This window comes from Sebastes fasciatus, chromosome 19 (assembly GCF_043250625.1).
Source record: "Sebastes fasciatus isolate fSebFas1 chromosome 19, fSebFas1.pri, whole genome shotgun sequence".
NCBI classification, from domain to species: Eukaryota; Metazoa; Chordata; class Actinopteri; order Perciformes; family Sebastidae; genus Sebastes; species Sebastes fasciatus.
In genome coordinates, this window is record NC_133813.1 from 13,258,016 (window position 1) to 13,402,194 (window position 144,179).

The window sequence follows — 144,179 nt, forward strand, 5'->3', positions numbered from 1 at the left end:
CCACCGCTGCTTTAAGCAAAAGATAGGAGTACTTCTTCCACCACTGGATGGATTTATAATCATCCAAACTGTATCACATTCCCCTTGGTCACAGGTATGATGTTTGTACTGTATATCATCCATCATAATACAGTCAGTCATTACTGCATACAATATGCTACTGCAATACACTTTTTGACTACGAGCACTACCTGCCATTTGATCCACAATAAAATGTATTCCTTCTTTACATCATTTCTCGTTGTTCTACATTCATAAACTATTCCCTCCCAAGCCTCAGTTCTTGACACCATTCAGGCTCAGAGGGGATGAGCCCTACACACAGAATAGCTAATACAGGAACCACCAGCTCAGAAAACAGAGAAGTAATACAAGAATCCCTGTCTTGTCATTTCTCACAGGCTTAGTCTCTTTTCTTTTATCTTTGATGTACACTGTATCCTGGTGTAACGCTGCATTCACATCTCTTTATCCACTGTGTACCTGGGCTGACTCAGCAATTGAACATTTCTCAGCGAAATTATGTTATAGTTTTGCTAAGGGAAAAACAAACAAACGTGAAGGACATTTTTGCTAAACACAACCTGTACTGACGATTAGACTGTTGTCAGGCTATTACATAGGTGTTATCAGTTACCCCATACATGTGGGTCATTAGGGGCCTACTACACCCACTTGTAGGTTTTATCATCTCTTCACTTGGTCGATCACCAAAAGAAGGTCTAAAAGAACACGCCAGCGACCTCTAGCGACCTTAGTAATTAAAACACAGGGTTGAAACCAAAAACCTAAACCTAAAGAAGTTGTAGTTTTGTTGCCTAAACGTAAAGAATATGTAGTTTTATTGCCTAAACCTGTTTTTGTTGCCTAAACCTAAAGAAGTTGTAGTTTTATTGCCTAAACCTAAAGAAGTTGTAGTTTTGTTGTTTAAATCTAAAGAAGTTATAGTTTTATTGCCTAAACCTAAAGAAGCCTTTTTGTGTTCGAAATGTGACGTTTTATTCAGCTTTACAACGTGTAAAAACGTGTAAAAACGTGTTGCATTTAAGTTTCACTTTCACTTTTACAACGTGGTAGGCATAGTAGGCCCCTAATGACCCACATCTATGGTGCTTACAGCAACTGATAACGCCTATTTAATGGCCTGATAACTGACGAATCGGGTGCACCTGTAACTGGAACAACTTTGCAAAGGAGAGTTAGAGATGTGGCCTCAAGGTCAGCCGCTCTGTGTCTCACGACTGTCGTGAATCATTAAATCTCCCCCATTTGTACAATGGAGAATATTTCTAATTAGCCCATCACTTGTTCTGTATCTGCAAGTGACATTTTCAGATATAAAAAGCTCTTTGCAACTTTTATCAGAATAAAATAATTTATATTCTCTTGACAGAAAAAGCAGTTCTTTGTGATTGTCAGACAGACTGCTGGAATAGTCTGTTTGTAATTATGAGCATTCAATACCATGTCCAAAGTGAATGAAATAGATCAAATAGATTACTTTTTTTTTCATCCCACTGGAAAAAAAGAAGATGTTAACAGCATATAATCACGGACATTTGATTGAATGAAAAAAAGTACAAGCAAGAAGGCAAATAACAGTCATATTTACTGCAAGGTTTACACTCAGTGTAATAAAATGCTCATTTGGAATACTTGTAAATGTAATTTTTTATAATTTATTGTAACTCCAAACAAAAATAATTTCTACAAAAAATATTCAAATAATGTCATATAATATTGATACGTGGTCGATATCTTTTCTCTCTCTTTTTAGACTTCTGATAAGTTCAATTCTGTTAAATTCTGCTTCCTGAATACTGTGTGAAGATTAAATCTCGCTAAGTGTGGCAACAATCACTCATTCCTATAACAACCATAATAGTGACTAAATTTTTTAATAATTCGTAACCCCCTGGATATTATATGATCTGTATAATCTCAGCGACTGTTAGTGGGCACATTAGATACAATGACTGAAGATATAATTTTTAAAAAAAGAATGCAGCAGAAATAGAATAAATGTAAAATCAAGTATCATCTTTTGAAATGAAACCTGGTTAATATACTATGTAGGCCTCAGCAGCAGGATCAAATGGGCACCTCGCCTCCCGACTCGTCCGTCGTGTCGAGTCTGACCAGAAGCACGTTGGCCGTCAGTCAAACGGAGGTGAGATCCTCAACTCAACCAAGAAAAAAGAAAAAAAGAAAAAGGTCCTTGTGGGTACAACAGCCATTCCCTTTGAAGTGAAACAGTGGTGATTTAAGTGTTTAGTTTATGCTTTTTGGTTTGATGCACATTGCTCCAGCTCAGGAATAAAGGGAACAGTGGTTGGTATGATTATTTCCCCCCTTCGTCTGCATCTTTTTTCTCTGAGGTCGCTCCCCTTTTTTCCTCTGTTTGTCCTTCTCACACCTGAGCACACACTCAGTATCATAACAGTCCTGTGAGGTGTGTGTGTGTGTGTGTATATGTGTGTTTGAAAGGGGCTAGTCAGTGTTGTGTGAGTGTGTGCGCTTTCGCAAGTGCTGCAGTGTGTGTGTTCATCGGGTCCACGACTGAGGCGGCCCTAACCCACTGTGGGTCACGCCTCGCCTCGCGTACACACACATATACACACACTCTCCTCAGTCTGAGGTTTTTTTTATCGTGGCTCAGTGGGGAGTTAACGTGGCCAGCAGGTGGGCTAGCAGAGTGCAGAGCAGCAGGGTGGCCGTGGTAAGGTGCAGGGAAGAGGCGGCGTTGCAGTCCTTGCCCGCCTCGCAGCGGGAGTGTTGGCACAGCACCCCTTTAAACTCTGGAGGGCAGATGCACTTCTGGCTCTGGTAGCACGTTCCTCCGTTCTGACACAGGAGCATCTCCTCGTCGCAGACGTTAACTGTGAGCGGAGACGAAGGCAGACAGACAGAGAAGCAGAGGAAATGCAGAGGTAAGGAGAATGAGAGTTGGGGAATAAAGAGGGCACGGCAAAGTGACGGAGTGACAGGCAGTAAAAGGATAGTGGGGGAGTAAAAGAGCACAAAGACGAAAGAAAGATGTACGGCGAGGAGAAAGACAGGTGAGGGAAAATAAGGAGGGGCAATGTTAGGAAAAGCATGATGGGAAATAGAGATGCAGGGGGAGGTGAAGAATTCAGGGCAGAAAGAACAAAGTAGAAAGAAAGCAGGAGGAAGGAAAGAGGCAAGATAAATTCTCCAGTCTTTGCCTCAGGGACAACAACAGGTAACACCTGCCTTTTTCTGTTTTTGCAGTTCTTTTCTCTGTTTTTCTTGAGCCTGCATTTTCTCAGGGTCAAGTTAAAATCATTGTCTCAAACCCAGCAGAAATACACTGCATGGGTGATATTTATTAAGTAATGATCGGAGGAGCAAATAACATTGTTAAAATGCTATAAAATTAGGGCTGTCAATCGATTCAAATATTTAATCACTATTAATCGCATGATTGTCCATAGTTAATTGTGATTAATCGCACATTTTTTTATCTGTTTAAAATGTACCTTAAAGGGAGATTTGTCAAGTATTTAACACTCTTATCAACATAGGAGTGGACAAATATGCTCGCTTTATGCAAATGTATGTATATATTTATTATTGGAAATTAATTAACAACACAAAACAATGACAAATATTGTCCAGAAACCCTCACAGGTACTGCAGTTAGCATAAAAAATATGCTCAAATCATAACATGGCAAACTGCAGCCCAACAGCTGTCAACAGCTGTTAGTGTGTCAGTGTGCTGACTTGACTATGACTTTCCCATAGAACCCATTTTCATTCACATATCTGGAGGTCAGAGGTCAAGGGACCCCTTTCAAAAATGGCCATGCCAGTGTTTCCTCAACAAAATTTAATTTATTGGTTGGTACCAATGGATTCCTTAGGTTTTCTAGTTTCATATGATACTGTATCAGAATCTTCACTCTAGCTTTAAAACTGAGCCCGCTACAACCTAAAAATCACAAGTTGCGTTAATGTGTTAAAGAAATTAGTGCCATTTAAAACAAATTTGTTAACACGTTATTATCGCGTTAGCTTTGACAGCCCTATATAAAATGCATTAGGAAAAGCCCAGAAGTAGTTGTACTGCTCAAGATACTTGACCTAAAAATGTACTGAGAGAAAATAGAGAGGATCAGGCTTCCATGACAGAAAGTAATTACATGAGCTAACATGTTTTATTACACCAAAGATAATTGGCTCTGTTGCATAGGAGTATTTGGAGTAAGATGTCAAATGTAAAACATACTATTTACGACAATATGCCCCATATTGTAAGAAATAAACCCACAGGCTGTGCAGGTTTAATATGTATGTGTGTGTGTGTATGTGTGTGTGTGGAGGGTCTATGTGAGACTGAGGCCTCACTAGATGGTAGATGGTAGAGGAAGGCCATTCCCTGTAATGGGGTTAAAGAGTGACAGGGTCATCAATTAGAGGAGCAGCTGATGCTGCTAATGAGCTACATGATCTATTCCCCCGGGAGTAAAGAAAACATCGGGAGATGCACACGCTAGCTACAGTAAGTGGCACACTCGCAAAGGTCCTGGAAGGCTACAACATGTGTTCATCACTGGATTTTTCAGAAATCAAAAATCGTCCTCCTTATACTCACGGTAACAGCCTTGTTTCCAGTAGTATCCAAACAGACAGTCGTCACACTTGGCCCCCGTGGCTCCATCTTTACACTGGCAGAAGCCTGTGCCGTTACACCGGTCATGAACAGAACCCATCTGGTTGCAGTTGCACTCTGAAAAGAAGAGAGGAAAAAGAGAGACAGAGAGAGAGGCATTTAGAATAGGGATTTGACCTAGAGTTGAATTAAGTTCAGCCCAAAATTTGCGCATTTGTATGCAGACCACAGATTTGTCTTTTGGTATTGATGCCTTTTCAGAGCTGCAGTGCTGTGTAAGGTGGGGTTTCTTCAAAGACGTCCCAATATGCTGCAGAGATTCAGACCTGAAATTACAGCCCTTTTCAGCCAGAATTATTTTGTGTTTTGCCAACCATGCACCAGAAAATTCAGATGCAATGTGTGTTTATTTTTATATATAGAACTCACACAGATAATGTGATACATATCTGGAATGAAAAGTAGTGCGGTTTAATAAATCACATTGCATTTTGCATGTGGCCGACTGTTGCGTCACCTCACATCGCCTTTGTCGTGGCCGACAAGTTGCACTCGAACACACCGCAAAGACTACAGCCGACGGCCAGTTAGCACGTACGTCCTGCGTTCATCATTCAAAAAGGGAAACCGGCCACTATCGGAGCCCAGTTCTGCCGATAACGATAGTTTGTAGAACGTCCTGTTGGTGCCGATTAATCCAAACCAATTAATCTATCTACCTCTAATATTTATTATCAGAAACACCCTGAACTCTCCCTCCCTACCAATCACAACAACTTGTATATTTTTGTCGTATTGAAAGTGCGAACTACTTACTAAGATTAATGTCAGACAGATTTCCCTCTTTCTTTCAAATAATAAATTACCCATATTTCTGCAAGTAATTATCATTACAAAAACATGTTATTTATAGAAGCTGACAGATATCCAGATCAGTGGAAGCAGATCAGAGACGGTAAAAAACTGCAGAGCTGCATATCTGCACTGCATCTGTCAGTCGACTGAACCAGAGTCAGTTCACTTCAACCCACGATCAAATTAACTCATTTATAATAAAATTATAAAATATTCATACAAGCTAATTACACAACCACAGCAATGCGGTTGGTATCCGTGTGTTTGCGGGTCATGTGCATTAATATTAGGATTGTATATGAGCCACTGAGAGCGAATAAGTAGCTGTGTGCAAAATGCATTAGTGTTTGGGATGGCAAGATGTCTTGCTCTGGAGACGCGTGGTGTGAACTGGTTTCTGTTGCCAGTGTGCTGGCAGATGAGCTAATGGGGCCTTATTTGTGCTGACTCCAAAGTCTGTGTGCGCCCCAACCGTCACGAGTTTACCCTCCAACCCCCTGTAGTCCACCTACAGATGCATCCAAAATCAACACCAGATTTTAGCTCCACAGCTATGCAAACTGTGTGGCTTCTTATGAGGACATGGCCTTAATAAGACTGACTCAAATATTATAACAGTTGTATGTTTTTTTAAAAATCATTTTTGCTCGTTATTTTTCTAGATTTGAAATGAAGTGTTGCCTTTCAGCTTAAAGGGTGCTTGAGGGTGTTTGCATGAGTATTAGTCGAACAATGTTGGACTTCTAAACCTTTTTATACATACAGTAGCTCCCTTAGATTAAGGATAATACTGCAGAGCAGTGGAGCCTAAACACGTAAATGTTTTTATGTACAAACAATGGAAAGTTATTGACAGACAGGTGAATACCCTCATCCACCTCCACTGGCTCCCGGTCAAGTCCCGCATCACCTACAAAATCCTCCTCCTCACCTACAAATCCCTCAACGCCCTGGCTCCTCAGTATTTATCTGACCTCCTCCACCCTTACACACAGCCCCGGAACCTTAGATCCTCAGGCACGGGTCAGCTCTCCGTCCCTCACACAAGAATGAGAACTTTTGGGGACAGAGCCTTCAGTGTGACAGCCCCCACACTTTGGAACTCTCTCCCCATAGAGCTCCGCAACGCACCATCTCTGGACACCTTCAAAAGACTCCTCAAAACCCACCTCTTCACCAAGGCCTATGGCCTCTAGCTTCTGTTACATTTGTTGTGTTTATTTATGTCTTTGTTAAGCGTCCTTGGGTTTCATGAAAGGCGCTATATAAATCCAAGCTATTATTATTATTATTATTATTGAAGATCTGGAAGAAGTGGTGATCTTCACTTTAAAAAAAACATCCGAGTAGACACAAACCGTCCCCCTCCACACACTCCACTACCACACTGACACACACGCACACACACAACCCGTCCCTTTCCACACACTCCACTACCACGCTGACAAACACACACACACACACACACACACACACACACACAAACCGTCCCCCTCCACACACTCCCCTTTTTCCCCCTGCAGACTGACCGATGCAGACGCTCTCATCATCCAGTTCGGCAGAGGCGTTGCGGAAGTATCCCAGTCTGCAGTGTTGGCAGTTCTGGCCCCTGGTGTTGTGCTTGCAGCTGACGCATGTGATGATGTTCAGGTAGTCGATGTAGCTGCAGCGGTTGGAGTGGCCGTAGCACTCACAGTCTGAAAGAACAGAGACATGTTTCTTTTACTAGAGGAACGATAGGCAGTCAATACTTTGGATAGGGTAGTATCTTTTTTAAGCATTCTCGTGGGATTCTTCAGGGACAGTGGGAAATGATAAACGACTTGCACTAACAGATATGTCTGATGGTTTTAGTTTGAGACGTCAGCGAACAAATGAATGACTCTGAGTGTGTTTTATGACTTGCCTTTCTGACTCTATATTGGTTCAATAAAGACAGACCACTCCCTCTCCATTACTACACTCACAGGTTTGCTGAGTCTGCTTCACTGGGCTACACTGATTACTGATGGGAATTCCACTATCTTGTGAGTGTTTGTGTGTGTGTGTGTGTGTGTGTGTGTGTGTGTGTGTGTGTGTGTGTGTGTGTGTGTGTGTGTGTGTGTGCATGCTTGTTTGTGTATACTGTGTGAGTACAGGCATGTTAATTGTGTCTGGGAATTTAATTGCATTACCAGTTGAGTAGATTATAAGCTACAGAATCATAACCAAGGGAGTTTGAGGTGAGTGATACTGTACAGTAGGTGTTTTCCGGCTGCACCTGACACCACGAAATCGGTCCGACACCACTTAACCTCATAGAAAACCTCCACCGCCTTTCCTCTCTTTTTCACTGTTTGTTCGTCATTTCCACAGTCTTAAATTCTCTTTCATAAAGCGCCGCACAATCAGAGCTCTTAATTAAATTTTCCCTTTGTAATTCATGAATTATCCGAGAGGATTTGATTGCAGGTTTTTACTCCACATGCTCGTACGCTTGATAAATTAAGACTTCTTCCATATTTCACACCCTCAAACCAAAGCTAAAAAAAAAAAAAGACGCTGTGGAGAATGGTGTAAGACCTTTTTGTATAATTTTTCCTAAGAGGGAGAAATGAAAGCCTGATATCATTTACCGTAGGATCTGCATTGTGCAGAGGGTTGCAGCATGTGTTGCTCTACATTTTCTCTACGATTATCTTGGCTGAGGACGGTACCTAATTAAGGTTTTATTAAGCTTTAGAAGTTGCCTGCAATAGTGTGCTGCAAGGCATCACTGTCCTCTAAAGAGGCGTTTACCAGGCATGTTTATGCAAATACACATTTAAATGCACATTAAAAAGTCGGAGTTTAGCTGTTTAATCAGCCGTCACATTATTATTTTATTATTGTTTGGTTGATGATACCAGCTGAAATATTAATGAGCTGGTTTAAAAGGAAGCCAGCGAGAGCAGCGCCATAAAGTGCCTCTCTCAGCACTGAGGAAACCATGCTAGCAGTGGGGGAAGAACTGCCTAATTAAATATAAATGGCCAATTACTCCACAGACTAGAGAGGCGATGGGACATTGTTCCACAAATTAACGTTACGAGTCAAGATGGTGCTTTATTGGTGTTTATCAATTGTGAATTGTTAACTGTGAAAGACGGTTCAAATTGAGCGAAAGTAAGAGAGGTGCCTGCATCAAAGAGTCTCTGAGGTTGAAGGAATAATGGTACATTTTGCTAACAAGCATCCTTTCAAAAAAATCAATAAACAGGAATGTCAATGTCTGCAATTGTCTGATGGTTTAATATGAATTTAAATTCTCAAGACTTACCTTGATCATGCACATAAAGCAACCAAGAGGGAGTTGCATGGGGAAAGAATGAGCAAAATGAAACACATAAAACATGCAATGAAAGGAATTTTTCCACAGGTTTTCTGCTTGAAAGACAGCATCCACACTTAAGTCAAAAGACAGGAAGAGTTAACAATCCACTGATCAGAACCAAAGAATCCAGAGGACTTAACCAAGCTCGAGTCTCCAGTCTGTATCTTCAGACCAGGTGCTGCTCTTACCTCTGAAATCATCGTGTATGATCCCAAACAACTGTCTGGCCTGGGGCTCTCCTGAGATCAAGAGTTTCAGAAGCCCTTGAGGGATGAAGGAATCTTTGTTTAAGATTGATCTCAGCATCATTCACTCTGCTACAGTCATCTACGGCACTAACTATACCTTCACACAGCTGGGGCAGGTATAGGTGAGCATCAGTACTACAGAGAGGTTTTATGGATTAGGCGGCTGGGATTCCCACTAGAGTCTACCTTAAGGAAGGGGATTGCTTTGTTCTATAAAGCTGAAATAATCTTCACCTAGTGCAGTGTTTCTTAACTGGTTGGATGGAACCCAAAAGTCTTCCTCAAGATTTTTTGCAAGAGTCTGTGTGCAAGGAAGGAACTACTGTAGTGCTGCACATGACTCAAATATGGTTTGACAGGTTAATATTTGACTTTTTTTAATATCTGGGGTGTACTACTGGAAACTGACGTGGCTTGTTTTTAAAGCAAATCATTTTCAAAACAGTCCAAAAAGATTAACTTGAAAGTTCATTCTTGACCTTGGAAACTCACCACAGTGGATCTTGTGGTGAGATAGCTGTTCTGGAGCTTTTGATCATACATGGTGTGATATGATCGTTTGTGTCCAGATTGTTTTGCCATCTGCTGTTTCCAAAGCCAAAAATGACCTCCCAATCTGGAAATGGAAATTGCCACATCTACACTTCCATGACAACTGGGCAAACTTCATCTGTTGAAGAAAAACTGTTGTGGGAAACGTTCGGGATGGTTTTGTCTTGAAGATACTCCAAGTGGGTAATTCTTATTATTTTCCCTGAAAAATCATACAGACCTATTAAACTTTGCAGCCTCAGGTGAAGAAGATGAATAAAAAATGTCATTTTGAACATTAAACCAAGAAAATGATGATCAACCGTGGGCTCAAATGATTCAAATCACCACATTTAATGGAGCTATAAATGCAATACTGTGTCACCTATTAACCTCATCATGATAGACTTTGGGTCCCAATGAGCAACCAGTTATGAATCACTGTGCTACTACAACTCATCTTCAAATTCTACCTTTCCGTTTCTCTCTTGCTCTCTCGTCTCTGTCTTCATCCTCTTTCCCAAAGGTGTATTTCGGGGAGTCTCTCTCATGTGCGTGTCCATGAGTTTCTTGTACGTGGCCATGAGTCTGATGTCCCTGGCCGTGAGTCTCTTTTGTGTGGCCATGAGTATCTTGTACATGGCCATGAGTCTGATGTCCCTGGCCGTGAGTCTCTTTTGTGTGGCCATGAGTATCTTGTACATGGCCATGAGTCTGATGTCCCTGGCCATGAGTCTCTTGTACATGGCCATGAGTCTGATGTCCCTGGCCATGAGTCTCTTTTGTGTGGCCATGAGTATCTTGTACGTGGCCATGAGTCTGATGTCCCAGGCCATGAGTATCTTGTACGTGGCCATGAGTCTCTTGTACGTGGCCATGAGTCTCTTGTGCGTGGCCATGAGTCTCTTGTACGTGGCCATGAGTCTCTTGTGCGTGGCCATGAGTCTCTTGTACGTGGCCATGAGTCTTTTGTACATGGCCATGTCTTTCTTGTGCATGGCCATGAGTCTCTTGTATTTGGCCATGAATCTTTTGTACGTGGCCATGAGTCTCTTGTGCGTGGCCATGAGTCTTTTGTACGTGGCCATGAGTCTCTTGTGCATGGCCATGAGTCTCATCAACGTGGCCATGAGTCTTTTGTGTGTGGCCATGAGTCTCTTGTGCTTGGCCATGAGTCTTTTGTACGTGGCCATGAGTCTCATCTATGTGGCCATGAGTCTTTTGTGTGTGGCCATGAGTTTCTTTTATGTGGCCATGAGTCCCTTGTGCATGGCCATGAACCTCATCAACGTGGCCATGAGTCTTTTGTACGTGGCCAAGAGTCTCTTGCACGTGGCCATGAGTCTCTTGTGCATGGCCATGAGCTTCCCGTATCAGGCCATGAGTCTTTTGTGCATGGCCATGAGTCTCTTGTACGTGGCCATGAGTCTCTTGTACGTGGCCATGAGTCTCTTGTGCATGGCCATGAGTCTCTTGTGCGTGGCCATGAGTCTCTTGTACGTGGCCATGAGTCTCTTGTGCATGGCCATGAGTCTCTTGTGCGTGGCCATGAGTCTCTTGTGCGTGGCCATGAGTCTCTTGTGTGTGGCCATGAGTCTCTTGTGCGTGGCCATGAGTCTCTTGTGCGTGGCCATGAGTCTCTTGTACGTGGCCATGAGTCTCATCAATGTATCCATGAGTCTCTTTTATGTGGCCATGAGTCTCTTGTACGTGTCCATGAGTCTTTTGTCCTTGGCCATGAGTCTCTTGTGCGTGGCCATGAGTCTCTTGTGCGTGGCCATGAGTCTCATCAACGTGTCCATGAGTCTCTTTTATGTGGCCATGAGTCTCTTGTACATGGCCATGAGTCTTTTGTACGTGGCCATGAGTCTCATGTGCGTGTCCATGAGTCTCTTGTACGTGGCCATGAGTCTCTTGTACGTGGCCATGAGTCTCTTGTACGTGGCCATGAGTCTGATGTCCCTGGCTATGAGTTTCTTGTACCTGGCCATGAGTCTCTTGTACGTGGCCATGAGTCTGATGTCCCTGGCCATGAATCTGATGTCCGTGTCCCTCAGATGTGTGGGAAACTGAAACACCACAATTGTAATTGAAATAACAAGCAAAAACATCCTATGAGGTAAAATGTTATTTGCTGTCTTTTTGCAACCTAAACAACCAATAAAGCATATCAATCTTTTAAACATATTACTCTTGTCTTTCTCTTTTCTTTCAATCACTCAATACCAAATTTAGATTTAGCAGTATAACTTGAGATCACTGTTATCATGTCACTGAAGAGACATACGAAAGTAATACCTTCCCCGTGTCCAGATGAGGTTGTTTTGTGGCCATGAGTCTCTTGTGCGTGGCCATGAGTCTCTTGTACGTGGTCATGAGTTTCTTGTACGTGGCCATGAGTCTCTTGTGCGTGGCCATGAGTCTCTAGTGTGTGGCCATGAGTCTCTTGTGTGTGGCCATGAGTCTCTGGTGCATGGCCATGAGTTTGATGTCCCTGACCATGAGTCTCTTGTGCGTGGCCATGAGTTTGATGTCCCTGGCCATGAGTCTCTTGTACATGGCCATGAGTCTCTTGTACGTGGCCATGAGTCTCTTGTACGTGGCCATGAGTCTCTGGTGCATGGTCATGAGTTTGATGTCCCTGACCATGAGTCTCTTGTACATGGCCATGAGTCTCTTGTACGTGGCCATGAGTCTCTTGTACGTGGCCATGAGTCTCTGGTGCATGGTCATGAGTTTGATGTCCCTGACCATGAGTCTCTTGTGCGTGGCCATGAGTTTGATGTCCCTGGCCATGAGTCTCTTGTACGTGGCCATGAGTCTCTTGTACGTGGCCATGAGTCTCTTGTATGTTGCCATGAGTCTTTTGTACGTGGCCATGAGTCTCTTGTACGTGGCCATGAGTCTCTTGTACATGGCCATGAGTCTGATGCCCCTGGCTATGAGTCTCTGGTACATGGCCATGATTCTCTTGTGTTTGGCTATGAGTCTCTTGTACATGGCCATGATTCTCTTGTGTTTGGCTATGAGTCTCTGGTACATGGCCATGATTCTCTTGTGTTTGGCTATGAGTCTCTGGTACATGGCCATGAGTCTCTTGTACGTGGCCATGAGTCTCATGTACGTGCTCCTCGGACTTGTGGGGGACTGAAACACCACAATATTCATTAACATAACAACAAGAAAACATGTTGATACATTTCTGCTGTTTCCCTGTTTCCAGGGCTAGGTTTAGCTTGTGAGGAAAGTTTATCTACTGCATATTTGCTGCACCACAAGTAAACTACAGTATGTAAATCTTGGAGAACTTTGCCTCCACTTCATATAAAAGAAATACCTTTCCTTTCAGCATTTATTTTGTTATGCTCCTCATGCTTCTTTTCCTCCCCGTGCCCAGATGAAGTTGTTGTTTTGTGGCCATGAGTCTCGTGAACGTTTCCCTCAGACTTGTGGGAGACTGAAACACCGCAATTGTCATTGAAATAACAAACAGAAATTTACATATATATCTGCTGCCTCCAATTTTTTTAGGGGACCATGTTTTGCTGTGAGTTGCCAAGTTACATTTTTCTACGGTACATCTGCGCAAAAGGTAAACCACAGTAAATAAATCTACATATGCTGTAGTAGATTTATACTTTTTGCCTTTACATATAGAAGATATACCTGTCTCCTCAGTTTTTCTTTCTTTCTCCTCCTCTCTTTTCTCCCCGTGTCCAGATGAGGTTGTGGTTGTTTTGTGGCCATGACTCTCATGAACGTGTTCCTCAGACTTGTGCGGGACTGACACACCACAATCATAATTAACACAGTTTCACAGATATGAGACAGTTTTGCATATTTCTACCACTACAGTTAGCTACAACCACTACAGTACATACAAAAGAGATACCTTCCCCGTGTCCAGATGAGGTTGTTTTGTGGCCATGAGTCTCATGTACATGTCCTTCAGACTTGTGGGAGACTGAAACAAAAAATATACATATATTTCTACTGTTTCTATTTTCTTTAGGGGACCATGTTTTGTAGGGCTGGCATGATTCACCTATCTTGCGATTCGATACTACCACGATACTGATTCGATAATTGCGATTTTTAAGTATTGTGATCCAATATTACGATTTATTGCAACTTTGGATTTAAAATGTGAGGGTGCAGGTTCTATCCATGCCGACCCTCCGCCCTTTTGTACTTTCTCGTTGCTTCCGGCTGCGGTTTGTTTTGGTTGATGGATACGGAACGGATATGACGTCACGTTACTCAGACTACAACAATAAAAGCAGTAACTTCCTTCTACCTCCACATAGACTCAAATGAAGCAAATATATCAATTCTGAAATTAAAAAATCAATTCCAAAATCGCAAAGAAAATTGCGATACATTGGTTTTGTTGTAAGTTTAACTCGTGGTGGAAGTTTATCTACCATTGCTACCACTACATACATAAGATATACCTTTCCTTTCAGCATTACTTTCCTCCCCGTGTTCAGATGAGGTTGCTGTTTTGTGGCCATGAGTCTCAAGTACGTGCTCCTCAGACTTGTGGGGGTCTGAAACACCACAATCATCATTGAGATAACAAGCAAAAACATCCAGTGGTATACATTTTATATGCTCTTTTCTCAGCAACTCGCCCTGAACAATAAATCAATTCTGTATCCATTTCTACTTCATCCTGCTGTCAGGCAGATAAAAATATGACACCACTATTGGTGCCAAAATTATGATTTAGCTCTTTTGCTTATGTTGAGTGACAGACTATCATGTCAGTGACTTTTCCATTTTTAGGGTCCCAGTATTCACTGAGCTGTCAAGCTTAACTCACAATAAAAGTATATCTACTGCATATTTACTGCGCCAGACTACAGTATATAAATCTACAAGAACATCGCCACTACTACATATAAAATAATAATACCTGTCTTTTCAGTTATTCTTTCTTTCTCTTCCCCGTGCTCAGATGAGGTTTTGTGGCCATGACTCTCATGTACGTGTCCGTCAGAATTGTGGGAGACTGACAAACCACAATCGTTATTAACACAACAAGAACAGACATCATTTACATGCTCTTTCCTAAGCAACCCCGAACAATGAGAACTGTATAATTAGGCTGATACTGCAGTGGGTAAAGATTTCTGATATCGTCTGCCTCTCTCTCTCTCCCTTCCCGTCTTCCTCCGAGACCTTGTTTTCCTTTTCTCTTCCTTTCTCTCTCTGTCAGATAGTGGATTGCCCCATCAGGGGCCTCAGCCCTGGGCTTGGGGGAAAAAGCTGTGAGAGTCAGGGAGGCTTGAGAAACTCCTTCATCACTACACTTTCACTCTGGGTGTGAAAGAAATGACATGCACTTCCTTTTATCTGAATGTCATGAAATTTTCTGACAAGTACTTGTTCTCTTGTTCTAACTCTCCACATGTGCTCGTTTCTTTGTTCCCTTCCATAATAAAAAAAGATCTGTTCTGCTGTTATTTCTGCTCCCGTATATTTAATATGAATATTCATAGGATGCTATATACTGTACTGTCTTCTTATGGGTGGACCTCCTTATGTTGAGATTTAATCTGTGGTGCACTCACACGAAAAATCTCAAATCAAGACCAGAGACAACCTAGCACACGCATCCCGGTTTTACTGCATTTTTAATCATCGCTTGCTCAAATTTTTCCTTTCCTTCCCTTTTTCTCTGCATGTTCCACTTTCCCAGAGGGCTTTATGCCATTCCCAGGATCCTTTGCTTCAAGTTTTCAGGGCTACAAATGAAAGAAGAGAGATGTGAAACTAGTTCAGTTTATGGATCAAGCCTCTTCTTCCTTTTACCTTTTTTTATTCACTGCAACACGGGCACAATTCAATAAATCAAAACACCACAGTCCTCCTCACAGAGGTGATTAAAACTAAAAATATAAATAACCAATCACATGAAGCGACCACACTGTGCACGTCATTTAGGGACTAATGATCACCAGACCACAAGAGAATACAATGCTTCATGCATCCATCTGTGTTTCCCCTTGAGGTGTTTTTGAACAGGCGATGTACGTCTTCTTCAGAGGGGGGCATCCTGCAAGCATCCTGCTCCCCTGCAGAGCGTCCCCCTCCAGGCTATCTCCCGCCCACTCGCTCCCTCGTCATCCCTCCCCATCCCTGGGGCTCCAGCGAGACAGGACGCCAGCAGCTGTTCTCACAGCACCCTGGACCATTTCACACAACTGGCATCATGCCATCATTACATCTCATCAAAGTAACCCCGGCCTTCCTCTACTCATGTCCGACTCTGGCCCCACTGGACCTACTCTCTCACACATCTGTCACAGCTGCACACACGTGCATACACACTGGAAAAAATACTCTCTAGTGGGAGCGCAGATCTCTGAATCACAGTTGTTTCAAAAGGCTGATGTAGCACAGCAGTGAGCATAAATGCATTTAATCTCAGTAACCCGTGCCGCCTTGGGGGTAGGAGTGATTCGAAATGTTCTTGGCATTAATCTCAATCAGCGCAGCCCGAACCACCTGACATCAGACACTGGCAGACGGAGCTTTCGGGGTTCCCGTTGCTCTACGTTGACTGACAGAAGGGACCTCGAAGATCACGTGATTGTTTTATTTATATCTTGACACTTGACACTTTTGCTATGTATCTATACCGTAGTAAGTTGAGGTTCATGTCAAGGGGGATGTTTTGGGCTTAGTCCTGATTCTGTCTCTCCTGTTACCTCTTCATGTCTCTCCGTCACTCTGATCCTGTGGCTGATGCTCCACAATCCTCTCAATGTCTCTGGATGATGCAAAGACAATGTTCGCAAACCTTCCACTGCCAGCGCTCACACTGCCTCTCACTCACTCATCCACATGAACTAGATTTCACTGCCACTTAGAGCTGGGCAATATATCTATATAATATCCATATCTTGGTTTGAGACTATTGTCCTAGATTTTGAATATCGAAAATACTGTGATATGGCATAAATGTTCTTTTCCTTGTTTTAAAGGCTGCAAGTGATGTAATTTTCTGAACTTATCAAACTGTTCTAGCTGTTCTATTATTCGCATTTACCCCTTTAGTCATCATATCCACATTACTGATGATTATTCATCAAAAATGTCATTGTTTAAATATTTTGTAAAAGCACTGGTTGTAAAAACCCTACAACATTTTAGCCAAAGACAAAGGCGACGTGAGGCGATGCAACTGGTGGCCTTCGTCGCCGCTAGTTCTTTGATGTCGACTTGGTGTGTCCCCACCTTTAACGTTATGGCTCCCTTATAACATTGTGTTTAAATCCCAAATATTACCAAATGGGTGCTTTTGCTTGACACCAAATCCTCCACCATCGTCTTGTCTGTCAACTCTCTCTCGTCCCGTGTATGTGAAATCTGACTCCTGCTACTCTGTACAGGGCAGACACATTCGCTTTCAGTTTTTAGCATCCGTCGTCCGACTATGTATTGATAACACATCGCTGATATGCAAAAAATAACTAAATTAGTTCTATTTCTTTAAGAAAAGCAAAACGATGGTGGGGGTGGTGGGCAAGTAATGTAATTTGTGTATGCCCGAACACCGTGTAACACCGACTACTGCGACAAACCTATCGTAAACCTTCCACTGCCAGTGCTCGTACTGCCTCTCACTCACCCACATTAACTCGATTTAACTGCCACTCGTAAATTGAATAAGCGTCTCTGACATGCGATATGATGCCGAACAACGAGATCATGAAAGCTTCTGTATGCCAGTCACTTTCACCTCTGGAAAATTGTCCACTTCCGAAAGGTTCCACACCATAAAAACCATCCCGCTGGCTGGAAATGAGATTATTCTATTTTCTGGCAGCCTCTACTCTACTCTATATCTACTGTCATCTAGAGCTACGGGTGTGTGCCTTACCTCCTCTCTCACTATGCCTCGGCTCCGAGTGTTTTTCAGTTTCGTGCAGGCTCGTGTGATGGTGAAGATGAGTCAAGACGGAATCTATTGTGATTGGATTGTGTTGATGATGAGGATGATCAACGGCCGAATGATGTGTGGACTCCTTTGGGACCGTGTGAGACAGATGTGAATGTTCGGGGATCGTCTCTGAAGGTGTGAACTGCTCCGGTGTCAGGGAAACTCGGTGTTCCTCTGACGGAGAGGATGCTGAAGGAGGGTGAACCTCTGCTGTAACGGGAAGTGTGTCAGATTCTCCCATGGGTACCAGTGGAAGCTCAGACAAAGGCCTGGTGTGTAACACGTTGTCTGTTAGAGGGGTTGAGCTGTCTGTAACTCTGGCTTGTGCTGGTGGAGCTCTCGTGTCTGTGGCATCAGTTGCATGAGGACAGAGAATGTAAATGCAATGAGGAATGAGCAGGCTAAGACATTAGCATAAGAGATGCAGCCTCAGATTGTTTATCCAACGAAAGCCTAGCTTTCCTTTTTTTCCCTCTTCAAATGTGCACATACACACACACACACACAAGAGCATGCACGTTCACACACACAGAAGTGATAACACACAATGATAAGTGTGATTTCACACTGCTGAGATAGGCTAAACTCAAAAAGCTGTTCCACAACCCTTTCAGTGCTGGAGAATTGTGTTTTTTTTCCCTGCAAAACACAGTGACTGTTAAAGGTGTGACTATTGTTAATATGGTTGTAAAATGAAATCACACAGTGTTTGTCAAAGTGTATTACTCTGTTTTACACTTACAATGTTGTGTATGGGTGTGTGCATATGTGTTTGCACACACTCAGTTTTGTCATCTCTAAATCTGAGAGATGAAAAATAATGGACATGTTCATCTCTCACCTTCACAACGGCAATGAATTAATTACTGAGTGCTGTACAGTGGTGTATATTAACAACGGCATAATTTGAATATATAAAACTACTGGTATACGTTTCCCAATTTAATCCTATTTAAACTGTTCTGATGTCCTGGCTGATTATCACGCTATTTCAGCTTGGTCGCACAAAAAGGTGTGTGAATTAGGGCTGGAATTGCGGTGAAGGAATCGCCCCTGCGGTGATAATGATTGGCTCAACAGCGCAATATGCGGTATTATTGTCATTTTTTACAAATGACTTAATTTATCCTGATTTTAGTTCTGTATAAATAAGCTTTATTTTAGGCTATTATTAGGTATATTGTTGTTCTTTAAATGACAAAGATGATCATTTTAAAACAAATTAAATACTTGTTTATTGTTAAATGCAGAACACAGAGGGCCAGCGTTTTTTTTTCAGCTGAGGCGCTTTGGTTGTGTCTGGTTGATATAATACAGAATATTCGCCAAAGTAAAAATAATGTCTGCACACGGTAGAGTACTTGCTCTGGATACATGCGAAATATGCGGCGCGCCCATTGCAAAGAATCTGAGAAGAAAAAATGTGAACATAGCGGTTGTGGCGGCTGCTTGCCATCCCATGCATTTGGCTTGTCAACAGCGCGGTATTGCAATATTGCGGTTATTGCGACAGCCCTAGTGTGAATGACACGATAATGCGCAAGGCAAAAGTGTGCAATAAGAACACTCTTCCTCAGAGCTAGTGACATAAAATAAAAAGGGAGAAAGACCGCTTATGATGGGTAAGAGGGGAGGTGGATGGGTCCAACAAACCCAGGGGAGACCGCTATTTTGTTTTCTAAGTTACGTTAGTGACGCTTGTCATGTGTTCTCAGTACTGATCTTATGTTGTTTCCATACGTATTTTACTTAGTTTACGTACTTATTTTAAGCCCAACCATGACGTTTTTCCTAAACCTAAGTGAGTGGATTTGTTGCCCCCTGCTGGTGAGATGCTGCACCTTCATACACGCATTAATACATGTATGTTGTACAGAAAATGTTGACATTTTAATTCCATTTACTGGTAGTACAAGTATATATATATATTTTTTTTAGACAGTGGGAAAGCAGCGATGGAGAAAGTGTAAACCAGGCACAGGAAAGAGGGATCTGGCAGGCTTTAATCTCGGGCTATCGGGGGATTTGTAAGCTCTACATCATCATTGAAAGCAGGAGTTTACATAACTTTTAACCATCATACTCATATAGCTCTCTATTCTACTATAATCACACTACAATCATAACTAAATTACAAACAAGCCTAACTATTTTGCAAGAGCCTACCTTCACTTAGATCTGAATGATGAGGCTTTAGAGAGCTGAAATGTGAGTCTCCAGCTACAGAAACAGAACCGCTGGAGGCAATGGACTCTGCATGTAAAAGGTAAAAAAAAAGGCAGGGGCCAAGGTCTTAGTGTCATTTTCAGGCATGCAACAGCGCCATCACTCTCTCACGCAATGCATAAACAATCTAATCTGATCCATTACATCATCCCTGGACATGTGCCTGTCTGTCTGTACAGATGGACTCACTAACTGTCCCACGACACACTCTGACACACACACACACACGCAGCGAGCATACAGCGTGCAGTCCGTGCTCGGACACGCTTTTAGGTGTCTACCACACAAATGCATTTGCATATAATGAGATCATTTGTCACTTGTATTAATGTAGCAGGAGAAATGATAACAATAATGTTTAATGCCACCTGTCAGTCTCAGCATTCTCATCATTTATTACCGGAGTGCTGGACGTTGATTTAGCTCCACACTAATAAAGCCATTGTGATTCAGGACCAGTTAACGTTTTTGCCGGAACACCTAATGGTGGCGGACGGAGTGACAGCATGCATCTTATTAATATGTCACATGATTTTCCAGACATGATCCAATCTCTCTCAGTCTGAGGGCAAGTTCAATCTTTATAAAAAATGCGAGGACGGGAGTGAGATGAGGATGGTGGATTGCGGTTGCATGTTATTCTACAGCTCTGAGCAGATGAAGTCATGTGGGGTCATGGCGGCTGGATAGGTGTATGACGGGGTTTTAGGATTTGGTTCGTCTGACCTCCCCTCCCCCTTTGCCAAACGCCCATCTGTCCAGCTGACCAATGGGCTGCGGGCTCCGTGGATCAGACTCTCTTGCCAATAGATTGCTAATCCTCATCTGAGCATGCTCGGTGACTTAACTGGGACAGGGACATGATGACAAAGGGTGCAACTACTATGACATGCTGTCCAACCCATAAGTCCTGCTGTAATGTGCATAAGGATGCCATTAAAATCTTATCATTGATTTTACTGTAAAATCCCACAATACATACCTAAACTGGGATTTGCATTTTTTAATTCCTGGGAAAAGTAATAATATGATTTATATAACCATCTTTTATGGGGATGTAAATTTGAAAAATAAACTCCCAGGCTGCTTGAACACTTTTCTACATAGTTCACAAATAAAGTTTCTGTACGCGTATTGCTGTAATTCATATTTTTTAAATAACATAACAGCTTTGAATGCATATTCAAATGCAGTTGAGAGCCAGAGACGATTACTGAGATTACATATGATATTATTCAAGATAACTAATGTTACGTGATCTAGTTATTAATGTCACAGGACCTTCAGCCACACGATACGATAAAACCTGCTGTGTGTGTGTGTTTGTGTGTGTATATGTGTGTGTTTGTGTGTGTGTGTATGTATCAGCAGTGCATGTACAAACAGTAGTGGCGGCCGCTCTGTGAGAATGGAACCTAAGACCTCAGATCCCCGGGAGGAAAAGGAGGGGATGAAGATGATTTATGGGTTTCACTGAACTGCACCATATGCCCGCCATAAGTCCACACACACACGCGCACACACACACACACACACACACACACACACACACACACACACACACACACACACACACACACACACACACACACACACACACACACACACACACACACACACACACACACACAGATAACAAGGGTTTGCTCACATCAGGGTCAGGTTCAAGCCAAATACACTTCTCTAAACCTGGGATAAAAAAAGGCAGGAATACTCTACGATGGTATGATCTTCCTTTCTGGTGTCCCTGAAGTGCAGCTGAGTAGTGGTTATGTCTACGTTTAATATTAATATATTGAAAATTGAATTACGTTAATTAAATGTATATATTTTGTGCATTCATAATTTAGAAGTGATTTATGAATTTAATATAGGAAAAAAGATAATAACAATTTATGTTAGACTGATTAAAGCTGCAATGATTATTCGATTAATCCATTAGTTAATTGACAGGAAATAAATCATACAATTGAAAATCAATACAATGCAAAAATTAAGTGTATATATATAATTAGTGTTTTAAAATAATGAAGTATCGATATATATCGATACTGAATATTTAAATGGTTTCAATACTCATTCTCTGCAGTATTGATAAACGGGTACCAGCGGCACTTTCTGCTCTCTCTCCTCTCCGACAGCGAGTTGACACACACACACACACACACACACACACACACACACACACACACACACACACACACACACACACACACACACAACTATTTATCTTTTAATAAAAATCTACAATTTTTAAAATATCTATATTTTTCAAGGTATTTTATCGACTTTAGAAATTCCCGTATCGTGACAACACTATGACCAATAGTAGCCCTCGTTTTCCGTGATAGTTAATTGAATATCTTTGGGTTTTGGACTGTTGGTCAGACAACACAAAAAAATTGTGACGTGCATTTTTCACCATTTTCACAAAATAATCCTGTAGATTAATTGACAATGAAAATAATCGTTAGTTGCAGCCCTGTTATGGAGGTAAAATATAGTTCAAATGATCACATCATGACCGTTAACGTCTACATGTGATGTTCCGTGTCCTTCACAGCGAGCTCTAAAAAAGCTTACAAAGGAACTCTGTTTGTACGACGTTAAAGCTTCTGTCAGCCTCTTCTAAATCACAGCTAATCAGTGAATTCTTTGACTTCCCTTACCGATGTCAGCCAAACAACAAAAGTGCTGCGCTGTTCAACAAACGCTCCTAATGGATTTCCTTCAGAAAAAAAAAAGAAAGAAGAAAGTTTGACGACATCACAGCGGTGCCGAAATCCCGGCTCCTCCCACGTCCTAAGTGCTTTTCTGGAGGAACATGAGAGGTCCGCCGCTGACCAAGATGGCAGGTTTAAATTTAGCATGAGGGCGAGCCGGGCTTTGAGGTCCACTTTACTGTACATTCAAGCGGCTGACAGAATCTGTTCACATCCATCCTGGGTTGCTTAAAATCAGTCAGTCAGAACAAATAACGTCTAAATGTCCGTACAGTTTGACGGCCTCGCTCTCAAGACGGGACAACCCGCGTCTGGCATTAACTTCAGAGTTCTAGACGACCAGGGAAATGTACAGCTTAAGACCTCCAGCAAGTTGCAAGGATGAATTATGTATGACACAAACACAAACACACAGCGTCTATAAACACAACCACAGGCACACACACATTTGCTTACAAGTGTACAGTAAAGGCCTTTTGCACACCAAATTGTCGCACATTTATAAATAAACATGACCTCACGTTGTTTTAATCACGCTTACATGCCGAATCAGAAACTTTCATCCGTCATTAAAGCTTTCCTAACAGGTTAGATTTTCTTTCTTTTTTTTGCATCCGTCAAAAGGCAAAAGAGGGTTGATTGACCACTCAGAGCCACCGTTCGTCCAAACTGGCATCTGATAAACGTATTCACTTCTCCCGGCATAAAGCACTTTACGATGAAGAAATACAAGAATACAGAGATGCAGATTTAAAGATAGGTTGTGTCCGGTGATTGCAGAACAGTTTGGAATCAGGTATGGTCACAAAACAACGGATGTAGGAAAGATTAGACCGTAGTGAATTGTGCTGTAGGCAGTTAAATTATAGCTTCTTGCTGATGTCAGTTGTATTGCAAATTTTCGCAACAAAGAGAATAATAAAATGCATCAGACTCAGTGTACAAGGTTTCTGGGTGTAAAGATTTTTATCCTATCAATGATGGATAAAAAAAAACGCATATGAAAAATACGGACTTGGTGTGCAAAGTCCTTTAGTCTCCAATACACTGCTTCTGCATCATTTGACCAGCTGTGGCCAGTAGTGGAAGAAGTATTAAGATCCGCAATACTGCACTGTACAAATACACCAGTACAAGTAGAACTTATGTAAGCCAGTTTTGTCACCATAATGTCCCCTTTCATAGTGTTTTAATATTAAATATAATTGTATTATTATTACGTATGCTTTCACCTATAAGCAGCATTTTAATGTTAGGTAGTCAACGTGGAGCTAATTCACCACTTTATGATCATATTATCTTTCGCTCTGCAAAAATAAATCATCCTCAGAAATTAATATAGTTATTGAGTCCTATTTTTTCCTCAAGATAATAAAGAGGGGTGAATCAGAGGGGCGTAAGTGACATTTTAGGGGGAAATTAGTTATATATATATATATATAAATATATATCAAATGTGCACTCTCTGCCAAAAGGGCACACGTGAAGTCTAGACCAATCCAGGATTATTAATCAAAAATCAAAAGACCTGAAACACTGATTATGCAGAACTATTCAAGGTCAAAATATATATTTTTTTGATAAATGTCAAAATATTTAAGTATATTGTCACCAACGTGTTTATGAAGTTTTAATATTAAAGATTGAAGTCAGGACAAAGTATGGTTTCTTCTGGCTCGCCTGTAAAGTTAGTCAAATGTCACCTACGCCCCTCTGATTCTAAGTGAAAATATCTGCCAATGTAGTTAGACTATTTCAACCTGTTTATTATAGAAATCAGCTTGTTTAAATGAATATGCTTATTCGCTTTCTGGTGGAGAGGTAGATACAGTACACTTTCATATCTGTCCGTCAAACAGGAAGTTCCCAGTTTTTGTGCTAAGCTAAACTAAACAGCTGCTGGCTGCAGCTTCATATCTGACGGACAGACAGGAGAGTGGTATCGATTTTCTCATCTAACTCTCAGCAGGAAAGTGAACCAGTGCATTTCCCACGATGTCAAACTATTTGTAGAAGAAGTGTGAGAATCTTGAAAGGAAGACAGAATAAGGGGGAAAACGACACCTTATTTTAGAAATTTCATGAAACCAATTGACTTCTATTGAAATAATGTCTCTGAAACGGCAGATGTCTTCACTTGTTTTAAGAAAATAAGACTTTCAGGACTCCGTTACAGACAGATTTCTGCAGTGTGTGCAGTATAGAATATGTTTATCACAGGGCTGTCAAAGTTAACGCAAATTTGTTATAACGCCACTAATTTCTTTAGCGCAACTTGTGAATTTGAGATTATAGCAGGCTGAGTTTTAAAGGTAGAGTGAAGATCCTATGAAACTAGAAAACATAAGGAATCAGTAATAAGTACCAACCATGTCAGACTTACATGTCGAGAAGGCTAAATAACGCCCCAAACGTATGCTCAATTTTGTCGAGGAGAAACTGGCATGGCCATTTTCAAAGGGGTCCCTTGACCTCTGACCTCCAGATATGTGAATTTGTTATGCTAAATGCAGTACCTGTGAGGATTTTAGGACAATATTTGTCATTGTTTTGAGTTTTTAATTGATTTCCTATAATTAATATATACATACATTTGCATAAAGCAGCATATTTGTCCACTCCCATGTTGATAAGAGTATTAAATACTCTCCCTTTAAGGTACATTTGAACAGATAAATCGCAATTAACTTTGGAAAATCATGTGGTTAACTATTTTAATCTATTGACTGCCCTAGTTTATCTACAAAGTAACTAGTAACTACTGTACTAGCTGTCAAATACCTTCCCGAGGGGCTGGGGGCCGTCCAGCTTCTGAGATGGTTGTGGCGCTCTCTGCTTCGCCCTTGGGTCCACCTTCACCTTGAGTTTTACCCCCAGCTTTAGCTCCACCCTCTGTCTCATCTCCACCTTGAGGGGCAGTAAATGTCGTGGCTATTCATCAACACAGGTAAAGATGTGGATTAACAAACAGAAACTGAATCTGTGGGAACCTGAAACCGAACCGCTAACCTCATTATCAGCCCATTAGCAGGTATCATTCTTCTCTTTTGATAAATCATACCCATTATTTAGTATCTAATTGTGAGAGGAGACCTTTTAAGAGCAGACTTCTGCAGTGCAGTCCAATTGCTCAGTCTATCCATGCATCAGCCTTTTACTGTCCGGCCATGTGGAGAACAGCCCAGTGCTGTCAGGGTTGATGTTGCCACTTTGCCGATCGTTTCTGTCTAACAGCTCGGAGGCTGAGAGCCTCTCCAAAGAGAGAATCCCTAATCAAATTCCCTTTTATTCCTGCCTCCCGGAGCTCCTCACCCGGAATCACACTGCATTACAACACACTAACATATGCCCACATCCTTCTCTACCATTTCTCTCTCTGTCTGTCTCCTTTCTCTCTCGGCTCCCATCGCTGCTCCATCCATCCATCCACAGCCCATTCTCACCCAACCCTCTCTCTCTCTCTCTCTCTCTCTCTCATCCTCTGTTTTCTTCAATCCATCCGCCGCAGCGTCTTTAGTCTAAATAAGAAAAAGCAGAACTGTGGAAGAATTCCTCCTGTGCAGGTTAGTGTGATGTGCTGTGATGAAAGGACATGGCGACAGAGAGGCCTATTAATAATGAAGCACACCGGGCCCAAGCTGCAGCACTGAGAGAGGAGACGCAGGAGAAATGACTGACTAGAGAGCCAGCTGAACATCACAGCAGAGAGGGAGAGTTTAGGAGACGTGCAGAAAGCGACGTATGGGGTTACATTTCAGAAACAATGCAACAAAAAAAAATGGTGAGAGACGATACAGGAAGAGAGTGAGAGAGAGAGAGAGTGGGATACCACCTCCTCTGCTTTGCATTATTACTTACTAGAACCGGAGTGGGGACCAGCAATTGTACCTGAAAGAGAATAAGAAAAGGGAGAGGAGATGAGAACTTGTTTATTTATGCATTCAATTTGCCTAAAGACTTGACTCTGCCTCATTCATCAGACTCAGGTGGCAGAGCGAGCTTAAGAGCTGTTGTGCAAAATAAGGGTTTGTCGTAGACCACCTCTCAGAGTGTAATTACTGGGTCCACACCGCCTCCTCCCATCCTCCCTAATTCACCCCGTCACTCTTTCCCCTCCGAAATCCCCACATCCAGAGATCCCTCATCATATATGTATGTTTTAAGAGAGCGCTACCGCTTCACAACGCTTGACTCGAAACCCTTTTTTCTTGCATGTTTTCCCAGATTGTATTTATAGTTAGCTTAGCTTGGCATGCATAATGCACTCTGCGGAGACCGAAACGGTTTCGTGTGAGCCGTGGTCATTTTGCGTAGCATTTAAAACCGAGCGTGTTTTAATTTTTAAATTCCGCTAATGGGATTCAGGAGTTTAAAAGGGAAGTGACGGGCTCTGAAGCTGTGTGTCTGCATTAGAACTGAAGCAACAGCATGATTTATAAAAAAAAAAAAAAAAAAGGGTTGACAATAGAGCCATTCTTTGCAGCGTGTGTGCAGGTACAGGTGTATGTGAGTGTGTTTCTCTCTCTCCGTGAGTGTGTCTGTTTGTTTGAAAGGAGAAAAACTAGGGAGGGGCTGCCCTAGATTATTATTTTCTCATAGCTAGCTACTGTAGCTGGCTACACTCTCCAAGAGGATTCCCCCCCCACACACTCCCACGTTGTTCCACTGCTCTGATCTGCTCTCTGCACCGAGGTGACGACAACTCAGAGAGCTCTGTCTCTCCCAGCGTCTTCTCTCAACCTCTCTTGATCCTGTGTTTCAATCAGGACTTCAGAGTGATGACAAAACCTATACATCCATCAGTCAAGGATAGGCCTACTGGAGAATTTGAAATAACTGCATGTATATTCGTTTTGAGAGAGACTAAAGTAGGATTTATTCCCATTCTTAGTGGACATCAGCTAACAGGCACTGAACACTACGGTTGCGTCCGAAATTTCATACTAACATTTATTAGGCTAAAACAGTTTGTGAGATATTTTAGTATGTAAGAAACCTTAGTATGAATCCAATAGTGCGCAAATTGCATACTATTTCCGGTGAAATATTACGGTATGCAAACACTGGACACATCAGCGGCATAAATATCCCACAGTGCAATGCGGTAGTGACGACGATGTTCATAACAGACGTTGGCGGACAGCATCAACGCTTCAATTTAACTCTAAGTATGAGATTTCACTTTGCTAGGCGTAATATATATTTTAAATTAATTCAGTCTTTGATTCTCACAAACTGTCGTCTTGGTCACATGAGGTTGGCACTGGTTACCATGGTTACACGTCTCCACACAGCAAGGAGGCTCTCAGGAAGAGTGACGACGTAAATTACAGCTCAGTGCGTCCGACACATACTACTGTTTATTCGCACAAAAGTATGTTGAACGATAGTACACATATTGGGTATGTATAGTGCCTAGTATGCGATTTTTTTTAGCGTTTTAGCATCTTTCAGCTCATTGTTTTGGTTTTACAGCCTGCAGCTTTACTGTTTTGGTTCACTCACACCGCTCTCATCGGCATCGTTTCGTCTCACTTCAGTGAAAAGGCTTTTTCGCTTTCTTACCGAGAGTTAGACGAGAAGATTGATGTCACACTCATGTTTGCACGGTAAATATGAAGCTTTGTGAAGTTTTATCTCATCTGTACAAAAATCAAAGTGTAAATTGTAAAGTGTAAACCTCAATTCAGCGTTTTATGCAGGGTTATCTGCTGGACTTTTTCCAGCTGACGCTTCAGGGAGAAATTACATACGATATGTTAATTAGTGAGCTTCAGAGGTGCCGGTGAGAGAATTGTCACCTTTTGACAGATGTTTAAGTTGTTAAACTAAGCTAATCGGCTACTCGCTTCTATTCGCTTCTTATTTACCGTACAAACCTGAGAGTGAAAAGAACTTTTCTTTTAAATGCAGAATAAATCATCCTAAATCTGCAGCAGTGTCTCTAGACACATCCCGTCTGCAGTATTGCATTGCAATTATTTTAGTGTGGCAATTTAGATCAATTAATAGCCGTGCATAATACAGTAAAGCAAGCTGACAGACATCCATAGCTAAGGCGTATGTAAAGAGTCAGCAGTATTGTATCTAACTGTGTGTCAGATTGATGAGTTGGATCAACACAACAGGAACGGATGAACATGTTTTAGGTACGTACAGGTGTTGGGGGTTCCATTGGGTGTTGGTAGGTAGGAACCAGCCTTCCAGGACTTGGCTTTGAAGCCCTTCTTGCAGCGCTGGCAGTCCTGGCCGGTGGTGTTGTGTTCACACTGGCACTGGAGGTTCCCTTCCTGCAGCAGGCACTGGGAGGCATGGAGGTTACACTTACACCTTTTGAAAGAAAGGAGAACACACACATGACATATAGGTGAGATGAGATGACATAAAGCAGAAAGTGAAAGTTGTAATCACACGCTGTAAGTGTTAATGATGTTGGATACTATAGGGTTTTTACACCAGGAGAAAAAAAAGAGACAAAAGGAAGTGGTGAGTGTTGAAGGTCTTGTAGTCTCTTTCCTGCGACAGTGCTGTTGAAGTGATGATGAAGGATGCTTCGCGGACACTGTTCTTTTTGGTATAATAGAGTTTATTACAAACAAGCAACAAATGTCATAACGAACGTCTAGAACGTCCGGAGGTCTCAAGTCAAATCTGAGAGTCCTGAACTTCGGAGCTCTTGCGCCTCCTTATATCGGGTTCATGTCATGTAACATCTGAGCTGAGCGTATAACCATGCATGGCTCCTTTGTCCTACATATTTATCTTTCAGCCCCATGTCATATCTTGTGACCATATTCTCCACTTATGATTCTTACCCATGTGTTTACCCTTAGGGCCTCTCGGTCATGTGCAAGACTTGAAAATATACCACAGTCTGATGCAGAGACGGAGCACAAATCTATTGTGGGTGTAATGCATTATAGTAATTAATGTAAAACAAGATTAAACTAGATTAAGATCATAGGATTAAGGTACGTACGGTTCTACATAATTTGTTGTTTACTGGGCAGATGGTGTGAATTACACTGCACACCTGACAAAGAGAGTAAAAAGTAAGAAACACTTATGTGTGTGTGCGTTTAGACTGTACGTATGCTGTTATGGTGTATATTATAGTATCACAAATGAGAGTTGGAAACACTTAGAAATATATGAATATGCAATGGCATCAAGATTAATTCGCTAAAATGCATTTACATAAAGAAAACTATCACAGCTACTATTTTAATTGTTATTTTTTTTGGTCTCAAATTCAGTTTCTGTCTCAGAAGTCTCTGGCAAAGCTACAGCACCCATTTCTATTTTGATGTTTGCTAGTGCAGTTTGTACAGTTGCCAGTCGATCTGATTCTGTATCATTTGATTTCACCAGCAGCTTTACTACTGTATCTACACCCTAATATATATACAGTATACAGTATGTATATATTATAATCTAATAATATTTCTAATATCCAGCAGGGGGCGACTCCTCTGGTTGCAAAAAGAAGTCTGATTGTATAGAAGTCTATGAGAAAATGAGCCTACTTCTCACTTTATCACCTCAGTAAACATTGTAAACATGAGTTTATGGTCTCAATCGCTAGTTTCAAGTCTTCTTCAATACAGCATGATGTTCATTTAGTAAATAACCGTGCCATTTAGAGTCAAATAGACCATAAAGCAGGGGATGCTTTAGGGCATGGCTACCTTGCGTGGGAGTTGTCTTCCAACTTTAATCCTTTCACAGTGTGTTTTCAGTTCATGAAAGTTAATTATACCATTCTGGTCGCCTAAAAATGTCTTATTCAGCGTTTGGTTGTACTTAGCTCCACCCTCTCGTGTCACTTCTGGTTGCAAAAAACCAAGATGGTGACGGCAAAAATGCTAAACACGAGGCTTCAAAACCGTAGTCCACAAACCAATGGTTGACGTCACGGTGACTACGTCCACTTCTTATATACAGTCTATATATTAAAGCATCAAAAAGGAATCAAACTGTTTTTTCCAAAATGTTGAAAGTCCTTCCGAAAATCAAAGGTCCTGACTGACTGAACGCAGAGCTGAGTCTATTAATTGATTCATCAAGTTGTCGATTAACAGGGACCAGCTTCTCAAATGTGAGGATTCGCTGCTTTTCTTCATCGGATATGATAGTAAGCCGGATATCTTTGAGTTTTGCTGATCACATAAAACAAGAAATCTGTAGATAGATGTCACCTTGACTTCTTGGAAATGATATTCGGCACTTTTTATTCATATAAGAAACAATTTATGTACTAATTAAAAGAATAATCAGTCTAATAATTGATAATGCAAATAATAATTACAGCCCTAACTGAATGTTATTACATACTATTTTCAAGAATTTTCGGTTTAAAATTTCATTTTCATACAGAAAGAAGTCATAAATATTGCTCTCCTCTTTCTAAATAATTCTGTAGCAGAGGAAAACATACAGCAGGATGTAAAGCGAAAAAAAGAGAGTACACTTTCCAAAAGTTGAATGCAAAATATTGCAGGTACAAGATTGTTGGTAATCTATTTACCCACTCTCTATCCAACACCGCCATTTGGGAGCAAATTGTGTTTACAATTACCGCCTGCTAAATTCAAATGTCTGAGTGTGTGAGTGTGTGTGCGTGCTTAAACATGATGTATGCATACGCGTGTGCACGGTGCGACCTCCGCAGAGGGCAGGGCCCAGGTGGGCTGATCCAGAGGTTGAAGTTCTGCTGGGAAGGAAATGAGGATCTTAAGGACATTCGGCAGCTACGACTTTAAATTACAGCCTTTTCCAGATGAGCGACTGGACTCCAATCCAGTTTGTTCCACTGGAGTGAACAGCTATCCGTCTGCATCAAATATTCAAAGAATGGCCCCTGTATTCTGGCGAGATGACGACTTCAATCTTCCTTCCTCACACTAATCTGCGCCTTCTCATTATTTTTTTCCTTTTTTGTGGTTTATGCTGTCGTCCTACCAAACCTCAATCCTAGTTTCACGACGTTACTGTACACACAGAATCACGATGACCGAAACTTAAAAACACCGTAAACTTCACAGGGAAAGAAATGGCGACAGTCGATCATGGCGAGTTGTCCCACATTGTTGCTTGCTGTCCTATAAATTACCCATGGTTCTCTCTGATCACCTGGACGAGCTGACAGGACGCGCCAAGGAGAATCCATCCTTCGACAAGGCCTTGTTTCCTGCATGCTTTTCTGAAGGACACGAGCTGTCCACTTAGCGGAGAGGGAAATTGAACATCTCTTTTTCATGGAGGAAAATGGAGAGGGAGCGAGTGTGTGTGAAATGAGACAGGTGTGTTTCTGCTTGCGTGTGATTGTGATGCATTTGTCCGAGAGCGGCGATGACAGACAACGGATCAGAGAAGCAGAGGCACGGTGACTAATGCCTGGCTTGAGTGACTGACAGCGCCGAACATATCACCGCTTCTCATCTCCCGCGTCTTCGGTGATAAATCTCATTCTGTCCCGTCTTAAAAGTGGAAGCGCCACTGAGTGCAGTGTCTAGAAGTTGTAGTTTAAAATCAATACTGAAGAACAGAGTGATTTTCTAGGTATGCTGCGGTGCAGTTTGTGTCTTGCAGGCCTAATGGCTGCAGCCTACTATAGAGGAAATGGCCTCCTCCTTGTCAATTATCTGGACAGTTGACATATAGTTGAGGTTAACGCCTGCATGAGTAGATGAGTCTGGATCCAGGAAATGTCACTAAGGGTTCTAATATTAACGAAATCATCTCCTAATCTAATCATTAAAGCGACATTTTGAGTCGCTTAGTCTTGCAGGTTGAAACTTTGCGGACACTCCGTCCCCTTGACCCGCTTTTCTGACTCCTGTGGCAGGAAAAAACAGGAGTACTCCTAGCCTTGCACTACTTCCGCATGAATGATGTGACACTCCGACTTTTTCAAGTGCCGTTTCTCTTTACCTCTCTCTCTTTCGGATGACAGCTTGCACTGGGATTTCTCCCGATCCCCCTCTTCGGTCCCTCCACACACAAATAATACATGGGGCACAATCATATGTTAATGTGCAAGATGTCTGCCTTCACTGCAAAGTCATCAAAGTGGGAGTAGCAGCTCTGAGCTGAAGGAAGTTAAGACGGGACAGCTGGATCCATCACAACCCTGTCTATTTACTTAGAGAGAGAGAGAGGAGACGTGAAATTAGAGAAGGTGAGTGGAGGAAAAGACAAAGAAGGGCAAGAGAGAAAGCTGGGTGTGAAAGGGGAGTGTAGGAGCAGAAAGAAGTAAGTGATTCAAATGTATTCCAGTCTGCATTAGAAACCACACACACAAGGTGGTGGTTTAATTAGCTGGCGTAATTATGGGTCAATACTTCTGTTTATCAGTCTGTTGGAGACTGTTCTCCCAAGAAAAATGAGAGTATCATTCGTTTCAGCAAATGGGCAAAAACAGCTTATATTTACGTTTTAAGCGACAAAGCCCTAGAGCAGCCATATACAGGAGGAATTATGACTCCTGTCCGTTGGGAGCAAGAGAGGATGTCGGGTGACGTTATTAGAGAGCCACAAAGTCTGCAGAGGAAGGAGGTCGGGGTGGATGGATGGGTTGACAAAACATCCGACTTTAAAGGGATAGTTTGGGTGTTTCGAAGTGGGGTTGTATGAGATCCAAAGTCAGTGTATTACCAACAGTTTATATTGTTTTTTATCTGTCTATGTTTTAACAGATTTTTGTAAGGTGTCCTTGGGTGTCCAGAAAGGCGCCACTAAATAAAATGTATTATTATTATTATTAGTAGATGACGGTCGGCACGCCCCCGGTTTGGAGAAACAGACGGGTGGAAAAGACTATTGTCTGACAGAACTGAGAGTGAAACGTTACTGTTTTTGTCTACTGAGTCTGGCTGGCTTTGAAGAGGGCATAGTTCTGTTCATCGTCGGCAAGAGCCGTCTGACGGCAAGATAAAGTGGTGAAAATATTCTAAATATAGCTTACACTTAAACGCGTATTGATTTTTTTAGGATAGCCTTACCTTTAGGTGGCTAAAATAAAAAAATTTGCCGGCACCGTCCACAGCACTGTATTGCTTTGCTCGCATGTCGGTAACGCAAAAAATGCAAAAATGCCCGCCAGAAACGAACGTCACAAAATGTTATTACTGAAAAAAATCAAAGACTAGACAAGTAACGTTCTGCTTACTGACCTACATTTCTTAATGAATAATTCCTGACTAACTCTGAATCAGCTGCTAAATGGCATAACAGTTAGGAGGAAATGGAGACGTGTTGTCCATCTTTATATACAGTCTATGAACTGAACGTCACTGCAGAACGTTCACTTACATCGTCATCGACAATATCTGCTCTTGCAATACAATGTTCACTTGTGGCATCTACTGCATGATTAGCATTGTTAATGGTTGTGTTTAGGCAACTCAAAGCACTTTAAGGTGAAGGTAAGAGAAAGAGTGTGGTCTCGGTTAACTTTAAAAAAAAAAATCCTCAAGACGGGAGATTTGTACTTTTTCCATATTTAACCAAAGTCATGATCAAAGTGTTTTTGAAACCCACACCTAACCATGTGCAGGATGCTGGTGTCAAAGTACTGGACTACGCACCCTGACCACCTCCCTGTGATGTCTGTGTGGTACAAAAGAATAAAAATGTTGCCAGCAGCGAGCATAATCCAGCCAGCAATTATGTGTCCTCCAAAAACATATAAGATATTTAGTGGGATATAAACGTGATTCTTCAGAGACAGGATTGCTACATTTGTAATGTATTATCTTCATATCTGCATGCTCGCACGCTATCGTATGCCTCTAATCAATGATCTGTAGTAATGATCTAATAGTCACGTACAGTAGTTGTCAGCCTAACTGTGTCTGTGTGTTTCTCCGTCCATTCTCCTCTCAGTCTGTCTCTGTGAAGTCATGTCGGCCCTGTGTATTTAATGATGCGAGGGCTGCCTGTTTTAGACAGCAGAGACGCAGCAATTAGGGGAATAAATAATAAGAAAGATAAACAAACATCAAGGGGGAGTCATGTGGTGGCAGAGCCTGAGAAAGCAGCTGGAAGCAGCAGTTAATGGGGCTTTATCTGTCTCTTTACTGTAGTCGACGCCTATTCCTCTATTTCTCTCCGGGGACACAGCTATCACTCCCGCTCTCTTTATTTTCCGTTCTCCTCCCTCTGTATTTCTTTTTTTTATGCGTTTACTCCCAAATTCCATCCACTGTGACCGTTCCAGTCCTCCAGTCTTTCCTCTTTGATCTCCCATTTTATCCTCCATCTCTTTCTTTCTTTCTTTCTCTCCCCCGTCTGTCTGTCTATGCAGCCTTTACTGCTTTTAGCTGTTTTGCAACTGCCCGTTGCACCAGTGCTCACTTAGGAGAGGGTAAATTGGGTTGTGGACATGTGTTTGAGAGGAGTAGAGAATAGGGGAGGGTGTGTAGATGATGCAGGGGGCTGAGCAGTCAGTACAGCACGGAGTAGGGCAGTTGTGTCAAAGCCCTGACAGGGCGGTGAGACTCGGAGGAGGAGCAGGAGGAGGGTCCGCATTGACGTGCTCTAACCTGTGATGACAGACCGCATCGATGCGGCTCTGACCCAGCAGGAGATCTCCCTCCTCTTCTACTCTGTGTTCGATCAGCCGTCACTGAGAAGGCCCACTCGCTATTCACAGCAACTCCCTCCCCTGACACCACAAAATACACAACCGCCGGCTACACAACCTGCTGGAGTAATAGTAGAGTGAGAGCCTAATGGGCAATGAGTGTCGGTGCTTTTGTCTGAGAGACTTAACATCCAAACCAGGGCTGATTGGTGACATGGAGGTTTCATGTGCAAATGCAGGGGGACGAATAAAATAGTAGAAATGACATTACAATAGCCTTACAGTTAGCCCCACATTTGTGAAGTGTATAAGACACAGAGGACTTGATTCGACTCTTGTTGTAAGTTTTGAGGTTGTACTTTGTGGTGGACACATCTTCTTTCAATTTCAATCTTTTTGTATTATTGTTACTTCACTCGGATGTTTGACCTTTTACTGTGCAGAATGATGTATGTGCAAAGTTTGACACCAGAAGGCTGTTTTCACATTCATCTGCTGAAGTGAGAAAGTTTCTCTGTAGCTCTGAGTTTAAAGGGATAGGTCGGGTGTTTTGAAGTGGGGTTGTACGAGGTACTTATCCATAGTCAGTGTATCGCCTGCAGTAGATGACGGTCGGCGCCGGCCTCCAGTTTGGAGAAGCAGATGGGAGTTACCGCACGGGAGCAAAGCAGTGTACTGCCGTGGACGGGGCCAGCAGCAAAACATGTTTTAGACACCTAAAAGAAAGGCTCTTCAAAAAAATCAATATCAGTTCAAGTGTACGCTATATTTAGATTATTTTCACCACTTTATCTTGCTGTCAGACAGCCCTTTTCCGACGGGGAACTGAAAACAGTGTATCATCTATGATCTCGCCAAAGCCACCAGACTCCACTGAAAAAAACTTTAATTTTGTGGTTGCTGGTCTGGCTTCAGTTCCCTGTCGGAAACATAGACGGTATACTGTAGCTGTCTCATGGCGAGGTAAACTGGCAAAAATATTTTAAATATAGCGTACTTCAACTTTCATTTAGGTGTCTAAAATCCATTTTGCTGCTGTTCCCGTCCACAGCATTATGCTGCTTTGCTTCTTTGTCGGTAACTCCTGTCTGATTCTCCAAACTGGAGGCGTGCCGACCGCCATCTACTGTCGGTAATACACTGACTATGGATAAGTGGCTTATACAACCCCACTTCCAAGCACCCAAACTATCCCTTTAAGACATGTATGTACAAGCAGGATTTTGTGATATCGCGACTAGTTTGAAAGCCAATCATTGTCCAGTATGCAACTTACACAAGTGTGAAACATTACAGTGAAGGACACATCTTGTTTCCAGTATTTAAACAGAAAGGAACATTATTTGCATATTCATAGATTGTGGATTCTTCAGTGAGGGAGAAGGAGTAGATAGAGGTGTGCAAAACACATCTTATTTATTGATAGATCATGAACTTTTTGTTGTTGCTCTGTGTTTTAATTGTGTCTATATTATGTTTATTGTTTGCTGTGCTGTACCACAAGTTGCCCCTTTGGGGATATTAAAGTTTTCTAAGTCAAAGATCTTATTATAACTAGGCAATTGAACTTTTTTGTGGAAGAGCCATATCAGACATAAAACATATCTGGAGGTGATGTATGGGAGTGTGTCCATAAATCCAGATCTGATCGGTAGAAGAGCCGAGCCCTCTGACACGGTGTATCCCGAGCGCAGCGGCGAGCGACCGAGCGAAGAGTGGGTGTTGCGTGAAGCTGGGATCATTGATCAGCAGCACGCCTTATTGGCTTCTGCTGAAGTCTTTATCACCGCGTCCCCTCCCACTTCCTCCCTCGCCTTGCCTCGTAAATTCAGAGCAGCTAATTGGACATGACTGCGTTTATGTTCCAGCTTCATAAATTTCTTTCTCTGAAGGGAGAGGATCGATTTTCCTCGAGTGCAGCCTCCCGCAGCAGGGGAGCAGCATGAGTCTCTTCAAACCTTCCCTCTCACCTTTCCCCCCCCCCCGCCCCTCTCTCCACCAACCATCCTTCTTCTCACATGTTCACTCCTTCTCTCTCTCTCTTGACTAAACAGGTAATCTATAACTGACCTCCCCTGCAATCATGTGGTGAGCAGGGATTACACCACGCCTCTGTTCATAACCATAATAGTTCTTTCACACGTTTCTATCAACCCCTCTCACTCTCATTCATTAATAACCGAACTGATGGATAGGGCTGTGTATCGGCAAGAATCTGGACAACCCCACATTCACCGCCGCCACACACACACGGTCTGTCGGAAACTCACTGAAGTTACGCCGCGCTGACAGAGTGCATGTGTGTGGCTACGGGGAGAACGAAGCCACTAGCAGAGCTACAGCTGCTAATGTAGCACAAACACAAACACTGTTTGTCGGACGATCGCTATTGTTAATCCGGGCAGACAGAGTACCGTTACATTGGGCAGACACACAGCGGACAACCTGCTAAACTAAACTAGATGTGTGGTGGAGGGAGACTGGGAAAGTGGCTGCATGTCCGTGACACTACATGCAGCACCGTGGCTGCTAAGTTAACGCTCCTGACGGTGAACTGGGGACTCAGTTGTCTGTTGTGCTCATACACTGCAGCTGGCGCAATGCTGCATGCGACGCACTAATCTTGTCGGTTAACGGTTAATAATCGGTTAACGAGGGTCGGTTAAGACATTTTTTCAAAATTAGCATTACTATACTGCATGCATAAACTGCATGGTTTTTGCCCCAAACTGCATGTGATTATCATAAAGTGGGCATGTCTGTAAAGGGGAGACTCGTGGTTACCCAGAGAACCCATTTTCATTCACATATCTTGAGGTCAGAGGTCAAGAGACCCCTTTGAAAATGGCCATGCCAGTTTTCTCCTCATCTAAATTTAGTGTAACTTTGGAGCGTTATTTAACCTCCACGACATGTATGACATGGTACCAATGCATTCCTTAGGTTTTCGAGTTTCATATGAGCCTGCTACAACCTCGGATGGGAGAATTGATACAGTATCACTCAACATAATATTGTGAATATTCAAGTGTATTAATACTTTCTTACAACCCTACTGATGGCATTTCTTTTAAACAAATCATTCCACCCGAGCTCATTATCTGTCATTATTTAATGAAAGTTGTTGACTGCAAAAGACCACAAATATTTGAGATAAATTTCCTTTCATGTCGTTCTCCCTCCATCTCAGTTTTATATCTTTTTCGAGGGCATATCCTAAAAGCCATCCATCCTAGGGAGAAAACACTTTCCACTGGAGCATTAAAGCCACTGTGCGTTACATACATGCACTTACTATATACAGTACAGTACGCTCAATGATGAGAGGTCACTGCATGTTTTTGGCCTTTGAAAAAAAAACAGGGAGTGAAATTGTCCAGCAAAAAGACATCTTAAATTATTCAAAGCGCAGGAATGACCTTGATTGTCTTTGCAATCCACACCCTGTGTGTGTTTCGTAGTGAGTGAGTGTGTGTGTTTCTCTACTATGCAGTGTACGGGGATGTGTGACCTCCCCGGTGTGTACGTGGGATGATTCATTATATTAGCACAGTTTGCTCCCAGTTAAAAAAAGTGTGTCTTTTAGTTTGTGTTGCACTAGATAGAGGGATGGATGGAGACAGAGAGAGAGAGAGATATTGTGTGTGTGACTAAGCGTACTTGTAAATTATTTACACAGGATACAGTAAATGACTATTGCGTGCGTGCCCAGTGCTGAGAGCATCGCTCTGATTGGTTGGTTTTGGTCGTGTAAAGAGCAGCAGGCAGAGTTAGCCCCACTTTGAGCTATACCTGCTCTCTGAAGTATGTACTGTATGCACAGGACCAAATAACTAAATAATGGAGCCTGGGCACATCCTGTTCTCCAGCCCAGACCTCAGAGGACCGCTCTCATGAGCACAGCACAGACTCTCTCTGCGTGTGTGTGTGTGTGTGTGAGGGAGATACAGGAACAGTCCAGGTGTGGGTTACATGCCAGCTGTTTAAAATGTACTGTTTCTGCTGGCCTTTCAAACTGCAGGGGTAATTAATACGTAGCTTTCAAAGGATTTTGTCACCCTGGCTGTTTCCAGTAATACTTTGTGTATGAGGACGAAACACAATTTGTAAATAACTTTCTCGCTCACTTAAACAGTGGGCGTAATCCTTGTTTTAAAAAATCTCAGTGAAACAGAAGTCTTCATCTTCTGTACTGTGATGTATTCCCCAGTGAAACAGAATATTTGAGCGGTGTACAGTTACGAGAGGGATTTAAATCAAATCCAGTAGGATGTAGCGCGATACATCAGACCGGCACTAACTGGTACGTCACAAAAGTCAAGGCCCCCTTTTGGGGGATAGATAACCGAAGATCCCATAGACTTCAATGCAATTTTGCGTATCTTTGGATTGTAATTTTGACAAATTCATATGCATTCATCTCTTGTCATACAAATAATAAAAATATATATAAAAAAAATTATATTGCAACCTTGCCTGAACCTGAGCGTTGGCGATACCTTAATAAATGAAAGTTGATCGCCGCCATGTCCCTTCAGTCTTCCCCCGTCCAACACAGTGGCCGGATATCGCTTATCCAGACATCTCTACATATCTGATTGAATCCCGTTAGGCTAAGTGTTGTCTGTAAATAACCAACGTATTAATAACCAGCTGTTTGATCTATAGGCTGAGATTTAGTTGGAGATGACAGTCGGATGCTGCTATAACGTTAATGTATGACTGTATTACGTGCAATCTCATATTCCACGTAGATATTTCTACTGTTTACATCGTGACTGTCACAACAAAAGTTAAAATGATTGCAGTAATGACTTCTTTCTAGAGTTGTAGAATTCTTCTCCCACAGAGTATTATAAGTGTGCAATGTTTTGGTGTCTGATAAGCCTTCAATTTCATGGATCTGTTACTCAAACTGGACTTCCTTGATCATATTTTAGCTTGTTTTTTAACTTGCATGTTTTTAAAACAGGTCTATTTTTGATCTGAACACTCACTAAGTCATTCAAATGTTATCATCATAAGAGTTCAGGTCAGAACAAACTCCGGAAACTAAAACATAAGGGAAAACATGACACAAGTGCCCGTACAAATGTATAAATATCTACTGATCATCACTCAAAATATTAATATCAAAAAAGTTCAAGTCAAAATGTTTTCCAGGTTAAACACAAACAAACAAAGCAAACAAATGCACAATTTAAAAAGAAACGTAATGCATTGTATTTGCATGTGAAGTGTTTTTGTTTTTTTAATTCTCTTTTTTTTTGTGACTTTCTCACTTTTATTGCCTAGCAACTGCTTCTTATTGGTCCAAAAATCTTTTCTACAGAATCTGCAATTTAAATTGATTTTTTAATCAAAAATTTAAAAAAATAAAATTCTTTCTCGCGCAAAATAAAAAATTCCAGTAATCAATTTGTGTGCTTGGACGTAAATGAAATACTATTATAGTATGAAAGCCCAACATCAGCAACTTCCTCTAGTTTTCTCTGCTTGTCTCTAAACAACACTAATAAAAAGTTGTCCTATAAATAACATATGCTGAGTGTTATCACCTATGAATAGTGACCACTGTGGTGGGTGACCCTTATTAATTCATCCACACAAGACATATTTTACTGGCATTTGGCACTTGGCGGGTGGTAATTTAAGACTCTGCACGCCAGCATTGTAATATTCATGCAGCATGATGCAGCATGAATGATGCAGAAAGGCTGACACCGTTCTTCCTGAAGCATCCATGTCACTGCATCTTAAGGCATCTTCCACTAAAGAGTATTGGACCTCGCTCCGTCCGGCCCTGGATCGTCCTGAGATCGCCGTGTAACAGTGCTGGATATTAGTAACCTCCCTGCGGAGTCCTTACTGCTGCTGAATGTGTTTTAATGAACACTACAGCAAAGAGTAACACCTGGGGAGAGAGGAAATTGGGCGTGAGTTGGAGGGGGGGCGTTATTATACATCCTCGTCTTATTTAAGATATGACCGAGGACGATGAAGTAAAGGGAGTCGGGAGGCGAAGGGAGGAATGAAAAAGTGATGATGAGACAGAAACTCTGGGACGACATGGGGTTTGGTGGGAGGTTCTTCCTGTTGTGCGGTCCCCCACAGAGTCTTCGGACCCCCAAGGGCGATGTGGATCTTTGTAGGATCTGTTGTGTGTGTATCTCAGAATGAAACATTTTGGAAGTGGAGAACAAAATACTCTCGGGGCCTTCTCTCTGAGACAATATGGGTGCCACACAAACTTTAGAGACACACTTTTGAACCTCTAATATGTAAAGGCGTGATTTCATTGTAACTGCGATATTAGGGCTGCACACTTCATCAATATTATTACTTAATCAACCTGTAGCCCAACAGGCAACAACAGCTGTCAGTGTGTCAGTGTCCTAACTTGACTATGACTTGCCCCAAACTGCATGTGATTATCATAAAGTGGGCATGTCTGTAAAGGGTAGACTCGTGGGTACCCATAGAACCCATTTCCATTCACATATCTTGAGGTCAGAGGTCAAGGGACCCCTTTGAAAATGGCCATTTCCTCGGCAAAATTTAGCGTGAGTTTGGAGCGTTATTTAGCCTCCTTTATGACAAGCTGGTATGGCATGGTTGGTACCAATGGATTCCTTGGGTGTTGTAGTTTCATATCATGCCAGTATCTATACTCTAGCTTTAAAAGCCTGCTACAACCTCCAGAAGATTGGCGGCCTGATGGATTTTTGCGTTTAAAAATCTCAAGTTGCGTTAAAGCTTTAAAGAAATTAGTGGCATTAAAACAAATTTGTGTTAACGTGTTACTATCGCGACAGTCCTAATTTAAAATATTCAATTCTAATTGAAGTCATGTCGTCATCGCAATATTGAACAATATTATTGCACATCGCAGATTTTCCTCATATTGTGCAGGCTTAAAAGGCATGTTATTATAAATTAGCACACCAACACACACATACCTCGCAGTCCTTCACCTATCTTCACCCGTGCACCAAATGTTTTCACACAAACACAATTACTTTACTTCCTCTCATTTTCTCAGCTGCATATATCCGCTCATTTAATTGATAAACTCATTTGCAGAAAGTCTCCTAAAAGTCACCCAAACTTCACCAGCAGACACAAGCTAATGCAAAACCCACGTACGACTCGCATAATGTGCGTTCCTGTATCTCCGTGTGTGTATTAGTGTCTAATTCTGGTGAGACCGCGGAGGGGAGGATGCCTGGGGAAGAGGAGCTGAGCTGGGATCAGCCAGAGGACAGGGGTTAATATAATTATCCTGCTAAAACCTTGAGACTGAGAGAACATCATTAGTCATAGAGAGGAGAGAGTTGGCCGAGCCGCGGGCCAGAGGAGGAGAGGAGGTGAGGAGGAGGAGGGGAAGGCGGAAAGGAGAGCTTCAAAACACACCAGTGCAGTTAGCAAGACAATTAGTACAAGGACTAAAACTTGGGGGTCTTTGTGTAAAAAAGCCAGAGAGGACAGTGTTTACCAGCTCTGAGCTCCAGCAGAAACTGCTGCTCAGCTTATTCGCTAATTATGATATTTTGCTTAATAATCTCCATATAAATTAATTACTTGCGGTGAAATGGTTTAGAAATTGGATTCATATCTGACCTGAACACATAATGATACTCTTATGTAGTAAAACCCAGCATTATCTAGTAATTAATGAAATGGTCTCTGGTTGGTGCATATTAAATATGAAGCTGTAGTTACTGAAGGACTCAATATTGGCGAGCAAATGAACTGATGGGTAATAAAGCACTAAATGCATCTCTGTCTCTAAACCCTGAACAAGATTTCAGGGTTGGGGAACTTCAATCAAACTGCAACTACAGCTGATTGTTTTCGTTATTTACTCATCTGGCAATAATTTTCTCAATTCATCCACCTTATAATAACCATCATTCATAAATGGTAAATTTATAGTTAATTAAACTTAGTTTTTTTACTGTTAAGAAATAACAAAATGATAATTAATAATGTTTACTAATTATTAGTAATGCTATAATTTACGTTATTTTATCATTAGTTTGTGTAATATGAAATAGTTTGGATAGTATAGATTGTATCATAGCTGATAAGAGACGATAACTATTATAATCTGACTACATTAGTAAAGTATTAACAGTTTATTGTTGCACACAACATTTGATATACTATATTAAATATTTGTTAATAATTACCAAATGATTTGTAAACCTTTAATAAATCATTTGTAAACATTATGGATGGAGCAGAAATAAAATATTAAACATTGTATTAACTATCTATCCAAATAATGTTTATAGACAGTTTACAGACTAGTTATTAACAAAATGTTAGAAAATATCTATTTATGTAATGTTTATAGATGTTTTACAAACAATTTGTTTAGGTTACAAATAATATCTTAATCATTAACAAATATATATATATAAATGTTATAATGCATGCAACAATAAACGGTTGGAATAACATAAATTATAGCATTACTAATAGTAAACATTCATTGTTTTTTTAACAGTAAAATAACTATTAACTAAGTTTAATTAACTATCAATTTACCATTTATAAATGATGGTTATTATTAAGTGTTATCCATGCACGAATTGTTTGGTCTATAAAATGTCAAAAAGAAGTAGGAAATACTTCATCAAATCAGTTTACTATCACACAAAACAATGCAAATCTTCACAACTGAGAAGAAACAGATGAATGTTTGGTATTTTTGCTCAGAAAAATTACGAAAATGTTTGATTATCACAATAGTTGTTGATCGAAAAAATCAATTAATTGACTAATCGTTTCAGTTGTGGTCTTTTTCTGATTGTAGTTTAACGTTACATTAATTAATCAAATTTTTAGGATTTGTTTTTAAGCATTTTTAGCTTTTAGTTTCCTGCCAACTACATTCTGTTGCGGAAGGTTTAAATCTAATACACTGCTTCCCACTTTATTGATTTTTATTAGAAATTAAGAATCAGATTGCTGCTTAATCAAGAAAGTAGCTAAGCTAAGGTTATCAATAATGATGCATTTCTCCTGAGTATACTGTGCCACTTTACTTAAGGAGACACAAAATAATAATACCTAAGATGTCCATAATAAGGAATAATGATTACTTATTGGTTTCCTGCCATTTAGCAGCTGGTCAGCAAGTAGATTCACATAAGCTAATCATTATACTGGTTCATTATCACAGTATGACCCGGATATTTCAATCTTGACCTTGGGAACAGTAGCTAACAAAACACTCTCACCCAAAGCTCCACCTACTCGCTTATTACAGAGCTTTCGACTATACCACATGGTCTTCATCAGCAGAGGAAGCAGATTAAGATCAACTTTCATGACAGCGTTCACGAGACATTCAATAGAGAACTGAGCAAAGTCCAAAGACCTTGTGATGCAGTCAAAAGCTCTGGAACAAGTTATTTGGTCTTGAGTTGAGATTGTTTTGTCAATTACCAACCGTGTGTCCTCCAAAATTACGTTCCTATACACCTAAACTGCATTCTCATCTCAGTTACGCTTGGAAGGAAACATATTTTGTTGCGGATTACGGTCGCCAGTTTTAAATCGTTTTAAACACATGATATGTTAACGTTGGAAATTGAAACAAAACAAAAAAACAAAAACGCAACAACACTACTTAGTAAGGTTTAGACAACAAAAATACTGGGTTAGGTTTAGTAAAAAAAATGTCTTGGTTTAGCATAAAATGCTTCATCACAGGACACGAACACTCCTGGGGGAATGTCCGGTGTTGGTTGATTTGGAGCGTTAACTAGCCTCCTTCGCAACAAGCTAGTATGACGTGGTTGGTACCATTGGATTCCTTAGGTTTTGTAGTTTTCTATGATGACAGTATCTTCACTCTAGCTTTAACACTGAGCCCGCTACAACCTAAAAATTGCAAGTTCCCTTAAAGAAATTAGTGGCGTTAAAACGAATTTGCGATAACGTATTAATTCTGACAGCCCTAGTTATTATTCCACGTAACTTTCATTCACATTCGCAATATACTAAGTCACCTGCTTTGCTCATTGTACTACGTCACTTGCTTTGGCCTTCCACGGACTTACAAACGTATTTGTGATACGTCAAAGACGAACGTAATCCGCAACAAAATCCGTTTCCTTCCAGGCGTAATTGAGTTGCAGTTTAGTTGTATGGGAACATAGTTTTTATGAGACAGGGCTGAAATTACAGTACCGTAGTATATTCCTCCAGTCACTTATAATGATCAACTCTATAGTCCTTTGACAGTTGTTCTCTACATGTAACTACATAATGAGTCAGGAACAAAACAGTCAATTAATGAATAAGTTACAACAAAAATCACGTCTTATTCAAAAGTGTTTCCAAACTAAACAGCGTTCATAATGACATCACCTGCTGTCGTGTTTAGCTGGACTGAAAACTTGCAGACTTTTGTGCCTCCGCAGCTCACGATGGGATAAAACTGTGGTAGAAGTGAACGTCTCTGACATCAAAAAAGTGACTGATCACAGTGTGAGCCGGTGTGTTATTCTCATTCTCTTATTTTCCGTCCTTCGCATTGATGAGTTGTTTATCCGTGCCCATCGACATGCTTGTAATGACAGCGACAGTTTAAAGACTGCGTGTGTTTTTGAACACACCATGCCTGTAATAATGCTATGCTAATTAATGTGGCTGACTGAGAACAAACCATCTTTCCAAGGACACCCTCCCTCTACCTCATGTTCTCCCACTTACAATTCCCAGCATGCTTTTCAGCTTTAAAGCACGCTTGCGGTATCAAGAGATTCCCCTCTCACCAGATGCCGGGTAAGGCACAGTGCAGGCGCTAGTGGGGAGAATTCTTTATTGTATTTGTGAATTTAAAAGGATATTTATGGGATGAGTAAGACGAGGGGTGGGAAGGTGGAGGAAGAAAAGAAAAATCTATTGAAGAGGGAGGGGATGAAAAAAGAGACGTTCATCTGCGAAACAAAAGACGGAGAATGAAAGGAAAACAGGCGAAATCGCTGACTTTAACTTTCTTCCCCTTCTGAGGGGAAATAAACTGTGATTATCAAATCAGTTACAACCATTGTGTCATAAATCATCGCATATGAGAGGAACAATGACACATTCCTCATTGCGGTCCCTCAGCTTTCTGCATGCCTTTCTTTTCCGGGGAGTGCTCATGAATGATTTAAAAAGTGATCTGTTTCCGAGGCTCGGCTGCCTCGGAGGAAGAGGAGCTCGGAGGGGAGGAGCCTGGACGGGGTGGGCGGGACTACGCGTGAAGGCTTCCTGTCTTCGCCGAGAACACAGACCTCATCACACATCAAGCATATATTTCATTCATGAGTGAGAAGGTGGCAGTATTCAAGTGCAAAGCGGTTTTCTCATGAAACAGAATAGACGGGAAGTTTTCAACCGAGGGCGGAAAATCCGGAGACTATGTTACTCTGCTCCGGCGTGGGCCGTGTGAACTGGAGAATAATATTTACAGAGCATCACACCTCACATCATTCATCACAAAATCACACACCCCAGCTAGTCCCATGAAACTAGGAGTTAATCCATCATCTGCCTCCCTCTTTTCTTTCTCTCCCTCTCCCCCTGATCCAGGCTTATAGCTACCATCCTCTCACCTTCACTCTGCAAAGGACACAAAAGAAAAAACTTTGGTGTAATTCAAAAATAGTGGTGACAGTCTCCAAAGTCAAAGTCAAAAGACTGGAGGCTCCAAAAAAGGGGAGCAGAGGAGAAGCATCTGTTCTTCCTTATTCTCCGGTGGAGATGATGGACAAACCTGGAGGCCGCAGAGATTAATGCTTCCAGTACAACAATAAACCTTTGTAACAGGCCACAATTCAGAGTCTAATTAGTCCATCCTTCAGGAGGCAGCGTGACTGCAAAAGCACAGATCAGGGTTACTGAAGGTTTCTGATTTCCAAGTTTAAATGAGTCGACGTATCCTCATACAACGGTTCATGTGATATCTTACAAAAAAGTTTTTTTCGTGTGTTTTCCTTCAAATGTCCAGCAACGTGTCAATTTCCGCTTGTTCCATGCATACAGGAAAACAGGAAACAACTTGGTTAGGTTTAAACGACAAAACTGCTTTGTTAGGTTTAGGAAAAGATCGTGGTTTGGGATGAAATAACTTAAGTACGGAAGTTACCTGAGAAATAAATCAATGTTGACTTCTTGTTTCACACGGGACACGAACAGCGGTCTCCTGGACGAGAGTCCGGTGTTTTTTGACCCACCCATCCCGCCCGACGTCCTCCTTACGCGGGGTTTGTCTCTCTTTATACTGGTTCACGATTACGTGGATTACATGCAAATTTATTTCGTGGGATATATATGAATAACGGTGCATTACTTTTCGTAGATATAGCTACAAACAGTGTATAGTTCAAGTTTCTATTTAATTTTTTCTAAGACATTAACCTGGTAGATTTCGATTCAAGTTTTAATGAATCATAATAAACCTGATCCAGATGTGGTAGGGCTGGTCGATATGGCCATGGTATTATTTTCACATCTCGATAATGATATATATCACGATATAACATGTTTTCTGGTAATTCAATAAATAAATAGTTTATATGAAATAACCACGTGGTAAAGTCTATTTTGTGTCTACTCCTGTGTGAATTAAATACTTGACAAATGAAAAGTAAAAACTATTTACTCATTTTAAGAACGTCAGTGCAAAAAATTAACATAACAGTTTTAAGTGAAATTATATATAAAAAATATATAAATATACGCCCAGCCTATAACGCGATTAAAAACGGTATTGAAAAATATATACAATAGACATTTTTATATCATTTTGACGATATATATCATCATATTGCCCAGCCTTAAGATGTGGCTCCACATAGGCCAAGAACAAGTTACTCCTTTACCCTGTTTAACTGCACATCAGTATCCGGAGAAGGAAACACAAAGTGTAAAATACATACAGAACGCATTGTGATCAGACTGCGATCGGATCGGCCAGACCACATCTGAATTTGCATCATATTCGATCAGAATACGCGTGGAAGCGAGATAACATTTACGAATAGCAGTAAATGCAGAGGCCTGTGGCTCATTATGTTGATAATGTATCCAGATACAGATCACATGTGATCTTGAGGTCTTCTGGTCACCTCGACATCATATTCTCAAAATCAAATATCACTCAGGCTTATATTATGACCTGATTTGTAGATAGTCTGCACATCTACAAGCCACAAAACACACATGAGCAGTGTGTGCAATGAAAAAGAGCCAATCTGATGATAGATGTGTGTTGAGCTTTTGAGGCCCAAACACACGGTGATGTATTCACATAAAACAAAATTCTCGCGTGACACCTTCACAAGAAAAAAGTCCACCCAGCAGGTTGAAAGATCATTTAACTCCATCTCTTCCTGGTAGGTTGAACAAGCCCAGTAAAAGCTGCAAGTAGCAGCAGAAGCTAGCTTGTCTTTAAAGTCCACCAGCTCTGCCTTAATAATTTGCGTATTGAGATCTGATCACAATGCGGGCAGAATTGAGATAACGAGAACGCTTATTAATACAAAGGTGTGAATGCAAAAGCCTTTAGATCAGATCAGAGGTCATTATTTAAATAATGTATCCAGGTATGATCACGTTAAGTGTAAACTGGACCTTAAAATCACACTGAAATGTGCAACTTTGGCTCAACAGAACAATTCCAGAGACATACTGAAATATTTTCCTGAATGTTTGCATACCTTAGCTTTTAAAAAAAATTTAAACGCAGAACTAAATATAATTTTTTGATAATATTCATGACTACAGTTGCAAATTATGTTGTTTTTATATTTTACAAAAGCACTTCTGCTGCTCTGGCTGTCATGATATAAACACAAACACCTACAGAGAAATGAAAGAAGTCATAAGAACTGCTCTGACTGTCCTTTCTCAAGTCTCTACAACATGTTAATAAACACCAGTAAAGTTTTTCAGTGCCAGTTTGTTCCAGTCTGTGAGGAGATGGAGAGCTTAAAGCTCTCAGCACATTAGCTGTATCAGCGGGGGGGGGCAGGATGGCACTGAGAGAAACACACACACACTACGGATAAATGAGTCAAGCAGGCATGAAACAACATGACCATGTAAAAACACTCCGAGTATCATTAGTGTTTATACGGCTTGTTTTCTGGCAGCTCTGCTTAACTCATTTTCACGACTGGAAAATAATTACTCCTAGACAAGACCGGGCCTATAAAATGTAATTAAGGGTTAAAAAAAACAAAGAACTAAATCACTACATTGTTATATACTGCTAGTTGCAGTATTAGTAGTGGTGGTATTAATATTAGTAATACTCTTTCCACATTTTTAGTCAGGCTAGCGGCTGTAGGGGTGACAATGTCGGTCTGTCAGTCCACCACTTTGGCACAAAATTTGTGAAACTGTGAAATTTCTCAACAGTTTTTTGTCATGAAATTTGTTACAGAAATGCATGTTGCTTTCAGAATGAATTGTAATAACTTTGGTGATCCCATCATCATATCATCAGGTCAATATTTTGATTTCACTTTTGGTTTATTGATTTCCCGAATGCTTCGATTAAGCAGCTGTGTAATAAGCGGAATAATGTACAGCTGGCGGGTCATTGTTGTGAAATAAACCAGGGTGATGCAATGAAGTTGTTTATTTCACAACAATGACCGGCTCGCTGTACATTATCCCTTACATAACATTCTCATCAGCCTCAGTTTGTACTTGCTTTTAGTGCTAACTAGCAAATATTCGAAAATGGTGAACATGTTAAACATTATACCTGCTAAACATCAGCATGTTAGCATATAGCATAAAACACCACTGTACATACAGTACACAGCCTATACAGAGCTGCTATTATAGCTGTAGACTCTTAGTCTTGTTACAATTTACAACAGAAATTATACGTGATAAAAATTCACTTATTTCTCAAGAAAAATGACCACAATCAGCAAAATAGTGGCCCTATTATCAAATATATTCCCTCCAGTTTGCTCTGAAATGTGAATCCATGCTGACTCTACAACTGTGCTGCTATACAGTTTGTTTCTTCTAATTGTGTTTTGGCTGGAAAACAAAGTTTCCTTCTTTCTTCACCGTTTGTTCAGTAGTTTGCAGAGGCCGGTTAGGAAAAGACTATTTTCAAAAAATCTATACTTAAAGTGGTAGTTGAAAAATATTTATTGTCTCAAATGCCCATTGTGGGTTCATTTTTTAATCAAAAATATTTGACTAATCGTTGTTTTGGTATTTAGTCGATTAGTCGTTTTTTATGCTTTTGTTCATGCTGAATGACTTATTTCCAAGAAACTTAAGAGCACATCTCTGGTAAACACAAGATTTAAAGTGGTGCTTTTGTGTAATTCTTTGTGGAGAAACTCAGTTTTACAGATCTGTCGATTAAATCATCTCATTGTGTGAGTGTTAGTTGACTAAGAATTTCTTTGGTCGAAGACAGCCTCCGTCAAAATGTAAATTTCAATGGAAAAATGATCAGTGGCGGTGACATAAACCACAGCAGTGCTGAAATGTTCATGAGCTGAACGTTTCTTTGCGCAGTCGACTGACGTCTGGGAGTAAGAGACCCTCGAACTGCATACTTGGCTTCTCTTAAATGTCATTCTTCCCCCGTCAGCCAATCAAATCAAGTCGAGAGGTCGGGGAGAAGAAGACCTGATGCTGCAGCGATCACCAGCCAGGAGAGAAAAACGATGCAGACTTTGTCTTCCCCCTCATTCTGCTCCATCTCCTTCTCCCCGTCTTGGCCCTAATCCACTTAGTTGGCTCTTCCTGAGATACAGCCTTTCCTTTATTCCATTATAAAGACCCACCGTACGACCTGCTGCTTATTTCATTAAAAAAGGCCCAATCCATGACCCCACGTCTAATCCATAATGCAGACTACAGGCTGGCCTATAGTCCACACCACAGTCCAGCAGGGCGGCTGACAGATGGGACCGAGGGAGCGGGGATGGAGAGATGGAGGTCCAATGACTGAGGGGGAATTTGAGAGCTCCGCTTATGAGTGAAGCTTCCCGGTGAATATGATTTCACTGATGTAAATGATGATAGAGCTGAGGCTTTGCTACTTTATCTTTGATGGTTGGAGATGGCTTTCCCGTGGCCCATCCGTCCGTGATATGGAAATGGCCACATCTAAGGGTTGAAAATAGCCTGTAAAATGAGCATGAAGCCCGAGGCTTTCAAAGCCCAAAACACCTCAGCTTAGAGGTGATATCGTAGTGAGTACTGTAGCTCATTACAGTTAACCCTGGGAGAACTTTGCAACACAAAGTACTCTATCCAATTGCCTCCTTGACCTTCTCCTCTCTTTAAAATCCTCGCTTCACCTCGACCCTAAATGCCCTCTCACAGCTTGCTCAAGATCCAGTTTGCAGAGCGTTTGCAGAGCGTTTGCTGAGCGTTTGCTGAGCGTTTGCTGAGCGTTTTCATCGCGTCCACAAATCTAAATTTACAACCTCCCCTCCTATCAAACCTAGCTTCCCTGCGTTTGCACTTAATGGCCTATCGGGTTACGCATTTATTGATAAAGCAGCACTATTTAGCCCTGAGTACCTGGCTTCCCGCATACCTGCGCCAGCTCTTTAGAGCCCGGGCCAGTCACTCTCACAATGCAGCGTCAGATAAAAGACACACGTCCCAAAGAGGTCTTGCACCGGTTGATGGAGAAAAGGGCTTGTTTTGCCGTCTCTGTCCAGGCTCAGCTCAGGTCATTAAGAAGAGTTAACTAATAATAATTACTTTTAACTGGGTTCAGCCAGAGAACCACAGATAGAGGCCTGGGGACATACAATACGGCCAGGAAGTGACTACAACCCTCTCTCCATCGATAACACCAGCATATCTCATTACCGCGGCGACCTGCGGTACACTGCCATTCGGCCTTGATCATATAAAACCCATTTCAGCGCGCCGTCCCCGCCGGAGCACCAGCGGAGTGGAATATTCATTATTCAAATTTTAAGCATTGGAAATCCCAATATGTTACTAAGGCCAGATGAGATGAGATGAAATAGCTTAGCCTTTTGTCCAGGGAACATTGACTAATCGTCTCGCTCCCCCAAAATCAATTTCCCAGCCGTAAGCATCAGACACTCTTGATTGTACTGTACTGTTGAAGACCCCCCACCACTATCACCTAATACTTCTGCTGGCTGCCCAGAATAACTTATTGATTAGTGATTATGTTACGGGAGGTGTGGGTGGCCGGGGCGGAAGACGGACTGGCCTCAGTCATCTCCACAGGGCTAAATTTGGGTCCTCTTGTTACCAGATCCAGCACATACTGACACTATCTACAGCTGCCACCAGCCATCAGCTCAGCTCTCTGGATGAGGAGAGAAATTAAGAAAGTTTTCTGGAAGTATAAATATGAAGAGAAGCTTAACCCCTTAAAACTCTGACGGCCCATCGGCCGCTATTCTGTCTTTCAGAGGTTGTTGCGGGCAGAGTTTTCAAGTTAGAGTGTACTGAGTGAATCCATTGGTACCAACCATGTCATGCTAGCTTGTCGGGAAGATCGCTAAATAACGTTACAAAATAACGCTAAATTTTAGCAAGGAAAAACTGGCATTGCCATTTTCAAAGGGGTCCCTTGACCTCTGGCCTCCAGATATGTGAATGAAAATGGGTTCTATGGAGTCTCCCCTTTACAGACATGCCCACTTTATGATAATCACATGCAGTTTGGGCAAAAACCATGCAGTTTTTTGAAAGCATACAAACTAGAGACCTATAGGGCATTCAGAGGATGGATGGCTTTCCTAGCTAGATTGACAATAAGGGGGTTTTCTGAGCAGTTTACACAAGAGAAGTGCTCGCCATCCAATCGCCGAAAAATGCAATTCTTGCGGAAATCTCCAAATGTCAAAAGTTTTTGATCCCAAATCACAGCATGGCTTTTTTTGATGGTGTTCCTCAAGGTCTTGGTGTCTTAATGTGGTATTTTGGAGGGATTATTATTATTGGGAATTGGGAATGACCATCACACTTCTTGTTATACGCTCTTCTACACTTTCACCATTTATTTTAATGGATAAAATCATTTATTAATTGTTTTTTCTTTATTTCTGATTTATGACTAGAACAAGCTGCATCTCAAATTAATCTTCAGGTTCCCAGCTTTCAGATGATGTACACCACTTCTATGTGACACCTACAGTTGACCTGCTATCTCCCCCTGAACATCCTCGTCCCCCATCCCTACCCCTCCAAAAAACAGGGCTGAATGGTAAGGGGTTAACAGTGTAGGAAAGCGGCGCAGCAGGGAATACGAGACGGATGATAAATTCTTAGATGTGGTGCACTGTGGACTACTAAATAAAGAAATAAGCACAAATATTTCAATGCAGGCATGGTTGATTATTAAACAACGTGCTGGTTGTGGTGGAGGTTCTGGCGTGGTGATGGACTGTTTCACCCCCAGGGTATTGGGCTGAGCTCCCCCTCGCTCTCTGATTCTGTGCTGAGCCTGAAAAGTGGCTGTGATCAATACCTGCAGGCCCTTTCCACAGTGCCAGAGGGTTGTTTATGTGTGTGTGTGTGTGTTTGCTGTGTCAGCATCCACTCAGGACTTCATCAAACAACCGACTCCACACACACACATACACACACGAGACGCCCACATAAGCCAACGCCCCTCTCAAACAGTCGCTCATTTTCACTTTCCCCCCTCTCACCCACCATCCCTATCACACACACACACTTTCACGCCTCCTTCCTCCCGGTCCAGACCATCCCAACACGGATGTTAAATACCATTCAAATGTCAGCCTCCCGTATTGATTGGAATGATAATTCTGAGAGGTAGGAGAGATGGCTTGTTGATGCTAAGCAGACGCGTGACGGCCTCGAGCATCCTTCACTGTCACAAAGTTGCCATGTAAGGGTTCCCGGCTCCGCTGGCAGAATGTGGATGGCGGTTTACGTTAGACCACCGAGGCCGTATGTTTCTGTCATTAATCATTGTCCTCTCGGGCCGGTGACAGGCAGACCGGGATTCATGTTGAGAGAGATAGGGTCACTATTAACGCCCTCAGATCAGAGACGCCGTGTGTGTGTGTGTGTGTGAGTGTGTTTGTCAGACTAAAGGGTTTGTTCATCACCAGGTGGTTTTCCTTTATACATGTCATGTTTGAGTGTGACAAGAGACATTCGAGAATGTACAGGTTGCTTTAGGGTTAAAAGCTGAATCTGCTAAATGCATCTTTTGTTATTGTTTACTTTTGGCTGATGTCATTTCAGCAGATACTGTACACATGAATAATGCCTGGTAGTATCTTGTCCTTTATGTGTAAATAGGAATTATTTTAGGGGATATGTTGAAGTGGCCAGGTGTGTATTCTACTCACACCTGTGATACCTACCTACTGTAGTCGCCATGCAGATAGTCCACTGTATAGGGTATAATACTTCTCACTATAAATTCAGACAGCACTACAAAAGGGATGCTCTAATAACCTCTTGGTTGCAATTGTCACAATCTTGTCAGACTGTGCGATGAATGCGTGGTGAAACTGGCGCTGCGATGTAAATATAAAAAAGTATATCATCTAGGTAGGACCACTGATGACCAAAGATTTGACCACGTTTCTCTCACGAGTGTCAACTTTTGTTGTTCAGTGTACCTGTTCATTCATTTAACTGAATAATATAGCTCTCATTTCCTCATTTTGTTATATGAAAATGTAAACAATAGATTATATTGCACGGTTCCATTTAGCTCCAAGTGAATCATATCAAAAGGAGTGAACATGTGTCGGATATGCATCCCAAAAACAAGACAACAACGACCCTCACCTGGAAGGTACCTCGATGTTGGAGATGGCATAGAAGTACTTGAGCAGGTTGTCTCTCTGGACATAGGTGCCTCCGAGGGCGGGCCTGAGAAGCCTCAACCTAAGGTTGGTGAAGGTGAAGAAGTCCCTCAATCCCTTCATACTTTCCATACGAGTGTACAGGCTGTCCATGTTCTGCAGCTTCAGCCCCGCGAAGACCGCAAAACGTGCCCGCACCTCGAACTTCACGTTCTTGTCGCTCTTGGAGCCGACCCAGCGCGAGTACTGCTCGGTGCAGATGACCCGTGTGATGTTGGCGGGCGAGAGGTCGCGCACACGCTTGGGCTGCATGTTGAAGGCGTCCATGCAGTCGTCAGCGTAGAACTGGTAGGGCTGCCAGTAGCGACCGTGGTCCATAGACTTATCCAGTACCATGATGGTGGGACGGCCGTACTCGAAGGTGAACAGGATGTCGTCTGTGAGCTCCAGAGTCTTGTTCCAAGACATGCTGATGTTGGCCAGCAGCGGCTCTGGGTGGCGTCTCCATGTGACTGTCTGCCAGTAGGTTAGTAGACCGTTGCGTTCTTTGTCCTGCATCAGCTGAGGAGGGTGGGCCAAGTCTGGGTTTGAGGCATCACACTCATCACTGCACAGGTATGGGTTCTCCTAAAAGAGAGATGAAGACAGAGCAGCAATACATCAGTCAGGGTTTGAGAATTAGTCTAATATTAGCAGCCTTCAGATTATAATACTGTATAGTTAGTTTGTAGCGGGCTCAGTTTTAAAGATAGAGAAGATACTGGTATGATGTATGGTGTGATGATAGTATGACTCGTGTTTTGTTTTGCAAGTTATGTTAGTGACGTCTGTCATATGTCAGACGTCACTAACATACAGGCCGGTCTATTACACATTTTGGCGTGATATCGGGTTATACGAAAACAATTATCTAAACAAATCACAGACTCTGGGACAGATTAACCTATTAAGGGGCTCTGGGGCAAAGTTAAGCACTGGGCCTCAATTCCCAGCTTCCCCCCACTCTTTGTGCATTGTGTTGCCTCTAAGTACCCATCAGGTACAGAGCACACAGCGGACTACACAGGGCAGCTTAATTACATTTTGCCCAGAACCCCAGAAACAAACAAGTACTACAATCCCAGAATATTAACTCCCTCCCGTTTTGCTTGTTATTTGTGGTAATTTCACCAGACATAGTTTTATATAAAGTCAATACGAACTGATATGATAAAGGTGATAATGCTCTTATTATTTCAGTTCATAATGTCCTTTGATGGTACATAGTCCCCCACCAAAGAATTGCAATTAATCAAATTACTACAAAGTAATTGCCACACAGTGAACAGTGAGCCTTTGGGGTCCCTGGGGCAGTAGCTTGCTTTGCCCATTTTGTAATCCAGCCTCACACAGACTCCGTCTGAATGTAATTGCAGCTAAAATATCTCAATTCATGAGAAAACAAAATGTCTTGCAGCAAAATGTTTTGCTCTAGAGTGGATTTGTAGTGATTTCTTTAGTCGATTAGTCACTTTTTATTCTTTTTTTACCTGCTAAATGACTTATTTCCAAGACATTTCTGAACACATCTCTGGTAAACACAAGATTTAAAGTGGTGCTTTTGTGCGATTCGTTCAAAAATGTATCAGTGTTAGACGACTCCAGCCGGGCACACACTGCATGAGAATCAAGTCGATTTTGGGTCCGATTCTCACCTCCCGACAATGGTCAGCAAATAATATGATAGTGTGATGTTTCTAAAGATTATCTTTCCAGATGTTCCTGTGGTGTAAGGTTTCTTAAGAGTGTTTTTACATTCCCCAATCTGCTCGGAAGTCCATCTTGGCCGCACCGATTTCAAATCACAAATATTTAACATAAATTAATTAATCAATATTTACAATCGGATACCCCGAGGACAGCCGATGACGCAGTCACGTGGGAAAGAACAGAGGGACAGAGAGCTTTAAAGTAAACTTGCCAAACAACACAACAGGAAGTGTGAAGGTCAAGAGGATCGTGCATCGTCACTGTCTTTGCATAGACAGCAGAGTGCTGCTGCACTTTTAACTCCAGAGAATTGATCCTCCTCTTCTAGCGATGCCAAGACTTTCAAGCCACGGCCCCTCTACAGAACTCTGAAGTCAACTGGATTATTCACACACAGAACCTCTTTATACCCGCACTAAGAAATGCCTTTCACTCTCTGTCAGGACAAATTTATTATCAGATTCCTACATGTCCACATCCCAAAAAATGTCTACCTCCCATGACCTTTATTGAGAGTTTTCAACCAAACTTTGTGAATTTTAAAATCCTTCCCCTCAGATAAGATTCCCTGAATCCCTAATTCCTCCCTTGCTGGCTCGTCATATTGAGGCATTTGCTGACATTTCAGTAAAAGTGATGTAGCTTACTGTTGTAAGCCAGTTGTCTGACATCCACATCACCACAGAAGTTAAATATTTACACAAAGAAATCCCAGAGATCCTCACAGTCATCTCTCCTGGTGCTTAATTTGCAAAACGCAGCCCTGACGCTGTTTAGATAGTATCACATGCAGAAGGCTCGTCGTGCCCTCAGGATGTACTAATTAGACTGATAAGGGCTTATTATTTTCTCCGATATTTAGTCACAGTCCTTTAATGCATCAAAGGGGTCATTATTTGTATTAATTGTCCAACAATTCACTTTACAGCCACTGAAAACTCGAAAAATTCAAGCCCCAAAACTGTCATTTTTTTTATTTTACAAAAACAGTTTTCTGCTCTAAATACAATACATTTATTTTATTTAGGTTAAAGATTAGCTGCTGATGCCTGTGAAGTTTCCACTCTCCTGTTTTCTACACGAACTGATTAAATTTTATAGCTGATGTTATCCTTCTTTTTTTATTTATACGGAATCCAATAGTCTTTCTAAATTTTACTGCATTCTTAACAAGCTCTTGATGGAGTGCAGAGTACGTCTTAAAATATCCTTCTTTTTTTCTTCCACCTCCACCTCTTCCTCTGCTTCTTCCTCCCCTTTCTTCTTTGTTTTGTTCCTTTTATTATTTTTTGCTGTCGGTGTTATTACTACTTCTAACTGTAGTGTTTAAGACTGTGACCAGCTCATCTTGAAATGCAGTTTGGTACGGCAGAAAAACAACTACAGAAATAAGCAGATGTACTTCAGTAGATATTATAATATACAAATCCAGTTTGGTGTGACACTGGACCCTTATTCATCAAACTGTTAAGAATTAAACTCAAGAATGCTCGAAACAACTTAGGAGTAAAAAAAGTGAATAATAATAAGACGCATTTCTAAAGCGACTCCTGCTTACAGCAAAGAGTAATGGTAACCTTTAAGAGCAGCCCTCAAGTGATCATATGATTGATCACGTGTACACTCAGAGCAGGAACAGCCAATCAGAGACGAGGATTTACTTTACATTCGCCCCTTACATTTTACTCAGCGATACAGTATTCATACAGTTATTCTGCAAAAACATTTGTGATTTTAGTTAAATTTATTTGTGTGAAATCCTTAATATCTCCAGTAGCTATTAACAACAATCTAATATTTTTTTTATGATATACTGTATTAATAGAGATTAATAAATAGGGATGGGGGGGGTCAAACAAACACAAGACTTTCACCCAGGAGACCGGTATTTGTGGCCCTTGTGAAACTAAAACTCAACAGCTTGTAGAAGAAGTGTGTGTCCATTATACAGCCATTTAGCAGACCTCTGGAGCTCTCTTAAATTAAACAGCGTTTTAAAGCCCAAAGAAGTTTGACGAAAAGCTTTTATTTTATCTTTCTCTTAATTGCCAAGTTTGATATTTAGCAGCTGAAGATGAATACGGGCCCTGATGATAATACGCTTTATTAATGTGTCTTTTCCTTGATGATTTCTAAACCATATAAAACATTAAACTCAATTCACAGAAAGACACGTCTTAATGGGTGAAAATCGGGGGCAATATAGAATGAAAAGTTGTATGCAGATTCGTGCTTACTCTGATTAGAGTGATGCATAACATTTACCCACCTACTTAGCCATTTATCAAATTATGGCTCAAGATACTGAAGTTACACTGAGAACATGAATTACCCAAATTGATGGAGCACTAATATAATGTAATGCTGCATCTGCTTTAAGTTCGACACAGCAGAATTAGATGCATAATGACTGTTAAGCGATATTCCCTCCAAAATCTATCTTTAGAGTATCAAACACTCACGCCCCGAAGGCTTTAAAGGTAGCTGTAAATAGTTTCTAGTCAATTAGTCGACCCAAACTGTCGTTTTGGTCTCAGTCGACTAAGATCTCTTTAGTAGATGTGTTGTTTTTTGTGCTTTTTTCATGCAGAATGACGTATTTCTAAGAAACTTATGAGCACATCTCTGGTAAACACAAGATTTAAAGGTGCTCTAGATGATATCCAGAGCATTAAGATAGCAGTAGGCAACCATTGTCTATGTAAATATATAGAGGAGTAATGTCTACCTGAGCAGAGAACAAAGTCTCTCTCCCTCTGTGTGTGTGTGTTGTAATCTGAGCTTCTCCTCGCTTTGTTGACATCGCCGGGCCGGCCATGAGTGCTTTTAGTGCATGTTAATGCATGTGAGCGTGCCCCACTGGCTAGCTCACAGCCGCTGCTCTGCAGTGCTCTCATACGGTGGTTGCAACTGATAACGCCGTACCGACGCACGGCGTTTGTCGCCGACGCGTAGCACCCATCCTCCGGTTCCCCCCAGGTTAACACCGTTAGCTCTGTCAGCACTGTTGCCTTTGTTTTCACTGTAAGCGCCGTTAGCAATGTTAGCTCTGAGCCACCGGCTCAGTTGTCGCCATGTTGAGAGCCATGCAGAGGCAATAAAAATCTTGTATTTAGCACCTATAAAGTAAAATTAAGACACAAGTTGTGTATTTAGCCACATTTTGTGAGGAAATAAGAGTGTAACATCCTGAGCATACAGATGGAGAGAGGATTATGAAGTGCTTTGAGAAGTTTCTATGGACGTTTTGATACTTTTCCAATGTAACTAACATGAATTCAAGCTGACCAAACTTTCCAGAGCAACCTTTCAAGCCTACAAAGGCTGATTGTTCAATACTCAAAGGATTTTTGGATGGAGTATCACTTTAAACAGCAGTTTCTCCTGTATGATGTAAGCTCTAACGTGAAAGCAATACTGCACAATATCGACGCACTGTGCAAGCACAGATCATGTGTCGCCGCTCCTTTTCAGACGTTCGCTTTCTCACGTGTACTGCCAAGAAGCAGCACACGGCTCTGCCTTTTGCATACAGTCATTGGACTGCACCGAGGGGGAAAGTGAGAAGTCAGTCAAACCCACTCTAGTGGTCTAATAACAAAAGCAAAAGTTACAATCCTGCGAGGCCGAGATTATAAATCATCTGATTTATGGTGACAACGCAGAGTGGGAAAACTCCAAACATAAGCAAACGCTGAGCCGATGCTGAGGGAAGCACAGAAAGACACTATAGAGGATCATAATGCGTGTGAAGATGCAGCAGTGAAACTACAGTATCTCTGAACCTGCTGATAATCCATCTCTCTCCTCACTGGAACGACGTAGTAGCATTGTCCTCTATCTGATAACCCAATTATCTGCCTTGCACTGACTCAGATAGAGATCACTGTCGGCGCAAACGCATTTAGGATGATAATCTACAATGCTCATGAACAACTGCAACCGGAAAACGTAATGAGAATTAGATGAAGGGTACTTTTACTTGCTGTTAGGCGAGAGCTACTCCGCACTGTGGCGGCCCCCGCTGCTTTTGTTCCCTCCATTAGTGCGTCCCCTGACCTTAGTCCAGACACACGTTTACACACACGGGACGGGATTAGTAGGCTGTTGTTCTGGGGATGACCCTCGACCTACAAATCCTATTGAAAATGATCGCACTGTCACACTGTCCCAGATACAACTCCGTATAGCCGCTGAAGTGACGGTGTTTATGTTTCCGAGATAACGCGTGTGTGCGCAGACGAATCCAGAAGATCAATGCAATATATATTTTTACGTCTTGTTGTCTCTTTGTTAGATTTGAGCGTCGGGTCAAAAAGCTGCATGTTGCTGCCCATCAGTCCACCCTGACCTCTCCGAGCCCATTAGGATTAGCTACAGTGGAGGCGATATGTATTGTAATATAGGCTTTTTTTTTTTTATCCCCCATGAGAGACTTACGCGCAGGGTTATGTTTAAGCCCTTTGTGTGCCCTGTCCTCCTTATCCCACTCTGCCTCCTGCCACTACTCTGCCCTGGCCCACTATATCTATGCCAGCACACACACACACACCCGCAAACACACTCTCACACACACATACGCATACATATACACACACAGATCCCGGCCAACTGCTGCGGCAGGTGGCCCGCACTGCTAAGCCCCTCCAGCAATTATCCTCGCTGGGATCCCGTCTCCACGACAACAGCCGCCATGATGCCTCTGCCATGAGTGACTTCCTTGTTTTCACTTGTGGGATAACAATGTGATTCACTTAATGACTCCTCAAGTGCTAAAGTTTGCCTCGCGCAACGGCTGCGAGGACTGATTGTGAGCGAGCCTCTCTGACCTCCTAAGAAATCATCTCGCACAGTGAGTTGTTTCCGTGTTTGGACACAACAGCAGTAATAAAACATTTCAGGTTTGACTACGGAAATAGCGAGCTGCCGTCATGCGTCTACACAGGAATAAAGCATGAAGAAAACAGTGCTCTGCATGCCCTTCCCCGTCTCTTCCATCGCTTTTATGACCATTTCTGTCCCCCCCTCCACCCCAAAATATTTTCTGTCACCGCCGGCACCTTGCCTTCTCTCTCCTCTTTATGTCTTCCTCCACTTATAGGAGGTTCTATGTTATATTGCTAGCAAGGGGAATAAAGGTAGGGACACACACTCAGAGAACACAATTTATTTTGTTTTGGAGAAACATCGAATGAAATGACCCTCCCATTAAAAAGGCCACGGAGGGGAAGAGAAAGGGATATTGCTTTTTCACTTATAACGTTAATCTTTTATTTCGTTGGATGTTTTTCCATCATACTGGTTCTTGTTACACTGAGTGAAGACAATGTGTGTGTGTTGCCTGAAAAATGTGTACATACTAGGACTGTCAAAGTAAACGCGTTAATACCATAACATTATAAACTTATTTTAAAGCTAGTGAAGATACTGGCATCATATGAAACTACAAAACATAAGGAATCCATTGGTACCAACCATGTCATAGTAGCTTGTCGCAAAGGAGGTTAAATAACGCTCCAAACTGACACTACATTTTGGAAAAGAAAAACTGGTATGCCGATTTTCAAAGGGGTCCCTTGACCTCTGACCTCAAGATATGTGAATGAAAATGGGTTCTATGGGTACCCACGAGTCTCCCCTTTACAGACATGCCCACTTTATGATAATCACATGCAGTTTGGGGCAAGTCATAGTCAAGTCAGCACACTGACACACTGACAGCTGTTGTTGCCTGTTGGGCTGCAGTTTGCCATGTTATGATTTGAGCATATGTTTTATGCTAAAGGCAGTACCTGTGAGGGTTTATGGACAATATTTGTCATTGTTTTGTGTTGTTAATTGATTTAAAATAAAAAATATATACATACATTTGCATAAACCAAGCATATTTGCCCACTCCTAGGTTGATAAGTGTTAAATACTTGACAAATCTCCCTTTAAGGTACATTTTGAACAGATCAAAAATTTGATTAATTTGCGATTAATAGTGATTACATATTTTATTCAATTGACAGCCCTAGTACATACATGTGTGTGTGTGTATGTATATAAGTGAAGTTCATGTATAGAATAACAAATCCTTTTTACTTGATTACCTGAAATGGTGATTATTCGTTCGCTGTAAAATGTCTCGCAAAACAGCGGTCGGCAAGTGTAAATGTGTCTTAGGTGTGTGTCTGCGTGGGTGGGTGTTGTTTATATGTGTGTGTGTGTGTGTGCGTGCGCGTGCAAGCTAAAAGTAAATGTTGACTGTAGGCATGTGTGACTGTGCTGGAGGAGGAGAGAAGAAGGACAGAGCAGGGACACCATGCTGCTCCAAAGCAGCAGCAGAGCTTGTCCCGCTCAGATCACCACAGTCGCACCAGGACAAGTTATATTAGGAACTTTTCTTAGAATTCAGCTAATGCTTACAGCAGATGGAGAGCACTGAGAGAACTAAATATCAGGGAGAGATGCTTTTTTTTTGTTCTTTTGAGTGCACTGATGAGGTGAATTCAGGTAAAAGCTATTATCTTTTATTGATGTCTGTTATTAAATCTAAACCAATCACGAAAGAGGAGATGTAGATAAAGGGAGGCAGACGGACTGGAAAAGGATTTTAAGCTTTGAGACAAATGACGTGGATCATTTAATAGAGATCTTTTGATTATTTTTTTTGTGTTTCTTAAAGAGCGCTTCACCGATTTGGCATTGTACTCCTATAACATTACAGGACCATAGACTGTATATAAGAAGTGGACGTAGTCACCGTGATGTCCCCCATTGGTTTGTGGACTACGGTTTTGAAGCCTTGAGTTCGGCATTTTGGCCGTCACCATCCTGGTTTTTGGAACCAGAAGTGACAGGAGAGGGTGGAGTTAAGTACAACCGAACACTGATTAAGACATTTTTTGGCGACCAAAATGTTACAATTAACTTTCATGAACTGAAAACACACTGTGAAAGGGTTAAAGTTCAAAGACGAAAACTCAGACAACTCCCAGACCGGGCAACGCCGTGGTAGCGACCTGTCAATCACAAGGTAGCCCCGCCCAAACCACAGCCTGCTTTACGGTCTATTTGACTCTAAATGGGACCATAATTTACTAAATGAACATCATGCTGTATTGAAGAAGACTTGAAACTAGCGATTGAGAAAACCCAGTACCTATATTACCCACAATTCAACTCAACCACCAACAGTACAATCAGAGGTACGGGTGTGTTATGCTAATGTAGCCTTGAACTGTTATCCTCAAGCAGAGATGAGGAGAGGATACTTCTTTCTAACTGTACATGCCCAATTCTTTTTTTCATTTTCAGACTTGTAGTCTTCAGACCCAACCGACGCCGACTCATGTGACATCACTTGAGGCAATTTATCAGACTTCACGCAGCTCCCTCTGCAGCCACAAAAGGATTTATACAAGTTTTTCACATGTGAAGTACAGTAATACTCCTAGATTCAATATATTGCCATACATTGCGATACTGTACCGATTTTTTTTAATATAATTTTAGGGAAACGGCCATAGTATAGAGAACACACCACCATATGCATATAATCTGAGTGAAAAAGTTTACGTTTTTATGTAATCAGAACAGTGGGATCTGCATTTGCATTCATCACAGTCCCTGTAACATCCTATCAAAGCATCATAGCACTACTTTGAGAAGGCTGAGAAGGCACATATCTTTGTAAATAAAATAAAGTGTTGACTGAGTTCATCTCTGCAAGCAAACTATTAATTAAAAATACTCTATCTTTGATATTTTCTTACACCGCTAGTAAATACACTTGATGTGTAAAATCAGCGTACTTTGATTGAGGAGCTGTGTTTAAGATGTTAAAGAGACATTCTGGTATTTGTCAACCTGGGTGTTGTCATCATATTTCCTGGTTATGATTTTACTCACCACTTCTATTGTACAGATTTTCTGAGAAATGCGGACTCCAGGAAGAACAATGTCCATTGGGGCAACGAGCTCATGTGTCTCCTATAGATTCCCAGAAAGTTTTAAATCAACAGAAATCCTCTCAAACACTTGTCTTTGAGTCTGACTGAAAGTAAACACATTAAGTATCCCCGTAGAGACTCATGCTCCTCGCTCTGATTTAAGATAGTTCTTGTTATAGCCCACATTTCTACTTGTAAAGACTTGGAGAATGTGGACTATACTGCAAGTAGTCTGATAGTGGCAAAGAGTGTGAGTCTCTTACAGCTTTCCCAACATTTACCAACAGAAATCATCTCAAATACTTGTCTTCAGGCATTTCCAGGGGACTTCTTTCTGTCTGTATTTTTGAGATGGATTTTGTTGCATTGAAGTTTTGTTGGAAAGCTACATGTAACAGGCTTCCTCACATTTGTCTGTTTCCCAAAAACTCTACAGTGGAGTAAAATGATATCATGAACAATACTCATAAGGGACAAAAATATGATAACAACAACCAGGTACAAATTTCCCTTTGAATTCTCACTCAAATATGTTGGCCAGTCCGTCTCTCACACATGTACAAACACACAAACATGGCTGTAGCTTCTGTGCTTATGGTGTCTCCTCTCCAAACAGCCATCCGTCCTGAGATCCTGATGGACGAGACAAAGCAGTTTGCTAAGTTCACCTCAGGCTGTCTAAGCCCCTGCGGCCAATCCCTCTTAGTATCACCTCAGTCAGGGATAAATCTCACTTATAACTATCCTCCCGTTCTGCCAACACATCTAAACACTCTCTGATCACTTTCAACTGTGTCCTAATGGGGAAGCAAGCCACGCCATTACATCACTACACCCTCCCCCACCTCCCTTGTTCGTACAGTCGCTCTCTCTGTCGCTCTCTGTTTCTTTTCTCTCTCTGTTCCCTTCGTTAATTATGCCCTGCACTGTCAAAACCCGCTCACGCTGCGTCCAAATTCCCCTCCGAGGGTGTATTATTAGGACGCTGGCCACCTGGGCGAGCTCGCACCCCAGGGAGGTGCATCAGGGATGGCCCGTTGCTGGGTGTGGGTGGCCCGTTTGCATGGCCTCGATGGTCCACTGCTGGGCAGGGCAGGCCAGCCGGGGCCTGGCAGGGCTACACTGTGCAGGGAGGATGAAGTATGGCCATAGGCCCAGTCTGGGAAGCACTGATCCACGCTACCAGCTGCCATCTTCCTCCCTTTTCCTGCATGCTCCCCTTCCGCTGCTGCGCAGCTTCTCTCTCTTCTCATGTCTATTTTTAGAGCTGGCAGATTTCTACCTTCTAAAACGGGCAAATGTGTTGTGGAACAGGAAGGTGTGCGTGTGTGTTTTTTTTTTTTGTCTTTCTTAGACATACTACCGTGCGCCGCCGGCCAACTCGTGCACATGTTTCACACACCCCTGCTGGTCCCCGCTAACGTCACGGCACACTGTACATTCCCGTACACATGCACGCGTCCCATTTGCATTTCGGCTGCTCTCTGTTCTCGGGACCCAAGGGAGACGGTTGATTGAAGGTTTCGGTTCAAAACCGAAAAAGCGAAATAACAAACAACAGCAGAGCTTTTTGAACGCACCGTTTTTATACCGACACTGTGTGTACTACTGTGGAACTGTGGTTGTGATTTCATCTTTCTGCTTAGCTAAGCTTGGATCTTCCTCACCTCTCCCTCATCATTAGCTATCCCCCTCTGCAACACACTGCCTCGCCCCCCTCAAAACCTCTTCACTCCATCATCCTCAACTGCAAGCTAACTCTCCAGCTATCATACAGAGAAACTACAAAGAAACTACTGAAGCTCCTAACACGGCACTAGTGACAGTAGCATCTTTGTCAAAGTGCTGGAAGCCCGTCATGTTGAAAGAAGCCAACATGCTGGCCTTTTGGCTGAGGAGGAAGGATGCTGCATTCCCAGGGAACAAGAGAGATAAATAGAGTGGAAAAAAATGCATCCCTGTGGAGATGGAGGGACCAAAAACTACTGTAAACCTATGCGAGCAGGGAACGCTACAGTATGCCTCAAAGTCAAAACCCACAAATTCTCCCATAGTTTTGAGGAGCGCACTGTAGCATTCATAGGGGGAAAAAATGATTTTGCATCTTCCGCAGTATGTCTTAAGTCATATTAAGGATGAGCAGCTCTGCGCATTGGGTGATGCAGTCTTTTTTTTTTTTTTTTTCAGTGCCCCGACTTTCCTTTGACTTGTGGGATAGCTGAATGAGTGAATGTAAATGTACACCAATTAGATAAGAAACCGGCTTTTCTGTAAAGCTGCCAAATCCGGAGGGCTAGGGGAAGAGGAAAAAAAACTGCTGCTTGCCTGAAATGATCTGTATACCAATAACCCTCAACTAATACTCCGTCGGTGCGTCTAAAAGTAAGATGGAGGAGATTTAATGGCCTTGATTCCCTACTGATGCGTCCTCTGTCAGGAGTAGATAATATATAGTAATTCATATAATGCTTTTATTGTTGTAGTCTGAGTAACGTGACGTCATATCCGTTCCGTATCCGTCAACCAAAACAAACCTCAGCGAGCCGAAACAGAAAAGTAGAAAACAGCGGAGGGTTATCGCGGATACGACCTGCACCCTCACATGTTAAATCTACACATCCAGTAAAGTATGAAAACACTTTGGGTTTCACACATTACAGGAAAAGCAGAGCTAGACATCACGGCTAAAGCTGCATGCTAACTCTGTCAGGGAAACGTTATTGTATCGCGTTAACGTGTGGTCGAGCCGGCCGTCACTCTCATCTCCGTGGTCAAATGGGCCGACGCTACAACTATAGCGCACCCATATACTGACATTTATGTTAAATGCATTCAAACGGCCCCGATGGAGCTGACCATGGATGTATAAAGAGAATGGAGCTGACAGGAGAGCTAGCGACGACGTCCGGTTTTCAAAATAACATGTTAACAAAGGGAACTGTAGATACAAAATACATATGTGGAAATAAGATTAAAAGTATAAAACATTACATGTCCCTTATAAATTAAAAAATACCACTAATTTGTGAGGGAAATGTCTTAATGTGTTGAGTTTTGGGTTGTTGTACGAAAAGTAATAAATAATTCCTGACAATGACTGATATATTTGACATCTCTGACTACATACATGCTGAAACTCAAACATTTTTAAAGTATTAATTTAGATATTATCCAAAGTAAAGTATGTGTGATTCAACTTGTTCTCATGGTCTAGTGTTAAAAAAGTGCAACGCAATAAATCGGAATATCAAATCGCAATACTTAAAAATTGCAATACATATTGAATCGGCACTGAAGTATCATGATAGTATCAATCCGGGAGATAGGTGTCTTAGCCCTAAAGAATATGGATTATTAAATTCCAGAAACATTTTTCTTTGCTCAATAGCCCAAAAAATGTATAATATAATGATCTAGTGACAGTATTAAATCTACTCTGCTCTCTCATCATGTCGGTATTTGAGTCTGACATCCCTCACTTCTTAAGTAAACTTTCATCTCTCAGCTTTTTCACTCCTTAAATTTCCAGCCAGCACACTAGGGGGGCCTGGTTCAAATCCCCGCAGCCACAAATGACCTGAGAAGAACCAGAACTTTCCACTATAAAGACCCCGTCCGAAGTAAAAAGTGCTGACTAAAACCAGACTCCTTCCTGTCCCGCCCTCTGTCGCTCTCTCTCAGCAGCCTAGCAGCGCACTCTGGATCCTTGGGATGGAGCAACACCGGCCAACCCTTGTAAGGAAGCCCATTAAGCAACCCATCAATATTTCATCATTGCTCACTCAGAAACATAGTTATAGAAGTTTCCAGGCCGGGGCCATTAGGGGGCAGACGTCAATACGTTATGGCAGCGAGCATCTCTCTTCAATTCTCCTCCCCCCTTTGCCTCCGTCCGTCTCCCCGTCTCAAGAGAAAGTCATTGGAGAGGTTTTCTCAAGACGACAGTGGTTTCCGCTACTTCTACATTAAACAAATCATTAACCATTAGGTATCCAGGGAGCACAAGATCCTTTCCTGCTCCTGTCAAATGACCTTAAGTTATTAGTCTGGGTGAGAGGAAGGGAGGGAGACCGGGGGCGGTGGGTTGTTTGTATTCTGCGTGACTGGAGATTTGTTACCTTAAGACAGATTTTACAACTAATTAACAGCATGACATGATTGTATAATGCGATGTAGACGGGCTTAAACACTCTCCAGAAAACACTTGTTGTGAGATCTTGACTCATGGCTGTTGAGACAAAGTCTGGCACCTTCAACTCAGTGAGTGGACAGTGGCGATTATTAAAGAGGACGAACTTGCAGTCTCGCACACAGTGAGTCAAATCTTATGAGTCAAATATAAAACTTTTTTCCTCTGAAGAGGCAGGAGGGGGGGAGTTTAATTGCAGTCTTCTTAGGATTACAATGATTTTATAACCCTTATTTCAAATTATTACACTTGCATTAGCCGGGATGGGAACTAGCCTGCAGGCTAAAGTGTGTTAAATACTGCTGTGGCAGACATTTTAACGAGTTTTCCTGCAGCTCACCCTTCAGTGTCCTTGGAACTAAAAAGGTCCCGCTATATGCATTTTACCAGGAGGAAATGTGAGGTCGTCTAATCAAACCGGATCCCAGGCTGCCAAGTCCATACTAATGTAAACAACACCTCCGGACCTCTCTGGGGGAGGTCGAGTCATGCCAAGTCATTGCACTTATGTCATCCCTTTAAGGTCCCCTTTTAGCTTTCATAGTGTCAATCCGGCTCTGACTTTAATTACACCTTTTTTTTCTGTCATTACTTTTCACTACTGTCACTATTCAGCTTATACCAGCATGACCCTGTGACCTTGTTGATTTCCAAAATAAAACTTTTTACACTATATTTTAAAGGTCCCATATCATGCTCATTTTCAGGTTCATACTTGTATTTTGTGTTTCTACTAGAACATGTTTACATGCTGTAATGTTCAAAAAAACTCTTTATTTTCCTAATACTGTCGGCTTGAATATGCCTGTATTTACTCCTCTGTCTGAAACGCTCCGTTTTAGCGTATTTTGACGGAATTGCGTTGCTAGGCAACAGCTTGGGTCCATGTGTACTTCCTGTCAGCTGATGACATTCACATACACCGCAACCAGGAAATAAACTGGGACACATTTAGAATGTTTACGTTTAAAACCGTATAATGGTCTAAATATTGTATATTCGTGACATCACAAATGGGCAGAAATCCTGACAGCTTGTTTCAAATGCAGAGTTTCTGAATACGGGCTGTGTGTATTTCCCTGTGGATTGAGTGTTTCGATACTTTCACAGTATTTATATAGAACTTACCCCTGCTTTATAATAAAAACAACTTGAAAATCTCACTTTTTTATAATATGGGTCCTTTAATGAAGGATGTGGAGCATCGTGTTTCTATTGTGCACACTCTCCACACTATTTTTTTTTAATATACATTTTAAAGTTATTAATAAAAGCTGTAAGTCCCGAGATAAACCATCTTTATTCCATGGTCTTCATGACTCACTTTTACTTGACAAGCATACTTTGTGATGTGCTCTTGTGTGTAGCTGTGTATTGTGCGTTTTGTATGTTCTTTCTTGTATGACTGTAGTATGTTCTCTTTGTTTTGACCTGCCAAGGAACTACAAATGTGAATTAGCTTAAAGCTATAATCTGGTAAACGGTGCATCAAATGGTGACATTTATGTTTTAAACTGTACATGGTCCCTTTTAAATAATTAAAAAAAAAAAAAAAAAAACTCACCAGAGTGCAGAACCTCTCGGGCGGATTCCCACAAGTGATCCCCGGTGGATCCACCTTGATCCGCATGTAGTCTTTCATGGACGCGGTTTTGGGCTGGCACGCGTACTGCTCCCACACCGAGCCCTCATCCGTGCTCACCAGGGACTTGCACGAATCGTACTGGGCCAGAGTGGAGGCCAAGCAGCACAGCAGCAGCAGCAGCAGCAACACGGCCTGGAGGAGCATGGCAGGCTGGGGTGGGTGAGGGTGTTCAGAGGAGCTCAGAGGAGAGGTGGTGAGGCGCATGGAGCGGTGATCATAAGGAGATAGTTGACATCTTTACCGTCATGGTGCTGTAACTGTGAATGGAGAGGCTGCAGGAAAAACTCGCCTCCAGGCTTATAGATTGTGTGGAGAGGCGGATAATGTTACAGAGATGAATCTCGGCATGCACTTTAACCATAGTGTTGCAGGGGGGAGTTGTTGGTGGGAGATGTTAACGCGGGTCCATGTCCTCAGAGAGCTGCGTCCTGCGGGGAGACAGTGGAGCTGGTCGGTGAGGAGGAGGAGGATGATGATGAAGAAGGAGGCGATGCTGCTGCGTCTTCAGGTACATCCATTGGAGCTCCTCTGATTGTCCTGGAGGCGAAATGAGGACAAATGTGAGAGAAGTGGGGAGTTAGTGTGATGTAGTAATGTGTCCTCATCGATTCAGCACCATCACCATCCTTAATGCAAGGATCTATTTATTTTTTATCAGAGCTCAGCTTGAGATGAAATGTAACCAAGTCAAGTCAAATGTATTTCTATAGCACATTTAAAACAACATGAGCTGACCAAAGTGCTTTACAGACATAGGCAGAATAAAAACAGGTCAACAGAGCAGACAACAAAATCTCACACATCCACAGACAGAGACCAAGATAAAATCCATGAGTAAAAGACTGTGACCATGCATGGTATTTCTCTCTTTTGCATGAATAAAAAGTTTAATGTCAGTGTTTGACATTATAACATACACATGGGGATAGGTGGGTTCTTAGTTTGTAGTATAATTTACTCCTCAATTATTATAATTTAGCTTGGAGAGTGAAAAACAAACATCACATTCGTCTTCAGACTATATACGAGGAGATCTTTTAAGTGAATTTGTGGCACAGCAGAGTTGGCAAGTTGGTTAAACCCGGCTCTAAACCAACGGGTGATATTTAATATGAAGAGTTGCACATTAAAAAAACGCACTATAAAAAAGCGCGCATTGTTTTGGATAACCTTGTGCGTAAAAACACGTGCTGCTGCTGCCGGGTGAGTTGTAATAGCTCTCCAATGCTGGATGGACAGGCTACAGATATGTTTTTTTTTAATAGTTACACTGCAAGAAATATCAACCTGAAAGAGATATTTAATAGCCTTTTATTACATTTTTTTTTTTAAATATTAGAAAATGTATAAAAAAGGAGTGGGAGACTTTTACGCACAACTTCATTTTCTTGTATTAAGTGTCATTTACTTGGAAGTTTATTGATTTTTAGGCCTATATGCTCTGTCTTATTTCAGCAATACTGTCATTAATTTAATAATAAACTTACTGGAAGTAGTTATTGTCAGATTTATTCACTTAAAATTATAATTCAATTTTGAAAACTGAATACATGAATAAATGAATACATATGGTTGACATTGTTTTTTTTTGCAGCGTTGATCATAATCCTCCTGTCATCCCACACTGACAGAAGCCATGCAGGTCCCTGCTCAACCCTGTCCCATGCACACAACCCACCGTGGTACTCGGACTTAGTTCAGCTGACAAGTGAAGTCGCCAAAGCTATTTCCCCCCTACTGACTGACAGTGTTTGTAGGGGTGTGTCAGTTTCTACAGGATAGTGCACCCTAACCGTGCATGCATCCTTCAAACACTACATTTGTGTGTGTTGCATATTCACGATATAATGCATTAATGCAATTTTGTGCAAAATAGAGTGAAATGAAGCTGGAAAGTGCACCCTCACCACTCCGGGTATCCTGGAGAGGTCCGGGTATCGGTGCACACTTTCAGAGAGCTTTTGCAAAAAATGCATCGATGTTTTTTTTTTTTATTAAATCACTTACTTCTATAACGTGCATCCAGGCAGAGACAGGTCAGCACTTTGGGAGTACGTGCACGTCCTCCTCTCTCTCTTTGGGCTGAAACAGATCTCCTCTCCGATCATCCACTGTACTCGTCCTCCTCACTGTATACTCCCGTTATCTCTGCCTGATCCCGGCTTGTTTTCCTCCTCTGCCGGATACTTTTTGCTCACACCACCGTGGATAGATGGATGAGCTGCGCGCAGTGGTTTGATCGGTGTCCTAGATAGATCTGGAAACGGGCTGCTGGGGGGAAAAGAAGGACCGAAATCCAGCGTCAAGGAGTATCAAAAGTATAAAATATTGACTTTGAGGAAAGGCTTGTGCCCTTCTTCTTCTTCTTCTTTTTCTTCCCCTCCTCTCCTCCTCCTCTTCCCACTTTACAAGCTCGGGTTTACCCGGGATGCTCAAGGGCAGAAAGAAAAGCGAGAAAAAAAGGCTTTATGGAAAATATCACCCTCCCTCCTCCTCCTCCTCCTCTCTCTCTCTCCCTCTCTCTCTCTCTCTCTCTGTTTCTCTCTCTCTCTCTATCTCTCTCTCTCTGCTTCTCTCTCTCTCTCTCTCTCTCAGTTAATGCCCAGGCTAAATCCTTTTACCATCACTTTCAATCACTATCTGAGCTTTTATCTGCTCCAGCCCTGCTGCCTGAACCAGGGCGGTGCAACTTCTCCTCTCTTCTGCTCCAGCTCCAAAACTGTTCCCCATCAGGAACCTTAAATTTCATGTAACATTCCTCATAACATCTTACAGATATTAACTTTTACTGTGTTTTTTTTCAGCCTGCAGTACATGTAATATATATTATGGGGTTATTATTATACAGGATTGCCACTGTTGATCTGAACTCATACTTCATACAGTATATGGGCTCATTCAGATGCACTTCAGGTCAGGTGCAATGCTGCAGCAGAGTGGTTACGCTGTCCGGGATGCTGATATGGCTCCTCACGCAGAGAACGCCACATAACTTAATCTCCTTGTTGATGTTCTCCATGGAGGAACAAAACTATGCATGGTATATATGGTAATTCCGTGGTTCCCAACTTGGGGATGCAGCTACTGTTTATATATGTTCCTTTAAAGAGACACTCCACCTATTACAATGATTGCACATTTAGTTCAGTTTACTCATCAGGATGAGTACTACTCTAAATTAGTTGCATGATATCTGTAGCTCTGGACCATAGAATGTATATAAAGTTGGACGATGCGTCTCCACTTCCTCCTAACCGTACAGAAGTGAAGCCAAAATATCCTGGATACGGGAGCTGACATCTTGAGATTTTGAAGTCATTTGGAGCCAGAGTCTGTGCAGTAGTGATCGGGAGGTGGAGCCGCGGTATCGGTATCGAGCGTGATAAGAACTACCTAAAATGACAGAAACCATCTTTGGGGAAAATTTATTTGACCTGTACTTTGACTTTTTAGTTTGGCCCATGTCCCATCTGCTAACATGGAGAGAGGCAGGTTTTATGACCTATACTGCAGCCAGCCACCAGGGGGCGATACAGATGTTTTAGCTTCACTTTTGGGGGAGCTGTCATGTCGTCCATTTTTATATATAGTCTACAGTCTATTCTCTGGAGGGAGCTTTTCAAAAAAAAAATTAAAAAGATGACCCTGATGATGTCATCAACTTTTAACAGAAACCTTTTTTTTAATAAACTTGGGTCAAACAAAGTGGGCATTTAGGAAGAAGAGAGGAGTCTTATGAAAGACACGTACATGCAGCTTGCCCCATACTACAGACTAGACTAGAAATCTGAATATCATGGCCTCTGTGGCCTCTGTGAACATCTTGCTTTTGCTGACCTCCAGTGGTTTAACTTCTCACCATGCTGTGGTAATGTAGAAGTGTACTCTGGGATGTGTCAGTACACCGTGACATCACTGTTGGGTGTGGTTGCAGACAGTGGGCAACCTCTGGGTCTGAGAAGTGAAGCCAATGCTGAAGTGCCTTAAACTTGCATTCTTTCTAATAGCCAGCAGGGGGCGACTCCTCTGGTTGCAAAAAGACGTGTATGAGAAAATGAGCCTACTTCTCACGTGATTTATTATCTCAGTAAACTCTGTAAACATGAGTTTATGGTCAATTATGGTCCAATTTAGCATTTAGAGTCAAATAGACCATAAAGCAGGGGATGCTTTAGGGCATGGCTACCTTGTGATTGGCAGGTCGCTACCACAGGGTTGTCCGGTCAGGAGTTGTCTGTGTTTTTGTCTTACAACTTTAACCCTTTCACAATGTGTTTTCAGTTCATCAAAGTCAATTATATATAAAAATGTCTCTGTGTACTTAGCTCTACCCTCTCGTATCACCTTTGGATGCAAAAAAACAAGATGGCGATGCCCAAATGACAAACTCAAGGCTTCAAAACGGCGGTCCACAAACCAATGGGTGACGTCACGATGACTACGTCCACTTCTTATATACAGTCTATGGCAACAAAGCACACTTCTAACCCCACCCAGAGGTGACACAGGCTTGAAGCTTTCGAACTTTCTGCTCTACCTCCTGATTTTAAGTTACTCTTTTAATCTGTCTCATGTGAGTACTTCAACTTTATGGCAATACTAAATCGCTGAAGTACCCTTTTAATTATGAATTCTTACCCATGAATTACTGGATAATTTGACCTCTTCAGTCCTCTAGATTTTTTTTCAATAAAGCAAAGAAAAAATCCTACTCACAGACAAGGTGTAGCTGGTGACAATGGGTCATGAGTAGACTTTTCATTGTTTTAGGGGATCCCTCATTCTGCTGCAACATCCTCATAACCCCAAAGGTCCCTTCACCTCGTTTGGAGCCCACTGAAGTAACTAACACCATTGTACTGCCAACGCAGGAACAGATGTGTATAATCAGTTCATAGTGAGCCAGGACACTGTAATTCACACCTCAGAGGTGAATGACATGCATTTGGGCTTACATAATTCACACCTCTGGTCACATTTTAGGGCAACAGAAGAGGCCAAAAGACAAGGGGGGGCAGAGGGAGAAAGAGATCTATGATTCAGTGGAAATTATGGACCTCTGTATAAAAAAACTGGCAGTACACCCAGGAGAGGATCGATAGTTTGTCCTTGCAGGGCCTTCCCCTCCGTTTTCACTTCTTTGAGATGAGCCTTAACCGTTTTTGTACTACTGAGGCGTCTCTAGATGGAGGACCCCGTCTCCACTGCACTGTGAACAGGGGCCAGACTGAAAGACAAATTCCCCCCTCGGGGATCAATAGAGCATCACAAATATGGCATTCGCTGCTATAACAGGCTCTTGATATAGAATAACACAGGCCTTTAATCGACGCTGCACTAGGGCAGAGGAAAAAAAGAGGCCTGCTGAATTTGTCAAAGATGAAACACAACCTACGTGGCGTTTGTTAGAGGTTGAGGAAAAAATAAAAAGCCTCACTTTTGGTAGGCTTTCAAATGTTTCCACAGAATTTGGGACCTTGCGCACAGTAATGTGTTTTCTTCCTCTAGCTTGCTCGGTGTGAGTGATTTAAAGCAGATGTTGCACAAATGGATTACATGTGTAGGCAGTGATTGCATTTTGTGCCTTTAACAAAAATCCTGATCATATTTAGCCAACTATATATGCTTTTACACTTAACTAAATTCACTTGAATGTGCATCAATAACCTGATAGAAATGTCAACCCTCAACATGATGAATGAGTGATATTGTATTTTGGAATTCAATTATGTCTAACTAAATAAGAGCATCAATAACAATAGAAGAGCCTGTCCTGGCTAATAGACCTGTACACACTACACTGTGTAGCACAACAGGGCATTGCTGCATTCATTTCCTGCAACAATGTTAGTGACCATGCTGTGTTCAAAGTGGCAGTGTAAAATTAGACCTCCTTTTTGAAAACAAACTTAATTGTGAATTGGCTGCATGCGAATATTACGTAATTTCTGTGATTTATTGAACAGTTTATATAGAAATCTGCTCCGTGAATCATTCGGCTCCCCGGTGTGCGCTCATCGAATCTGAAAAGTTGTGTCAAACGCTGAGTGTCAGTAAGTGGCAGAAATCAGATGACGAGACTCATTCTCTTGTTTGTTTTTTGTCACTCCCATCTTTCTTTATACTCTCCCTCTCTTTCACTCTCTCCGTGTTTGTGTTTTGGCAGAGGATAGAACTGTCAGAGTAGCCTGGCTGGCAGACCTTGATAAAAAATATACCCTTCATCGTGGCAGCCTGCAGAGTTTGGACAAGGTTCAGGACAAGCCTCATCCCTCTCTCTCTCTTTCTATTTGCCGAAAGGATGACGCAAAAGTCAACTTGTGCGGGAGTCACGCTCTCACATAAATCAGTTTGGAACTTTGGGAAGGCCCCCAAACAAGTTGTGCATGATCGGAAATAATTTATCTATCCATCATGAAATGCTTTGAGCAGATGGCCGGACCGTAATCACACACACAAACACAAACACAAACACACACACACACACACACACACACACACACACACACACACAGAGTACAGTATACTGCTTGTACACACAGACTGATGTCTTTAAAAACTCCTGAGATATCTATGAGATGATATATTTAAAGGGGAACTCTATTTATTTTACACACCACAGTGTGTTTATAAGCTTGGGTAGTGCTCAGGTGGCAACCTCCGGGTCTGAAAAGTGAAGCCTATGTGGAAGTGCCTTAAACCTGCATTCTTTCTAATAGCCAGCAGGGGGCGACTCCTCTGGTTGCAATAAGAAGTCTGATTGTATAGAAGTCTATGAGAAAATGAGCCCACTTCTCACTTGATTTATTACCTCAGTAAACATTGTAAACAAGAGTTTATGGTCTCAATCGCTAGTTTCAAGTCTTCTTCAATACAGCATGATGTTCATTTAGTAACTTATGGTCCCATTTAGAGTCAACTAGACCATAAAGCAGCGGATGCTTTAGGGCGCTGATGTTGCAATGGAACGATAATCGGTTGTTCCGTCATAGTCCGTTTATTTTTACCGCTAATGCCAAAGATTTTACGCATTTTATTTGCTTTAAATAATACGAAAAAAATACAATTAGGCAGAGTTAGATCCTCATAGAGGTTGCCATTATTCTCGCCATTAGGGAAAGAGACACCAGTCAAAGCTTGTTCCTGCTTCCCGTGGAATATGCATACATTTATAAGTCTATTTTATGGCAATTTTATTTAATGTGCACTTATTTCTTGGTACTTTGTAACGTTTTGGTGTAATTTATTATCACAGAATCTCCTCTGCTCTCTGTGTCAGGACTGATATGGAAGAAAATGCATGAAATAAAAGATATACTGCATCAATTATGATCCTTTTTTTTTTTTTTTTAAACTGTCCATATTGAGTCTGACAATGTCAGTGATTTAATAGTTAGTAAGTTAGTTCATCTAATGAAGAAACACTGAAATCAAACCATGTGTCAATATTTCTTTTATGTATTTTTTAAAAGTTTAAATTGGTTTCATTTCCAACATTTCATGCCCCCTTTTTTCCATTTTGGTCAGTAAGCCTCGTGTTTGCCTCCCAGACTACAGAGCACCTGTCACTATGAACATATGATGTTCTTTAAACAACCAGATGGGTCCTCCAGAAAATGAATAGACACCCAGAGCGAGAGAGACATACACAAGCATGCACACACATGAACACGCACACATACACCAATCATGGTCTCCTAGCAACTCCTAGTTAGTGGTCCTACCTTGGGAGTGATGCTCTTTTCACTTACATCAGGTGTTTGCCCACCAGGGAAACCAGAAATAACCTTGGAGTGACCCTGAAACGCAGACACATTTCACCTCATTCCCACAAACCACATCTAACCCTTTTACCCAGTCAACCCCAAAACATAAAACACCACAAGCAGTTTTTCTTCCTTTATATTTGTTGTGTGTTAGTTTAGCTTTTTATTTTTTACCCCCTTCTTAAGGATGTAAGAAAATATTGATGCACATGAGTATCGCGATATTACGCTTTGCAATACTGTATTGATTCTCCAAAATGCTGTATCGATTTTTAATTAACCTCTTAAAAGTCTGATGGTGGCCCCGGCTGCTATTCTGTCTTTCGGAGGTTGTAGCGGGCTCCGTTTTAAAGCTACAGTGAAGATACAGGTATCTTGTGAAACTAGAAAACCTAAGGAATCCATTGGCACCAACTATACTTCTACTGTATGTCGTAAAGGAGGCTAAATAACACTCCAAAGGTACGATAACTTTTGGCGAGGAATAACTGGCTTGGCCTTTTTCAAAGGGGTCCCTTGACCTTTGACCTCAAAATATGTGAATGAAAATGGGTTCTATGGGCACCCACGAGTCTCCCCTTTACAGACATGCCCACTTTCTGATAATTTCATGCACTGTTTTCTTGCATGCAGTACAAATGTGTTATTTTCACCTATTCTAAAATGGTATATTTGAATATTTCTGGATACTGGGGTCCATAAACAGTCTTAGCATTGCATAAATTTTGGTATGATTTGAAAAAAATTGCAATATATCGCAATGTATTGAATCGTTACCCCTGCATCATGATAAGTATCGTATCACCAGATCCTTGCAAATACACAGCCCTACCACTTCTACGACCACGTTAATAGAGTTTTAGGTTGACCTATCTGTTGATTTTTTGTCCTGAAAAGTCTGATGTGTTTGAAAAAAGGAGGCAGTGGTTAAGAATCCAAAATATCCGTAACGAGCAGGAATAACACCTGAGGGCTCATCCTTCTACATCGCATAGCAGTCGCTTAATAAGGAGGGATGACAAGCCGTCGACTCTGAGATTTAACAGCATCTGAGGAGGGCCCAGTTGGCGTCCTGTCCCACACTGGGCCAGCAGCAGAAACACTAATCTACTGTGCTGTGTTTGTGTGTGTGCTTGTGTGTGAGAGCGATTGAGCATACAAAAGAGGCATTGTTTATATCCATTTTGTGTGTGTATGCAGCGATGCCGGGGTGTGGAAGGTGAATCCATGTGTGAGGTACACAGTGTGTGTGTGTGTGTGTGTGTGTGTGTGTGTGTGTGTGCAGGTGCTGTACAGTATGTGTGTCGTGGCCTCTTTTCTGCTTGTCGGCGGCGGCACGACTGAACCTCCTCAGTGTCCCCGTGTGATCCAGTGATCGATGTAAACCTCTGGAGGTGCCTTTCTCTCTCTCTCGCTCTCTCTCTCTCTCTCTCTCACACACACACACACACACACCTCTCTCCACTCTTCAACACTGCAAAGTGTCTGTCGCCACTGAAGGTTACGGTAACAAACCCAGCCTTCTCGCTCACCCTCTTACTCAACGGATCAATCAATAAGTCATTCACGTCCTCATTCCTCCTCACTCACTCATCTATAACACGTCACCAGATGTGAAAATGCACTCGCCATGTGACATGACTGATGAACAATCACACTGCTCACTTCCTCATTCATGTGTTGAGTGAATGAGTGAGCTCATTGCTCACTCATTCACTCACTCACTCTCTCAGTAAGTAGTCAACGGCTCTGGGATTGAAGGTCTAGTTTACATATATGTGGATGGTCGTACTGCTGAGGAGGACGATTTATTGAAGTGGATATTACTGTTTGTTGTTATCTTTGTGTCACTGATGTGCTGTTGTCTGGCGATACGTGTTGTATGAGGCTAAAATTGTATAGAATATAGAAGCAATGAAGGTGTGAATGAGTGTGTGAACATGGTGGAGGTGTGGTGTTTTAAAGCAGGATAATTTACTCTCTTTAGAGTTTCAGTTATTTATCTAAATACTGTATGCTTCAAAAGTCAGACAGCCATGTACTGTACGCCGTGACTTTCCACAATCTCTCACTCATTCATCCACTTTCCTCCCTTGCTGTCTTGTAATTTCACCCGCTCATTTGCCAGTTTTTTTTTATTCCTTTTAGTCATTTACTCACAGGGACTTACTTGCTCAATTTCATACTACATATGGATTAGTGTTGTCACAATAACAATTTCTTACTTTGATACAATACCTTGAAAAATATTGATATTCGATACCATTTTCGATACCACAGAGAAAAATTTACACAACCATGGAGGGCATCAAATTTTAGATTTTTATTAAGATATAAATAGCAGTATGTGTGTGGAGGGCAGAAAGAGTAGTTGGTACCCGTGTATCGATACGGTGAAAAATGAGCTTTGAAACAGTCTCAAATATTCAGTATTCATAGTTTTGATATGTTTGACAACACTAATACTGATTGCATACAAAAGGGTACCAATGCAGTCTTAAAAGTATTAAGGCATTGAATTTAATATTCTCAAAATAAGGCCTTAAAAGTATTGAACTTAATTTTAAGTTATTCTTTTCTTAAAATCCATGCAGATTTTCCATTATAGCCTTCATACTTTTGCCAGTATGGCCGCAAAGTTGGCATTCAATTTTATTGTAAGTGGTTTTAAAAAAGTCTTTAAAAGTCTTAAATTGAACTTGCATAACCCCGGGGGGAACGCTGCATACAGTATGTTTTATATACTTATTGTTGTAGTTAACTATTTTTTACGGTTAGTGTACAAAAAATCTATATTTTAACCATTAAATACTGACAGGAAGTTATGCAAAATGTGCACCAGTGCAATTTAATCAGGCTAGAGGTTAAATTTGTAATAGTTATTTTTGTTTTCTCACCATCATCCACAATTTGTTTGAATTTGTTTCCAGCTTTTTATATATATATAGAGCATACTTTATTTTACCACTTTTCCTGTGTGAACATACTAAAGCTTAGAAATAGTATCTAGTACAGTATTGAATTGGGACTTACTTGTTCACTCACTTATTTTCTTGTTCTTTGTCTTCTACTCGCTGTCTTGCTCTCTGACACTTTAGTAGAAAAGTAAATTGTCAAATTGAAAAGGAAAGGTTCGTAAAGACAGAGCAGAGTATCAAACCTTTATCTAAAAGATTTAATACGGCACTAAAAAAAGAATGGTTAAAAAGTCTATGTAGTAGGTATCCTGACTTTTAGTCCCTAGTATGGAACCTTTTTAATCTTTGTAGGTTGTTTTTGTATTTTTAATTCAGTTTTATTCTCCTTCTTTCCCTCTGCTTTAACAGCCTGGGTTAAGAAAATTAATATTTCTTTGCTTAACAAGACATAACTAAGGAATGGGCTCATTAGCCTACTAATAAAATGATGATCTTCTAATAATCAAACAATGTAAACACCCATAAACTTGGTATTATATATGACAGGTAATTTAAATAAAAAACACAATGAAATTGCTTTTACCAGTCTGTAACAGCGTCAATAGCACAAGTGGTAACGATGATGAATGGAAATAAAATCATATTATTTTTTTTTAAATACTTTTTTCATATTTATAAATTATCAAAGGGCCGGTTTGAGGTTGTTAAAGGGCCGGTTTGAGTTTGATAAAGGGACGGTTTGTGGTTGTTAAAGGGCCGTTTTGAGGTTTTTAAAGGGCCTGTTTGAGATTGATAAAGGGACGGTTTGAGGTTGTTAAAGGGCCGTTTTGAGGTTGTTAAAGGGCCAGTTTGAGGTTGATAAAGGGCCGGTTTGAGAATGTTAAAGGGCCGGTGTGAGGTTGTTAAAGGGCCGGTTTGAGGTTGTTAAAGGGCCTGTTTGAGGTTGATAAAGGGACGGTTTGAGGTTGTTAAAGGGTCGGTTTGAGGTTGTTAAAGGGCTGGTTTGAGGTTGTTCAAGGGCCGGTTTGAGGTTGATAAAGGGCCGGTTTGAGGTTGTTCAAGGGCTGGTTTGAGGTTGTTAAAGGGCCGGTTTGAGGTTGTTCAAGGGCCGGTTTGAGGTTGTTAAAGGGCCGGTTTGAGGTTGTTAAAGGATCAATGAAGTGCCCCTTTAATGCAAGTTTCTCAACTTCGGGGTCATGACCCCTTTCTTTTGATATGCAGACTAGTTCATGATGTTTATTTGACATATTTTTGAACTGGAGATTAATTAATTTGGTGTGGAACACTAATTATATCTCTGTCCATGCTCTTGAAGATAGAGTATGAAAGTCAAAAGACCTCAAATTCGGATTTCAGACGAGAGAACGTTGAGAAATCCTGATTTAACACTTTCAACTTTCATTGACTCTTTCCTTTTCATGGTGGTGGTTATTGATTTAGTTTAACATCATCGTTACATCAGCATGAAATTAAGTGCTTTTGCTCTAACGCTGCATTGGAAATATTGAATCCGAAAAGTTCATGTAACCAACGATGAACACATTATTTGCCATGTGCCAGCATCGCCACTTATATTACGATTTATAACTCGGGCTTAGCAGCAAATTAAAGTCAGGTCTAGAGGAGGATAAAAGATTTACAGTCTGTTCTCCAGAATGGTCCGCTAACAGGCGTTCAGCCTACTCACACCATTATATCCTTCATTAAATGAGCTGTAGAGGAGAGAATGAGATTTATCCTGCTGCTCTCGGGGCAAACAGGGCACAGTCTCTTCTTCAGACTGATGCTCCGTGTTGACATTGGGGGGGATAAATCCAGCAGGATCAATAGCAGCTTTTCGTCTCATTGATTTGCTCATACAACCTCGCCCTCGTCCCACCCAGAGGTTCTTCCGCCATGCTGACCCCTCTCCGTCACCTGTGGACGCCGTTCATTCATCTATCTACATATAGTGCCTATCCATTTCACCGGCTGGAGACGGTGACATTGTACAGCGAGAGCAGCTCTTAGAGGTCTCATGATGTCATGTTTTAAAAAGGAGGTGAAGGAATAAGTCAAAAGGGATTGTAGGAAGTTTCATCTACTTTGTATATCTTGTGTGTACGGACAGTGCATTTGATACTTGTAAAGGTGAACAGCGTTTCACCAAAGCTTGATATCACTGTCTATAACCTGTCAGTAACACTAATCTCAGACTGAACTTCAGTATGATATAATTGATATGTGTAGATGTGATTTCTTTCATTATTGAGACAACGTCACAAGTGAGCATCACTCTGAGTTTTTTCTGATTGAAAGCCAGTGGGCACTGAGCAGGAAGACGGCCACTCTGACCTTTCACTGCGGCGGTGTTTTGTTTCCAACACTCGATCAGCGGTGGTCTTTGTTTATTTCTGTCCTTCCTCGGGGGTGAATGAGACCCCGCTCTGCCAGAGAGGAGCCTGGGTAATGAGGCTTGTGTCTTTGGAAGCTCAACATCCAACAGGTCATGGGTCAACTTCGGGGATACAAGGGAAATGGATATGAAATTGGAGGAATCTATTTATATTAGATTATATCATATTTCTGTGTGTGTGTGTGTGTGTGTTTTAGCATTATGTCCTGTAATAGTATCCATGCCAGTCGGCAGACAACACTTCATAAAACAAAATAGCAAAACCAACACGACGAAATGTTAGAAAGCAAAAACTCAAAATATGAAAACATCAGCAAACTAAAGGTGGGTTTTTATTAAGTTGTGTGCATAACTCTTCAGAAATGTTCTGTGTTTCAGGCTAAAAGCTATACATGAAATACAGTTTTAAAGTAGCATATTTACTTTAAAAAAAATCTGTTGTATTTTCAAAACTAACTAAAAGAACAGTGTGTAACAATAGGGGGATCTATTGGCAGAAATGGAATATAATATTAATACGTTTTCTTTATTGTATAATCACCTGAAAATAAGAATCGTTGTGTTTTCGTTACCTTAGAATGAGACGTTTATATCTACAGAGAGAGCGGGTCCTCTTCACGGAATCCGCCATGTTGCACCGCCATGTTTCTACAGTAGCCCAGAACGGACAAACCAAACACTGGCTATATGTAGCGCCATTTGTGTTTTCGCATCGGCCACCGTAGTTCTCCTGCATGCTTGGCACACGGGAGAAGTTTCAGTTGGTTGCAGTCTGTAACCTCACCGCTAGAAGCCGCCAAATCCTTCACACTGCACCTTTAAATATTTTACTACAGAATATTTAAAGGTGCAGTGTGAAGGATTTGGCGGCTTCTAGCGGTGATGTTATTCTGTAGTAAAATATTTTGTCTTTTCTAAACTAATTATCTTTACATTAAAGTTAATGCCATAATAATTAAAATTATTGAGGTCCTAAACGGTGATAATTGGTTATAGTAAAACATGTATCTTAAAAATTTATAATTTTAAATAACATTAACAGTATTTTAGGATTGCAACGAACGATTATTTTCATTGTCGATTAATCGGTTGATTATTTTCTTGATTAATAGTTTAGTTGTTTGGTCTATAAAATGGTGAAAAACATTGATCAGTGTTTCCCAAAGCCCAAGAAGACGTCCTCAGATGTCTTGTTTTGTCCACAACTCAACAAGATATTCAGTTTACTGTCATAGAGGAGTAAGAAACTGGAAAATATTCACATTTAAGAAGCTGGAATCAGAGAATTTGGACTGGTTTTTTTTCGAAAATGAAAAGTTGGCAATCAATTTAAACAGGGATATGTTGCAATCAATTAACCGATAAATTGTTGCAGCTCTATAGTGTTTGCACTCTGAATATGTGTATCATACATCAAAAGGCAATACTCAGTTCAACTTTCTCTTTGATTTTATACACAAATTGTTTTTTTTCGGATGCCGCCGAACATCAGTCCTGACCATGCAGTGTTTTGTTGCCTTTTCTTTTTCCTCTGTGCATCAAAAAAATCTTTAAACATCCCTGTGAACATCAACATCAACAGCAGCTCATCAGGACCCGATACCACCAGTGCCAGTCTGTGATGGAACCTAATTACCATCAGCCCCAGCACCCTACAGTAGCTGTACACTGCTGGGGCTCAATGTATGACTTCAGTACCGACCAAAGGTTTGCAGGATTTAAAAGCATTTCTTCCGCCGCTCTCTGATATCTCCCTTATTAAACCCAGACAAAGAACATTGATCCTCATGCAATTATTTTTTCTGCTCCACCACAACTGGATGTTTTTCCTTCATGCTTTTTAAGTCTGTCTGCCAGGGTCATGGCTCGTCAGAGAGTGTGTGTGTGTGTGTGTGTGTGTGTGTGTGTGTGTGTGTGTGTGTGTGTGTGTGTGCGTGTTTCCTTCTTTCACACAGCATGTGCTCTTCCCACACATACAGTAGCTTCACTTTAATGTTTTTCACCTTTTCTGTGCTGTTTCTATAGAAGTACAGTCACATGTACTTTGATCAGTCGGAGGCTTTCTTGTATATTGGAGTATTTTCCCACAGCATGCAGATTTGGGGTGATGGGGTGATGGGGCAAAGGTGCGTGGTGGGTGTTAGTAGGAGTACCTCTCCCGTCCACTCACGGTGGGAATGAAGCAGGTAGTGGGTGGAGGTCTGGCCCGGAGATTAGCCCTCCTCTGTCTGACTGAACCCATGGACTGCAGCAAAGGCGGGGCGGGCCTCTCCTCTGCAGCTCCTCACGTACCTCTTAATGTAAACACGATCAATATGTTTTGTTGTGAGACCTGCACAACTAAAAGGAGAGGATGAAACTACAGAGCCATGAGGTGGGAACCTTGCCTCATTCTCGCTGTCTTTCTATAACCCATCACATCTCCATGTCCTTTTTTCTTTTGAATGTACTTACTGTACTGTATTGTATACTTTGGGTGTCTAAATTATTCAGTTTAAACACTTTTAAGCGCCTGTCTGGCTCCGAAAGCAGCAACCAATACAGCTGACTGTTGAAGCAATGCAGAAGTACATGAAGTCAGGTCACCTAATGGCTGCTGGATGCTTTTTTTGAAGAAACCTGTATACTGAAAACTGTTAAAATCAAGAGAAAAACTCTCAAACTATGACGTCAATAACCGTAGGATTTCTGTCTTCAAATTTCTTATTGATTTAACTTCTAACGTATGGAATATTATATCATAAGATGCTTGAAAAGGGAGCACATATGGTATTGTAACTTGGTTTCACTCTTCTGAAGTCACTTTTCTTCAAACTTTTTATGCCGGCAACAGCCGTGGACGGATGCATTGTTTTCTACGTTGACTCAAGGATGAACTGATTAGGTGGTTGAAGGTCACTGTGAGCTCACAAAACACGTTTTTGGCCATAACTGAAGAATTCATATGCTAATTATGACAATTTCACACAAATGTGTAGTAGTATAAAATGATGAAGTGATGTCATTTTATTTTATTTTATTGTTTTAGTCCATAATCTCTGTGCTACACTGTTCAGTCCTCTCTGTCCTGTCCCCCGACAGCAGGGGACAGCTGCTGTGCTCTTCTTTTCTGCATGCAGTTGTGATAACCTCTCACCCGGGAGGATCTTTTTAACGGCATCGTTTTAGGTCGTCATGGGAGACCGCAATTCATATATTCATAAGCATTTTCATTGTTGTGTGTCACTTCTATAGCTCCGTGCTCAAGTTCACAGGCTTTTTTACCCAGAGAAAAATCTTCTTTTGAAGGTTAGGAGCGTATTTGAACCTTAAATTCCCAACAAGGTTATGTTGGTTATTATTCATCCAGTGTGCCAGGTTCTGTATGTGAGTATTAATATTCTGTCTGTTCTCAAAATGAAAAAAGCGGACACATTTTCTGACAATCTTTTCTGTTTTTGTTTTTTTGTTTTTTTTCTGCTTTGGAGCTTTTGAGTACAGTTACGGTTGTCGGTTGGGTACAGCTATTGCTTGTTCAACATTAACAACTTGACATCTTAATAAAGCTAAAATAATGCAATCCTTTTACACTTGAATTTGTCAGACAAAGTGTAGTCATGACTTTGAGTGATAGCCATGGTCACAGCTGGTCTGTCCTCTCTTGTCGTGTCTCATGCCACGTCTGTTTTTTCCGTCTCAGCCATTCCTCACCTGTCCACCAGATGCCCTCGGTGTCCCCTGTCCCTCACACCTGTGACTTGTCCCTAATCAGCTGTGATCTGCTGCCTGCCTTCCCAGCTGCTCCTCCTCTCCAATTACTGCTCCTGTTGCCTCTACCTTCAAATCTGTTTCCTGACGTGTGCTACCTGTTGTCCTCCTGCTGCCTGTTTGTGTCGGCAGTACAGTGACTAAAGTGACATTGGGAATATCATGTAAATCTGCTGAATGGTGTGTGCACTCAATTCTGTAGAGACAGTCTCTGCTTGGCGTCGCTGCATACAGTGTGTGGGTTTTTATGTTGCTATAACTATAATGCAAATTTCAAAAGAATCAGTCAGATTTGGCTATTTAACAAGTTGCTTTTAACAGCACACTGATAATGTAATAATAACTTTACTAAGGGTTGCATCCCACTTAAAGCTGTTTCTCACCAGTGTGATGTGAAAATGTGGTGCGGGAATGCAGAAAATCCGCATCGGAATTTTCCACACTTTGCACACCGGGTCCGATGCAAATTATCCGCGTTGCCGTGCTCCGTTTTCGTCAATAGCCGTGTTTCAATTCACACATTTCTATTCACAATTTGAAATATCACATTAGAAAAACTGTATGGAAGCGGCAAAATTTGCAAAATCTTCCTCAATTGCGGGAAAAAGTTTTTTCGCTTGCTTGAGGTGTTTTTTTGCCTCTGTCAAAAAAGAGTTGGTGTTGTAAATGGGTTATGGAAACACCTCTTCCAAATAAATTCTGACGTGGTGAACATTTAACTCCCATGGCTGATCGGCTGTTTCTGCTGTCGGCGTCTTCTCGTATATTTCGATAACGTGCAAATGCTTGTCTTTGTCTCCAGACATCATCAAACATGATCAATATTAGCCGACATGAAAGAAAAATTAAAACCTGCCCAATTAGAACAAATTCCTGAAGACCTCTCTCTCTCTATAGCGTCATCTTCTGGCAAAACTACGCTGTAGCCAACAAGCCCAGTTTATTCGTTACAAAACAGTTGACGGAAACGGGCCAAATGCGCTTTTCTTTTTTTTGCGACATTTCAAAAGTCTCTCTCCACAAGGCAAAAACCTATCTCAACAGAGAACGTCTAAGGGGCTAACGTTAACTACACAATACATTAACTGATCGGACCCCAAATGTGATGCTAGCTGTTGAGTCTAGCCCCGTTCTGTGACCAACAGATAACGTTAGCAACTGCATATAAGTTTCATTACCATCGTCATCATATTCCAGCTGCTGGGTGATCCCAAGCCATATATTGTCCTTTATTTGGTTGTTGAGGTAGTAGTGTTTGTTGTACATTATTGGGTGTTGAGAAGGGGGCGGCCCATTGTTATTCCGAAACACCAATAGTTCAGAAAATGTCCCATTGGACCGAAAAAAGCCCATTTGTCGACAGTCCGTTCCCCTGAAAGCAAACGCCCATTGTTCTAAGGCCTGAAAACACACACTCTCCATGCAACAAACAGAAGCACATGGCTAACTATTATGCAGAATGACAGCGATCAGTTGGAACAAAGGATTTCATTGGTCAAACATTTTCTTCCGCAGTCGTAAATTCACTGAAATCGGGGTCCGTCTGAATATTTTTCACTCCAAAAATCGAACAAAATCAGTTTTTAGAAATTTCCGTGAATATTTTTCGGATGGAAATCCGTGCTTGGTGTGAAACAGCTTGAAGTTTTGACAGTTTCAAGGCCCTCGTATAGTCCTGCTTTCTCATTGGCTTACTAGAACAAATAAGTCAAATGTCTCCTTCATGTAAATTTCAAATCCAGTCAGATCTCACCGTCAGCGTGTCCCGGCGTCCTTCCACAACCTTTGAGCGCTAGTCTGAGAAAAAGGAGACATATTTTCTAAAGGTTGAGCTGCTTATCCACGCTCGTTCTCATTGCGTCTTGTGGGGATTGTGCTCTAACAATAGACGCTCAGAGGAATCTGATGGAGCTGTGGCACGGTCCGATCTTTGTTATGTGACTTGTGGGCCCGGGAACATTTGTTCTCCTTCATCCCTCGATATGTGTGGGATGAACAGATCCTTCCCAGGAGACTCCAAACTGTTTGCTTGCTTCAACTCTCTCCATCTATCGGCTTCATCCTTCTTGCCATCCTTTTCTCTCTCTTGCCAACCTTCTTACTCTGTCTGTATCTGGTAAATCTCTATAATCTTTGTCTATTTCTATTTTGTTTGATTTAGCTTTCTGTCTGTCTCCTTTCACCTCCTGTTATTACAGTTTTGTTTGCGTGTAATCATGTGAGTGGAGTACGCACAGGAACACATCCACACCAGCAAAATAATGAGCATGGATGTACTCGCACATCACACAGGGTTGCTTTTATGAAGGACTGTTGAAATATGACATGCCTGCCTTCCTAGGTAACGTGCATGAAGCTGAAACCTGAGGCTGAAATCTGGAATAATATTTGGCCATGCTCGCATTCTCTAAGGATGGTAACGTTGGTTAGTCGATTGGTGGAATTTTTCTAGCTTCCATTTACATCCATCGCTACGTTTATGCTCCTCTGGGAAGCGGCCGGGTAAAATAGTTTAATAAATAAGTAAGTTAATAAATAAAAAGATATAATAGTCTGCATATATATATAATATTTTTATTGTTCAACACGGGCCATTTGAGTAGAGACATTAAATATATGATAATAGAATATAAATAATTTTGTTTTCCTTTTTCTATGGAACTTTGTAGGCGGACGTTTTGCTGGTGTCCTTTGATACTAGCGCAGTCGCCTTCAGTCCAAAGTGGCGCTAGGTGAAGCTCTCCTGCTGTGCGCTGACGTTGCAATGGAACAACCTGTTCACTTCTAATCAATATAAGTTCTTTGGTACAACACAGAACTGCTAGTGTGGCCGTAGACTGTTAAAGGGACTGTTTGTAACTTCTTAAACGTATAAATGTGTAAGATAAATGTGGTCGGTGTCCCATGCGTGCTCGCGTGTGGCTACGCTGTTCAGACTCCAACACAAACTACACGGAAGCACTGAAACCGCAAAGTTCTATCTAGTGAAGCCCGTCTTGCAAAACAGTGTTGGGGAGACGCGGGGGAGACCAGAGCTTTGGTCTCCAGGGCCGGAGTCTCTGCTGTACTCTGCTCCTCTGCCTGCTTGCTTGCCTTCACTCACACATCACGCTCGTTCTCGCTATTGCCCCTGGCCTGAATTGGTGTCGCAGCTTGTGTGATCCCATGGTCTCTAGTTAATATACATTATTATTTATTTTCTTGTTAATTTATCCATCAAACATACCCCTAACAGTAACAGAACATAACCCCCATTAAGAACCCATTTTAAATGCAGTGAAACTAAGTTTGGGACACCAGTTTTGTTGTCAGTGAGGAAAGCTGTCCCCAATCAACTGGTTTCAAGATCCAAAATTTGTCCCCAGTTGCAGTCTAAGACAGAAACACACACACACACACACACACACACACACACACACACACAGACACACACATACACACCCCTCAGTAAGCCAGTGACATTCCTCTGAGCGCAGGGTTTCTCTCCAGAGTCACTAGATCACTGTCGGATTAGCCCCCTATTTCCCTCCAGGCATTTGGGGTGCCCAAAGTGTGTCTGTATTTTTCATTGTGTGGGTGTGCGTGTATGTGTGTGTGTGTGTGTGTGTGTGTGTGTGTGTGTGTGTGTGTGTGTGTGTGTAAAGGCAGGGAACATGGTGATTAACACTGGATGTGTGGTTGCTCCCGGCGCTGGCACAGTCATAGGGAAGTGCTGAGCCGTGTAAGCACCTGCTTTATTCCCCCCCAGTGAGACGACAGAATAAAGACATCAAGCGAACCCCCCCTCGCCCCACACCCATCCGCCTCTCCCCCTTCTCCTTCACACACTCACATATATATATACACAAATATACACACATGCTGAGGTGTATGAACGGTGTGTATTCAAGCTGAATCTCTGCCATATTGAACCTGTGTGTCCGCACCATCTTTCCAAACATGACCCCCGCTGCTGGCCGAGTTGTGCTGGAACGGAACTGTTGTCCCACCTTAAATGCACCATTATTCAGATCTATGGTCGACTCTGTTCCGGCTCTGTGTGCCGCTGGTCCTTTCACCCAACCGGTAGACTTCAGATCACAGTGCCTGAGTCTTTGGCTTGTCTTGTAGAGTCTGGCAGTGTGTTTTAAGGAATGAGAATTTGAATCAAACAAAACAAGCTGAGATGAAAACACAGAAATCCTGTTGGGATGCTCATAGCGAGTAAAAGAAAGAGGTGGAGTAAGAAGAAGGGGGAGCTCGGGGGGAGGGGGGTGCAGTAGCATGTTATTCAGTGCCGATGTTGGAGCTGACTGGCAGCTTGTTTATATTTTTCCCTTTTAAGCTGACCGGGAGACTTCTGAAAAGGGGGAAGATGAGTAAAAGTTCAAGTCAAGGCGAAGGGAGACACTAATACAGAGGTCCAACTGTGTTGAAAGATATGTCATCCAAGCCTAAGGGCATGGTCACACATGCTGAATGTGGGCGGTGTCAAGTGGGGTCAACCACTATCCTGTGACTTTGGCCAATCACAGGTCATTTCAGAGACTATTGAACGTTCCTATTGGCTGTTCTCCGGCTGGTGGGCGGTGCTTGGTATTTCCTCAACTGTTCTCAACATGGCAGCCGGGTCAAAAACGTTCTCATTTTACAGCTAAACAGTACACTACAAGATGCTTCTGACAACATTTGAAGAGAGAAATAGGCATTACAGTAACAGAATATTGATTCATATTTGATCAGCGCCGCCTAGTTTGAATGTTTGATCGGAGTTTGCGAGTGATTGACAGCCGACTCTCGGTTAGCCCAAATACATCATGCTGTTTATGGACTAGAGTTATGCTTTTAGCACAAGTATTCCTGTAAAGCCTGTGTTTAAAGTGAAATTCTGGTGTATTTCAACCTTCCTTTAATCTGAGGTCTCTTTGTATTGATGCTACGGAGGTGTATTCCAAGTCCATATCGCCACTTTTCCTTTTGCGGATGACACCTTCTTATTCACTTAATATTCGACATTCACTTGTGCACTTTTACTGAAGTTACTTTTGAACTTATTCTTTGTATCAACGTTGATTCATTTATTTTCCTTTTTTTTTTAATTGAATACCATCGTAATTGTTTGAACCACAAGACTTTCATACACTTATAAATTATGTCTTCCTCCTATTCAGTCAGTTTATCATCTGCCGGGCTGCCTGCAAAATCCCTCCGACCCTCAGATTTGGCCTCATTGTCTTGCAAGGCCAGTGAGGCTTTGGTAGCATCTGGCAGCAAAAAAAAAAAAAATAGATGGAGTGTGGAGGCTTGTACTGTGGCTTTACCTGCATGTGATTTGAAACTGCATCACTACAGGGAGATGACACAATTGAAACATAAATCAATCATTATGTATATTATAATTACAATGCATTTTAATAGATTTCTATTCTTTGTGGGTGTGACGTTTTTTTGCCGTGTCATCCCCATTAGTATCTATACAACCAATGTGTTTGTGATTAAATTGTTTATAAGAGCATAAAGTTCTTCATAGACTTTGCCTCTTAATTTTGCTGTCAAAATGCATATAATTGATGCATTTAACTTTAAGATGTAGGCTACAAAATGTTGTTTCTAAATGCATGGTGTTTCTCAAGTCAATGAGTCATCGTGTTAAATAATCTTGATCTCACTACTTACGGTTTTTGCCATAATCAAGCAGCCCTTTTACTGGCTATGTCATATTTCATTTGAATGAATAAAGAACTATTACAACTTCTACTTAGTTTGAAACATGTTGCTTTATCTTTTTTTCTAGACTTCTATGTATTTATCCATATTTATTCATCCATCTCTATTTATTTTAGGTGTGCAGATGTGCGACTGCAAAAACAGAATTGGTGAACTGCAGGTTATGTGTCATGCTGAGCAGAGCTCTGTGCAGAAGCGCTGACAGTGACGGGGTCTAGCGGTGATACTCGGGCACTGGAGGTCTCTCAAGTGTCGCCTAGAGCTATGGCCACATAATTTGATATAGCTGCAGTGGTGGGAATGAAGGGGGAAAAAAAAAAAAACAAACAGCAACCTTTAATTATGCTGCCCCGGCTACTTCTCAAAGAGGGGAGTCTCGAGGTCAGTAAATCTCATAATTTTGTACACAAGACTTCCAGGAGCTCATTTATCGGGTTAATTCTACGAGGAACTAGAAGCTGAGTTTCTGATCAGCCCTCTCCCGTGTGCGTCCTATCGCTTTAATCAAACATAAGATCTTTTCTTCACCTCAGATCTCTCCTCATGACATTTCTTCAAGGGTTAATTTGCCAACAACCATCACCAGACGTGTCAGTCTGTAGTCAAATGATCTCCCTCGCACAGGAGCGGTGCTTAAAATTCACTCCATCTCCCTTGTCAATCACTGATGGCTGCATCAGATCAGAGTTTTGTCTGAGCCGAGACTGAACTTGGTGGAGATCAGTGGTGTCAGAGAATTCCCCTGGCCTCCCTCCATCCCCAGAAGGTCACTTTGCCGCAGGCTCTCTTTTTCCCTTTCTTTGGCTGTAGGAGTTGCAGGAAAGCTAATGTGCCTGACTAATGAGGGAGAGGGCAACGGGGAAAAAGCAGCCGACAGATTAGCTTCACATTTCGATTTAAAATGTTAATCTGTTGTCTAAAGTTGAACTCCGTGTTGTGGCAGAGTACCAGTGATCATTCCGTATTTCCGAGCAGCACGACATGTTCTGCCACTGTTGCTGCCTTTTTTTTTCGCGGACCAGCTTTCTCCTGAAAGCTGATCAAAAGCTGTTTATTCGCCTGTGTGTGTTGCGGCACCACTGCAGATTTCATCTTCATCTTTGTGTGCTCGCTTGTATGTTTTTTCTGCGTTTGCCCACACACACACACACACACATGTTTCTGTCTGCCACCGCTGGCTTTAATCATCTGTGGAGCGAGGCCATGGGCAGAAGTCAGTGGTGACCCACCCACGCTTATTCAGTGTGTGTGTGTGTCTCTCTTTATGCATCGTTCCCCCTTGTGCTGCAGTCCTGCTCCACTGCTAATGACCCAGCAAAGCACCTTAATGACAAGGAACACATACTCCCTGCTGTTCTGTGAGCCATAACTAATAAGTTTGGTCAGTCGAACACACAAAGTAATGTAACAACTTTTAAAAAAGAAATCAATGAGAACACCAAAAAAAAATACAAGCTGCAACGAGCCAGTAAGGTTTCACAGCTTTGGTGTTGAGTGAAGAAATCTCCCATCACTCAGATCTGCTCGGGTCTTTGATGGGGAAGGGGGGGGGGGGGGGGGGGGGGGGGGGGAGGATCGTGGCGGAGCTCTGCAAGCCGAGAGTGAATAGTAAAATCAGAATTTGTTTGTTTGTCTTTTACTGCTAATTCCTCATTAAAAGCGGTCAGAGGCAGCAGGGGCTCTTTGATAAGAAGCAGCACAGTGTTTGCTTTACTTCTCTAAGCGCTGGCATCTGGCGGGCCCGCTGTGTGAGCTGGCCGCCGACACCGAGAGATTGTGTTGATTTACCTTATTCAGAATGTATCGTTTTCATACCTCCATTGTTTTGAGCGTGGCTAACTGTTCGCTCAGTTGTAATCTGGTGAAATCGGAGCGTTCAGGCTTTGTCTCAAGTCTTTGTTACTAAGCGGCACCCTGTCCTCTTCCATCTCTTCCATAAAATACTGTTCACGTAATTGCTCCGATGCTTGGCATGTGCATGCGTGTGCGTAGGATTGCATGAGCGTGAGTGTGTGTGTATATGCGTGTGTGCAGCCCACACTCTAACTCTATATGTGTGTAACAAGGGCTGTATTGTATTTAAAGACGAGGCTGTATTTCATAGGTCATTTCCCTCCGTTCCTCCAGAGCTCAGTACACCCGGACCGCGTCTATCTAAAGCCGAGATTGAGTTCAGCTCATTTTTCAACTCATGTCCTCATGTCCAGGTTTTAATAAAGCCAGTCGAAGTGTTGGGGGAATTAGGGGGCTGTTGGGTGGAGGGGGAGGAGGCGGGGGAGGTGGAGGTGGTGTTGTGAGAGGCACTAATTCCGGCGTCGCTTGGTGCTGGTTTGGGAACTCATTAGTGCCGTGTTGTACTGTCACACATACGCGTCCACTTGCTCAATCATAGCCAGCAAAGACGTGTTTAAATCCGAAATGAGTTTCTGGCTACAAAGTCTGATTTATGGGTTGGGGGGGCGACCTGGAAAATACCACAGACCTCCGTCTCGTTACCCCCATTTTTTATGTTTGGAGGTTGTTGTTCTTTATGACTCCGTGCCGGCGACAGCCGTGGCCAAAGGCACAATGTTTTCGGCTTGTCCGTCAGTCCGTCATTCCCATTATCAATGCGATATCTCAAGAACACCTGGAGGGAATTTCATTACATCTGGTACAAACGTCCACTTGTACAAAAAATTAACTGCTTAGAATTTGGAGGTCAAAGGTCAAAGGCACTGTGACCTCACAAAACGCGGTTTTGGACATAACTCAAGAATTCATACATTAATTATCAAATTTCACACAAATGCCTAATGGGATCAAATAATAAAGTGATGACATTTTATATTTAAAAGGTCAAAGGTCAACTTCACTTATCCGGCCATTATTTAAGCCATAACTCGGGAATAGAAGGGGAGATTGTGCCGCCCATCTTGAAACTGTGGTGATTGTATACAGTAGATCTTCTGTCCTGCCGGACTGAAGATGTGTGTCAATTTCCGCTCGTTACATGCATGTCTTTTCAAAATAAACTTCCGTCTTCACAGGAAACAACTTGGTTAGGTTTAGGCAAGAAAACTTCTTAGGAAAAGATTTTGGTTTGGCTTAAAAAAACTCCGTAAGTGTCGTAACTCAAATACAAAAGTTGCGTGACAAATAAATCAAAGTTTACTTCTGTTTTAACACGGGATACAAACAGCGGTCTCCAGGGCGAAAATCAGGTATTTCATGACCCGCCCATCCCTGCACGGCGTTTGTCACTCTTTATACCTTGGTTCACATATGAACTGATTTTGTGGGATATATACGAATTACAGTGCATTACCTTTTGTCGGCATAGCTACGAACAGTGTATGAGAACAGCCTGTATCGTTAGATTTTAGTTTGATTTCTCACCATTTTTTTCTCATCTTGTCATTTTACATATCTAGGAATCCTTATAATACCTTTAATACTGAAAGTGCTTGTGTAACACGTACAGCGTCTTAAAAACAGAAAGCTGTAAGATACTGTAGACATTCCACTGCAAGCTTGTCAGATTCATATTAATAAGACGAGCCGGGTTATTCCTCTCTCTCGCTGCGAACATGATCTGCAGTTCAAACCACGAACCAGCCTCTCATTTGGCCCTCTCTACTGTAACAGTGTGTACCTAGCTACAGTATCTCATTTCCCTGTACATCAGTATCCTCCACACTCTCATGAAGGGGCCTGACTATCCTCTAAATCCGCCAGGGTTTGATCATTAGGACGTACAGGAGGAATCAATCCGGTGAGTGAATTCACATCACATACACCTCCAGCTCTCATCAAATGACCTTGACTGCTGCCTCCGCCGCCGGCATCACTTGGTTTTAGATGAGAGGCTAAGTATGATAGTAAGATGTGTGATGTGCAGATGAAGTACGGTATTTGCACATTAGCGGGTTCCAACAGATAAATTCTAGCAGGCTAATGAAGGTGCCATGCTGACTAATTTAAAGTTCAGCTCCATGTAAAGGTAATGAGAGCAGCTGCACACTTGCAGCAGCGGTACACTACAGTCCAGGGTCGCTGATTTGAGGTTGGACATCTGCAGCGCGAGAGGACATAAGGGTGGCGCAGGTTGTCTCAGAGCTCTTAGTTAACGGTGTAGTTCACCGCGCTCGGGTCCCGATGGTGATTACCTCGTCAGCGTGACACCGCCTGGTCTCCTGTGTCAGCTCCCAGAATGCAGAGGCCTCATCCCTAGATGTGGAATTACAGCGAGACGCAGCTTTGCACTTGTGCTGTCACCTCGCCGAATGCATACATAGACACTAAAACACGCTGTCACAGTGCGATACTGCAGGCCTCTGCTCCTGCCAGCTCGGCAGCTTTGTTAACATCTTTGCCTACTGTACTACACCAACTTCCATATGCAGTACGTCCCGCTAATAAAACGAGTGTCACCTGCGTGTGACGGAGATATTTTTGTAGGTGAAGATGAGATATCCATAGCCAGCAGTTCTGAGAATGCAGGTGGTTCGGAGGTAGAGATGAATGTGCTTCAGACTGGGGCAAATGTCGCTGTTACACAACTGAAGAGTAATAACCGCGATGAGGGCCAACTCTGTTTTTTTTTTCCCTCCTCTGCTGCTCTGTGCAGGAGACTGGGCAGAGTTTCAAAGCCTCCTCTTTTCTCACTGTGACTCAGTCGGAAGGAGAGAAACGAGAGAGAGAAAAAAGTGTCCTTCTCCCACATTCACACAGGAAATTCATCATTCTGTTTTTCCGAACGCGGACTAAAAGAGTCCAGGAGTGAAAGACGATTGTCACTCCCTCCATGTCATTGTCATCGTCCCTGTACCTATCTCACTATTCGCTCACACATGCACTTTGACACTCCCTTGAGACTCTTGTCGCATCAACGCCAGTGTGTGCGCATCAACACCAGTTTTTACCGATGTGCACGCCGTATTCAAAAAGTATTTGTTTAATCTATGCATGTACTTTTCTTATTTATTCACCTTGTAATTTATTTATTCGCACATTTTGTTTTGTGAGTATACGATCCCCGGTTCTGGAGCCGGGAACATGCATGCTGCAGCAAGATGTCGGGTCCGTTTTAACTAGGCTCATTAGCTGCAGAAGGCGGCACCGGTTAATTAAAATAATTCCTTGTTATCGCGGCTGCTTTGGTCAGCCAAACGATACCGGGGGACTGCTATGCAGCACAGACTACTCTCGCTTGGCGAACAGCGCTCCTCGACCACAGCTAGCACCTAATTAGCGCTGGAGGAGGAATATTTTACCGCGAATTAACATGCCTCGCTTCGGCCTGCGCTCTAATTGACGAGCCTCATCTGAGGGCCGGTGGAAGGCTGCGGCTGTAGGGCGTTCGCAACTCAAGCGCAGGAGAGAAACACGCATAGAATGTTTAACCATTTCATAATTAGTGAGAATCAAAAAGGCTGCTTGTTTAGTGGCGGACTTGCATTGATTTTTATGGGCGTTGCATGCTCAGCGAGAGGAGGGCCTCCCTGTGTTCTCCCATGACCTCCGCTGCTCTCGCTCCAGCATGAAAGCAGGTGTGGATGTTGCACAGGTTAGAGGGCAGCAGAGGTAAATATCCTATAATCCATGTTCAGATCAAAACTCAAAGGTCCACTCTAATGAAAGCATTTGGACGAGGCATAATCCAAAGTAATAGGAAGGGATCCGACAAACACTCTGCTCATCAAGTCACTCTGTGGAATAACATTAAAAACCCCAACAACCTTCAAAATGCATATTTAAAACCCTAGGGTAAGCTTTAGCACATAGCAGCGTTTTGAAAGAAAACTTAACCACACTAATATTTGATTGGAGTTCCTTGCTGGGCAGTGCAGGCTGTTTATATGAATGTGGGGATCAAACTTAAAGAACAGCTTCACAGTTTTTTCTTGAATCAGCACTCACATGCTCATTATGTCAGCCCGTTCACACGAAAAGGCGTATGAATGACACGATAATTTGCAAGGCAAATGTAGCGTGCAATGAGAACGCCATTCTTGCTTTTGCCGTGTCATTTGTACGCCATGTAGTCTGTGCTGACTGCAGTGTAAACACGTCTGTGTAAATATGCTACGCTCAGAGCTAGTGAATAGAATAAATAGTGAGAAAGACTGCTTATGGTGGGTGGGGGGGGAGGTGGATGGGTCCTACAAAAACAGGACTTTCAACCAGGAGACGTTTGAGACCGTATGTATTTTACTGAGATTAAGCCAAGAATTTTAACACCAACCATGACATTTTCCTAAACCCACGTGGTTTTGTTGCCTAAATCTAACTGTGGACATTACCAAAGTATTACATACAAATGACACACGAAAAGCCTAAATTGCGTTCTCATGACATGTGGAATGTCCTTGTAATGTCAAGCTATTTATACAACGGATGTATAAAGAGAACTGGATACAGCGTTGGAGGCGCCCGTTCATTCCTGTGAGAGTTGCTCAGTGACGCATGAAGACAAAATGGCTCAGCTGCCGAGTGACAAAGTACCCGGATCATCCGGCGATCTTCTGCATCCATTGGGTCCATAGAGCAGGTGCTGTATTGTTTCCTTTAACTCCGCCTCCCAGCCCTCGCTCCAGCCCTCGGTCTGGGTCTCATTCACATGAACTGAGGAAGGGAAATAACTTTGGATTCAGCTTTAAGTGCATTTTACAACTTTTAGGACCTAATGTTTTAAATAAAGGTTATTCAAGTGTTCGTACTGGGAAGCTGATTTACCTAAAAAAAAAAAAATTATCCGCTGAGTGACAGACGCCTCTTTCCCAATGTAAGTCTATGGGGAAAAGTCTTTTTGGTTGTTGTAATGACACCGTTTGGCCACTACGAAAATTGGCATCAAAGCCCGGCGCTCTTGATTTATCTGCCTTCCTGTGAGATCGGGTTGCATATGTACGTTGACAGATCCCATCATAATATAATTCCTATGTAAAAGAGGTAGGAATCAGGCCCAAAATCGGCTTGATTCTTGTGTAGTGTGTGCCCGGCATAATATGTATCAAGCTACAAAAACTCTGGATCCTACAATCCCTATAATGCAATCGATAGCGTATTTTTCCATCTCCATGCCCAAACTGAGCTAGCTTCAATGACATCACTATTATTACAGTAATGATGTTGTTTTTCTCAGCCTTGACACAGAAGACATTATGCAACTGTTTTTACAGGTTGAAGTTGAACTCCCCATGAGTAGTAAACTGATTTTGATTCCGCAAATAGTCAGAGTTTCCCTCTAAATTCATCAGTTGAAACTTTTACCCGCTGGAAAAGAGCTGCAGAGTAGCATGGACCAAAATCTATTTATTAACAGCTTACTAACATTTACAACTGCAGACTTGATGGCTTATTATTAAGTGAGTAAATTATCATTAATGGGTCTCTTACTTGCTTCCCGAGAGGGTGAAGTACTGAAGAAGTTTTCACAACTCCATGATTTCATGTGTGTTTCATTTACAGTACAGTTTATGCAGCACAAACACATTTCACTGTGTGTATTATGGGATCTTGTGCAGATTAGTGGAGGTTATGTTCCTGTAATCAGTTCATAAAACTGGAAACATTTGCCCAATATTCCCTCTAATGATATGTGTGGTGTATCTGAGATAACTACTGTGACTAATACATTGCTCTTTCCGGCAGGAAAGATGTCTCTTTTTCTCTCCCTCTGTTTTTTCTCCTTTTGTCTCTCTGAGCAGAGCTGTAACAACATTGTCACATTTTAACATATTGGTTGTGAGGAGAGTGGGTGGGAGTGCCGACTCTTCTTAAGAATGTTTTTTTATCCGTCTATTTGTATGGTGATGTTTGTTCTCGGCATGCTAATCTAGCAGTCAACAGTGGTAAAGCCCGAGTTGTGTATTTCAGAGACCCGGGAATCTTTTGATCAGACCGGCGCTGCCTGCTGAGTTCCCTTTCGCTACCCTACCGAGGCTTGTTTGCAGCTGCACACACTGTATGCACAGTGTGCTGGAGTAGAGGGGTTTATACTGTACGCTTTCACACACACTCAGTTATTAGTGTATTTTACAACTTTTAGGACCTGATCATTTAAATAACTATTCAAGTGTTCGTACTGGGAAGTTGATTTACCTAAAAAAAAATTATCCGCTGAGTTACAGACGTCTTTTTCCCAATGTAAATCTATGGGGAAAAGTCTTCTTGGGCCCACCTAACGGACACGCAAGTTGTAGTACCACCGTTTGGCCACTACGAAAATTTGCCTCAAAGTTTTGTCTCCCTGGAGGCTTGGTTTATACGCCTTCCTGTGAGATCAGGTTGCATATGTACATTGATAGATTCCATCATAATATAATTGCTATGTAAAAGATTGGAGGGGGGAGTCCTCGCTACAAAAATATTTAAATCTCGCAAAATCTCTCACGATCAAACTTTGGTGTAAAGAAACATGGCAGATGCAGGAAGAATTAGTGATGTTAGTTTTGACTTTTTACCGAAAAAATGACGAAGGATGGATGGATGAAGTCATGGAGACACGTTAAATAAACACTTGTGCTGTTGCCACAAATCAACAAGTTGGTCCACCACTTCGGAGCTCCTTCTTACAACTACGTTATGCTTCACGTTTAGCATTAGCTCATGCATTAGCCGCGGTGGTTGTCCTTCCTTCTTCAGTCAGCTTGGTTCTGTATCGTTCTTTCCAACATGACTGCGTCATCGGCCGTCCTCGGGGTTCCCCACACACAACCGGATATCCCATCGTAAATATTTAACATGTTTAATATTTACGATTGGAAATTGATGCAACCCGGATGGACTTCCGAGCCAATCGGGGGTTGTAAAAAAACACTCTTAACATTCCTCACACCACAGGAATATTCTCACACACACACACACACACACACACACTTGCACATTAACGTCTCTCCGACAGGGACAGAAAAATGTCTGATAATGAAAGCAGAAACATGAAGGTAGTCCTGCACATGGCCGCCTGCACACCCACATGCATCCATTCAGCGGGGCTCGGAAAAACATACTACCATTCAACTTTACCGTGCACTCTGTGGGGTTGACACACACACACACACACACACGCACACCCACACACACATTTGAGCCCACTCACTGACACATGAAAGCAGACACAGAGACGAGCAGCCTCCGCGGGCCTCAGGGAGCTCTAATGGCCTTGTAGAGTGCAGTCGGGGAGAGTGAGGGTGAAGGTGAAGGCGCCCTCTTCCAGTTAAACACACACACACACACACACACACATGCACGGGAACATCTGTGTGCTTAGACACATTGTACACCAGCACTGTGAAAAGTACAACCACAGAGAAAGCGCACAACTAACAAACATGCCACTACAAGCAGAATTCAGTGCAACACACACTTTTTCTCTCTCTCTCTCACACACACACACACACTGCATTGCTACAGTCAAGCGGCCCTGTCCTGATGAAGCTGCTGTTTCTAAAAGGAGCAGAACATGAATTATGCAGGTTCGTCTTCACATGAGGGTTTTTTTCTCCTTCTTCGCCGCATTCCTCTAAGCCAGCTGTTTTCTTTTTCCTTCCCGACTTTCCTCCACTCTCTCTTTCACTCTTTTAAACTCATCCTCTCATCTCAAACACTTCTATCTTTTTCACTTTATATCATGTCTCCACAAAAAAAAACCCGGCAAGTCTCCCTCCTCGCTCCTGCATGCTGCCCCCACCCCCCGGGCTCCCAACGCTTCTCCTTTTTCTGCTCTCTACTGCACCCACTAACCCTTTTTTCCATCTCTTTATCTTGATGTTGCACTCACACTCTCTCTCTCTCTCTCTTGCTCACCATCTCTCTGTATTTCTGCTCACTTATCCACATGGATGGAGTGCTGAGCAGAGGAAGGGAAGAGGGCCAGTGCCTGCTCCAGTCGTATCGGATTCTCATAAGTGTGTGAAAGAAGAGAAGCGGAAGTCTTACAGTTTGTCATCGGCCACCCCCCCCAGCGGCTCTAGTTTCCCTATTAAAGAGGCCGGTGACAAATGTCCAGAAATGATCCGCGACCATCACATTGTGCAATGTTTGTTTGTTTGTGAAGAAGGTGGTGTGTATTTGTGTCAGTGTGGCGACAGAGAGGGTGAGAGAAATTAGAATTTTACACCTTATCTAACAGCTACAGTACATGAATCTATATGTGCGCGTTAAAGGATTGATTAACCCCTCGCAGCAAGTTTTTTAAAAATCCAACAGAAACAATGTCCCTGTTACCACTGTAACAAGGACACTTACACTGTGAACATTTGTCACTGGAGCTAGACCCTGAGAAAACTATTCACACTCGGTTGTGTGGGTTATCTAGAACAACAGGGACACTGTTTCTGGAAAGTATAAGGCTGGCAATATATTCCCATGAAAAGACCAACATCAACAATGCGTTTGTGCCTCTCTCAGTAGAGAGAAAAACTGGAAATTCCCAGAAAAACCTCATTCAGAATCACATACACGTTTGTGATAATCCAGCCTTGGAACATGGTAGTGCTCAGAAGTATGTTGTGCAGTTCATTCAATTTGTCTCGACAGGGATAGGAACTAAAACAATCTAATACCGTTTATGTAATATTTCTGTTTTTAGCAGACAGACATCATTTCCCACAAGTCAATTCTAACTATTTATGTAGCTGAAGCACAAGACCTTTGTGGGTTAAACGTCACCAGCTCGATAGAAGAGGCCAGTCGAGTGGCCATGGTCAGGGTTGTAACAGGGAGGACTTAATGGCTCTATGGATTGCAGGGTCTTTGGTCAAGACTATCTCAACAACTATTGAATGGATTGCCCTGCAATTTGTTACAAACATCCATGTGCACCTCAGGATGAATTCTAATAAATTTATAGATCCCTTGACATTTAATCTAGTGCCTTCATCAGGTTCAATACTTTGGTTTATGACTAAATATCTGCAAACCCTAAACTAAGATGGTGAACACCTGAATCTGCTAAACACCAGCATGTTAGCATTGTCATTGTGAGCACCACACTCGTACTCCAGGTACCATAGGAACCGGGGATCAGGGCTCGAGACTAATGACATGCCGTCGTCCCGGGACGAGAGAAAATGTCCCTGATAATGCCACATGTGAATGACAAATCCAGGTTGAAATCGGCAGGAGGAGAGCTAGCTAACGATAGCACATTCCTGCTTGGTTACATAACAGAGCCAACAGCTAACGTTAACTTAGTTTGCATTGAGATATAATATGATGCGTTCATGTTCTATTCAGTAAACTAGAGTATTGGATGGAATAAATAATAACATCATGATGTGTTCAAATGTAATATTGTAAAATGTAGTTTTTGGTGAGAAACGAGGCGGATCATCAGGAATTAATAATAAATTCCAGTATGCAAACTATAATGATCATAATAATACACTATAAATGAGTGTAAGTTGAAGTACATTGGATTTATTGTTTTGTTTTTTGTTTTTTTACCGTGGTATCGAATTGTGTATCGAGTATCGTGGCATTTCACTGGTATTGGTATGGAATACTACATTTCTGGTTTTGTGACATCCCTAGACCTACAGTACATCTTTCAAATTTAATCACAAATTGATAGTTTCGTTTTTTTAGAAAGCTAAGAAATATCCTAAATCAGTATGATTGTATTCTAAAATAAGAGTAAATTGTGTATTTGTATTTGTAAATTATACATTTGGAGTAGGCCTCTTTAAGGCAGCAGGACGGTATATGTGGGATTGACTCATAGACTGTATATAAGAAGTGCACGTAGTCACCGTGACGTCACCCATTGGTTTGTGGACTGCCGTTTTGAAGCCTCGAGTTCAGCATTTTGGCCGTCACCATCTTGGTTTTTGGCTGTTGCGATCTTGTTTTTTTGGCAACCAGAAATGACACGAGAGGGTGGAGCTAAGTATCACCGAATGCTGAATAAGACATTTTAAGGCGACCAAAAATTTTATAATTAACTTTCATGAACTTAAAACACACTGTGAAAGGGTTAAAGTTGTAAGACAAAAACATGGACAACTCCCAGACAGGACAACGACGTGGTAGCGACCTGTCAATCACAAGTGCCCTAAAGCATCCCCTGCTTTATGGTCTATTTGACTCTAAATGGGACCATCATTTACTAAATGAACATCATGCTGTATTGAAGAAGACTTGAAACTAGCGATTGAGACCATAAACTCATGTTTACAATGTTTACTGAGGTAATAAATCAAGTGAGAAGTAGGATAATTTTCTCATAGACTTCTATACAATCAGACTCATTTTTGCAACCAGAGGAGTCGCCCCCTGCTGGCTGTTAGATAGAGTTCAAGTTTAAGGCAGTTCAGCATTGGCTTCACTTTTCAGACCCGGTGGCTGCCCACAGGATTGTATCAAAATAAACCACAGTGCCCATGTTCATCATATGGTGTCACTCGTCTCATATATATATTTTTAATAGTTTTCGAACGATAATGCCGGCATATGGAAGCAGTACGTGTTAGCGGAATGATTAGGTGACATTAGGAAAAATAGAGAATATCACCAACCATAACCCTTTATTGTATTTATAAAGCTATGAGCAAACAAAATTATATTCACCTCCATTGGGTTGGATTGGAGGCAGAAATTCCAGATCAGAGCAGCTGCTGGGATTCAAAGCCAAAAAGGTCACCTCTCTCTCCCCAGTACTGTGGTGAGAAGTCACCAGTGGGCCAATCACCGGGGCCATTTTCATCTCTCTCTCAAGGCAGCTGCTTTGTCCTTGCGGGATCGATCCAGAGTGGCATTGTCGGGTCGGTTCTGCTGTGCCCCTGTCAGCAGGGAATCCAGGCGTCCCTAACAGGAGCACGTCACATGGCCCCGGCTCGCCTTCGGGGTCCAGATCCAACCAGCTCCAGAACACATGTGGCCTGGCCCACTGCCATCTCCAACAGCACACACATGACCACAGTACAGCTGAGTCTGACTGTGTGTGACAGAGTGTGTGTATTCTGAAGTTTGTGACCTTGCGTGTACCTGTGGGATGACAGAAGGCTCGCATTGTGGGGAGCTTTTGTGTCACGACTTGCAACTAAAAGTTTACCCCTTTTATTCTTCAAGGGCAACATTTGAGTTTGGACAAGATTTCCCTTCTGTCTGCGCACCGAGGGTTGTTGTCTTTACAACACAAAGGTCTTTTATACAAAGAATGATAAAGACGTTGAACAGAGTGTGTCATGATGAACTGATTTTTTGCGCTGCCTCCTTAAGCAGGGAGGAGGGTTAAAGGGATAGAGAGATGAAAGACTAGTGAGTGATGGTGAAGATCTCTGCATTGTTAACCTCAAGGCACCCTGTTCTCCTCCGCTGGAATACAGACACGCTGCTTCCCACTCAGTCCCATTACCTCAGCTGACCTTCTGTTGCCCCAATAACACTCAAACTCATATAGTCTCCAATTATGGGGAAACAAGCAGAGATAAGGTGTTTACACACAGGTTAGATGTACAGATAAAACCTTGTTCTGTTTGTTACCTTTCTCCCCTCTTCCTCACCCCTTCACTCTGCTCCCGAAGCAGCCTGATGCAGCACTGGGCCCGTAATTTTTCCAGCTCTTGTTCGGACATCTTTTTGTGTTTAATCGTGAGAGATTGAGAGGATTTAACTGGAGATTACGTATGGCGGGATTACACTGACCCCGATATCAGGAGGCCTCTGGGACGGGATGAGGGGGAAAGAGGTGCAGCAAAGGGAGGTGGAGGAGGGAGAGAACCATGGGACCTGTCGGGGTAGATGAGGGTGGATAAATGACGAGAAATAGAGGAGCCAAGAGGGGGTTGTTGGGAGGGGATTTGGGAGGTAATTTGTGTGGGATCAGAGATGTGTGAGGAATAGAAAAGATGGATGGGTAACGGAGTAAAAGATTTCACTGGGTGGAGGCATGAGAAGGGAAAGGGAGGTAGATGAAAGTGTTTTTTTGAGAGGCGTAGCACGCACAGAAGGTTAAAGAATAGTTCTGGTTTATTACAACTTGGGTCTTTTGACGGTTTATATCATCAAAGATACTCACTCAACAAGTTAACATTGCTAAAAAAAGGTCAAATGGGGCGAGAAACATGAGCAGTCAGATGATCATACAGGTTTTGAATAAATCCCCAGGTTAACCAAACTTAGTTGGAAGACGCAAACTTTTTCCTGTGTTACTTCTGTTTTTTACCTGTTTTTAAGCTGCATATGTTAGCATGTCTGACTAACTGGATTTACTTTTCATGTTTTACTTGTACAACAAGGCTTAGGAAAAGATCGTGGTTTGCGTTAACAGTAAAATAAGTCAACGTTGACTTGGTTTTAACGGGACATATACAAAGGTCTCCTGGGCGAAAGTCTAGTGTTTGTTTGACCCGTTCGACTACACCTCCCAATGGCCCTACGCAGACTTTCTCACTCTTTATACTTCATCAGTTGCTCTGACCGTCTAATAATGACGCGGGTGTTTTTACATTGGAGTAAGTTGAAAGCCTGGACTAATAGCCAGCAGGGGACGACTCCTCTGGTTGCAAAAAGAAGTCTGATTGTATAGAAGTCTATGAGAAAATGAGCCTACTTCTAACTTGATTTATTACTTCAGTAAACATTGTAAACATGAGTTTATGGTCTCAATCGCTAGTTTCAAGTCTTCTTCAACACAGCATGATGTTCATTTAGTAAATTACGGTCCTATTTAGAGTCAAATAGACCATAAAGCACGGGATGCTTTAGGGCGGGGCTACCTTGGGATTGACAGGTCGCTACCACGGCGTTGTCCGGTCTGGGAGTTGTCCGTGTTTTTGTCTTACAACTTTAACCCTTTTACAGTGTGTTTTTAGTTCATGAAAGTTGATTGTAACATTTTGTTCGCTTGAAAATGTCTTATTCAGCGTGTACTTAGCTCCACCCTCTCATGTCACTTCTAGTTGCAAAAAACCAAGAGGGCGACAGCCAAAATGCCGAACTCGAGGCTTCAAAACGGCAGTCCACAAACCAATAGGTGATGTCACGGTGACTACATCCACTTCTTATATACAGTCTATGCTTGAAACAGGTGTCATTTCAGCCGGCAAACTGGCAGTCCTGCTTTTGTCTACGTCTGTGTGAAGTCAAACACCCATTTTTTCAAAATTTTGCAAGAATTTCTAAGTGGTAAATCTGCCACCGTTGTCCCTGTAAACTGCATTATGTGGCTTGCTAGATTGGAAAGTCACAGCAGCAGTGACTACAGGGTCAAGCCGAAGCGAAGGGTCAGTTACATTGAGTACAGTCTTATCATAACTAATAGATATGAAGGCAAAAACTACAAAAAAACAAAGATTTCAGTGGTTATAAACCAGATTTCTCCTTTAACTTTGACGTGAAAGATGCTTACAGTGTTAACAATATTCACTGAATAATTTAGCCATATCATGATTATTTGCCCTAGTTTGTTTTTCCATTGAAATACAATATTTGTACACGATAGAAGCCATTAATACAGTTGAAATTAAAAGTTGCACTGCAGCCGGTGAACTTGTGCGTGCCCTCGTCACGACACACGGAAAAACGCATTCACACTTTCATGTTCTCACGTAAGCAATAACACATGCACAGACACTTACATGCACACACAAACACATACACCCATACAGAGTGGCTTATTACAAACCCACATCCCATATTGAGGGGATTTATTCATCACATTCTGTGTCATCGCTGCTTATCCATGTTTCATTCATTTGGAACCCGCCAGTTTTGGTTTAACTGGGAGTCGGAACAGATTTGTCGGAGCTATACGGAGGAGAGTCATTATGATGCGTCTGGACGGAAAGAGGGGGAAAGTGAGAGGCAAATGGAGAGACACTACAGTGGTAGCGGATGGAGACCTTGAGTCTGTAGCATCATTCATTCACAATTGCTGCATCATGCCACAGTCATTGTATCCACAATGAGTAAGAGTCTATTCATAAAGTGACTCTTAAAAACTATCTGGTTGTGGTTGATAATGTAGGTCAAGTTCATTCATTCTGTAATAATAAATCATTACCTCTGAGCAAATTAACACAAAAAAGCATCTTCCTGCTGTGAAATGAAGTAAAGAAGATTCTAACATAGCGTGCAGAGTGAAGGCCGTTCAGTGACGGCAGACTGACAGGCACTTCTTCTGCATCCACATCCTGTCCTCCTTGTTTACTCCGGAGGCTCTCTTTTGCATTGGCTACAATACCTTGATGTCACCCATCGATTGTCAGCAGTTAGAGAGACGCGCGCAATGCCCTGATTAGCATACAATTAGGATTGACCTGCTGCCCCTGGGACCGGACGGAGCGGGGGATGGATGGAGGGCTTTAGAGGGAGGGAGGGAGGGACGGAGGGAACAGCAGCCTGACACAGTGGCTTCTGTTTCTGCTGACACGTGCAGGACACTGGTGGGGTCTCAGAGGGCACCGTGGGCCAAGGTGTGCCAAACCTGTATTGACGTCTGGGAGAGGTGTCTCGGCCGCACTGACGGACGCCACTATGAGGGCTTAATGACCGTCCCAGCCAGGGAAAAGGTGTATAAATGTGTGTGTGTGAAGTAGAGTGGTGCATGTTAAGAGAGTTAGAGAAGTGATTGAGGAGTTTTTAAAAACAACACTTTGTCTATATATATATATATATATATATATATTTGTCCATATATATATATATATATATTTGTCCCGCCTTATTTGTCCGAGATTTTAACCCTCCGCGAGCGTAACAGGGCTTTGTGGTCATCGTGTCAAGTCCCAAGGTCGAGGTATAAACAGTGGGATGATCGTGCTTTTGCTGTCGCTGCTCCTAAACTACGGAACAAGTTACCCCCTGATATTCGCACTGTCACTGACCTAGTACTTTTTAAATCTAAGCTCAAGACTTTTTTATTTAGATTGGCTTTTAATACCTAGTAGCGCTGTGACATTTTTCCTGTGCTTTATATGTACCTTTTTATGATTTTATGATATGTTGTGTTTTTATTCCAGTTATTTATTGATGTTAATGTAAAGCACGTTGGGTACCTTTTGGTTATTGTAAAGGGCTATACAAATAAATGTTGATTGATTGGAATATAGGTATCTGCATTTGGAAAATACACTTCAGGCGATTCAGTGTATCACAACCATAGACTGTATGTAAGAGGTGGACGTAGTCAAAGTGACGTCACCCATTAATTTGCCATTTTGAAGCCTCGAGTTCGGCTTTTTTGGCTGTTTTTGGCTTGTTTTTTTGCAACCAGAAGTGACATGAAAGGGTGGAGCTAAGTACAAACGAACGCTGAAAAAGACATTTCTAGGTGACCAAGAAGTTGTGAACTGAAAACACACTGTGAAAGGGTTAAAGCTGTAAGACGAAAACACGGACAACTCCCAGATCGGACAACGCCGTGGTAGCGACCTGTCAATCACAAGGTAGCCCCGCCCTAAAGCATCCCCTGCTTTATGGTCTATTTGACTCTAAATGGGACCATAATTTACTAAATGAACATCATGCTGTATTGAAGAAGACTTGAAACTAGCGATTGAGACCATAAACTCATGTTTACAATGTTTACTGAGGTAATAAATCAAGTGAGAAGTAGTCTCATTTTTACTCGTTTACTCTCTGTGCTTCGTAACGTGACTACTCCACTGCTCGTTAAGTTGTTACTACAAAACCTCACCTCAGTGAGTCTGCGACTTGCCGTAAGTCGTTTAGTTTATACGGAGGGTATACATAAAAATCCTGCTACGTTTATTTGAATGGGAATGTCCGTTCTACTCCAATTCTATCTCTATGCTGTAGACGCTTGGTCTTGTTGAACACTCACATCATCTAAAATAGATACTAAACATTGAGCGAGCTGCCCAATGATTGAAACTTGCTCCTTACTGAGCAGGCAGTTGTTTTAGTGTTTCTTGTAACAGCAAAAAATAACTCTGGAAACTTAATGTGAGAAGACACAGAAATACTCAGTCATGTCATCAGAGTAAATTATTTGAACTCTGCCTTTTGTGTTGAATGGTTGTAGGTGAGTCACTGCGGTGAAGATATGCAGCGCTGGCTGTCCATGAATTCATACGAGCAGAGCATGCTGAAATATAAAAACGTTCCACTAGAATGAAGCATTGCTTTGGGAAACTGTTGTAATTCTCCCGCTGGCCTCTTAATGACCTCACATGCCTGTACTTTAATGGAGATTTATATGTTTGAAGATTTGACCTTTCTATTATCTCCTCTGGCGTGATCCGTTGTATAATTTCACTCTTCCCGTTCTCGTCTCCTGACACACCCATACCGGCTACCGCTGCAGCTGCAGCAGTGAAGCCTTAATCAGAGGTGCGTATCAATAATATCGAATCCAGAAATCCCCTCGTGTCCCGTGGCGTTTGTTCTGATGCATTGATGCACTATTGACGGAAACAGGACGGCCAACGGTGACAAATTAAAATGTCAGCCATGGCAAAGGTGAGCCTCGCCTCGCCTCTCCTCGCCGCGTCCTTAAGGCGGGGTGACAGGCCATCAGCTGAACGATTCCTGATAAAATGCTGACACCTCACTCACACACACGAACAAGGACATCGGTGACATGGGGAGTTGCATATTGAAAGGAAGTGAGTCAGGTGAGAGGACAAGTAGGGGGATAGGCGGTGACATAAGGCTTTAATAATAGCGCTCTGGTTAGTGATTCTGGTTGTAATGGAGCTGAAACCATCAGCGTGTCTATTTTTAAAAGTAGCACCGGTAAGACTCTATAATAACCATCATTTATAAATGGTTAATTTTTAGTTAGTTAAACTTAATTATTTTACTGTTAACAAACAACAAACTGATAATTAATAATGTTTACCAATTATTAGTAATGCTGTAATTTATGTTTGTGTAATATGAAATAATTAGTTTATAAATTATATATTGTATCATAGCTGATAAGAGACAATAACAATTACATTGTGATTACATTAGTAAAGTATTAACAGTTTATTATTGCACACAAATTTTATATACTGTATTTAGTGTTTGTTAATGATTACCAAATGATTTGTAAACCTTTAAGAAATCATGTGTAAAACATCTATAAACATTACAGATGGACCAGAAACCAATTATTAACCATTGACAAAGTATTAACCATCTATCTAAATAATGTTTACAGATGCTTTACAAAGTATTTATTAACCATTTAACAAGGTATTATAATCATCAGTTGCAACTTTATGTTTTAAAAAACAATTTACAAATAATTTACAAAAGGTTTACAAATAATTCCGTAATCATTCACAAATAACAAATATATATATATATAATATATAGTAGGTCTGTAGTAGTAGGGCTGTTAAAGTTAAGGCGATAATAACGCATTAACGCAAATTTAATAGAAAATGTAATAATGTGTGCAAAAAAAAACTGTTAAAATAACAGAAATTATAGCATTACTAATAATTAGTAAACATTATTATCATTTCATTGTTTGTTAACAGTAAATAACTATTAACTGAGTTAAATTAACTATCAATTTACCATTTATGAATGATGGTTATTATAAAGTGTTACCGCAGCTCCTGATTCACAGGAGCCCCTCCCAGTAAAATATGATTATGGAATACTGATGAACACTGTAATTACACATATCATGTGAGAGCATTTACCGAGTATTAAATTACACAAATTATAGTGCTGGTGCACAGTTGTGTCATTTAGCATGAGTAGGCTTGATGCACGTTGATTTCATGCAGCGTGTTTGGAGGAGTGAAGTGAAACGGGAGACAGAGTGACGGAGGACACGAGCGCCGGGCATGCTGTCAACGTTTAAATATCATGAGGCCTTGTGCGTGCGCTCCCACCCGTCTACCCACACACTCGACACACAGAGTATATGATAACTGTAAAATCACTGATGAAGCTTTGCAACAACTTGAGCCTCCTCATCTCTTCTGACTCGTCTGACTGTTTTGACAGTTGATCTGGATGTAATTGCGGCTACTTATAAATGTACTCCTCCGCACAGTAATCTGTCAATGTCATTCTCCTGATGTTCCAGCTGTTCTGCGATTGTAATAGAGCCGCGTTGTTGATGAGCGTTAAGTCTGACAGCCAACTGTCCAACTGGCCCGGGACGGCTGCGGTAGCCCGGGCCTCGAGAGAACCCCCATCAGCCAACCGGGGTCAAGGACTGCCGCTGATTGACAATTTCCGTTTAAGTCCGATCTACATTAAGTCGCCGTGTTTACACGCCATGCATCCTAACTTCCAGGGACTAACGAGTGCCTTCGACTGTAAGGGTGTCTGGTTTCCCAGGCCGGAGGACCGCTCTGATATCCTGCTGTTGTAAGTAATGGATGGAGGGAGTGGTACCGTTGGTATCAGGTTTGTTTTATTCATGTTCTCTGTTGCAATATTAAGCCCGCTATCGAGCCATCCTTGACTGACCTGTACTGACGGGAGCCTCTGCAGTATGAACAGATCAACTCCTCGCCTCGCATCGCCTCGCTCCTCCTGTGTAGCCCAGATTCATCCTGATCAACACGAGCTGCGCTCTAATTTATGCACCGGCAGCATGCGATTTACACAACAACCATTAGCATAGCATCTGTCAACACAGTCCTATACATCTTGGAGAAAATGGTTTCATATGAGGATAAATCTGCATCAGCCTGCCTGTTACCTAGAACAGAGATAAAACATTGTTTTGCAAATGGCATTGTGATATGATGCTCATGCATTTTGAAAAAAAAAAATATGGCAAGTAAAAGGCAAACGGGTCAGCTGCTTCTGCCCCCCCGCCACTGCCGCTCCAATCCCTGATAAACAAACAACTCCGCGGTTTGTTCTGTCCTCTACTAAAAGTCACCTGTCATTGAAAGTTTAGCATCATCCACTTGAATCAATAAAATAAATATCTCCCCACCTTCCCCGTGTGAACATTTTAAAGTTTGTGCAACGTTGAAATGCTTTTAGTGTGCGTCAGACGTTTAGTTTTCTTTTCACCTCCATGTTAAACAAGTTTGAGGTTTGGCTAGACTTTGATTGTAATTATACTGTCCTCACAATGAGTAGTCCTTATTCCAAAGCTCAACAGTTACCTACTGTAACAATAAGCATTTATTGAAAATTCACCAGTGTAAAACTGCAACAAAAGCACAAATCTGAATCAAATAAACAAAGTTAGTTTCTCCCTGTTTCCAGTCTTTGTGCTAAGCTAAGCTTCATATTTACCATACAGAAATGAGAGCAATATCGATCTTCTCATCAAACTCTTGACCAAAAAGCAAAGTATTTCCCAGATCTATTCCTTTAAAGCTTAAAAAAGGGCATCGGATTTCTCTAAACAGCTTGTGCAACACAATCTGAGACACACACTTAAGCCAGATTCAGACTACAGAAGTTTTGGGCCGATTTATCCCTGATTCACCCTTCCCGACAATCGGAGGAGACATCTGGTCTGGGACCTTGGTTGGTACCGATGTTTGGCTCAGATTATCTAATAATGTGAGGGGTTTACAGATCCAGTCTTAAAGCCTTTACACACCGGGAGTGAGACGAATAAACAACACGAAAATTCTAAATACTTGCATGCAAATGTCTAGGGCTTTTATTGTGAAAGTTAAGAACGGAAGAAGTGGATTAGGTATGCACTGCCTTTGCCAAGGTTGAAAGAAGTAAAGTTTGCCGTCTTGGTTCGGACTGCGCTACCTCCGTGATGTTGTTATATAAATATAGGCGCAACTCAACCCGTTCCACACAACGTGATTGATTGATGCCTTTATTCGCAATGCGAAAGCTCAGGTAAAAAAGCACGATAATCTTAATAATGCCCTGTGTATGTGCATGATGCAACGCAATTTCAAAAAAAATTTGGATTTTAAAGAGGACCTATTATGCTTTTGTGTCTTTTCCCTTTATTTTAGTGTTATATAGTTTTTTCTGCATCTAAAAGGTCTGCAAAGTTACAAAGCCCAAAGTCCAGGCCAAAGGGAGTTACTCTCCCCCACAGAAACACTGCTCCTGAACTGCCTGAAACATCTCGCTCAAAGTCCTGTCTTTTCTTCCGTAACGTGGTGATGTCACCAAGTTACACATTTACACATTTTTGGAGCAACGTTCAAAGAGTTTGGTTTGAACGTTGAGTTTGGTCACAACTGTGGGTCAGTTGACCAAAAACATGTTTGAGTAGAAACACAAAATACAAGTATGCACCTGAAAATAAACATAATAGGTCCTCTTTAAAACTCCTGTAGTCTGAGCCCAATCTGACAACGCTGTCTACGTGTAAAAAACAACATTAGGTTCCAGCTTGTTTTTGTAAAAAGATCTCCATCCATCCCGAAAAACAAAAAAAAAAGAGAAAATACAGCAACATCTCTGTCTTCTCATCTCCTTTGGCCGGCAAACGTATCAAATTTAACTAACATTGCACGAGGAGCGAGTGGGTCAACGTTTTCCAAATGAGTCCAGATAAAAATGTGTGGGCGGTTTCTTGCATTTATCCACACTGGAGAATGTTGTAAACATTTTTGGGGTGTGAAAATTGCCAGTTGAGCAAGCATTTAGCGAAGGGAATGTGCACACAGGTGTCACTCAGAGACTTTTATACTTGTACAACCATGAACAGATTTTTTGCTTGTCCATTTTGAACACCAAATTAAGCATCTTGTAACGCAACAAATTGAAGGACTTCATTATGAGTTAAGCTCCTCACATCTCCAACAGATTCTGCATCAGTGAGAGTGTCTGTGGAGACAGTCAACTGATCCCTGGCTCAGTTTAGACAGAAGTCACAGCTGTGATCGGGACACCGGTCACTTCTATTTCTGTATCTGTTCTCCGCCCAGTTTCAGTCCTTCTCCCCTCAGTGTGACAAATGGACACCACGCAAGTCCATGAGTAATTTTCCAACGATTCATTTACGCTCTATATTTTTTTGCAGTAATATTTGTGTGGCAGTAAGTCATTTTAGCTTGTCATAGTGTTGACCAGTGTGGTGTTCATCTTATTTTTGGCAGCTTGCACACACACACACACACACGCAAAGTGCTGTAACATCTCTCTGGGAAGCTTTTCAATTCTCATGGTGATGTGATGTTTAGTTTTTTTTAACACAGAGGAGAAAACAAAAAAGATTTGACTGTGCTGCAATAAATAACAACCTGTCAAAACTAGTGTGTTATGAGTGATGTTTGATTGCATTAGAGTTTGAAGCTGTTTTGAATGTCTGAAACTGCATATAGTAGGACAACTTAGCACTAAAGGTCTGTGTTTCTCTGCTTGGCAAGGCTAGTGGACATGCTCCTGGCCAGCCACATAAATAATTAGCATGTCTGGCCATTGTTAACATGACATGCATTCACCTGGACGAGGGAGCCAGTTGGTGGAGTGCCAAGAGAATAATGGGATTCACTTTGGAGAAGCATTGTGAAGCCGATAGAAAATTACATTATTGCGAATCAAAATTAGTGGGACCAAATTCTGGTCAGTGGATTTTTTTTTAAAAAGCAACTTGCATACTAAAATCTGCATTTTTTTATTTATTTTGTTTGGCTACTTGGAGTCAGTGGAAACAAGCTGTAAACTCAACATTGACATGTTACTTTTTATTTACACATCCAGCAGTCACGGAGCAAAATTAGCATTCATTTGGAGTCGTGTTTCTGGTCACTTGATGACTGTATGTCCAATATTCATTCTATATTAGCTCTGTTTTTGGTCTCTTTAGCTGCTAAATGCTCCACTGTGTTCACCAGCAAGTCACTAACCTGCTTACCAGTGAGCTACCTCCAGGTCTGAGTCAAGTGAAGCCAATGCGGAAGTGCCTTAAACTTGCATTCTTTCTAACAGCCAGCAGGGGGCGACTCTTCTGGTTGCAAAAAGAAGTCTGATTGTATAGAAGTCTATGAGAAAATGAAATTACTTCTCACTTGATTTATTATCTCAGTAAACATTGTAAACACGAGTTTATGGTCTCAATCGCTAGTTTCAAGTCTTCTTCAGTACAGCTTGATGTTCATTTAGTAAATGATGGTCCCATTTAGAGTCAAGCAGACCATAAAGCAGGGGATGCTTTAGGGCGGGGCTACCTTGTGATTGACAGGTTGCTACCACGGCGTTGTCCAGTCTGGGAGTTGTCCGTGTTTTTGTCTTACAACTTTAACCCTTTCACAGTGTGTTTTCAGTTCATGAAAGTTAATTATAATCTTTTTGGTCACTTGAAAATGTCAGCGTTTGGATGTGCTTAGCTCCACCTTCTTGTGTCACTTCTGGTTGCAAAAAAACAAGATGGCAACATCCAAAATGCCAGACACAAGGCTTCGAAACGGCAGTCCACAAACCAATGGGGTCACGGTTACTACGTCCACTTCTTATAGACAGTCTATGCTTCTTACAGGGTTTTTTAAAGCTTTTTAGCTGCGTCTGAAAACAACTCTGGTGAAAGTGGAGAGAGTGAACTAAAACCAAAACTCACTCTGTCATCTGCCTCATGAACAGGGCTGATATTCATTGGATAATTTAAATCAGTTTAGGGTATATTCACCAACAGTTTTTCTGTGTTTTTTGCTCTTGACTGCAAGAACAGTATAGTAAGTATTCTGACTTTGGTAGACCTCTGAATTTCCATCTTTGTGCAGGACTTGTAAAGGCTTCTGAGGTTTATGGGTTCGGTAGCATTTAGCTCCTTTCATCTTGTCAAAATCTTTGACAGGAACAAAGGCGAAACATTTAACCGACTGGCTTAAAATAACTTTACAATATTGTTGAATTATCCAAGAGAGTGTCTGCGTTGAGTAATATTGATGTTACGGTTAAATATTTGATATACACACTCCAACACTTCAGGTTGTATGCTATACAGTATTGCTGCTCCTCTCAATTGTACCTGGAGATATGAAGATTAGCCCTAAATAATGGAGCTACATACACTCAAAAACATTCACACTGGATAGTTTGCAGTGCTTAGTCAAAGACCATCACCTTCACGTCTACTCTCGGCCTTGTTACCGAGAGTTGTTCCTCCCTTATTTCCCTTCATCTCCATCATTTCTCATCTAATACCATCTTTCTCTCTCACTTTCCTCTCTGCCTCATCTTCATTATCCCTCCTCCCTCCTCTCTCTGCCTCGCTCTCTCTCATCTGCATCTTTTTTCCTCTCCACCTTCGTTCCCTCGCCGCCTTCCCAGTGGTGGAGCCGCGGCCCCAGACCTATTGGTCGTGGGGTTCCAGATGGTCCGGGCTGGCAGAAGGTTCAGAACTGACCCCTCGGCAGCTGATCCTGTCCTACCTCAAACCCCGGGGGGGTCCGGGACGGGAACACGTATCTCAAGCAAGATGAGAGGCAGAGGACAGGAGAGGGACCGGGGAGAGTTGAGGGAGAATTGCGTAACAAGCCGAACCTGTCATTTACTGCATCTCAAACAATATCCGAGGCCGTTTTCTTTGAAAAGTGCCTGCACTTCGGAGTTGTTTGAAGCACACAAACACACACTTCGCTATCAGTCAAGCGCTGTGTAACGGGTAGAAAAAATGAATAGTAGAGGGAGGGGAAAGAAAAAGCTCATATTACAGATAGAAAATTTAAGACAATGAAGGCGGGGGAATGGAAAGGAAGACTCAGCGAGGCATGGATGACAGCTTGTGACGCCACATTAGTCATTGTGCAAGAAGACAGAGGTGTCTACACAGCCTCTTTAGCGCTGTCTCCTCTAATGGCTGTGCGTGTGTGTTTGAGGTGCCTCTACAGCCTCTGGTGCGTCCCGCCGATGCTGCCTGCGTTTAGACAGCGGCTGCAGCAGTGTTGATGGAAGCACACAAGGGAGGGGGGATGGGGGGATGGCGGGGTGGGGGGGCGGCGGTGGGGGGGGAGCAGGGCAGTGCTAATTGGGACAGAAGATCAGGGTCAGGGAGAAAGAGGAGTAGAGTAGAGACAGGGAGTCCTCGAGCCCTCCGGTGGCTCACTCTGCTTAATGATGCGTCTCTCTCGTAATTAGCAGACGGTAATTAACGCTCGGATCACCTGGGCCTCCGTGGGTCACATTCTCTCACTCTCTCTCTCTCCGCCACTCCACATCCACGCCTTCGCTGCAAACAAGCACCAGTCGCATCCCTGTGGTCCCGCTCCGCAGACCTCCCAGCAGCCTCTGTGGCTCAGACTTAGCTAATAAAAGCATTCCTTCCATATGGGACGCACATTTTATGGATTTATCTATGGCTCTGTCTAAACCCAGCTTGTGTTTATCTTCTTTGTGTACGTGTTCAGCACCGCTCTGCTGCATGTATGTGTGTGTGTGTGTGTGTGTGTGTGTGTGTGTGTGTGCTGAGCGGGTTTATATGGGAGGCAGCCAGTGTTTTGTACACACGGTCTGTCAGGCTGTGTTATAGCGGGCCTCACCTCCAGGCTGGTTTAAATATTAAGACTGAGTGGTGGCTCAACATGCATATTTTAATGCAGCCCCTTGTGTGGATGCGTGAAGTGGCACATTACCGGTTGTTCAATGCAGAACAACTTCGCACTCTTAAACTTAATTATCATGACCAACCAGTCAGATTGCACGCACACTTCCCTGACCTTAATGAGCCAGCGTGCATGACGGAATAGACACATTTGGTCGCACACAAACACATGCAAAGAAAAATACACACAGATGGTGGCGCAAGACACAATATGCTTTTGCTGGCTTGCTTCAGGACCGTTAATAAAACATTGAGTTGGTGAGACATTCCAGACAAACCCATCTCCAAACAAGGCTTTGTGCTTAATAATACAGATATGAATTTATCTCTTCTTCACTTGTGTGCCCTGGGATTGAGTCTTGTTGGGTTTTGCCCCCCTCCCCTCCTAGGGGTGGCGAGGGCTCGTGGGATGTTCACTTTTTTATTAATTGAATTTTAAAGTGACCTTGCAGTGATATTGATCTGCATTTGATGAAACACACATCCTGCCTTGTGCATCCTTCACAAGCCCAAGGTTAGCGTATAGTAGCAAAGTAAGCAGCGCGTTAGAGTGCTTCGTGGTGTGGAATATTTGTCAGAGTTCTGTGATGGCTGAAGTTTGGGAGTTGTGCTGAGCCGTGCAATAAAGGCGGGGAGGGGCCCGGCAGGAGAGACGAGAGGAGGAGGAGAAGGGTGGAGGAAGGGGAAAATGGAGTGTGAGCGAGGGAAGGGAGCAGGAAGGAGGGAGGGGTGGAGCAGCACGTCCAAAGTGCTTGGTAAAGTCAGCGTGATGTCGTGGTGGAGGGTAAAAAGAGAAAGGGTGTTATCATGTTACTGGATTTAAAGGAAGTGAAGAGGAAGCGAGCGCCGGGTACAGCCAGGTGTGAGGGAGACAACAGACTTCTCTGACCTATTTTAAAGAGTTTGGATTCAGCTTGGCCCCACTAGCAGCTCCCTCTTCTGGTACAAAACAAGCAATACATCCAGCTCTATTAAGTGTTTTCATTCCTCATTAGTTGCAATGAAAGTCAGCTTTTTACAAATTACTTGCGTCTGAACACGCTCATGCATCACTTTGCCTGTTAACAACAGCTGTCAGAGTGAATTTTGGTTCTCAGCACCAAAACAGACGAGCTGTTGATTGCAGGAAACGGTTCAGAGATACCCCCAAATGTCTCTTGGCAAATCTCCTCGAGGAAAAAAAAAAAGTACTGATTATTTCATCTTCCACGTCCTCAATTCTGCCGAACTACATGCGAAAACATGCGGTTGGTGTGTTGCATGTAGCTGCGTCACACCCACGAGTGTGAGAATGATGGAGATACTGTGTGTGTCCGTGCGTGGGTGTGTGCTCGCATGCCTGTATGGGAGTGTGAGGGTGTGAAGGAAGAAACGGTGGAAACTGCAGTATCTCAAATTCTGTTAATTCTGTTTTTCTTTCAAATTAACTCATTTCATTATATTTGTCTCTATGTGGAACTCTGTCCAGTCATCTCTTGTTGTTTCCACATAGAAATATGTCAGACCGTTTGTAAAGTATGTTCAAAAACACGCTCAAGAAGGAGACTTTTTTTTATAATTGAGAGAGTTTTACTCAATGTAGTGAAGTTTTGTGTGTCATCATGTGCTGTTAGTCAGGCCAGACATGTGAGTAGGGTTAAGGGGATCTAATATATATATATATAATTATCTAATATATATATCACTATGAAACTTCCGCAGTTGATTCCTTACATTAAGGCAATTCTTTTTTGTATTAAAAGTTTTCTGAAATTTTATGTTTAAATATGCAAATGAGGCATTGTCTTATTGAGTATGTGCTAATTTGCATACATTTCCAGAACATAAATGTAAACATTGGATAAAGCCAGGTTCAAAATTCTTGTTTCATTTTGTTGACTTATTAGAGTTACAAGGAGTATCTCTTTTTATCACTCCATAAATCAGAAAATACTGTTAACAGCCATAAAAAAAACTATTTTTGCCATGTTTTTAGGAATAAAATGTCCTATAAATCAGGCTATGAATGATATATGAAAAACTGTGTAAAAACCTTCAGAATATAGATAGTAGGGCTGTCGATGAAAAATGAATCACAATTAATCACATAATTGTTCCTAGTTAATCGCAATTAATCACAAAATTAATCACACTGATCAAAATGTACCTTAAATGGAGATTTAATATTTGTATATATTTATTATTGGAAATCAATTAACAACAGAAAACAATGACATATATTGTCCAGAAACCCTCACAGGTACTGCAGTTAGCATAAAAAATGTGCTTAAATCATAACATGGCAAACTCAAGCCCAACAGGCAACAACAGCTGACAGTGCGCTGACTTGACTATGACTTGCCCCAAACTGCATGTGATTATCATAAAGTGGGCATGTCTGTAAAGGGGAGACTCGTGGGTACCCATAGAACCCATTTTCATTCACATATCTTGAGGTCAGAGGTCAAGGGCCCCCTTTGAAAATGGCCCTGCCAGTTTTTCCTCGCCAAAATTTAGCGTTATTTAACCTCCTTCACGACAAGCTAGTATGACATGGTAGTACCGATGGATTCATTAGGTTTTTCTAGTTTCATATGATGCTAGTACAATATAAAAATTGCAAGTTGCATTAATGCGTTAAATAAATTAGTGGGGTTAAAACAAATTTGCGTTAATGTATTATCGCGTTAATGCATTATCAAGTTAACTTTGACAGCCCTAATAGACAGGAATGAAACAGGAAAGCTTGGTGGATGTAAGTGCTACTGAAGTGGAGATTTCTGGCTCAGAGTCTGAGAGAAAAACCTCATTTTGAGAAAACTGCCTTTAAAGATATGGATTGTAAAAGTCCATATATTTTGCAAGACACTACAGGTGAATAGGGTAAAAAAAAAAAAAAAACGAATTGATGTTACCATTAAACTTCCCCAGTTGATTACTTAGATTAAGACAAATATTTTTTGTATTAGAAGTTTTCTGGAATTTTATGTTTAAATATGCAAATGAGGCATTATCTAATGTTAACTTTTGGGGAATTTAGGAGAAATCTACAGACGCAAATAGACACCGTGTGGTAAAATAAACACCCATATGTGTATTTTTTATGTTTTCTTTCCACTAGTCTCTCTAGTCTATGATATATGAGTTAATTTCTATGATATATGAGTTAATAGAGGAGAAGTGAGAAAGGGGTAGGGTAATATAAGTTTTTCTTCTACCTACTCCTTTTCGGACACTATAACTCTTGTTTTGTTTGTTATTATTTTGTATCTGTTTTTATTTATTATATGTTCGAAATAAAGTCTTTCATTCATTCATTCATTCATTCAGTCTGAAAGAAGACATCTCAAAATCTCCAAATTGACTAGTGCATGAAAAACCATGTTTTTGCCTGAGGTGTCTCCTCTTAAACACAGTGAGTCACAGACCTTATCTTTCTGCTTGGTGACATTTACAGAGACAGAAGGATGTTAAAGAGCCTCCGATAATTTCTGGCGTTTGTCACGCACATTGACACTGATTGCCCGCTTAACTGGTACATGCAGGGGTTAATGGCAATTGATTGGTTGCTGTTAATCACCGCGGTTTGTGATTACCTGGCAGCGTGGTATTGATCGGCCATTGATCAGAGTGCATGTCCGCCACTTCTTCCTCCGTGTCTGTGAGCTCACTGTCATTTAGCGCTTTGCTGGTGCAATATTGTCGTTATGACACCCCAGGCGTCGGTGTTGCTCAATGACTCCCTGGTGGCAAGTGTCTGCTGCGTTACAGAGGCACCGGTCGGTCAGCCAAAAGTTTGATTTACATGGGCGCCGAGAGGAAAACCAAGCAGGACAGAATGTATACGAGTTATGCCTACCATACACTAGTAGCCTTTGAAAACACTGAAGTCTGACATCCTCTCACATCTAAAGACAATGTGTCTTAAGTCACAGACTATAATATTTTCCACTGGAGATCTTGCTGGGTCAGTATTTACAAGACAACAACTAGATTCCTTGAGAGATGATGTCAGATTCTGCTTCTGGTGGAAATTTACAAGAAGAAAAAACCTTTGAGAAAGAAGTGGACAGAAATTGCTGCAGCCCTCGAAATCCCTGGTGAGTATACAGTATACATCAGACCGGCACATACGGGTACTGCGCAAAAAGAAAAGGCCGCGCCCCCTTTTGGAGGAAAGAAAACCGAAGATCTCATAGACTTCAATGCAATCTGACGTATGTTTGGATTGTAATTTTGACAAATTTGTATGCATTCATCTCTGGTTAAACAAACGTTTGTTTTATACACATGTCTAATAATTATTTTGCGATCTTGTCTGAACCTGAGAGTTCACGATACCTTAATAAATTAAGATTGATCACCGCCATGTCCCCTTCAGTCTTCCCCCGTCCAACACAGTGGCCGGATATTGCTTATCCAGACATCTCTATATCTTGAATCCCTTTAGGTTAAGTGCTGTCTGTTAATAACCGTTTAAATAGCCAACTGTTTGATCTATAGGCTGAGATTCAGTTGGAGACGACGTAATGTCAGTGTGAAAGCCTCGGTTAACCCGCTACACAACAGCTTTTCATCATTTTCTCTCCTGTGACAGCGAGTTTCTTTCACCCAAAAGGGAGTGCAGCCTCGGCGATGACGCCATGCTGGTCTGGTCTATAGCTTGGAGCCATAAAGCCCCTCTATTAGATATTCCTTAGGACACGACAGGGGAACAAATCAGAGATCAGCGTTTTTGGATTTATTGCTGGTGCAACCAACTACACAGCAACTTTTGGGCATAGCGTTATTACTATGAGCGGTTTGTTTAAAGAGATGTTTCAACTTCTTCCGTTTACTCTGTTACCATCTATGAGGGACACAGGATTGGTTTCCCCCAAAAGGGGGCGTGGTCATGAGAGTCTACTCTGCGTGGCATGTTGCCGGTCTGATGTATTAAACTGATTTTATCAGAATGTCAAGACGAGATATTGACTGACTTAAGACAGCTTGGACTGACTTTTATGACCACCTTAAACTAAACGATCGAGATCACAGGATTGCGCCACAACTCTAGCATAACTCTTGTGATTTTATTCCAACATTGGAAATACTGTCTGTGACAGTGAAGTCGCTTAAAAAGGTCGGCGTTTAGGCTGCATGTTCGTCTGTGGCCTTCAGGCTCTCCTCAGCCAGCTTACTTATGCTAATAAATTGTTTGTTTCTTCACTTCCTCACCAGGATCAGGTCTTTGGTCAAGTCGAGTGAGGGTGTGTTGTGACTTAAAAATAAAAGTTTACTCTCACCTCTCTCTCTCTCTCTCTCTCTCTCTCTCTCTCTCTCTCTCTCTCTCTCTCTCTCTCTCTCTCTCTCCCCGTCTCCATCTCATTCATTTCTGTACCTTGGTGCGCCTGGCTCTAGCCTCCATTAAAAACCTTGTCTAAAGTAATGAGTTTAAAGTCAGGGTACCTGTCTCAGCTTTGGGAATAGAAACAGAGTGTGTGTGTGTGTGTGTGTGTGTGTGTGTGTGTGTGTGTGTGTGTGTGTGTGTGTGTGTGTTTCTTGCACCTTGTGTGAGCGTGTTACGGCACACCCACCCAGGATTTTGAGAATAATTGCATGTGTGTGTGTGTGTGTGTGTGTGTGCGTGCGCTAAGGCTTTTGAGGTACGCTTTGACAGCTGCAAATTTAATAAGCAAACGTTAAAGGTAGCAGGGAGGGAGGGGGGGATATGCATAGGGGCTCCGCTTATGAAATATGAATGACTGTTTCTGCATCTTCTTCAGCGGGCTTGATATCGTCTCTGGTTTGTAATTCCCCCGCTTCGCTCTGAACAGGATGCACAGTCCAGCAGTCTTGTGAGAGGGGATTCTTGTACTGTATATAGATATCTTTCCTCAACTTGTCAAACTGAGCTGCTCTGAGTTTTAATAGGCTGTGTGTCATGTCTTAACTTAAAGCGATATTTCTCTTTGGTGGAAGCTTTTTTTTTACATTTTAGCATGCGTACCCTGGAGTGGCTGCATGAGCGGTCGGTCACCAATACTAAGTGACTCGGCTCTTTAAATTGATGTCACACACTTTGTCTGAGTTTGGTAAGCCTACAAACTAAAGCAAGGTAATTCAGGTGATGAGGATGCACTTTCTACTGCACCACAATGTAAAGTGTCTGATGGTTTATTAAACAATCAAAGGCTATTTTTTCCTCATATACTGGAAACCAGAGACAGCATCCATAGTTAGCAGGAATGAACCATAGACTGTATATACTGATCGTTTGTGGACTACGGTTTTGAAGCCTCGAGTTCGGCCTTCTCCCAATGTCAGCTGGGATTGGCTCCAGCCGCCCCGCAACCCTGAATAGGATAAGCGGTTACAGATAAAGGATGGATGGATGAATGGATATTGTCAATGCGCCATATTTCAACCCTCACATTGCCAACTCTGTAATCATACAACCGTTTTGATGACATCAATGCACCCAAGTCATCAACATTGGAATCTTGAAATCCCATCTCTACCATCCATCCCGTATGACCAGAATGCAGCATAAGCCCGAGCTTGACGACACAATCAGGGTTATTTTCTCAGACTTGACAAAGCCTCTCCGGCGCCACGGAAGACATTAAGCCTTTCACAGGCTGCTCCCTGTGACAAACAAACATGCATTAATGTGTAAATTTAAGTATTTATTCCTGGTTAGGCTGGAAACATTTGCTTATGAAAAAGTTTGAAACCAATATTTAACATTAGCCTTTGCAAAAATTGTTGTTTGAAAATCCACATTTTAGATGCAGAGTATATTCCTATAATCTGCTAAGCTTTGTACGATATGATATTCAGGCTTGTCGCTTAAAAAGAAACCAAACTTTAATAAGTATTTCTTTCCTGCATGTGTTTCTAAATGGAGCCTTATCTAATATGGATAATGTTCTAGATTGCAATGCTGCAAGATGTTGCCTATTTCCACACTGAACTGCAATAACTTAATGTTACCGCCTTTCTTTCTCGTTCTCTCTCTAGACCCTACCACTGCTCTTTAGTGTTCAGTTTGTTCTACTTCCTTTTGTTGTGCTTTGCATACTGTACACAACAACAACAACAGTCCTGCTAACAGCTCGGTTCTATTCACTTGAATCTTTTTCTGACTGAATATTTATTCAAAAGTTCAGAAATATACCAAAAGAGGCCTCTTTTTTCCAGTGGAGCTGGGAAACTACAGAGAAACATTAATACAAGAAAACATAAGTTGCTCTGCAGTTCAAACTGAGTGCAATCCACAGAGGTAAAACACGTCTTTCACAGCTCAGAATACGATTTAGGAACCGGAGTATGAACCTTGAGAGCAGATTCAATGAGCATCAATCAAACGATTGTTAAAACATTGGCATCATATAGATTAAGTGCCGGTGTTGGTCGTATTGTTTGTGTGCTAAGTTAATAAAATAGCTAAAACTCTCTGCTTGATTTAGTCTGAGTGAGGTCTAAAATCTAATCTGCTGGTTTTCAGAAGCTTTGGACTTACAAGTGACATTAAAGAGGACCTATTATGGTTACTTTCAGGTGCATACTGGTATTTTGGGTTTCTACTAGAACATGTTTACATGCTTTCATGTTCAAAAAACACTTTATTTTTCTCATACCGGCTGTGCTGCAGCACTTCTTTTAACCTTCTGTCTGAAACGCTCTGTTTGAGCTCCTGCCCCCACCCTCTACCTCCCCCTCCCCAGCAGTGTTCATTTTGGCAGCTATTTTAGATTTGGTCTTAGTCTTAAGACGAAACTGCTTATTAGTTTTAGACACATTTTAATCATTTTTAGTCTAGTTATAGTAGTCAACAACTCAAAACATTTAGTCTAGTTTTAGTTGACGACAACTCAAAACGTTTAGTCTGAACATATTTCATCATAGTTATCGTTACCGACATTAACACTCCTCCCTAAAAAGCCTAGTCTCCTCTGATTTGTCAGCTGGCCAACCCTGTTGTGATTGGTCAACCGAAACGAACTCTTCAGACTCTGCTCCAGCTCCGCTCTAACTAGCTTTGTGTGAGGGTGTGCCAAACTAGCCGCTAGGCAGGTATTGTGCAAATGTGTTACTTGGTGACATCACCACGTTACAGAAAAAAAGGCGGAACTTCAAGCAAGGCGTTTCAGGCAGTTCAGAGGCAGTGATTCTGTGGGGGAGAGTAACTACCTTTGGCCTGGACTTTGGGCTTTGTAAGTTTGCGTGACTATTATGTGACTAAGTGATTAATCTTTGCAGCTCTACACTAAAGGAAACGGAAAAAGCATAATAGGTCCTCTTTAAAAGAAATGATTTATAATGTAGAATGGCATCGTATGGTAAAAGATTTTTAAACACACACTGACACGTAACATAGGTTGGCCTACTGTACGTTTTAGAGCAAAGTAACCACCCTGAGTCTGTCTTTAAACACTTTCACATAAGTGAAATAAACAAGGTCATCAGACAATTAACTTTCTTTTTTTTCCTCCACTATTCCCCATTTCTAATTTATATTAATTCCACCCCCTCAATCTTAAGATTAGATTCCTTTCGTCCCAACAGAGTGGCCCCCCCTCCACGGCCTTAAACACTAAAAGGATGATGAAATGCGAAAGAAAGGCGCAAAGAAAAATAATTCAGCCTCTGTGCATCACTGTGCAGACAGAGGAGCTTTCCCCTCATCTATTCTCCCAGATGCCTTGGTTCTCCATAGTGTTCAGTTTAACCCCTCCATCCCTCTTTTTCACCCCTAATTACACACTCGCACGTCTTTTACAAGTCCCATAGTAGCAGAGAACTGGCTGCACGCTCACTAGGCTCAATAGGATGAAACTGATGGGGTTACACGCACATACAACAGCTCTCATTAGCAGTCTCACACCGATAATGTGGAGATGAAAAGACGCCGTGCCCCTGTGTGTGCCGTGCTGTTTTCTGTGAGCTTACAATATGCATTACTGCACTGCTGAAGCCTTGAGAGACACGCAGCAGTGCTTACGGCATTGTTTTAACTTGCTTTGTGGAGGGGAGAGAGCATTTCCAGCACAGCCAGGGGAGAAGCCTTTTGTTTCCTTTAGAACAGTGATACGACTGACAACAGGGACGAATTAATAAATGTTGTCAGTCTGGGTGAATGATCATATTATGCTATTAACATTTTTTTTTTTTATTTGACCTTTACATATCTCGTCTTTGAGGGTCCGGGATGAATAAAAGCTGTAGGGCTGCAACTGTTTTCTTTAGCCGTTAATATTCTTGCTTAAAGAATCAATTGGTGTATGAAATGTCACAAAATCCCAATTTCCTAAAGCCCAAGTCTCTTGTTTTTTCCAACATAGTCCAAAACCCAAAGATATTATTTTTTACTACTGCCTAAGATAAAGAAAAGCAGCAAATCTACACAATTGAGAAGCAGGAACTTGAGAATATTGGGCTTTTTTTCTTGAATTATTAGACAGTTAATGAATCATCAAATTGACTAATTGTTTCAGCTCTAAAAAGTTGCTCCACGAACTCCAAGTATTATCCCAAAATAGACAATGTAGGTAGATCATTTTACAATTATTTATTTGATTTTTTTTTTTTAGAGGAAAACTAACATTTCTCCGGCTGTGTAAAGGGCAAGCAGCACACAACATGCCACCAGGCCCACATGTGGCTTCAATTAAACAATGTGAGGACACTGACACCGTCGAGTGTCCCAACACACATGTGGCATTACAACCTTTCCATACAAAATACCCTACATCTATAAAACGTAATTAAAAGTTTCAAAAAGACGGGGCGTCCCGGTGGCTTTGTGGTTTCAAGCACGTAGTGTTCAACCACGATGAATGTGGCCTGGGACCCCCTGAACCACTCCACAATGTGGATTTGCAAAGTCACAAGCCAACATTTAGTCTGTTTTAATCGAACTCTGGTGCGTTTAAACTCCTGGTGCGGGTCGTTTGGGCGGTTGTGAACACAGTAATTGTACTCTGGTGCTGACCAAAACAACTGGTCCGAGCACGTCATCTGAGGAGGCCTGCGCAACGGTGCCTTGCGGGAGTATAAGCAAAGCTTTAGGGTTGGGGAAAGACAGTGATTTGGGTTAAATTGACTACTTGGTTAATGTTAGTGAACCTTCGTTGTTATGGTTAGAATAATAACTACTTGTTTATGGTTGGGAGGCGATTATGGCGAAGAAACCAACGCTGACTGTCGCCAGGAAACCGTAAAACAAACGGCGGTCCGTCTGCAGTCTTTGTGGCTTCAAAGAGAACGTCGCCCAACTTCCTCCTTTGCTCCCGATTGACAAGAGTCATAATCCCTTCAGCTGCTAGAGGCATTTGTCATTTACCAAATCAATGACCTCAAAACACCAACCTCCCACCAACCTGAGACAGTTTTTAACACCTTAACACCACGTGTGCTGTGACTGAGAATGCCAGAAACCTAGTTTGCAAGTAAGAGGATGAAATAGGTCGCTAAAAGTGATCGTAAAAATGGTAAAAAAAAATATTGGAACCATATCCACTCAATGTATTTATTAGTGTTAAATAACATCTTGTTTATTATCCATTCAGAAGAACACATTGAAACATGTCGGGTGGTGTTGATGAAGGGATACTTGAGCTTATCGGATGGCGCTGACAAAAAAAAGGTTGCGCCACTGACGAAGTACATGGGATGCCCTCTTGAACATGTTTCCTTCTTTCCTCACTTTCTGTTTCCTGTTGGTTTTCTTCTCCTTGGAGAATTAGTGGAGAAGTGCTAAAAGCCACAGTGGTGTTGACGGGTTGCACTTCCACTGTGGTAGAGAGTAGCCTTCCATAATAACCAGCTGGTGAGGGTGCATTTTTAAGATGTAGTTGGGATTCTTTGCACGAGTATTTGTGTTTGACTGTGTTAATTTATATGTCTGTGTGAGTGTGCAAGCATGCATGTTGGATATGTATATATATATATATATATATATTTGCTAGGGCTGATTAAAATATTTCATCGCGAATAATCTCAAATGAATCGCACATTTTTCATCTGTTCAAAATGTACCTTAAAGGGAGATTTATTTTAAGTATTTAGTACTCTTATCAACATGGGAGTGGGCAAATATGCTGCTTTATGCAAATGTATGTATATATTCATTATTGGAAATTAACTAACAACACAAAACAATGACAAATATTGTCCAGAAACCCTCACAGGTACTGCATTTAGCATAAAAAAATATGCTCAAATTATAACATGGCAAACTGCAGCCCAACAGGCAACAACAGCTGTCAGTGTGTCAGTGAGCTGACTTGACTATGACTTGCCCCAAACTGCATGTGATTATCATAAAGTGGGCTTGTCTGTAAAGGGGAGACTCGTGGGTACCCATAGAACCCATTTTCAGTCACATATCTTGAGGTCAGATGTCAAGGGACCCCTGCCAGTTTTTCCTCGCCAAAATTGAACGTAGGTTTTGAGCGTTATTTAGCCTCCTTCGCGGCAAGCTGGTATGACCTGGCTGGTACCGATGGATTCCTTCGGTTTTCTAGTTTCATATGATACCAGTATCTTCACTCTAGCTTTAAATTTAAAAGATTGTGTTAATGCGTTAAATAAATTAGTGGCGTTAATTTATTATCGTAATTATCGTGTTTACTTTGACAGCCTTAATTTTTGCACATTTCTTTTACTAAAGCAAGCAAAATGGACTAAGAAAAAAAAATCTAAATCTAGAAATCTCATCTCAAACAGGGTTTAAGTTAGTAATGCTCTAATGAATGGCGTATATGGTGCATTTCATAATCGGGGTCCCTTTTCAAAGCCTTCGGTGGATGTGGGTGGAAGGCGCTTGATCTTCCCTTGTTCATATTAAACAAGTCAGATTCCAGCCCCCACCTCAAAAACCTATACGCACATTTACACTTGGGCTTATTGGATGTGAATATGCGCCTGTGTGTAGCTTTCCTTTCAGCTCAGGCCAGTGAGTTTGAGTCCTTTTGAACAGGCAGTAACATGAGGCAACTATGACAGGCAGGACGACCCTTGATCACTGTTAATTATCTAAGTGGACGTGAGGCTCCCAAACCACCAGAGCGATGCAGCTAGCACTCTACATCAGGGAGGGCCTGTGCATATGTGCTTTCAAACCGGTCTGAGACACGTGTGAGTGGGTGCTCTTCTTGCCTGTTTGTGTGTTGCCATCATCACCGCTCACATGACATAACGCCCTTCAAGTGTATGTCATGCTCGCAGGAAGGCAATCACTTCCTTGGACGTCATTCAAAAGTAAAGCAGCCTTTGTCAAACCTGTCAAACACAAAAGCACACTAAGGAGCTCTTGAGTAACATGTCTTTAATGAAGCAGAGGCCATTTAAGATTTATGAAAGACTTTTACAACCCAACTACAATGGACTGTCATTACACTTGAATTCAAAATGGTTGCATCATCTCTTAGGAAATTATCTGTACTTGGGTTGTGGGAGACGATGCATTCAATTCCCCCGGTGGTTAAAAGGGAAGAACAGGAGGAGCGTGGTATTCAGAACTATTACGAAACTTTTAGATCTTGTGACATGAAAAGGAAGAAAACTTGACAGAAATTTGACATTTTACCAAAAAAGAAAGAAGTTCTTTGCGTCTACTTTAAAAGCGTCCTCAGCCACGGTGCACATTTACATAATGAGTCAATGTTGTGTGTTAGTGAGTCATGACGGTCCAGTCGGTGTAGTGCCCACGGAAAAATCCAGAGATTAGATGGTCAAAGTGTCCTTGGAAGTATTGACTGGATTACAACATTCACCGATAGACAGCTGATCTAATCCTGCTGTTTCTCAGGGGAGCGAATCTGCCAATAACATAAGAAGAAATAACGGCCTGTTTTGCACATGAAACCAGCAACCTGTGGGCGGCTTCATCTGTACTATAAATATATCACGCTGGTTTTGTGAAATACTTTTGTTGAAGTCTTCTGTGGTGCCTTCATTTGTGGATAACCAGCTGTTGATGCATATTTGCTCCATCATTGTTGTCTAGACAAGCAGATATATGGAGCTTTTTTCCTATCTTCATTCAAGCATCTTTCAATTTGAGAGCATGACTTGTCGATTTCATGTTCAGATTTTGTAATGCCTTTCCCTCAAAACCCTGTTCTCGGACTCAAATAGCCCCCTGCTGGTACTTGGATTTGCTCTGCTTCTGGTCCAACTGTATGCTTGCGCTCCGATATATTGTTGCTTGCACAGATTTCCTGTGTTGTTCCTCGTCACATGACATGCAGAGCGCGTTACTGCTTTCTAAAAGTTGAACTATTTTTATCTCTGGATGCAGCCGTCACGCTGGTACAGTGTAGCTCATGTCATACTATTCCTTTAACTAGATTTTCTAGAAAGTTACATTGGAGTCAATGGGCAGTGCTGACGGAGCACTTTGTAGGCTAACTGTTAAAGGCAAGAGGAGTTTAAAGCTGTGGTATTTGGTCAGAAATGCAGTTGCCTTGTAAATAACAGGGAGAAAGACACAACAGAAACCTCCTTTAAAGTTGACATTGACAGGTAAAGTATTGTATAAAGTGGTCAATGTATTTCTTAGGGGCCGTTCAAATGTTGCATCTAAAAACGTATGGAAAACGCCAGCCGTGCCGCTTTCATCCTTTTAGCCAAGGTGCTTGGGAGGTTGTGCTCCAGTCGTGTCTGCCGTAACTAAGCAACCAAAACCTATGCGCTACGATGACGATGATGAAGTTGTGGTAATTTAGCAGTAAGCGTCACTGACTAAACTAAAGAAAGTCAAAACAAAGATCAAAAATAAATAGATTTCCAGCACCGGCTGTGATTGGATGTTCCTCGTCACATGACATGCGGTGCACATTGCTGCGTTCAAAAAGTTGAACTATTCTTATCTTGGGGCACAGCCATCGCGCTTTGAAAAATAAGCGCATGGATCGCTCTCGTTTTTGAGTGCGCCTTCCGCACATCTGCATCAACAACAATGGATTTGAGGGCGCAAAAAACGCAGCATGTGAACGGCCCTTAGACACCTCTGGACCTTTCTCAGAGAATAGAGATTGATGATTTTACTGGCTATATGCTGAACAAAATTTTCCCTTCAGTTTTTCAGTTTATACATAATGTTTTTCTCCTTGTCATGTGTTGAAAATAAAAATCTTGCTTTCTTTCTGTCAGCCCTAAACCAAATAACAGCCATTTAACAAGTGGGCGTTTGCTGTTAGTTTTCCTAAGCAGATCCGTCCTTGCATTAGCTGTCAGGCTGTCTGATATAGAGAAATAACTTCTGAGTGCCTTTGCATTTATTCCCCTAAGATGTACTGAGGAGAGACCAGAGTAAACAGAAATGCTCCGTGACAGCTTATATCTGCGCAGAGGATGCTGAGTGAAGTTGTGAGTATAGACTATGGCTAAGGGAAAGTTACATCATGCCCATGGACTCTCCATCTGTCATTCTTTGGGGAAAGAGGGAGCTAGCTATGCCACAGGCCCAGAGTTTGAGTTACAGCAGCGCTAAGATCCTCATGCTGGCAGGAGGATCAAAACCAGAGCCTTGTCTTCTCTGTTTAAACAAAGACAAAAACTAAGGGGAGTGGTCCACTTCTTTTATTGTAGAAAGAATAGGGCTGTCAATCCATTAACATATCTAATCGCGATTAATTGCAAATTAGTTGCACATTTTTTATTTGTTCAACATGTACCTTAAAGGGAGATTTGTCAAGTATTTAATACTCTTATCAACATGGGAGTGGGCAAATGTGCTGCTTTATGCAAATGTATGTATATATTCATTATTGGAAATTAACTAACAACACAAAACAATGACAAATATTGTCCAGAAACCCTCACAGGTACTACATTTAGCATAAAAAATATGCTCAAATCATAACATGGAAAACTGCAGCCCAACAGGCAACAACAGCTGTCAGTGTGTCAGTGTGCTGACTTGACTATGACTTGCCCCAAACTGCATGTGATTATCATAAAGTGTGCATGTCTGTAAAGGGGAGACTCGTGGGTACCCATAGAACCCATTTTCATGCACATATCTGGAGGTCAGAGGTCAAGGGACACCTTTGAAAATATCCATGCCAGTTTATCTCGCCAAAATTTGGCATAAGTTTGGGGCGTTATTTAGCCTCCTTCGCTCCCATTCATTGTCTATGTAAGCAGCCGTGCAATGCATTCTGGTAGCGTGGCGGCGCGATTTGAGAGACGGGGCGTCGCGTCGGGCTCTCCTCATTTGCATAAATTTGAGGTCTAGGCTACTTTATGCAAACTCCCTAGAAACTTTTAAACTAAACATCTAAAATAAAGAGATTCAGCAACTACATGATTTATTTCTTGCCTTAAATGTTTTCAGAAACACGCAACACATCGGTGAACTATTTTTGTGATATAAGAGAAGAAAGTTCGAGCCGCCATGTTGGTTCCGGTTTGAAAGCTGGAAGCAGCAGCCCACGAGGGAAAGCGTTCGTCCAATCAGGTGCCGAGTGAAAATAAAAAAACGTCCCCTGTGGGCATGTACCATTATTATCGCGTTAACTTTGACAGCCCTAAAAATGACATAAATAAATCCAAACAAGAACAGTAGTACAGTAAGTGTGTGCGTAATCTCGCCATTGTGCACATTAATGTTTGCAAGCTACATTGTGTGTGGAAAGAAGGAAAAAGCAAGTGAGCGATGGAGGGAGAGAGATGCAGGGGGAGCACAAAAAACAACACTATCAAAGGAGGGCTTCAAAGACTATCAGCTGCGTCTCCTGGGTAATTTGCGATCCTGCATTCTTTCGACTTCAAAGGGCCGCTGTGTGTTGGAATACTGCAAGTGGGAGAGTGGAGAGGGGAGGGTGGGGGGGAGACGATGGGATGGAGGAGGGGGAGAATCTGATTTCTCTAATAAATGCTGACACCAGGCCTGTTTGATATTAGATTCAGGGAACAGTTTGATTTGTTATCGCCTTTGAAACTCTCCGGACGTCCTTCAGAGAGGCAGGCTGACTCGCACCGCCACGCCCAGAGTGCAAGAGACGAGAGCAGAGAGCGCCAGGCTGATAGGACAATTGTCCAGCTATAAAGATGACCATTAAGGAGCTATTGATTAGGAGTCTCTCTGTCTGACTCTTTGTCTGTCTCTCTGTCGAGATCCATTCTGCGCACACCTCATTACACTACCAACAACTCAATGCACCTGAAAAACATTTTAAGCAGCCAATAAGTCAGTTTGATTGGAGTCTAATGTTGAATGTGGTTCAATACAGTCTGACTCAGCACTTCTATCATAGTAAAGGCTTGAAAAGACATATCTTATGTTTAAGGTAAAACTTAATGATCTTCAAAAAGAAATCAAGTTAAAATAAGAAATGTTCAGAGGCCTCAGGAGGTTATTCTGACCATGCAGAGCTGTTAGTGAGCAGCAGGGAGGAACATTTTGATACCTACCACAGACTGCAGGTGAAGAGAGGAAGAGGAAGCTCTCAGGGGTTGTCAGAATATCTATCAGGGTAGTTCACAGCTGCAGTTTTGCATATTGGCACACTTTTAGGAAGTTTTCTGGGAGTGGATCTATGCTTGCAGTTTGGAGGTGCTTTGGTGCAATGGAAACTTACTGTCCATCGTTCAGCATTCTTGACAAAACATTGAGTAGGGGTGGATGGAAAAGTTGTTTTTGTTATTTTGAGTGAGGGTTAACACCATAGACTGTATATAAGAAGTGGACGTAGTCACTGTGACGTCACCCATTGTTTTGTTGACTACCGTTTTGAAGCCTCAAGTTTGGCATTTTGGCTGTTGCCATTTTAGTTTTTAGCCATCCCCATCTTTGTTTTTGGCCGTCGCCACCTTTGTTTTTGACTGTTGTCATCTTGGTTTTTGGCCGTAGCCATCCTGGTTTTTAGCTGTCACCATCTTGGTTTTTGGCCGTCGTCATCTCAACCAGAAGTGACACGAGAGAGTGAAGCTAAGTACACCCGAACGCTGACTAAAACATTTTTAGCCAACCAAAATGTTACAATTAACTTTCATGAACTGAAAACACACTGTGAAAGGGTTAAAGTTCTAAGACGAAAACACGGACAACTCCCAGACCGGACAACGTCATGGTAGCGACTACGCCCTAAAGCATACCCTGCTTTATGGTCTATTTGACTCTAAATGGGACCATAATTTACTAAATGAACATCATGCTGTATTGAAGAAGACTTGAAACTAGTGATTGAGACCATAAACTCATGTTTACATTGTTTACTGAGGTAATAAATCAAGTGAGAAGTAGGCTCATTTTCTCATAAACTTATATACAATCAGACTTCTTTTTTGCAACCAGAGGAGTCGCCCCCTGCTGGCTGTTAGACAGAATGCAGGTTTAAGGTACTTCAACATTGGCTTCACTTTTCAGACCCGGATGTTGCCCACTGGTAACACACAACGCATTTCACATGACCCGACATATGAGCCTTTGCTAGTCTGAAAACAATGGCTGACATAAGGAAATGGGAGATTTCCTCACATGAAAAGATCATTTGAATTATGGCTTTTGTCTGTCAGGAACAACGGTGGAAGTATGATGTTATTAGCACAGTCAAACCTGCAGGTTGGGGTGGCAGGATGGGTCAGAAAATTGTGAATTAGTGTGAATTGGACACAATGGTCAACATTTTTTTTAAACCATGACCACGATCGCACTCAAAATACCTTAACCAAGTCATTTTTATACCTAAACCATGAGCTTTTCTTAATCTTAACTAGGCTAAGTAGTTTTTGTGCTTGGACCTAACCAAACCTCAACTATAATGACTTGTTGGCCAAGATCTCCTCAATGCAACACTCTACCAACATCTCATTCTTCCCATATCTTAATGTTTGTCATCAGGGTTTTTAAGAACTGCACAGTACTCCCTGAACAGCTTCCACATTGCATACATATTTACTTACGCCACCAATGTCAAACTACAGCCGGCGCTCTCAGAGCTCCCTGCTCGTGTTTTTCCAGAGGGTACATACAGATCTGGTAAAAGGGCTTTTATGTGGGCAGCTCCATCTGCTTGGACTGAACTACAAAAAAAGTATTTTAAACACAAAGTCACACACGTTTTAAAGAGTGGAAAGTGTAAATGTTTTAATTTATTTCCTGCTGTAAATGTTGGTTCTGAATTGGTTTGTGTGACGTTATTATGCTGCTATTTTGTCCAGATCTCTCCTGAAAAAGATATTGATCTCAACGCACCATCATACTTAAATGAAGGTCAGATTAAATGAGAGATGAGATGAGACACTTTCTGATAGTGAGGTTAGCGGCTGTGGACGGGAGCAGCAGAAAAATGTATTTTAGCCACCTAAAAAATATCAATATCAGTTTAAGTGTACGCTATATTTAGAATATTTTCATCGCTTTACCTCGCCATCAGACAGACCTTTCTGACGGGGAACTTATATCGCGTTCTTCAAAGCCACCAGACTCCATTCACAAAAACAAATAATTTTACATCGCAAAACACAGGAGTTGCTGGGGTACCGCTGCATCGATCAGTTAGTTCGCTTTTGTTTTTGTGACGACTGCCATCTAAGTTACTGTATGCAACGTTCATACACTGACTATAAGGATGTATATATACTGTACATGTAGCAGCGTCATCATGCAGAAACCTACATCAGGTCACGTGGGAACAAGTTTTTGGAAGGGCTTGGGAAAAGAGCATTTTGACGGTAAAACATACATAAGCTACAGAAAAAAAAAACTTTAAGAATGTCAATTATCTCTGTGAATCAGATAGCGTAGCCTTACTTTATACATAAAAAGTCAAGTCTGCTGATGCCTGGTGGATGTCAGTGATGACCATCAAACCTAAAATCTCTCCCTCTAAAATGTCTATTATCCTGGTTTAACAGTGCAGCTTTACAATGTAAATGAGAATAACTTGAAAAAAAGAAACCTAGGTTTAGTTTCTTAGTTAATATTGTCCATGTGGATGTTGCTCTTCAGATACTGACTGTTTTGCCTGGGACATAAGAATAAAATGTTCAGTTCGGTCATTGAAGAATCTTTTCTCTGAATTCAAGCGATGATCTTAATCAGCTCTATGTATGTCAGTTCATATTTGTGGTGATAAGACACACATTCCTACCTTTATTTCAACCTTCATACTTTCACATATCTTCAACTCGACCCCCCTCGCACACACAAACGCACGGCTGCACATCAAAGTGGATGTAAGTAGATAACACCTGCGGTGTCATCGTCCTGCCCCGTACCCACAGTATCCACTGACCCAGGGGAGGATCGTGGTATTTGATTATTCTGCAGCGTGATTGATGTATTGCACACCAGCGTGGTTCGTATGCATATGAAAGCATGCATCTCCATTGATCTATTGATGCATGGGATTGTGTAATGAATATGCAAAACAGCAGTGCACTGCTGCTCCTGCGCATCCGGGCGATCGGCTATCGATGAGATCTCTGAGTCACAGGTGTTTGATTCCTGCTGTCCAGTCGGGACGTTTGAGGCTTGTAAATGAGATGTAATCCGTACATCAGTACTAACAGTCCTGTATCTGCGCCAGCTGAAAAACACCCCATCATGCCACCCCCAAATCTCTCGCCCCTCCTCTTTGACCCTGCCAGAGTCCCACCCTTCCTTTTCCCCGTCTCTCTATCTGCTCATTAGCGCTGGGTTTGGAACAAAGAGCCATCTGGATATGGCTACCTGCCAGCTCAGGTGGGCCTTTACACAGAAAAGACAGCTTCTCTTCAACATCTGTCTGCCAGGATCAAAGACGTTTCTGTTTACCCCCTAAACTCGCTTTCTCTCTCTCCATCCCTCCTTCTCTACCTCTTTCTTACTTCTGCCGCCAAAACTTCCCATACATTAGACAGGAAGCTGGCTAAATGCGGCGCCCTCCTCCCCATTCATGTCTCTCTCCGCCTCTTTGTCACTCCTCAGCTCTTCTCTTCGCTCTCAGGGCGTCATGAGTTTTCCCAGACTGCTTTGTTTTGTTTTGAGCTATTTTAGATAATTGTTTCCCTGTATGTATAATGAGGGAGACAGGATTTTTTTAGCAGTCACTCGACAAATATATCAGGCCTCTTTTTTTCAATTATTATCTTGTAATTCAAGTGGTTAAGTCATGGGAACACCGCTGCTAAGCAACGGCAATATTAACGTTACTGTAGGCGTCTAGCAGCCAGAGAGGCTAACAATTTAGCAGGCTAGCAAGTGGGAAACATAATACAGTAAATGCAAAGGCTTAATGACAGAGGAAAAAGATGAGGCCGTTGGGAATATCAACATTTTCCTCAGACCTATTATAAAATTAAAAAGAATTACAATATACGACTAAAATTACTGGAATATATTCACTTATTATGTACCGAAAAATGAACTTCCATGGCCTCCGTCATTTCTGACAACATCAACAAAAACGTCACAACCCGTGAACTCCGACCGTTCAGAAACTTTTCACTTATGAGGTCGTGAATACCACAAGAGGGTGGCGTTAAACCTAAAGAAGTTGACAGCCCTATCCTTGAGTCCTCATAGAAACATCTCACATAAGTAGCTAGAAGTAGTGCTGGTATTTTTATGGGTGCTTGTACAAGGTATCACAATGTCCACTAAGATTAATAAACATGCTGAGCTATATGTGCAGACAGTGAAAAGTTTAACCCTAAGCCTAGTTTTTTTTGCCTAAACCTAAATAAGTTGTAGTTTTATTGCCTAAACCTAAAGAAGTTGTAGTTTTATTGCCTAAACCTAATGAAGTTGTAGTTTTATTGCCTAAACCTAAATAAGTTGTAGTTTTATCGCCTAAACCTAAAGAGGTTGTAGTTTTGTTGCCTAAACCTAAAGAAGTTGAAGTTTTAATTGCCTAAACCTAAAGAAGTTGTAGTTTTTTGCCTTAACCTAAAGAAGACTTTTTGTTTGTGTTCAAAACATGACGTTTCATTCAGTTTTACAACATGTTAGAACGTGTTGCTTTTAAGTTTCAATTTCACTTTTACACCGTAGTAGGCCCCTAATGGCCCACATCTGTTGTGCTTATAGTGACTGATGACGCCTATTTAATGGCCTGATAACAGTCAACATTGCGGCACACCCATTGCAACAGTCCTACTCTTGAGTCCTCATAGAAACTTTTCACATTGGTAGCTAGAAGTAGTGCCGGCATTTTTATGGGTGCTTGTAGAAGGTATCACAATGTCCACCAAGATCAATAAACATGCTGAGCTATATGTGCAGACAGTAAAACAAAGGGTCAGCCAGATTTACAGCTTGTAATCAGATGCAGATGGGTCCCCAGTCCCTTGGTGAGGACAGCTTATATCATGGAAAGTATTGATGTCTTTTTTTTTGTGCCATCCACTTTCGGAGAAATGATGCTGTTGCCGTGTGGTAGCCCCCTCCGTGGTTATGAGATGGTGTATTCAGCTGGCCTGGCCCTGTAGATACAGCGGATCAGGGGAAGTGTTATCCTTTAAGCCAGGTGCCGCTGTTCAACACAGCCGCTTCCTGCTGACTGAAACACTTCCCCGCACGCTTCTGTCTGCTTGTCTGACTGTGCTCTCGCCGGCTCAATGTGTGTGTGTGAAGAGGTTACTCAGGCCTTCTGTCTGAGCTGTGAGTGTGTGCAGCACAAATGTGGTGCGAGTGTTTGATCAGACTTTCTGGAAGCCTCTTGAAATAATGCTGGTGTTGCATGCGTTTCTGTTGTTACAAGCCCCTCGCTTGCACTCAGAACTAATAAAGATTGATCAGTCTTCCGTTCAAGATCAATGGCGAACGCTATTTTGGTTATGCTAGGATGCATTGTGATCAATGACAAAGCTATTTTTTGTGTCGAGGGCAGGGCCCGGTTTACTTCAGGCAGAATGAGAAAGAAGAGCTTGGCTGATGGAGCGTTCAAGGCCACAGAAGCTGCAGCAGCTCCTCCCCTCTCTCCCCTGAATAGTCTCCTATTCTGCAAGTGTTGGTAGTGAATTAATTTTGAGAGATTTCGCATGCTCTATGTCACATTACCACCAGGGACAATTACATCACTGTCAGATTACAACGTGCCACCCACTGTTCTGCCAGTTTATAAAAAAACACTTCCAGGAAACCCTAGCTTACCCTCTCCCTCTCTTTCTCTACTCTTTCTTCCACCTCTCCCTTCCCCTGACCGTCCTCTTGCAGATGCTTTCTCCTGCATTGACTTGGAGCTAGAGGAGGTAGGAGGGGGAGGAGGAGGGGGTCATTGTCCATTTTTCTCCAGCATCATGTTCAGCAGGAGACAGCCAACTGGAGCGTAAAACAAGCCTGTAGTCCGCAGGTAGCCACCGGCTGAGCTCACCTGCCGCTAAATTCGCTCTGACAGGTGAGATCACAACCTCGTGGCGGGGCACGGCACCCGACAGAGAGGCGAGAGGCATGGGGGTGTAGCGGCTCAGCCTCGCAGGACCTACCTCTGCACCGTAGCTCGGTGGAACAAGGTGGTTAATAGTGAAACATCTCGTGGGTTTTATAATCTGTCGGATAGAAATGATAAGACGTGACTGCTAAAGTAGTTCAGCTGGGCCGGCTGCGAGGGCCACGTAGTCACTGGAGCCACTTTTAAAAAGGAGTTCATTTTGTTTTAATAAAGATAATGAGTTTCATTAAAGGCATACCCTCATAACACAAGAATGAACCATACCATAAAAGAAGTGGGAGTCGTTTAATGAGTTTGAGCCATGCTGGGTGGGACAGTATGTCATATAGAGCGGGATGTTCTCATTCAGCATTCATAGCTATACCTATGAAAAGTAATGCACTGTAATTTGTATATAGCCCAAAAAAAATTATGCGTATTTAAAAAGGCTGTCAGTCTTTTAAAATATTTATTCACAATTAATCACATGATTGTCTATTAATCACGACTAATTGCACATTTGTATCTGTTCAAAATGTACCTTAAAAGGAGATTTGTCAAGTATTTAATACTCTTATCAACATGGGAGTGGGAAGATATGCTGCTTTATACAAAGGTATGTATATATTTATTATTGGAAATTAACTAACAACAAAAAAAAATGACAAATATTATCCAGAAACCCTCACAGGTACTGCATTTAGCGTAAAAAATATGCTCAAATCATAACATGGCAAACTGCAGCCCAACAGGCCACAACAGCTGTCAGTGTGTCAGTGTGCTGACTTGACTATGACTTGCCCCCAAACTGCATGTGATTATCATAAAGTGGGCATGTCTGTAAAGGGGAGACTCGTGGGTACCCATTGAACCCATTTTCATTCACATATCTGGAGGTCAGAGGTCAAGGGACCCCTTTGTAAATGGCCATGACATGGTTGGTATACCAATGGATTCTTTACGTTTTCTTGTTTCATATGATTTCTTCACTCTAGCTTTAAAACTGAGCCCGCTACAACCTACGAAAGATCGATCGCGTTAAAGAAATTAGTGACATTAAAACTAATTAGTGTTAATGCACTAATAAGATAAGATATTCCTTTATTAGTCCCGCAGTGGGGAAATTTGCAGTGTACAGCAGCAAAGGGGATAATGCAAAAAACAAGATGCATCAGCTAACACAGTAAAAAAAAAAGAGCTAAACAAAGTGTAACAAAATATGAACCATTTAAATAGAAGGAAGTAATGACAGCCCTATATAATACACATTAAAAGTATAAAACTAGTCTACTTGTTTTATCCACAAATCAACATTGTTGTTTTAACTGATGTTCCTCTGCGTGCAGTAAATTAAATACAAGACATCTCACATGAGGTACAAGCTGCTTTTTGAGTTGTAAATATGATTTTGTCAGTTTAATTTGTACAGAAGAGGTCTTTAATCTTTCATGACCCAGGGGAAGCCGAGGCCCTTCTGGTCCTAACAAGCTAGGAATTAAAGGTACACTCAAAGTAGACTGGGTTTTTAGGGTCATATCGAGCTAACATGTGTTTTGCCAGCAGGAGCCCTGCAGTACAGTGACCGAGTTTCAGCTCACAGCATCTCCCATGTTAGTTGCAACCTCCTTCTGCTCTTCCCCCGGTGATAGCTGAGTGTTTTTCTGTTTTTATGGGATGGATGACTGAAATGAAACACTTGAAAATGGCTTTCCTTTAAACTTTGCAGTGGGAAACACAATAGCTGTGTGTGTTTGTTTGTCACGTTTTCCATCGGCAGAGTGTTTTTATTTGTTTCACTCAGGTGCAAAACACACCATAGGGAAACCACACCCCTACATGCACATACACACACACACACACACACACACACACACACACAAACCTCCCTACTCCAACTTCTCCCAGCTCCACCGCTGCAACTCAGCAAATGTGGCGGGCAGGGTTTAATTTTCTGGCCCCCCGCTTCAGCCCCAGCCTCATGCATTTTTCATCACCGCCATCCTGTTCCCACCCAGCCACTGCCGCTGCACAATGGTATTGATTGGCGATTAAGCCATCAAACTGTTATAAAGAGGTTAATATTTTAAAGCTGTTACGCTTTTCCACCCTCCTTACATTAATGTCTACCCTCTCGTACAGTTTCAGGGGGGTTTTAAGAGTTTCCGCTCTTATGCCAGGTCAGGTTATGAATGTTTGATGTAATGCAGACGGCTGTGTTTCCCCCCTCGTTCCTATACAATGCTTACTCCAGCTCTGAGGTGGCGTGTTCGATCAGCTGACTGTGCCAAAGGTCGAGAGGGAACAGTGTCAGTCAGCAGGGAGACTGGGTAGGGTCACACTCTGCTAACCCCACATGTGGGATATGTCTAGTTGTTGACCAATTTGCTTATGGTAATTCTAATAGATCTCTGGAGGCCGCCTGGCAATATTGAGGGTTCAGCGTTAATTGTGACCACTGGGCAAAGAATCTGCAGTCT

At 41.9% G+C, this 144,179-nt stretch overlaps 1 protein-coding gene across 6 annotated transcripts; it reads right to left on the minus strand.

Moving 5' to 3' along the window:
- Window positions 1-1,592: 1,592 nt before the first annotated feature.
- On the minus strand, window positions 1,593-73,196 carry ntng2b (netrin g2b). 6 transcript variants are annotated; one of them, XM_074618856.1, is made up of 13 exons: window positions 72,467-73,196; window positions 70,379-70,996; window positions 54,923-55,566; window positions 28,679-28,851; window positions 26,380-26,409; window positions 25,303-25,428; window positions 19,739-19,825; window positions 17,513-17,917; window positions 14,540-14,635; window positions 13,514-13,585; window positions 13,288-13,404; window positions 12,959-13,078; window positions 11,669-12,768 (listed from the first exon to the last, which is right to left on the minus strand). In XM_074618856.1, exons 2-13 carry the CDS (start codon window positions 70,661-70,663, stop codon window positions 11,837-11,839), a joined length of 3,087 nt encoding a protein of 1,028 aa, XP_074474957.1. In that variant the 5' UTR covers window positions 70,664-70,996; window positions 72,467-73,196; the 3' UTR covers window positions 11,669-11,836. The 6 variants fall into 6 exon arrangements, with proteins under 6 accessions (XP_074474959.1, XP_074474962.1, XP_074474963.1 ...); XM_074618859.1 differs by having other exon boundaries at window positions 12,642-12,768; window positions 13,503-13,585; XM_074618860.1 differs by lacking the exon at window positions 14,540-14,635 and having other exon boundaries at window positions 12,642-12,768; window positions 13,503-13,585.
- Window positions 73,197-144,179: the final 70,983 nt, after the last annotated feature.

Excerpts from the sequence above, each read along its gene's own strand:
- ntng2b (XM_074618856.1), bottom strand. The coding sequence starts at position 70,663 with ATGCGCCTCACCACCTCTCCTCTGAGCTCCTCTGAACACCCTCACCCA. Across the intron at positions 25,429-26,379 it reads TGGTCCCCACTCCGGTTCTA|GTGGAGATGAGACAGAGGGT; the intron begins GTAAGTAATAAT and ends CTGCCCCTCAAG. Across the intron at positions 17,918-19,738 it reads TCATTCAGATCTAAGTGAAG|ACACGAGAGCTCCACCAGCA; the intron begins GTAGGCTCTTGC and ends CTGATGCCACAG.